Raw genomic sequence first — 144,179 nt, forward strand, 5'->3', positions numbered from 1 at the left:
CGAAATTCCTCACAAAGACAAAATTACCCGGAACAACGTCATGGGGTTTCACCTCAGTGTTGTCGGGAAAGGCTGCAGCTACCTGTGAACGAGAAGATTGTAGTGCAGACATCAAGGAAGCCAAGTAATCTGTCAGCATATTACAGTCAATATCAGTTATTTTGCGTGGTATAGGCGTCCCCCACATATTTGGTGGTCTACCGAAGATCACCTCATACGGGGATAGCCCTGTTCGAGAGTGTGCTACCATTCTCATGTAAAAGAGTGCAACTGGTAACGCTACTACCCAGTCGACACCTTTCTCTCTGCATATTTTGGACATTCTGATTTTCAGTATCTGGTTATGTCTTTCTACGAGACCTGCTGCCTCGGGATGTCGGACACAGTGGAATTTCCACTGATATCCTAACAGAAGTGAAACGTGTTTCATTAATTCGGATGAGAACGGCTGGCCGTTATCTGAGTAAACAGCACGTGGTAAACCGTATCGTGGGAAGAATTCTCGAACCAACTGTTTGGCAGTAGTCGGGGCAGTGTAATCTGAAACCGGGTATGCCTCCGTCCAACGGGACAGAGCGCAGACAACTACGAGAACATATTTGAATCCTCGACATCGTTCCATCTGGATATAGTCCATCTGGAGTACTTCAAAAGGGTGATTAGGAGTATGAAATCCACCCTGTTCTACGGGAACGCTTTTTCCTGGGTTGAACTGGCAACAGATCATACAGGTATGGACCTTTTGTTTTGCTGCTGCTCGTAAATGTTTATTGAACCAAATGTGTTGAATGCTGTCTAGCATAGCTTTTTCTCCTAGATGTGCTGGACTATGTATAGTGTTAATTATAACTTGGACCATCGAATCAGGAAGGAACCATACAGACTTTTCCTTCATCATCCATCCTTGGTCCGTTTGGATCCCTCCTAATTCAGTCCATTTCTTTATTTCGTCTGGTGTAGCATGTGTCTGTATGTCAATTACGTCAAGAGTAGGATCTTTAACTGTCATACAATGTGTCGGTGTCGGGACTATTGTCTTTGTCATGTCGGGGGTTTGAGTTTGAGCAGTCAGTTTAGCTGTTCTGTCGGCTAGACCATTGCCTTGGGAAATGATATCAGTAACCTTCGTATGGGCCTTACATTTCATAATTGATATTTCAGTGGGTAGATGTATTGCATCTAATAATGCATGAATGAGGGGTCCGTGCTGAATGTGGGCACCGTGGGAAGTTAAATAACCTCTCTCTCGCCACAGCACGCCGAAGTCATGTACAACTCCGAATGCATAACGTGAGTCAGTGTATATGTTGACTTTTTTATTCGTGGCTTGAATACAGGCTTGTGTCAGAGCGATAAGTTCTGCGGCTTGAGCTGACAAAGTATTTATACGATTGGTTTCAATGACCTCAGTATCTGTTGTGACTGCGTAGGCGGCTACTAACTCTCCTGTACTTGTTCTCATGCATGAACCATCTACATACAAGGTCAGGTCTGGATCTGACAATGGGACATCGGTTAAGTCTTGTCTGGGTTTTGTTGTTATTGTAATAACTTCAATACAGTCATGGGCTAGTGGGTCTGTTCCGACTACTGGTAAAAGTGTGGCAGGATTCAATGTGTTACAGCGTCTGATTTCTATATGTGGCTGAAACAATGTAAGCTCGTACCCTGTAAGTCGCGCTATAGTCAAGTGTTGTGTTTGCGTTCTATTTACAAGAACCTCTACTGCGTGTGGTACTTGAACTGTCAATGGATGTCCTAACACTATGGCATCGCTTTGTCTGATTGCTAAAGCTGTCGCTGCTACTGATTTCAGGCACGCAGGCAAAGCCTGGGCTACGGGATCTAATGTACTAGAAAAATAAGCACATGGTTTGCGCGCTCCTGCTTGTTCCTGTGTGAGTACTGACAAAGCAGTACCTTCGCGTTCTGTAACAAAGAGTGTAAACTGTTTTCTGTAACATGGCGTTGCTAAAACGGGTGCTTGACATAAAGCTTTCTTTAAGCTTTCAAAAGCTTGTGTGTGTTCCTGAGTCCAAGGGAGAACAGTCGATGTGGCTGCCTCCTGTGTGGTTAACTGAATGAGTGGTTTTGCTAGAAATGCATACTGAGGGATCCACTGCCTACAATATGAAGTGAGGCCTATGAAAGCTCGTACTTCCTTTTGTGTCTTGGGTATTGACATGTTAGCTATTAACTGAATGCGGTCGGGTGTAAGCTGCCTTCCCTCCTTGGACAGCGAGTGTCCAAGATAAACAACTCGCTGGACACAGAATTGCAGCTTAGAAGGGGACACCTTGTGCCCCTTTTCGGCTAGAAATTGTAAAACTGTCAGTGATGCTTTTTCACATTCCGGTTCGCTTCTCGCGGTGATCAGCAGATCATCGACGTATTGAAGCAAGGCGGTGTTAACTGGCATGTGGATACTGTCAAGTTCTCGTTTCAGTGCTTGGCTGTAGATGCTGGGGCTTTCTGTAAATCCTTGAGGTGCGCGGGAGAATTTAAAGCTACGCCCATTTAAACTAAATCCGAACAAATATTGGCTTTCCGGATCTATTGGGACGCTGAAAAAGGCATTCTTGAGATCAATTACAGTAAAGAATGTTGCTTCGGAATCAATAGCTGTCAATAATGACGAGATATCTGGGACCACAGGAAATTGTGGCACAATACATTTGTTTAACTCGCGCAGATCGATAACCAATCGATATACTGGCGGAGCTGTAGGATCTGTTCGTTTAAGAATCGGAATTATCGGTGAATTACATACATTGGAGTCTGTTTCTACAACTACTCCTTGGGCAATAAGCTCGTCAATGATTTGTAGTAAAGCCGCTACAGCATCTGGTGGTAACTTGTATTGTCGCATTCGTGGTAGCACCACTCCTGCCTTTAGTGTGACTCGATATGGTGTAATATTCATGCAACCAACATCAGTAGGGCCTTGTGCCCATAGATGTGTAGGTAAAGTCTGCAGTCGGGGATCCATGTCTCTAGATACATAGTGACCTTTAAAATCACGTAAAAACAACCTTACTCCTTCCGGAGAACAACATATTATGGCTCCTAGGGCTTTCAACGTTTTTATTCCTAACAAGTTTTCTGGACATGATTTAGTAAGCAATAAATCTGTAGTTCGGGTCAGAGGTCCTATCGTAAGTGGAAGAGGCTGTGATACTTCATTAACAATAGGTTTTCCTGAAAAACCAAGGGAAATATTCTGAGAGCCTGAGAGGGGTGCCCCTGGAACTTCACTACGTTTTATAGTTGTTTGACTTGCCCCTGTATCGAGTAAAAATTTTCTATCTTGACCTAATAATTCACTATGTACATAAGGTCCTTCTTGATCTACAGGAATCTCGATAAGGGGTAAGTCAACTTCCCTCTCTAGGCTAGTTCATGCGTAACGTTGATACTCAGGATATTCATACTGTGCAGTCTGATACATTTGTCGTGTTGTTGTCTGTGTGGCAGCAGCAGGCAACGGTGGTGCAGCTGGCACAAACTGTATTGGCTGTTGTGCGGCTGGCATGGCCTGTGGATGCTGCGGAGCTCCTTGTTCATTCTGATCTTGTCTTAGTGGCCGTGATCTTTCTTGTGTTTTACCTATGGCGATATTATGTTTTAAAACTGGACAGTCGTGTACGTAATGACCTGGCTTTTTTACAATAATTGCATGTCCCTTTTACAGGTCCTGCTGAATCGGAATGTGTCATACCCTTTTTATGTCCTTCAGCTGGAACTGTCTGGGAAACTAGCATTTTCATTTTCGTGTCTTTCATGCGTCTGTGTTCATGTTCTTGTTCCTCTTTAATTCTATTGTGGTGGTACTGTAACATTTGTAACATTTGTGTTGGAGTGTTACCTTGCCAGGTACTCTCGAATTTTAATACTCTATTCTTTACTGGGGGCAGGGCATTTTCCACTAATTTTGTTACAAACAGATGTGGGTATGATTCGCTACTTGCTTTTATGCCACTATTTATACCAAAACATTTCTCGAATCGGGCATAGTAATCGCTAGTGTCTTCATCTTGCTTCTGTTTACAGGCTGAAATTGTACCCCAATCTTCCTTTTTCGTAGTTAATAAACGTGGCAGTACCTGTACTAGTAGACCTGGTAGTGCTTTAGTTTTGTCCCCAAGCCCCGAACCTGGACCTCGGGCCCTTTCTTCTGCTTCTAATGCTGACCATTCTATCTTTTGGTCACCTACCTCCCACTCTTTTTCCTTGAGTTTCTCATAAATGCCAGCAGGCATCAACACCTTTAATATTGTCATAATGTCGGGGTAGGTATACTCTCCCATGGGTAACATGTCTTTAATTTCTCGGTGAAAACCCGCTGGGTCTTTGTCATGACTGGGCACCACTTTCTTCATTTCTAACAATTCTATTTTCGATATGGGCGTATATACAAATACACGTTTAAACTGATTGTCCTCGCCTTTTATTGGGTGTACTTCTCGTAAGGGATTCTGTCTATCCAGGTGATACGTGGTTCTTTCCTTGACAGGCAATGAGACATGCTCTGAGCATACAAAAAGAATATACTGCTTTCTTGATACTAGAATTTCTTTAATTAATTTAGTACCTGGACCTCTCCATTTATTCATAAGCAATTCAGTCAATATGTCAGGTAAGGGACCAGGGTCCGAATGCTGACTCTGGTATAGTATAATGAGTTGTTGAATCATATAAATCCCAGCTAACCTCTGCTCATCTGGGGTGAGATTCAAAAATGTGCGTACTACTGTCTCATCACTATATTTTCCGGGACTGTCCACCCAGTGGACAGCTGCCCTTGCTAAATCTTGTTCATCCATAGAATCGAGAAAATGATAACCCCTTCGTTCTCGGAGTAGCTTGTCGGCGGTTTGGAACGAATGCTCGTTAGACCTTATGTTAATTATAGGTATTTGGAAATTCCTGTCATTATCTGGACATATTGGACGTATTGAGTCAGTATGACATCTAGTCTGATTCCTATTACAAGATCTTCCTCTACCTACATAAGCTATGGTGTCCGACTGTCCTGCGGGCAGTCCTGATCCTTCTTCCTCGCTTTGTTCGAACTCGTCTGTCTCTAATCTCTCTTCGTGTAGGCGTTCTATTTCTTTACGGATCTTTCGGCACATGGCTATTATACAATTTTGCTTATCGTGTCTCCCTTCTGATATATTCTGGCTCCATCTTGTAAGAATTTTCATTGCTTCCGGGTCTACCCCCGGTCGGTCTTGATTTCTGATCACACAGTTTATGAGGAAACGTAACAGTTCCCCCTGTATCTCTACTTTCTGGTATTCCATAGCTCTGTTAATACATTCTGGATCTCGCCCTGTTTGAACAAAATGATATATTTTATCTAGATGCGCAGTCATTCCTGGTAGCTTCGCTAAATACCCTGCGGCTCGTCTGATACGTAATGATGCCAGGATCATTTCGTCCTCTTTACCGAGCACCGGGTCATATCTACAATCTATAAGAAGTTCCTTAAGCGTACGATCACTTACGAATTTGGGTGTACGTGAATGCGCTGACTCTTGAAAAATAAGTTTATTTATTCTAGGTGGCGTAGAAAAAATATTGGTAGCACCTCCCGTGGCCCCGTCTGGGGCGTCGGGTGTGAAAGGATTCGTCGAACGTGACACAGCAACTATAGGTGTGGATTCAGCTACAGAAGTACCTGTAGGAACAGATGCAGAAACAGATGTGCTTGCCGGAACTTGTGACTCGATTTGTTGCTGTAGGGATACGGGTGCTGGATCTTGGCGTTGGACCTCCCTGGTATGCGGTCTACGTGGGGCGGAATTAGCATACTCGGGAGCTGCGTCATCTAAATATGAGGAAAGAAAAACATCTTCTGCGGTTCTAGGATGCCCCTTAGGATGTACCTTGATTGGGAATAATGGGGGTGGCAAGTCTTTCGGTATCTCTGGGGTAGCCTTAGGTAATCCTTCGGCCAGAAGGGGATACATACCATTCATAAGGGCATTTCTTTGTCTGTCCACTTGTTCTGATTTCACTCGGATACCTTCCTCAATTAATAGATTTTCTTGAATTTTGTTTGAGCTCTCTTTACTCTTCTCTTCCTGTCTACGTGCTTTTTCTGTACGTCTATGAGATTCTTTACGCCATAACTCGACGGCGTCTTTCTGTGACTGTCTGACTTTCCTTTTCCATAACTCTTCCTCAACTTTCATGATGCACTCTGCATCCCAGGTTCCCGCTGCGGGCCATCTCTGACTTTCTGGTAATCCCTTGGTGTAGTCTACCCATAAATCAAGAAATAATATAGCGTCTAAGCCATGTTTGTGATACATGAAGTGCCCTGGAGTATCCCTAGGAGGAATAGGGACGGCTTCTTCAAGTACCCCTTTTCTAGTAGTGATCTGTCTTAATTTCGAAAAGAGCGGCATATTGACAACCTGATCTGATACTTAATCTTGAACACACTTAATAACAAAGCACACTAATGAACAACCATTCATACCACAATATGCAGGACGTTTAACACATTAAACATTAAAACATGAAACCTTTAACTGAAACAACAATGATGATCGTCTGCATAACTAAATCACCATGCTTAATTCTTGACAATAACTAGATACTTCGGAATACTTGATATACTGCTAAACAGTACAGATACACTGCTAAAACAGTGCAGACCGGATTTGTGTACCCAAACCCGTCTTGACCGGCACAACCTATGTGCACGTCAGAAAATGCCTCCCCAGTAATGGTACTCACCGGGTAGCTTCGGAAACGGAAGGCCTCGGTAACTTGAACTTGAACCGGACTGGACTCGACTCGCCTCGTCGGAAACTGGGCTTGACTTCGAACTGGTGGGTCTCTGTATACCTCGGATCTTGCTCTCTCAGCTAGGCTCTGGTCGGGATACTTCGCACTTCTCACCGCCTCGTCTGGGTGTTGATCGCAGTCTCAGTCGCCCCCGCTTGACCGGAGGGAGATACAGGAAATCCTGCTGGTACGCGTTATTGTCCGTCCAGCTGCGGCAGGAGACCGGGCCTGCTACTCACCACCGGCGCGTGAGATGAGAAAGTGTCCCTGTTCGGGCGCCATCATGTGGTAAATAAAAATTCCTTTACCGGGACTGAATTTGATACAGAAACATTATAAAATAGCTCAGTAAAATGAGAGGCAGAATCCGTGATATTAGAGTTTCGGAATGGGCTTTATTCCAATAATCGATTATAATCGGATGCTCCAAGTTCCATCACCACGGGGGTTCAGGAAGTGAAGTACATACTTTATTGACAAGAAGTAACTTTTATAGTACATACATTATAATGAAGTGAATACAGTAGGCGTAACAATTGATAAGGACATTGACGTTTGGTCTGCGTAACCGAAAATGGGTGTAATAATGAGTAAAAAGGAACATGATTGGTTATGATGTAATACATAGGTGGATCTATAAGATAATACTTGGCCTAAATGCGCGCGCAGCAGTGTGACGTGTAATTGACGTGTAACTAGGGGATGACGGGGACTTGACATTTAGCTCTATATGTGGAGACGAGAAGTCGGGGGGGTCAAGTCAACCTAATCCCAAATCATATCTAACATCCTATGTTTAAAGAACTATGTTATCCACAAAAGAAGGACTCTCGGACAGAATCTATTCTATACTGACTGTGTGTGCGTGTACAAGCGTCTAAGTGTCTACACTGAATGCGAGGGGGTAGGAATATTCCATGGTAACAGGGCTATGAATTACTTGCATGAGGACAGAGAAGCTAGGCCTTTTTGCTTGGTAACTGGAAGAATGTTTACTTAAACTACTAGGCAGGAATGCATCGGCTGAGGGGGAAGCAGATAATTCGAAGGTGAAATACAGTTCTTGGCAGAGAGTAGGCTGATGTCAGGCTTCGTGAGCCGCGCAGAGAATGAGACAAAGTTCATGGTCACAGATGCAGGCTCGGACTGGAGCTTTCAGAGGCAGAAGGCAAGAGGAGTTTTGATGACAGAATCAGGGCCTACTTGCCTGGACTGTAAAGTGGCATAAGTGAACCATATAAAGCCGGTGGCCTTTCATATTTAGGAATGGAATATCCGGCCTATTCATGGCGGATCTGTCAAAAGACATGTTGACGGTGGACGCACATGTATTTGCGTCTTCATAACAGGAACTGGAGGGAACATACATGTACTTGTGACATGCACATGGAACCGTTGGGGTCCAAGATAGGGGACATAACTGACCAGAAAAATCCATATTTCCACAGCACGATCAAGAATAGGATTGGAAAAATGTGCTTAGCCACTGGCATGAAATGGCCAGATGTTTTGCCTCTAGTTCTGATGACAATGAGATCTACTCCAGATAGAACTACTGGTTTGAGCCCGCATGAGATAATCATGGGACGTGCAATGCGCCATGCATTCGTGCCTGTAAATAAGTTGGTGACAATAACTGATGACATGATTTTGGATTACTGTAAAGGCCTGGCTGACGCAGTTCATTCTGTGTTTCACCAGGTTGGAGAAGAAGCTACCACACTTGAGAAGAAGCAAGCCCATGATCTGAGTCCAGGAGACTGGGTGAGGATTAAGGTGCACAGGAGAAGAAATTGCTTGATTCCAAGGTGGGGAAGGCCGAGACAAGTTATTCTGACTACGACGACTGCAGTAAAGTGTGCTGGAGTGAAGCACTGGGTACATGCAAGTCATACTCTGAGAGTTCCAAACCCAAAAGAAGGGACTGGTAAAGAGTATTTTGAAGAGTCAGATTCTAGTGATGGTGAAGATACTGAAGATACGGAATCAGTGAGAAAAGAAGCAGAGAGAGCTTCAAGAGAGTCACTGCGAGTATCAGAGAGAAGATCAGATTCTGTAAAAGAGCCTGAAGTTTCAAGTAGCAGTGGAGGAAAAAGAAAAGAAAAGAGAAATCACATAGAGACTACTCCTGAATCAGAAGAGGAGGAGATTGAAGAACCACTTGAGATTATACTTGAAGAAGTAGGGTCGGAAAAAGATAGAGAGGGACAGATTGCGGAAGACCCCCGAGGAGGTGTAGGGAACATTCTTGATGAGTCAGGTGAAGGGACAAGTAGACAGCAAGAAGATTGCGTGTCGGAGACCCGAGGAGGGACAGGAGTAGGGAAGTCTCAAACAGTGGTGAAAAAATCTGTGGAGAAGAAGAAAGCTGCTGGAAAACGGAAACAAGAGGCACTTGAAACAGATGATGAGGATGAACAAACAGAGGGTCGAGTTCTGAGAAAGAGAACTTGGATTGGAGAAAGAAGTAATAAAGAAATAAAGCTGAAAAAGGTGTTAAGAGGAGACCGTTGGCCTAACAACAGAGTTAAGAGGCTGAGATATAGAATAATAAGAGCAAATTCATCAAAAGCTGAACAAGTGAATGAAGTTTCGAGTCAAAGTTCAAAAGCTGAAGGAGAAGAATCAAAGGAGTCAAACGAACCAGTGGAAATAAAAAGAGTAAGAAGACCCAACCAAAAGTACAGATCACCGGAATGGTCTTATGTGGCACTGTCTGAAGGAGGAAAAGAAGAAACAGTGACTCGAGATAATCCGGAAGTGGTCTTGAGAGAAGTGGTTGAGGAAGATACTGGTGAAATCCTGAAAGTACTCTTGACTGACATTGGAGAAGAGTCGAGTACTGAGGATTTTGATATTGGAGATCTGATACAATTTGATGTTGAAGAAATTGAAGTGAAGAATGACAAGTATCCAAACTGAGTGAAAGAAGGATTCACTTGGATCAAGTGAACGAAGAGATCATTTGGATAAACTGAAAGCTGAAGAATTGCTGAAGAATTGAAGAAGTTCAAACAGTAGTGGAGTAGTAGAGGCTAAACTAAAATGGCTAACATAGAGGATAATAGAAATAGATGTGCCTTCTTTAAGAGGTGGTGTAGGATGTGCTGCTGTTGTACTGGATTATTAATGCTTCTATGGGGTGTTTTAGTTTTATTAGTTACTTTTAAAGTAGAGTTTGGAATGCATATAGAAAATGTGACAAATATAGAGAAGAATTCACAAAAAGTAGTTCCAATTAGAAGTAGTAGTTACATACATAAAGATAGGTCAATTAATAACTTTTCTAGTAATGTTTTTTCGAAACTGTTATATGAATATGTGAAGACAATGGAAGTAAGGGATTGCTATGTTTGTATGCAATTACCTGCATCCGTTTCAGAGGGTATTACTTATCACCATTTACCAGCTACATATGGTATTTCTTGTAGTATTTTGAGTAGTGTTTTTTATTTGTTAGGGAAAATAGATTATAAGATGTCTAACAGAGATAGTATTTTTGGGCACTTGCCAATGAACAAAGAGCTGAATCCAGCTAAAGAAGCTAACACTTTTGGTGAGATTTTTATTGAAGAAAAAGGATTAACATTAGATTATATTTTTAAGAATAATTTAACTTGCAGTTTGAAAGAAGAGGAGAAAGCTTTCCTGGATATGGTAGAAGAAAGGAGAGTGAACATGCATGAGAAAGCGGGAAAATATGAAGTGAGTGAGACAATTTGGGACATTGAGATGGGAAAAGAGTTAAAGAATGGGGCTAGTCCAACTTTAGCTTTAGATGCACCGCAGAAGGGTAAACTTTGCATTACAAGAAGGAAATCCCAATATGATACATATTTTGTGGGGACTAGTGAGTGCCATGATACATACTTCGTTGCGACAGGTTGGGGTTTCAGAGGTGGAGAAGATACAATTTTTCCAGGAGTGTACTATGTTTGTGGGAACAAGGCTTATTACAAGTTGCCTGACCATTGGTATGGCACATGTTATGTGGGCCTGGTTTTTCCTAAGATTTTTCATACAGATAAAATAAGAGATGTAGAAGATATTAACTTATTAACACGTTTTAAGAGAGAAACTTGGTCTGAAATTGTGGGTGATATTTTTGGGGTTTTGATTCCAGCAGTGGGAATTTCTTTAAATGCTTATGGAATTCGGAAACTGTCCACAGTGGTTGATCGCTTATCGACAAATACCGCAGGAGGGTTTCTTTTGGTGAATACGGAATTAAGTGCCGTACGTGCCATGTCTATGCAAAATCGACTTGCCCTTGATATTCTATTGGCCAAGGAGGGTGGAGTCTGTGGAATATTGAAAGTTCAACATTGTTGCACTTACATTCCTGACGAAAGTAAAGACCTGAAGGTCTATATCAAAAACATTACTGATTTGCATGAAGAATTAGTACCACTTGAAGCTGAGAGTTTGTGGACTAAAATAGCTAATAAAATGATAGCTGTTAAGGATTTTATTGCAAAGATAGGTAGTACTATTATAGGTAGAATATTGTTTCCCTTGTCTTGTATAATTGTGGCTTTATTAATAATAAGATTGGTGTGTGTGTGTTGTAAAAACAGGGGAGGGAGGAAGAAATTGAATAAGGAAAAGAAAAACAAGAGGTTGAAGAGAGAACCTCAAGAAATTGAACTAGAAGAATTGAGGGAGAGTGTTTACTTAGAGACAAAAAGGGATGATGAAAGAGTGACTGGTGTTTAATGTTGTGTAAGGGGAAAAGACATTTCTGATTTCTCCTAAAATGGGACTAAATTTTCACTAATTTTTTTTTTTTTGGGTTTATTTGGTGATAAAATCACCAAAGGGGGGATTGCTGGAGCAGAGTTTTCATTTAGAAAATTCAGGGGCTTTTGAAGCTCTAGTATGTCTATGCGTTTTATTAATTATTAATAAATAACAATTAATTATTTGTCTTGTGCAAGTGTGTTTTTACTAATCAATCCGTTTGTCTTAACATAAGAGAAAGTTACACGAGGGTTAGCATGCGTGTGCTGTTTCTGTTTTCTAAAAAATAACGTGCAGGTTTCCATGTTTAAACGTTGCTGTGTGCTGTTTATTTTGAGCACAAAACACTGTCTGAATTAATGTTTTTTTTATGTTGCAAAAGCTAGATAAATACATACACATAAGGGTATTAGTGGGGTTAACACTGTTTAATCACTATGCTGTAGTAACGTTTATTTTGTCTTTTTAATTAAGATGGTCTATTGTGGCCTATGGAGGCCTGTGTAAAAATGGCTGAATTTTGAAGCCTGCCCGTGATTTGTAAAATGAAAGACGTAACGAGGGAGACCCCTGCTGGAAATGGTCCTGAAGTTGACTGACCATGGTCCTCGTATGAAAACTTTCCATGAGGACAGCAGCAGTTTTGGAGGATCTCCAAAAGAAATGGAACATCCAGGGTAGCCTTGGGGAAACAAAGGAGTTTTAGAAATGAACAATGAACTGTGGTTCGGCTGCCGAGGGAAGTTGAACAAATCGGATACTTTAATAGTTTCTTGGTTCCTGTTCCGTAGTTTTCGTCTTGTGACTTTTCCTGAGCGGAGATTTTCAGATGTAGCAATGTTACATTTCTTCCTTCTCGCTCTGCTCAGTGATTCAGTGTATATTGCAAACTTTATGTGTGTTTCCATTGTAATTTTTACTATAAAAAATGTTAGCTTAGGGAGGGCTTTGCCACTTGCCATTTTGCCTTTGCCGCGTGAATCTGCGTTACTGAGGATCGATGCTGAGGGACTTCGTCTTGAGAGACTTTACCGAGAGACTTGTCCTGACCCGTTCTGACACTTAGTTAGAATAGGTAACTATGAGAAATGATTTATTCTGATTGATTTACTTTGACTAATTTTAGATAAAGCAATATAATTTTAAACATGGTGTTGAATTTTCTTTCTTGTCAATTATTGAGTTTATATTTCTGATCATTATTGTATATGTTGTGTAGATTATGTTATTGATTAGGACGGTCACAAAACCAGATCTGATCGACCTGATATCGATGCAGGGTGTTTAGGTGTTTTCTTTCCACAGGTTTATTGCTGGTAGAGTATTTGAGCGTGTGTTAGTGAAATGGGCCCTAGCGTATGATGAATGTATGTGCTTGTAACTGTGTAATTACTCTATCCGTGGTAGTGGGCATATTTTAAATACCCTGATCCCTATCACATACACATACATACATGCATGAGCTTTGGGTTAGATCTCATCTGTCTTTGAGAAGCTGTCTGTTTGAGTGCCATTCACACTCTCCTTTAGTCCATGACATCGCGGGGCTGTGGGGTGGCCCAGTACAGCCACTGTCAATATTGCCTTGTAAGTGACATCAGTTTGCCTGATTGCATGGGCACATCCTTTCAAAGATTAGCGTGCTTCAGGGCCTCAGATACTCGCTGGAAGCTCATTTTACCTGCAGTTTGTTGTAACCCATGTGATCAGTTTCTAAACATGGGCCCATTTTGGAATGATATTGTCCATACTTTATCATGGTTTTACCATGCAAATGTGGCCAACACGTTGCTTCTAAACGTGATGGCTATGTTGTGACCTTAAACAATAATGTGGAATGCCATTGCAAGACAATCACCCTCTGCTCTGCTTAATTCTATTTTTGTTGCAAGCATATGGATGCCATGCTTATGCAGTAGCATTTTTTCTTTTTTCTACTTTTCCACTTTAGAATTTTCTTGCATATTCTTGTTTTTCTGTGTCTTATTGTGGACGGGTACGTGTGTGTATGCAGCAATAGGTTAGTAAATGGATGAATGAGTGCATAAGTGCAAGTATGAAAATCAGAATGCATATATGATGACTTATTGAGTGCCTAAACTCACCAGCAACTGAAGAACCACTTTCATTTATAAGCCACACTGAGAGGCATTACTAATGTTTGTACATTCCAATTCTTTATTCTTTTTTACTTTTAGTAATCCATGTGTTTTTAAACTATGCCTTTTAGGTTAGAGTAATTCAAAGTCAACAGTACCTTTGTATGCCAATAGGAATCATGCATTAAAACTGAAATGATTATCTATACCTGATCTAAATAGACCTTTATGCTATAAAGTAACTGTCTGCTCTATTAAAATTATATGTATTTGTGAATTCATTTTATTTTACATTTAAAATTAAATTGTTAAATGTTTAAAATTAAATTAAAATATTTCATTATTTGTTTTATTGTTTGTCATATTCCGTATTCAAAACAAAAAAAATAAATAAAAATCGTGCAAGCTTGCCATGGCTAGAACTGTAAGCTTTGACATTTTTTGCTTAAATTGAAACTCCAACATTTGCCCACTTGAACTCTCATCACTTCTGTCCTTTTCAAAATGTCACTGTTTTACATTTTAAGCTTCGACCTCATGAAATTATAGTAATCGCGGCAAAGAACAGGCAGGGAGCCAAAGAGAGTAGAAGAGCAGGTTGTAGTTTATTCTCAATCAATCAATCAATCAATCAATCACAATAATTTGTAAAGCGCGCTACTCACCCGTAAGGGTCTCAAGGCGCTGAGGGGGGAGGGAGGGGGGGGGTCGCTCAGGAGAAGATCCCCTCCACAGCCCAGCAGAGACCAGTACCAACTGACATTATTTCATCTCAATACATTCTAGACCCCCTGTTGACATAGAGAGGTTCCAGTGCCTACATTCCACTGTCTCAGCAGCACTGGGCCACAAGAAGAGAACTAGATACCACACACCTTCCTCCTACACACAAAGCTATTGTCGGAAGACCTAAATAACAGAAAAGTACATAAGAAAGGAAAAGAGGTTTCAAGTGCATAAAACGGCAGTTTAAAACCAAATATTATCACACAGAGATATGATCTTTGTTACACAAAGTCTTTTAGATGTGAAGGCCTTTTCACTTCCCTCACAGGCCTCCTGGGGACACTCTTAGAAGGAGGAATGTCCATACTTGCTGCAGGTCCTCACATACCAGACCTGGACCCTTGTACACCACAACCCTCATAAGGTTCCATATTCTATGGTCTTGCGTCTTTACAGCACTATCAAACACCTTGATGACATGAATGAGTTTCGAGAACTTGGGCCCAACACCAGTCCACCCAGGGTGTTTGATCATCACCATGTCTCCCACCTCAACAACAGTTCCTTTCACAGCCTTCCTGAAATCAAAGATCGTATTCCTTTTTTGCACCTTCTTAGCTTCCTTCACACGGCAAAAGCTTGCAGTCGCATCAGGTGCACCCTCATGACTACCTTCTCTCAAGTTTTTCACCCATGCTGGTTCAACCGCAGTGATCCACCAGAAATAGGGCGGGCAGCCATCAGTGTGACCTGATGCACCTGTAGCAGATGGGCAGCCAGGCTAGATGTTTCTGATAGTAGATCCTGCTGCGGCGCTGCCTTCAGAACACGCTGTGTTTGCCCATTTGTAAAAGTGGCCCACAGTAATTATGGGCTGTTGCCTTTTTCAGCATGCTACCGTAATTGTTAATTAGCACTTCATAGTCAAGTGTGCTAAGTGAAGGCACAACAAGCTTTGCAATCAATGTGATGGTGCTGGAAAGCCATGCAGAGAAAAGGAACGATCGAGCATAGACAAAAACCAACACTGCGAAACCAGAAGGAGGGGTCGCCAATTGGAATGGGGTAGGAAGGGCATCCATAAAAGATAAAAGAAATTAATATTTTTCCTAGGCAGTCTTTAATATTCCATGCCACCCCAGATGAATGAGGGATACAGAACGGATGGTAAACAAAACCTGGGAAGCCAAAATGCAGTATGGCATTTTGGCTGGCTTTTACCAGCTAAGACCCTCATTTTATAGGCAAATGTATTCCCAAATCAAGGATTTGCACCCACAATGTGTCATGCATGAGCAAGACCAATATTCAAAATGCATAAGTGGATGATTTATTTTTGCAGCGACCTTTTGAATTCTAGGATAAATGTTTGCAAGCCATTTCGAGTGCTGCTCAATCTTTTTGGATCAAAGAAGTTTTATCGCCTCAGAAGTGTGGTTTGTCCATTGACAAAATGATTTGTGGTGTGCCTACCCCTTCTAGGGGCTGCCCGTTGGGGCAGTGGTCAGACCGTAATCCCTACAATAGGGGCGGTGTCTGCTCAGGCACCACTGTAGGGATTATAATGTCCATTTCCCTTGGCCTGTACATGGCGGTCCGACTGCCATGTGCAGGCAGACAGAAAGGAAGTTTGAGAGCCCCTAGAAGGGCCCCCGTTCCCTGTTGGCTTCAGCTATGGGGTTTGGGGGGCACATGTGGTACGCCTCAGATTTCTGCACACATACATTTACGTTTTTGTAGTAATTGTGAGAGAAATGTGGGAGTGACTGGAAAACACGCAATACTTACTACAAAATGGGAGGTGTTTAGAGAAGTGCAATAGCACAGTAGGAACATGGCTATTCACAAACTGAACTTTTAATGCTATTACAGCCAAAAAGGACCCAAAACTGTGGTAAATGTACTCCAGATCAGCCACGTAGTACGTCCAGCACCACAAAGGACCAACCACTTGTACTGCAGCACAGAAAATAATGGAGCCACAAATAATTTTAGAAATATATTGGCAAATAAATTATTTTTCTTTTGTTTTTAACAACCAATAATTGTGCAAAGATTTAAGTAAATCTCCTGTGCAATATTATTATAATGTTTTTAGCATTCATTTTTTCCATTTCACATTAAAGCTAATCCTGTTGAATTTTATAACAAGGCTTTTTTCTAAAAAGAAATATCTGATTTGACATCTTTGCAGCTGATCCTGTTGAATTTTATAACACAGCTCATTTTTTCTTACAAATCCAATATTTCTTCTCTACAAAGCAAATTCTGTTGACATTTATAACAAGGCTTACAACATGTGCAACACACCTGGTAATGCAAAGAGTGAGCGTTCTGAACTCCACCACCTATGTACAGGTGAAACACATTTCAACACCACCCAGTCACATCCAGGCTGACCACTTGTTGGTAAATATGTTTGTTGTTGTCGTCTTGCCACACGTTTTGGGGCATAATTACTTTAGAAGGCGAAACAGGGTATCATGGTAAATGCGCAACATGGGCAATGATATGGGTGGTTAGACAGAATATCGAAACAAAAAATATCATGGTACAAAATATTGGGTCAAGAATATCGAGGGCAAAAATAGCATGAAAGTACGTAAGCCAAGTTTTACTGTATATTACATCACATACATGTACCTTGATGATATATATCTTCAAGGTACGTAGGTGTGAAGTTAAGAATAGTAAATCTATTCTTACCTATTTGCACTTACTGTCTCGATATTTTAGTCTTCGATATTTTCAAACAAAATTATGCCCACACAATATTTTTGGTTACGATATTCTGTCAGTGATAATTTGGGATGTCCAGGGAAGCTATCATTTCCAAATACCAATTCTCACCTCAAGTGATCCTTGACATGGTTGCAGATTCAGAGTAGGAGCTTGATTACCCTACAACCTGCTCCTAGGATATCCCTGGCTGAGTTGAAATACTGATTGCACTCCATTTCATGATCAATAGATATTTCCCGAGGGTCAGCTCTGACAATGTAGGCCTCTCTCAGGCAAACCACAGTCTTGATCCTTATATCAGGTACTTAGATGTATCAACAGAAGAATGCATCACTTTATCGCCATGCCACAGTCATGGGTGCAAAAGCAAAGGGTGGAACGGGAGTTGTAAGTGTTTGCCCGCTTCCCTTTTGTGCTAGGTGCCACTGACTGCACTCATGTGGCACTTCAGCCATCTCACCACAGATCTCATCTTTTCCACAATGGACACTGCTGGCACTTTGTCAGTGTGCAAGGTGGCTGCAATGCAGGGGCATGCTTCACTGATGTGCATTTTGCCTTTCCTGGAAGGATATACATCATCAGTCACTTCTTGTATGTCGCCTGGTTGCTGGGTATTATGATCACGTGTCTCATAACAACATCTCTTACTTAAGATACATGTGCCTCTGGGAGTCGCATCTCACTAATACTCATTAATCAATATACATACATTACCTTGACCACACTTGTGTATGCATTTATGATGCATTATATTTAGAATAGAGCCCCTTGTAAGAAAGTGCCCATGTCTGTTGCAGGTTATGCTGAGTATGCTACCTTTCTCCATCTCCTCGCGCCTTACAGACATCAAAACACATTAATTCAACAGAGGTACAATAAGGCATAAACAAATGCCCAAGCCATTATTTAACACAATTTTGGGATCTTCAAGTCACAATTCAGATTTTTGACTGCGTTGGGTTGGAGGTTGGAGGTTGCTGGTGTACTCCTGATAAGTTGTATACAAGATTGTTGTAGCCTGTGTATGTTGCACAACATCGCCATGCGATGTGGCTTACATATATATCTTGACCCTGATCTAAGTCCTCATCTAGGTAGCCAGAGTAGAGTACACAATAGAGGTCAGGGTATACTGGTGTGAGTTAATATGTTTAAATGTTTTGGGTTTGGCCTAAACAGCATATGCGCTGTTGTTGCAAAATCTCTTCCAAACAAAAGAAATACCCAAAACGGGCTTAGAGCCCACTCCATATTTACTGTTACTTAGTATTGGTTGGATCTCACATTGCTCTCATTTCCTTGCCTCTCATTGGTCAGGGCCTCCTGCTGATCCCACTTTCTCTTAGGTTCTTCCTTCATCCAGTCGTCCACGCTTGTGCAAAGCTATTTGGCTTTGTTCATTATTTTCATAAGGTTGCACAGCAGCGCAACACCACTTAAAGTAAATAAAAGCTATGCCAATGATTGTTCTTTCCTATGCTGCAAGTTTACTTTCTGCTTTTACGCCAGTCTCTTGCAAATGATGAACGATGCTCTACCAAACGGTCTATATACACCATCCTGACACAACTATGTTTAATCTAAATAATGTCATCAACAAACATGCTGAAAATGTCTTGACTGTGGAGTCTCCCTATGGTAAAATATAGTGAACAATAAAAAAGTGTGTTTAACTCAAAAATAAATATCAAAAATATTTTTAGGTTAAATTATAATGTAAATTCATTTTAGATAAATATTTTTAAATCTAAAACAAACTAAATCATACTATTAACTTAATTTTGAAGTAAAACCTAATATATGGAAATAAATTTAATTAAATTAATATTACTATTCAGAATTTCTGATTAAAAAAATAATTTCCACGTAAAGAAAAACAATATTTTTTATGATGCAATCATAATTATTAAAAGTTAATAAAAACTAACTTAGTTATAGATTAATAAATACAATTGTTACATTGATGTATACATTTAAAATGGAGTGTTCACATGTTTTATAAGTAATAAATATGTACTATTTATTTATATGTGCACTTTAAACATCAAATGACATCTGTTTTTATTTTCAATTATTTTCAATAATTTAACTTATCTTAATATTATTTTCTATGATGTTTTATTGCAATTCCCTACCTCCATTATGTTCTACGCTAGAGCATTGCAGTGTGTAGCTGGACATAGTATTATTTTTTAGCAGTAACTTATGGTCAGATTTTGTGAATAAGAAAAGTAGCAATCTTAATCAAAAGTGTACATTTCTCACAACTGTAAGTTACCTTTGGGAAACAGGCCCTTTGTGAATAGCCAAGCAGTTAAGTTACTCAAATGTATAAGTTACTTTTGTGAATCTGTCCCATAAATGTACCTTTGTTAATAGGACCAACCAAAGAGAGTGGGTTATACAGGATCACAAGATATATCATATCCCACAGAAGGAATAGTGAATTGTAAGTTGAATGGAAAAATATTAAAAGGGTTATTTATTGTTGTAGATCTCAACACCAATCAAGAACAGTTTGAGGCCAGTTGTCAACACAGACGGAGTGAAGATATCAAGGGCTGATTACTAAGGTTTCACACAACACATCGCAGTAACAAAAGCTAATGAGCTGCATTGCGTGAAATGGAGAGAACAGAAAGACACCGTATCTACCAAGATATGGCTCACTTCTGCTTCCTCCGTTACTGTGGTGCACTCTGTGCTGCCTAGTGCCAACTCAGGCACCCATGTGCCATGCTGCAAAGGTGCCTGCATTACAAGCAGGATTGTTTTTGTGTAGGAAGGAACACCTTCCTGCACAAAAACAATCCTTATGTGCATTTTCCCTTTGCTCTGTGTGATGTGGCATGGATGACAAATAGAAAAATGTGGAGAAATAAAGATACTTCTCCTTTTTACGCCTGGGTCTGGGAGGCGCACCATTTTGGCGCTATCCCAGGTTTACTGACCTTAGCAAATCTGGGATTGAATTAAAATTCATTGATGGATGCATGGGAACGACCATGCTCCACCCATCTAACACTTCCCCAACACAAAAGTAATGCAAGGCAGTGCTTTGCACTGTCTTGCGTTACTTTGTATTTACTAAACCATGCAAAGTAGATTTGCGTAGCTTAGTATATCCGAGATAATGACTTGCATTGCCTTGCTAGTAAATCTTTGCCCCAATGTCTAGGTGTGAGAAATTGGGTTGTTGGTTGAGTGGGGGTATGAAACTTTCTCAAGCAACAGCCACAATGCTTGTCAGAGTGAACCTCAAAAGTCACTTCATTAACCTGTTTTTAACACACCAGTAGCTTGGCACAAAAGCGGTCAGGCTTAACTTAGAGGCAATGTGTAAAGTATTTATGCAGCACACAAACAGTAATAAAGATAAAACACAACACAGGAAAATTCCCACAGAAAAATAGATTACAATTAAATAAAGGATTTGACAGAAAAATGCCTAATATCCAATCGGTAGAACCGTAGATGTGCAATTTCAAAGATTTAAGGTAAGTAAAGCACCTAAAAGCACAAAGTGCCACTTGTGTTTATCTGGTCATGCCTGGGAAAGGCACAGGTTCAGGCCCACTTCGATGAAGTGTGAGTTGTACACAAGGACCAGGATAGCCCCGCTGCTGGTCATCAGTGTAGCATGAAGATTCTGTTGGGTGCCGTGGAACACAGTTGCTGGAACATCACATTAGCAGTCATTATGGGCTGTCAACACTGTAGCACGAAGTGCAGTTCTCACTTTGTGTCAGAGCTCACCTTCAGCTTCTCGCTGGTTACTGTAGTCTTGCACAGGAACAGAAGTTGCTTGCTTCCCAACTCCCACTACCAACCACTCAGCCCCAAAGGAATACTTGACGCTAACTGATCAGTGAGGGGGAAGGGGGAAAGTGGATAAAATAATAAACAATAAGAAGAGACTGGTTCTGGACCTTCTGATTTTTCTATCCGGAAACCTTCTTCCACCTTTGATCTGGCTAGCTGAAGTCTCCTAAGAAAAACTAAGCACACAACAATTATATGTTTTCCCTCCTCTATCCTACTTCATACTTCTACATTTTCCTTTGATATGCTACCTACCCAAGATCCTAAAACTCTGTGCCCCTCTCCTTGGCTCTATGCTGCTTTCTTCTCTCCATGGTTAGAGTTGGTCTTCATAATCAGGTGTTGATTAATTGGGTTTTTCTATTTTAACACGTCGTTGCTTCTTTCTTATTGTTTTATCTATTGTCTTTTTAGATTGTTTCTTTCTTGTCTCTTTATTTTTTCTTGGTTCTGCTTCTCTCCACAGGAATTCTCAGTGCAAGTTCTATTCTGGATTTTCTCCTCAGGTATTATTTCTTATCCTTCTCTTTAACTGTCTTTAATGTCTTATAGATGTCGTATCTCTTAGAACTTCACACACACGAAAACATTAATCTTCTCTTAATTTCTTTACAGGTTCCTGAACCTTTACAACTGCTGTCAACGGTAAGAAACTACCTTAACGACATTGTATTCTTACAATTACTTAACATCTCTTATTACTCTTGAAATTCTCTCAGTAATTCACTTAGCTTTCTTCTTCTTCCTTTATCAGGTTTGGCTGCTTCTCCGCTTGACTCGAAGGCGAAGAACAACGAAGCTCTGTCAGGGTGTCGGTAAGTATTTCTGCTCGGAAATTCCGAATGTCTTTTTTCTCTCACCTCGGGTAATCTATAGTGGTTCTATGACTAGAGAAGCAAGGTCGCTAGATAGACTCTCTTAAACTCGAGCACTAAGAGTAATAACGCTTTAAACTACGGACGCTCCAAAAAGCTGTCTTCTCTGTGGAAACGCTTCAGTGAAGTGCGCAATGCTTCAGGTGTGCGCGCGTCACGTCAGCTCGCTCCAGAATTTTGTAATCAACTAGACCGCAGACCCCAGCACCTTAGCGGCCATCTTGGAGTTGCGGACATGCCAACAACTCGACCACTGATGCCTGGTTTTCAACCCTGAATGACCACTAGTGTGTAACCAATTGCGAGTCTTTTTGGGACTGGAGCTAGGGATCCTGACAGTACCCCCCACCAAAGATGGTCCTCCCACCCTGGGTTTGGTTGGATAGCGTTGATAAAAAAGTCTTATTAGTCTAGGAGCATGTACATCTGAATCTTATTCCCAAGATCGCTCCTCTGGACCATAGCCTTTCCAATCAACCAGATAATACAGTCTTCCTCTGACTAGTTTTGAGTCTAAAATTTCTTTTACCTCAAACTCCACTCCTGTATCTAACTGAATTGGGTGCGGAATCGGCACTTCACTCTGTCAGAGCTCACCTTCAGCTTCTCGCTGGTTACTGTAGTCTTGCACAGGAACAGAAGTTGCTTGCTTCCCAACTCCCACTACCAACCACTCAGCCCCAAAGGAATACTTGGCGCTAACTGATCAGTGAGGGAGAAGGGGGAAAGTGGATAAAATAATAAACAATAAGAAGAGACTGGTTCTGGACCTTCTGATTTTTCTATCCGGAAACCTTCTTCCACCTTTGATCTGGCTAGCTGAAGTCTCCTAAGAAAAACTAAGCACACAACAATTATATGTTTTCCCTCCTCTACTCTATCCTACTTCATACTTCTACATTTTCCTTTGATATGCTACCTACCCAAGATCCTAAAACTCTGTGCCCCTCTCCTTAGCTCTATGCTGCTTTCTTCTCTCCCTGGTTAGAGTCGGTCTTCATAATCAGGTGTTGATTAATTGGGTTTTTCTCTTTTAACATGTCGTTGCTTCTTTCTTATTGTTTTATCTATTGTCTTTTTAGATTGTTTCTTTCTTTTCTCTTTATTTTTTCTTGGTTCGGCTTCTCTCCACAGGAATTCTCAGTGCAAGTTCTATTCTGGATTTTCTCCTCAGGTATTATTTCTTATCCTTCTTTTTAACTGTCTTTAATGTCTTATAGATGTTGTATCTCTTAGAACTTCACACACACGAAAACATTAATCTTCTCTTAATTTCTTTACAGGTTCCTGAACCTTTACAACTGCTGTCAACGGTAAGAAACTACCTTAACGACATTGTATTCTTACAATTACTTAACATCTCTTATTACTCTTGAAATTCTCTCAGTAATTCACTTAGCTTTCTTCTTCTTCCTTTTTCAGGTTTGGCTGCTTCTCCGCGTGACTCGAAGGCGAAGAACAACAAAGCTCTGTCAGGGTGTCGGTAAGTATTTCTGCTCGGAAATTCCGAATGTCTTCTTTCTCTCACCTTGGGTAATCTATAGTGGTTCTATGACTAGAGAAGCAAGGTCGCTAGATAGACTCTCTTAAACTCGAGCACTAAGGGTAATAACGCTTTAAACTACGGACGCTCCAAAAATCTGTCTTCTCTGTGGAAACGCTTCAGTGAAGTGCGCAATGCTTCAGGTGTGCGCGTGTCACGTCAGCTCGCTCCAGAATTTTGTAATCAACTAGACCGCAGACCCCAGCACCTTAGCGGCCATCTTGGAGTTGCGGATATGCCAACAACTCGACCACTGATGCCTGGTTTTCAACCCTGAATGACCACTAGTGTGTAACCAATTGCGAGTCTTTTTGAGACTGGAGCTAGGGATCCTGACACTTTGCTGGTCATCGCTGTAGCATGATGAATGAGGTTGACTGGAGCTTCGCATTGGCAGTCGGCAAAGGAGCACGATCTTGATGCAAACAGGCTGGTTAGCAGTTGCGAAGAGCCCAAAATTTCAGGATTTCTCCTGTTCTTCCAAGAGGGGATAAACTGATGACAGTGAGGGGTCCATGACCTGGGGAGGCACCTCTTGGGGATCAGGTACTCATTGTAGCAGAGGCCAGCAGAGGTCAGGCAGATCCAGTTGCAGGTCCAAGCAGCCCCAGTGCAGTAGGTCCGCGGGGCAGTTGCAAGAAGGCCTCTGGAGCTTGCTATATGTCTGTAGCCCAGAATAGGAGGTGAATCAGTTGACCCTTGGAGATGCTTCAGCCTGGGATGAAGGGAGCAGGTCCAGTCGTCCTTCTCAGGTCCTCAAGCAGCAGGACAGTCCTCTGCCAGAAGAGCAGTCCTTCTGCGGTAGTATCCACAGGTCCAGGAGCGTACTGAAGAATTTGTATTAGGCTCAAATATGTATACCTGGCACCAGCTTTGAAGTTGGAGAAACTTCTAGAATTCTCTCCACATCTCTTTCTAGAATTTCCTTCCTTCCCCTGCTCTGGTCCAGGATGTCTGAAATTAGGGAAAGCTAGTGTGAAATTATTTGTGTGTGTGCTGAGGAAGCCCCTTTGATGTGCAAGTGTGGTAGGTGGCAGTTCCATCTCTTCCATCGGCCAGGATGGCCCATCCTGCCAACACTGTTTGGGACGAATACACCAAGGCCAATTGTCACCTACATCTAGTCATGTGAGCTAGGATACAAGCTGCAAGCACCGAATGGTCAGGACACAGGACAGGAAAATGTAAGCTTTCTAAAAGTAGCATTTTGAGAATAGTGACTTACAATCCGACTTTACCATTAGAGAAGGGTTTAAATTACAATTACTTGGACACTAAACATGACATTTCTACCTTTTCCCAAACACAAGTTATCACTTATTGAATGTAATAAGGTGTCCCAAAGGTATTCGATGGGAGAGGTAGCCCTTGCAGTACTGAAAAATAAATGTAAGAGTTTTTCAGTACCATTGCATGTAAAGCTTAAAATTACGTGTCCTACTTTATAAATATAGTACTTCCAGCCCTGTGGGCTGGTTATGGCCTACCCTACGGATGACATATGTATTAAAAAGGAAGCTTTAGACATGGCAAAAGGTTTGTTTTGCCAAGTCCAAAAGGCAGTTTAAAAACTACACTCAGGGGCTGCAATGGCAAGCCAGAGACATGTTTAAAGGACTACTTAAGGAGGTGGCACAATCAGAGCTGCAGGCCCACTAGTAGCATTTAATTTACAGACCCTGGGCACATGTAGTACCACTTTACTATAGACTTATAAGTACATTTGATATGCCAATTGGGGATCAGCCAATCTTACCATGATTTCAGGAGGGAGCACACTGGCCAGCAGTGGTAAAGCGCACAGAATCCTAAGACTAACAAAACCATGCAAAGTAGATTTGCGTAGCTTAGTATATCCGAGATAATGACTTGCATTGCCTTGCTAGTAAATCTTTGCCCCAATGTCTAGGTGTGAGAAATTGGGTTGTTGGTTGAGTGGGGGTATGAAACTTTCTCAAGCAACAGCCACAATGCTTGTCAGAGTGAACCTCAAAAGTCACTTCATTAACCTGTTTTTAACACACCAGTAGCTTGGCACAAAAGCGGTCAGGCTTAACTTAGAGGCAATGTGTAAAGTATTTATGCAGCACACAAACAGTAATAAAGATAAAACACAACACAGGAAAATTCCCACAGAAAAATAGATTACAATTAAATAAAGGATTTGACAGAAAAATGCCTAATATCCAATCGGTAGAACCGTAGATGTGCAATTTCAAAGATTTAAGGTAAGTAAAGCACCTAAAAGCACAAAGTGCCACTTGTGTTTATCTGGTCATGCCTGGGAAAGGCACAGGTTCAGGCCCACTTCGATGAAGTGTGAGTTGTACACAAGGACCAGGATAGCCCCGCTGCTGGTCATCAGTGTAGCATGAAGATTCTGTTGGGTGCCGTGGAACACAGTTGCTGGAACATCACATTAGCAGTCATTATGGGCTGTCAACACTGTAGCACGAAGTGCAGTTCTCACTTTGTGTCAGAGCTCACCTTCAGCTTCTCGCTGGTTACTGTAGTCTTGCACAGGAACAGAAGTTGCTTGCTTCCCAACTCCCACTACCAACCACTCAGCCCCAAAGGAATACTTGACGCTAACTGATCAGTGAGGGGGAAGGGGGAAAGTGGATAAAATAATAAACAATAAGAAGAGACTGGTTCTGGACCTTCTGATTTTTCTATCCGGAAACCTTCTTCCACCTTTGATCTGGCTAGCTGAAGTCTCCTAAGAAAAACTAAGCACACAACAATTATATGTTTTCCCTCCTCTACTCTATCCTACTTCATACTTCTACATTTTCCTTTGATATGCTACCTACCCAAGATCCTAAAACTCTGTGCCCCTCTCCTTGGCTCTATGCTGCTTTCTTCTCTCCATGGTTAGAGTTGGTCTTCATAATCAGGTGTTGATTAATTGGGTTTTTCTATTTTAACCCGTCGTTGCTTCTTTCTTATTGTTTTATCTATTGTCTTTTTAGATTGTTTCTTTCTTGTCTCTTTATTTTTTCTTGGTTCTGCTTCTCTCCACAGGAATTCTCAGTGCAAGTTCTATTCTGGATTTTCTCCTCAGGTATTATTTCTTATCCTTCTTTTTAACTGTCTTTAATGTCTTATAGATGTCGTATCTCTTAGAACTTCACACACACGAAAACATTAATCTTCTCTTAATTTCTTTACAGGTTCCTGAACCTTTACAACTGCTGTCAACGGTAAGAAACTACCTTAACAACATTGTATTCTTACAATTACTTAACATCTCTTATTACTCTTGAAATTCTCTCAGTAATTCACTTAGCTTTCTTCTTCTTCCTTTTTCAGGTTTGGCTGCTTCTCCGCTTGACTCGAAGGCGAAGAACAACGAAGCTCTGTCAGGGTGTCGGTAAGTATTTCTGCTCGGAAATTCCGAATGTCTTCTTTCTCTCACCTCGGGTAATCTATAGTGGTTCTATGACTAGAGAAGCAAGGTCGCTAGATAGACTCTCTTAAACTCGAGCACTAAGAGTAATAACGCTTTAAACTACGGACGCTCCAAAAAGCTGTCTTCTCTGTGGAAACGCTTCAGTGAAGTGCGCAATGCTTCAGGTGTGCGCGCGTCACGTCAGCTCGCTCCAGAATTTTGTAATCAACTAGACCGCAGACCCCAGCACCTTAGCGGCCATCTTGGAGTTGCGGACATGCCAACAACTCGACCACTGATGCCTGGTTTTCAACCCTGAATGACCACTAGTGTGTAACCAATTGCGAGTCTTTTTGGGACTGGAGCTAGGGATCCTGACAGTACCCCCCACCAAAGATGGTCCTCCCACCCTGGGTTTGGTTGGATAGCGTTGATAAAAAAGTCTTATTAGTCTAGAAGCATGTACATCTGAATCTTATTCCCAAGATCGCTCCTCTGGACCATAGCCTTTCCAATCAACCAGATAATACAGTCTTCCTCTGACTAGTTTTGAGTCTAAAATTTCTTTTACCTCAAACTCCACTCCTGTATCTAACTGAATTGGGTGCGGAATCGGCACTTCACTCTGTCAGAGCTCACCTTCAGCTTCTCGCTGGTTACTGTAGTCTTGCACAGGAACAGAAGTTGCTTGCTTCCCAACTCCCACTACCAACCACTCAGCCCCAAAGGAATACTTGGCGCTAACTGATCAGTGAGGGGGAAGGGGGAAAGTGGATAAAATAATAAACAATAAGAAGAGACTGGTTCTGGACCTTCTGATTTTTCTATCCGGAAACCTTCTTCCACCTTTGATCTGGCTAGCTGAAGTCTCCTAGGAAAAACTAAGCACACAACAATTATATGTTTTCCCTCCTCTACTCTATCCTACTTCATACTTCTACATTTTCCTTTGATATGCTACCTACCCAAGATCCTAAAACTCTGTGCCCCTCTCCTTAGCTCTATGCTGCTTTCTTCTCTCCCTGGTTAGAGTCGGTCTTCATAATCAGGTGTTGATTAATTGGGTTTTTCTCTTTTAACATGTCGTTGCTTCTTTCTTATTGTTTTATCTATTGTCTTTTTAGATTGTTTCTTTCTTTTCTCTTTATTTTTTCTTGGTTCGGCTTCTCTCCACAGGAATTCTCAGTGCAAGTTCTATTCTGGATTTTCTCCTCAGGTATTATTTCTTATCCTTCTTTTTAACTGTCTTTAATGTTTTATAGATGTTGTATCTCTTAGAACTTCACACACACGAAAACATTAATCTTCTCTTAATTTCTTTACAGGTTCCTGAACCTTTACAACTGCTGTCAACGGTAAGAAACTACCATAACGACATTGTATTCTTACAATTACTTAACATCTCTTATTACTCTTGAAATTCTCTCAGTAATTCACTTAGCTTTCTTCTTCTTCCTTTTTCAGGTTTGGCTGCTTCTCCGCGTGACTCGAAGGCGAAGAACAACAAAGCTCTGTCAGGGTGTCGGTAAGTATTTCTGCTCGGAAATTCCGAATGTCTTCTTTCTCTCACCTTGGGTAATCTATAGTGGTTCTATGACTAGAGAAGCAAGGTCGCTAGATAGACTCTCTTAAACTCGAGCACTAAGGGTAATAACGCTTTAAACTACGGACGCTCCAAAAATCTGTCTTCTCTGTGGAAACGCTTCAGTGAAGTGCGCAATGCTTCAGGTGTGCGCGCGTCACGTCAGCTCGCTCCAGAATTTTGTAATCAACTAGACCGCAGACCCCAGCACCTTAGCGGCCATCTTGGAGTTGCGGACATGCCAACAACTCGACCACTGATGCCTGGTTTTCAACCCTGAATGACCACTAGTGTGTAACCAATTGCGAGTCTTTTTGGGACTGGAGCTAGGGATCCTGACACTTTGCTGGTCATCGCTGTAGCATGATGAATGAGGTTGACTGGAGCTTCGCATTGGCAGTCGGCAAAGGAGCACAATCTTGATGCAAACAGGCTGGTTAGCAGTTGCGAAGAGCCCAAAATTTCAGGATTTCTCCTGTTCTTCCAAGAGGGGATAAACTGATGACAGTGAGGGGTCCATGACCTGGGGAGGCACCTCTTGGGGATCAGGTACTCATTGTAGCAGAGGCCAGCAGAGGTCAGGCAGATCCAGTTGCACGTCCAAGCAGCCCCAGTGCAGTAGGTCCGCGGGGCAGTTGCAAGAAGGCCTCTGGAGCTTGCTACATGTCTGTAGCCCAGAATAGGAGGTGAATCAGTTGACCCTTGGAGATGCTACAGCCTGGGATGAAGGGAGCAGGTCCAGTCGTCCTTCTCAGGTCCTCAAGCAGCAGGACAGTCCTCTGCCAGAAGAGCAGTCCTTCTGCGGTAGTATCCACAGGTCCAGGAGCGTACTGAAGAATTTGTATAAGGCTCAAATATGTATACCTGGCACCAGCTTTGAAGTTGGAGAAACTTCTAGAATTCTCTCCACATCTCTTTCTAGAATTTCCTTCCTTCCCCTGCTCTGGTCCAGGATGTCTGAAATTAGGGAAAGCTAGTGTGAAATTATTTGTGTGTGTGCTGAGGAAGCCCCTTTGATGTGCAAGTGTGGTAGGTGGCAGTTCCATCTCTTCCATCGGCCAGGATGGCCCGTCCTGCCAACACTGTTTGGGACGAATACACCAAGGCCAATTGTCACCTACATCTAGTCATGTGAGCTAGGATACAAGCTGCAAGCACCGAATGGTCAGGACACAGGACAGGAAAATGTAAGCTTTCTAAAAGTAGCATTTTGAGAATAGTGACTTACAATCCGACTTTACCATTAGAGAAGGGTTTAAATTACAATTACTTGGACACTAAACATGACATTTCTACCTTTTCCCAAACACAAGTTATCACTTATTGAATGTAATAAGGTGTCCCAAAGGTATTCGATGGGAGAGGTAGCCCTTGCAGTACTGAAAAATAAATGTAAGAGTTTTTCAGTACCATTGCATGTAAAGCTTAAAATTACGTGTCCTACTTTATAAATATAGTACTTCCAGCCCTGTGGGCTGGTTATGGCCTACCCTACGGATGACATATGTATTAAAAAGGAAGCTTTAGACATGGCAAAAGGTTTGTTTTGCCAAGTCCAAAAGGCAGTTTAAAAACTACACTCAGGGGCTGCAATGGCAAGCCAGAGACATGTTTAAAGGACTACTTAAGGAGGTGGCACAATCAGAGCTGCAGGCCCACTAGTAGCATTTAATTTACAGACCCTGGGCACATGTAGTACCACTTTACTATAGACTTATAAGTACATTTGATATGCCAATTGGGGATCAGCCAATCTTACCATGATTTCAGGAGGGAGCACACTGGCCAGCAGTGGTAAAGCGCACAGAATCCTAAGACTAACAAAACCAGATCATCAAAAATGGAGGAGGAAGTCAAAACGTATGGGGGAAGACCACCCTATGGCTGACAGGTCCAACATGTAATTTCATGGTTCTCTTATAAGTCATCATTCTTATAAATTTCCACTGGTTGTATTTTGACTGCTTAATTGATATAGGATATAGCAATCTAATGTTCTTCAGTATTATATTACTACCATCATTATGACTGATGGTTTTAAAATGTGATTCTTCTTCTCTAACAGTTTGTTACTCTGTTCCCCTGATAAGAGTTTTGCGGTGTTGTCTGTGGGTCTCTATATTAGTAGTGGTTAAAAGTGCCTTGTCTAAAATCTACTATATTAGTAGAGGTTAAGAGTGCTTTGTCTAACATCTACAATTAAAAACGGTATCATCTGCAGTACTTCTCTTAATCTGGCTAAAACTGCTGTGCTATAGGACCAGTCTTGCACAGCAGCTTGCTTTTAAATATACATTGCTACCACCTCCTCCATTATCTTTACCCTCCAATGCTGCAATGAGGACTGCCAGTTCTTGCATTATTTTGTTTGTCCATCTTGAAGATTGCTCAGGCAATGCTGCAGCAATTATCTCCAGCATCCTACATAAAGATGTCACCGACGACAGTATTAGCTGTGCTGTGGATGTCTCTAGTTGTCCATCACTCGTACAATCTTCCTCTTTACATTCTATTTTTCTGAATCCCAGAATATATGGGAACAGGTGGAAGGTAGGATTTCAGTAAAGCTGTATCTTCATCTTTGAGATGATCTATGGTCATTGGAATTGACATTAGGCACTGCTTCCTCTTATCTGACTAGTACTTTGGAGATTCCATTTGATCATCATCAATACACCTTGAATGGTTTAATCTGCTAACAAGCTGGCAAATCTGATGGTGAAATTAATATCATTGGAACATTAGCAGTATCCTCCTGGATTTTTCCCAATGTCCAGTTGCATGTGTCCTTGTTTTTGTTCCTTTCTCACAAAATACTTTTTTAACTTTTGGTTGTGCCTGCTCCTTTAAATTCAGAGAGTAGCACTTTAATTTGGCCTTATTCTTTATTGTTCCCATGACTGTTTTTTTCTCTTTTTCTGTGCCCCCATTTATAAAGTATTCAGCAATCGTTTTTGTTCTACACTTACTGTTATTGCTCATCTGAGTCTCGATTTCCTGAAAATAACTAAATTCTTTGGTTTCTGAGTTTTCTACTTACTGCGTCTTGTTTTTTTCATTTGTTCTGGCTTGGGAAGGGTCAGATTGCTCTTTTATATCCCTATGGGCATTTCCCTCTGTCCTGTAGCCATTGGAGGCTGGTTTGCAAAGGCTCAGGGTACAGTACGCGCCTCTGTCAGTTTCTGCTCCTCCCTGTGGTTATTTGCAGCAGGCCATTTTTGCCCTTCCTGATTCCCAGTCTGGTCTTTTGTGGAGGTTGCTGTAGCTCACTATGGGCTCCCTATAAGTAACTGCCTCTCCTCCAGTTCATATGCCCTGCAATGGTGCTAGCTATTCAGTGGCAGGGACTGGCCGGGGCTGCCTCAGTTTCATGATGAGGTTTGGATTTGCACTTGGTAGATGGGCTTCAAGATTACTTTTTAAGCTCCTTTGGTAAGCTCCAGGCAGTAGGGGGCAGGTAACATGGGCAATGTGGGCAGCAGCCACAAACCACCAGTCACACTACTTGGACTTCCTGCCCTTTGTTTGAGTCACCAAGTTACTACACCATGCTCTATGCCGGCCACGGTCACTGCACCACTTTCTCCACGTCAGCCCACTGAGCTCCCCGAAGCACCTCAGCCAGGGAGAGGTGGGCGATTTGGACAAAGAAAGGGTGTAGGATCAGGAAAGCAATGGGAACCCACCAACAAAGAAACCGGTCAGTGACAGCAATAGAGGTATGTATGCAATGCAGCGCTCCGTCCAACGTCCAGCATTTCACAGAGGTGGGGCATGAGCTCATCCAAGCACTATCAATGCTTCACAGTGGCTCTACTGTTATCACTACTACTGATACCATATAAACTTGTTCTGTTGGATTCAGTAGTATTATTATACTGCTACAAGCAGTGTTGCAACTGTAATACTATCCCAGACACCACTACTATTATTACATCTAGTGCTACAACCTCTGGTGATCCCACAAAAACTTTCATTGGAACATCTATTACTTCTATCACTTATTTGATACTGCCACTACTAGTACTACTATCAGTAATTCCACTGGTGTGAAACAGGGACACACCCCCAGTTACCCTCATAAGCTATTTTGTCCTCTCTTTGGTAACAATGGGACATATTCACAAACAAATGGCGCATGGGCGGCACTGCAAGCAATTTAGCAGCGCCGCACTGCGTAATTTAAAAAGTGCAGGGATGCACCCTATTTACAAAAATACAGCGCACTCCTATGGGTTCCCTTGCACTGGCGCTAAAAAAGCTGTCTAGTGCCAACACAGACACCCTTGCACCATGGTGCAAGGTTATCTGTGTTGCAAGGATGATTGTTTATGTGCGGGAAGAGACACCTTCCTGCACATAAACAATCATTAAAGGCAATTTGCTCCTCCTATGCTCCTTCTATGTATGCTGCAGAATGCAGCACACATAAAAAGAGCAAAATGATAAGAAATAAATGTATTTCTCATTGTTGCACCAAGCTAATGCCTGCTTATCAGTGGCATTGGTGTTCAGCGCTGCCTCAGACTTACAGATCCTTGTAAAACTGGAGAAGCATCCAAAAGCAATTGGTGTTGCGGTGGAACGCCCACAACAACACCCTTTGCACGCCATTCATACCTTCATGAAAGGGTACGATATTTACATACGGCTTTAAGCCACACATAGTGGCTTAACGCCTCTTTGTAATTATGGAGCAGTACATTGCACCACTGGAGCATCCTAAAAAGTGACATTCCAGTGGTGTAATGCCTTTGTAAATATGCCCTAATATATCACAAAGACTTTTGATGAGCAAATCATTCAGTTGACAGCTACTCTTTAAGCCAGACTCTTTGTAAAGTGTAAATAGTGAGTTTCAACTCCTTGGATTTCCCCAATTCTGCTAGCTACCCATCTATTCCATCTATTTCATCTGTTCTCTACTACATGAAAAAAAAAACTCAGGTCTGTAACACATTCCAACCCACTGCAGTCAGACATCATTGCTGAATACTCAAAGTTTAGGTTGACGTTTCAGTAAGAATAAATCAGTTATCCTTCCACTGTTCTCAGACTGGCTATATCTTGTTAAAGCAGATATTTTGTTGCAGAGTTCATTCTCATCTATTCATCCCTGTTTCTTGTTCCCCCACCTCCTCTGTTTTTGCTTTCTTGTGTCTTGTCACTGTAAATGACTGGCAATGCTTGTAAGTATTCCCACCTGTATTCTCTTGTATCCCTTCTTCAAGCCTGGCTATGCCTCCAGTAATTGTACTCAGGGGAATTGCTTCATCCTAAATGTTAGTGATGCTGAGGAGCTAATGGCTTACTCAGGCAGAAATTGCTGATGCTCGTATGGAAATGTCTCTGCACTTTCAATCTGTTTTTACAATGGCAGCAAAACGCCATTTTGTTTTCATACAAATAGTTTTATATTAGCATTCAAATGTATAAACTCGTTATTGCGTTTTTCATTTGATGGCAGAAAGCAACCCAATTCAAAGACGCACCTCGATCATTTCTGGAAAGTTAAGATTAAGGATTCTCCCCAAAATTAGCCCTTTTCATATACTTGTGTTTCACTATTGTTACATTTTGAGCTAAGCCTGCTGAGCTATTATAGATTGACTTCGTTACAGAAAAGAATGTTTTGTATACTGATTGCACATGAATGTATTCTCACACATTCACCTGACTGCTTGGTCTAAAAATGTGTCTCCACTGCTGTTTTTGTAGCGCAAATTGTTGAATGCGGTGAAAATTGTGCTTTTTGATTTGGGGAGGGGTTAATCGAGTAAGCTTCCATATGTCCTACAAGATGGTAGGGCTCCACTAAAAAAAAAAAAAAAAAAAAACTATTCTGTATTTGTTTTTCCTCACTAATGAAGTTTAAATAGAAAGGAAAACAGTAATTTATCATTTTTCACACTTCGCTACCTGGCAAAAATGAAACATAATGAATAATCAATTATAATCATCTTGAAAGCGCCCCACGGATGCATCCAGTTTGGGTTTAGAGGGCTCTTCAGTAATTAATTGTGTGAAATATCAGCTTAAAGAAGCATCTGTGTCGAAAATCTGTAGGCGCCTCGCTGAATGTTAAATGGAGTGGATTAACCAGAAAATGTTTTAGAATTGTCTTTTAGTTTGTATAGCTCATAATCAGATTGGCGCTAATTTGGGTACATTCATAAAGAGCCCTTAGCTATTTCCAACCTACTCTGGACTCCTAAACTTCACACATTCTTACTTGTGGCAAATTGTAGATTTGAGAAAGTCAGGGGAGTTTGTAGTAAAACTGCCACAGTAAACAACTCTACTTTCAAACCCAAAGTTCCAAGTTCCGTTGTGGAATGCACACGCGTAAGGAAGCACGCGAGGTGAGCATTCCACAACGGAGGAATGCGTAAAAGGGGAAACCACTACATTATCCCCCACCTATAACTGTTTTTATTTTTTAAGAAACTAAACAACAACAAACTAAAGGAGGAGCAAAGGGGCGAGAAAGAGAAAGGAAAAGAAAAGAAAGACGACCCAAGGAAAACAGAAAGGAAAAAGAGAACAGAAACAGAGGCAGCAAAAAGAGAAAAGACTAGCGGAATCTCATAGGAAAAGAGCGACGTCTATTGCTCCTACGTAACTCCAACAGGAGAGGCGCATCTGAGTGCTTAGCCTCAGGCAACACAGACGAACTGGAACAAGGGCATCAACGGTGATGGTGCACCTGACATTGGGATCAAAAGGTCTGAGAATATTTGAACCAACCAGTTGAGCCATTATCCATTCAAAAACTACCTGACATTGATCGTTCCAGACGAAATCCACATTTTTCTTTAACATGTTGGTGAGAGGTTGGACCCTCGATGCGTAGTCAGGAACAAACCGTGAGTAAAACTCGCAAAGACCAATGAACGACTTGAGACCAATCTTATCAGTGTGGGCTGGGCAGTCAACTCTGGCCTTCACCAGACCTGGCCTAGGTTCCACCCCTTGATCGGACAACACATGTCCTAAGTATTCCACATTCTTTTCAAGAAAAATACACTTTTCCTTTTTGAGAACCGCACCTCTTTCCTGCATGATGTCAAGCACCCGAAACAACGATTCATCATGCTGTTCCCGGGAAACACTATAGATCAAGACATCCTGAAATTCAGCAACTCCCTTGACACCCTTAAGCATGTGACACATGATCCTCTGAAAACCCGCCACCGCAGAGGCAAGGCCAAATGGCATCCTGCAATACTGAAAAGAAACAATTGGTGACACAAACCACCTGATGATAAGCGGACGCTAGGTCCAGCTTACTGAACCACTTGGATCCGTTAATCATGGTCAGCAACTCCGAAATCTTAAAGCACATACCGAGAGGTCAATTTCCATTCAAACATGTGCGTGGTGTGTGTACCATCATTGCTATGATAGTCTGGCATTACGCTGCCCGTTATGTTGTAGGGGGAGTGCTGCTGTACCTAGTTGTGTGGTGTATTTTATTTTTGATCTACTGTGGCTAATGTTCAGACCAGAGTTTTTAATTGGGCTGAATGTTCCGCGATTGCATTGAATTTGATGCCTAGTTGGAACCAGTAAACTGCACTTTGTTTTTTATAATTGATGCCAAAAACCTGCAAAATTCTGCTGCTCTACAGTGTCCGGTCCTCCTGGGGAAATTCTAGGCATATTTACATTTATAGTAAGTAGGTTATTTACCATGCCAGAGGGCTGTGCAAAATACTGATGGCTGGTAGGAGAGTGGTGTGGCAAGCGGAACAACGCTAACTTCTGTCGGGCACGTTCTAATGTTGCACTGTTGACGAGGAGGAGGCTTCACATAAAAGCATGGCTGCATCGCGGATGTGCAGAGAACATGCCGCTGGCGCGCCTAAGGCAAGCCGGTCTGCACCCGTCCCGAATGTGGCCAGCGCCAGCCACTATGCATGTTGTACCGTAGAGGGCTGGTCCGGTCTGACCTACCCATCAGAAGAGCTGGTTAACATGAGAGGGGGGTTCCAGCTGGGGTGTAGTACGATGTCCGTGGATGTCTGCAGTTCTGTTTCTTGTAAGAACTGTAAGTACATCCTCTCCCTACTGTACCATCTGGCTAGTAATGGTGGGGCCCCCAGTTAGAGGCAAAGAGAAGTGAAGGCTGCACTGATTAATGTCCGCTCCCTGCACAAGTATACTTTAGCTGTCTTTGATCTATTAAAGGAGGAGACTTTAGACATACTCTTTTTAACAGAACCATGGATGAAGGAGGACGCTTGTCATGACCTATACTTCGCTATGCCGCAGGCCTATGTGTGTACACTCTAACAGGGGAGGAAGAGTAGGTGGGGGGCGATAGTTTTTAAAAGGAAATTTTAATATAAGAGTTTTAAACTGGAGGGGATTATTGGTGCAGGGAATTAGCTTATCCACTGACAGACAGTCTGTTGGGGATTTTAGTCAACCCCCCCACCCCCTATGATATGCAGGAGACTTCATCTTATCCCTTGACCAAGCTCTAGCCCCTAAATGCATTTCCTATGTCAATTTCACCATGCTTGGTGATTTTAATATTCACCTGGAGATGGCGAAGGAACCCCTAACGAGGCGTTTAGTAGATTCATTAACTTCTTTTAACTTGGTGAAAGCCCATACAGGGCCAACCCATATAGCAGGCTATACCATTGATGGCATCTTTTCTAATGCTACACTAATAAGAAGATCCCCTTAGCCAGTACCATGGTCAGATCATTTCCTCCTGCCTTTCTCGTGGATGTTTGACTGTTTAGAGGAGCCCCGCCCTGTACTACCGCAATATGGAAACAGATGCAAGGGTAGGGTTCCCCTGGATGAGTTAAGGAATGCCCTTTTGGACTCCAAACCGGAGACCCCAGTTTCTGTTAGTGAGGGGGACAAGGAGGTCAGCTCCTGGCTTAGGAGGGTGGTAGACCTTATAGCCCCTACATCGGCTGTAAGAAAGGCAACAAAGACCCTGTCAGCTCGCTGGTTCATGAAAGAGTTAGCATGTGAAAGAACAGCGTGCAAGAAACTGAAAAGAGCTTGGCGCCATGCGTACCTGGAATCTGATAAAGTTAACTATAAATTGGCTCTACAAGCCTATCACAAGAATCTTAAAAGAACCCGCAGCACCTTTTACTTACACTGCATTAAGGAGGCTGAGAATGATGGGAAGGAGATCTTTAAGATTGTAGCCAATTTTACAGATCCTAAAATGACATCCCCCCACTCAGTCCCATTCAAGCCCTATGCTCCTGATTGAGTGACTTTTCTGAGGAGAAAATCCTCACAATTCAGAATAATTTGTCTGGGGAGAATATCACTCTAGCAGAACTGGGGCTAGAAGACACAGAGGCCCGATTACAACCTGCATCACTGGCCATCTTTCAGGAGCCATCGTGGAGGCTGTAAACGCCTACTATTTACAGTGCAGATCTGGGTCCCCAACAGATTCGACACCCCGCTATATACTAAAATCTATCTCTGACATTATTGCTCCAGTGTATCAGAAGTTATTTTCTAGCTCCCTTGACACAGGTGTAGTACCTGATGACTGGAAAAGAGCTAGGGTAATCCCCTTATTAAAAAAGGGTAGCGCGGATCCCGAATGTTTAGCAAATTTTAGACCTGTCTCGTTGCTGCCAGTAGCATCAAAAGTGCTGATGAAATCAGTAAATAGACAACTCGCTGCCTTTCTGTCTGAAAACAACCTGTTACAGCCCTCTCAATCAGGATTAAGAACCCGCCACGGCACTGAGTCTACACTATTAGTGGTCTCTGAGTCCATCAGCTTTAATCTGGACGCGGGCCTCAATGTGGCTTGGTACTGTTGGACCTGTCAGCAGCATTTGATACGGTGGATAATAACATCCTACTGTACAGGCAAAAGCACCTTAGTGTAACGGGCTCAGCTTTGAACTGTCTGTGCTCCTTCCTTGAAGGACACGAACAGGTATTCTGGATAAAACCATACGCTTCGGGAAGTAAAGAACTGAAATGGGGGGTGCCTCAGGGCTCGTCTCTTAGTCCTATACTCTTCAACATTTGTCTCCCCTGGCATACTTGGTGGAATTCAGTACCACACACACAATTAAGGGGAAGGAGAGTAACTTCTTCTACGACCTCCTCCAAATATACTCATCACACACAATAGAAGTAGGAGTGTAACAAGTCGCTATTGTCTAGAGACATACAGGCAAAAATACTATGTTAGAAAAACTGCCCTCACCCACAAAGGTTTGGGCAATGCTTCATCATAGGGCTGCTACATACAACTCTGCGCAAGCCAACGCATGAAGTGGAGCAATAGGGTGGGGGAGACAATACAAACACTTAGAAGAGTAGGGATCAAAGCAAAAGTGAAAATGCAGACAAATAAAGTTAAAACTATCAGGGTTCTCCAAATACCCATTTTGTTTGTGGATTCCCAGGTTAGGCTAAAAAGGTTTAGCTGAACCCGTGGTTGGTGGTTAATTGGTAAATTATGGACCATTACCCCCTCCACTCTACAAAAATTGTCGACATGTTTCAGCCAGATTTAGTGTCTTCCCCGGCTTTCATCAGGATTACTAGATCCCCATATTAGTACCCTTCTCGCCTACCTTAGTCAGTAGAACGAAGTTTGGGCCTGTGTATATATGCAGGTCATGTAATCACACTTAGATTAAAATCTGTAAGTGAAAGAATGTATAAAAATGTAAAAGAAAGCATACATGAACACGCATGTGCATAATAGTGAAACATGTTATTTTGCCCCTCTGAAATGATTTAGTGCGACACAGCTACTTAGAAGATATAATTTATATCCATAAAAATCACCGTAAATCAAGACATTTGTCTTTCAGGAGCATGTCAATGATGCTCTTTCTTTTGTTAAAAACATCATTACTTCGATTACATTACTATGTTTCTGTGTCATTACACAGAAAACGGAGTCTACGGACATTCACTTGGTGGATCTTATCGAGTTTCACTGTAGTTCGTGCTCAAAAAGGCAGGGGAGCAAGGACGACTTCCTGTTGTCACACACTATTTGTAGAATAGGGAATAATGCATCGATATTTAAGGCGAGGTTCATATACTCAATACTGCCAATCATCCTCCATGCATTCTAAACACCGGTAAGTAACAAGTTCCCCCGGTTATATTTGTGACTTATCGTTCCATCCTGGGTCTCACCAGTGGCAAGTAGAAAGAAAAATGCCATCTCATTCCAGGCAATTGTCTGTCTGACCCAATTATGATGCCCGTTTACTTCATCAAGGGTAGTTTGTCACTGAAACTCTGTCACTCTCAGCGCCGTGAAGTTGCCGCAGTCAGCTCTCGCAGCCCATTTCATTGAGAGTTCACTTCCCGTCACGTGATTGCGTGTGCGTGTTACGTGACCCAAGGATAATGTTTCAGGAGCTAGACCAAGCACCTCTCCACCATCTTGGAGTGGTGTTTGCGCTCTAGGGATGCCACTTCTCCAGCTTACCTCATTCTTTCTATCTGGTTGATCGCCTCAATCTGGGTCAGTGCATCAGCTATGAAAGTGAGCTAGGGTGCCTCCCCCTCCAACAAATAATTCTATTCCTTAACTTTAAGCTGAAAGTCAAAGTGTAGAGGCATAAATAAGGGTAAACTGCATTCTCGTACCCAGACAGCCTTTCCTTCATGAGAGATATATATTTAAGGGGAGGGTGGAGGCAATGGACCCAACATCCCCTCGTAATCTTGGCACAGGGTGGATTTTATCCTCCCTCAAAAAAAGGGAGGGAGTGAGTAACCCCCTCAAAGAAACCTCTACGATGGAACAGTTGAAGGGGGGGGGGGGGGGGTTTATGGGACATTCATTTGGAAGCATCCTCATAGTCTACTGAGAGTGTTCCATGGAATGTCATCATTCAGGCCAATCTCATGGCTATGCGTCCTATAGATCAATTTCTGTTCCCTCATAAATAGGATTTTTTCAGGATCTAGATTTGTGGCAGGGATATGTGGTTTATCTAGTTCAGTCCAACGAAGCTCCCCCACTGAATGCCTTTCTTCTGTATAGTGTGTGGTGAAACATGTAATGGTTTTCTGATGTTAGATCTGTGTTCCATTATCCTGATCTTCATCATTCGTGTTGTCATGCCTCTAATACATAAGTATTCATGGGAATCTGATCATATAAATTACATTAGTTGAATTGCAATTTGTATGGCTACACTGCTCCCAGGGGTACTCCAGGCCTATATCAACAGTTTTTGTGTTCTCCGTTAGTTTGCAAACATCACATGAGCCACACTTCGTGTGTCAATTGACTGGGGGGGGGGGTCCCACAATCTCAGTTGGTCTTTCTGTGTGTCAACTCGAGGTCTTGTGTGCACCAAATGGTCCCTTATGTTCTAACTTCTTTCAAAGGAAAAGAGAGGTTTGTCCAGGTTTAGGCCATTAGAATTTAAAATCTGCCAATTTCGCAATATGATGCGTTTGATGTGATTGGAGACGGTGTTGAAAGTCATAACGCAGATAGCACTGCTATTTTGTGGTTTCTCTACTTTCTCCAAAAGAGCCTCCCTATTGCAATTCAGTGCTCTGTTCTGTGCCCTCTTGATGACTTTATTTGGGTATTTCCTCGTGTGTCGTTTTTCTGCCAGTGTACCTGACTTAACTTTGAAATCACCGGTGTCAGAGCAGTTCCTCCTTCCTCTTTGAGTAGCCATGCACTATAGAAATGCTTCATTCATGTATTCATTCATTCATAGGTAGTGGAGGGGCAGGAACGTTGCTGTGATGCAGGGCACCTTAAAAACTTGTTGAGTAGTTCTGGGAGGTCAATTATGTGGTCAATATTTTCAGTTGCTTTTAAATCCTATTACATCAAGTTGCTGGAAGCCTATCATGATCCATTTGGATTCTTTTCTCCTGAGCTCAAGTTCTCTATTACCACCTCGTCTTCCTAGCATTATTTGCTCAATTGCAAAGAATCTCAGAAGTAAATTGTTGGATTGGTGTTTTTCTTGGAAATGTCTAGCAATGGGATAGTGCAGATCTACATGAGTGATAGCTCTTAAGTGTTCCTGGTGCTCCCAACATACTTGAGCTTGCACGGGCACTCTAGGACATATACCACGTAGTTGGAGCTACACGTCAGGAACTGTGAGATTTTTCTTCTGGATTGCAAAATCTTTAACCATATGGCTAGATCTACAAGCTCTGCAATGTCCACAAGGATAGAATCCTTTAAGATCATGCAGATTTCTGTTACTTTGCACACTGTTGCATTTGGTGGTCTGTCTTTTATGTTCATTTTCTATTTATGCACGTTTTTTGTGAAGCTGTACTATCGTGTGAACAAGACACATTGTTTGTGTCGAAACGCGTAGCGGTTTACGAATAAAACTTTTGGTGTAGCATTTTGACCTCTGAGAGTGCGTCCTATACTTTGACGAATTTTGGATTAATTCATTTCCGGCTTAGGGCTTTTGCCGGTTGACGCACCACCTGACACGGGACTGGTCCCAGGAAAACCCACTTCATTTGTGCATATATAGATATATATATAGGCACAAAGCATTCGTCAATTTCTCCAAGAAAAAGAATGCACAAACTCCTCTTCGTCGGTAAACACTTTTTATTTTCAAAAGTATTAGAGTCTCCCTTCTGTCATGACGCGTTTCGGCCGGCGAGCGGCCTTGATCACATGAAGCAAACTTTGCGTGTGACAGTGTTTAAAAGTACTAACACCCATATCACGTGATGGAGAGAAATAGAAAACATACTTTCATTTACAAATTCAATTACCTGCAAAAAACAACATCATAATACTTGCATAATGTAAATAAATAGTTATGTTCGTGTGTGTGTATATATTCAATACAGTATTTGATCTAACCTCCCGAGTTTTGCATTTAATGAAGAGTCTAAATACTATTGATTTTGACAAACTCAGAACACATAAAACCAATTTCATGCTAAAGTTAGATCGTATGGAGTAAATGGGCAATCCCAAACAAATCTCCTATATGAAACATATCCTACAACACGAAATAATTATAACTGAATGTGCAAATATTGCTAGCAGTGTATCTTAGGACCCGCAAAAAATATCTCCTGGATAAAATCCAAAAAGCAGGAACCTCGTGTATTCAATAAAGTTCTATTTCAGTCCATTCAAAAAATATTATGTGACTTTCTATCGGTATGAATAGTAGTTTTTTTGGCATATTTTTTGTTTGTTATGTATTTTTTAATAATTTGTTTCTATAATGTGTATGTGCAATTAAAGTGCAAAAAGTGCATATGAATGCAATTAATAAAGTGCAAATAGTGCAAAAGTGCCATTTGAGCATATGTGCAAATGCGCAATAAATGTGCAAAATATAAAACACTCATAAAGCACATACATTAAGATGATACATAACGATAGAATCCTAATATCACCTAAAATAGTGTTTTTGAATTACATAGAAATGTAGGTGTTCTAAAAAACATTTTTTTGTATCTTTTCTGAATAATAACCATGAAAGTGAGGCTGCAGACACATCCCAATGTGAACCGCAAGACTCTAAAACTCAATGGGCATACTGTCAAATTGAAAACATATATGAAGACAAGGAACATAGTTAATGCACAAACAAAGCATAATGGATAGATATAAAAATCAAACTGTTCAATATTTATGATCAGATCTTTTCCATTATCATGAAAATTCATAGAAAGTTGTGCAAGTCTTCCGTTGTGTTGAGCCCGAGCGGTGTCTTACTGTCAAGCTCAATAATTAACCGAGTCTCCAGTTGTCTAAGCATATGCTCTCTATTTCCCCCATGTTTTAATTTAGGGATTGCGTCTATTACAAAATATGAGAGGCAGGTTAAGTCATTGTCATGGACAGCTCTAAAATGACGGGCCACAGGATAAGTGAGATCGTTGTTTACGATGGCCCTAAGGTGCTGTAAAATGCGCGCATGTACCTGCAGTTTGGTGCTGCCCAAGTATTTAAGACCGCAGGTGCAAGTTAAAATATATACTGCAAATTCAGTACGGCAGGTATAATGCCCCCTGATTCGTATTGGAGTGGGACTAAAAGGAGTGTTATACTGCGAAGTATTCACTCCAAATTTACATGCCCTGCATGATGCGCATTTGAAGAAACCTTTGGTATATATATACATATATACATACAAACAATGGTAACCCACTTGAGACGCACACGAGCTGGGGTGAAAGGTTACCAGCCTTTAATAAAGAGGTATGGACACAGTTCAACATGCCAGTAGATTAAAAACAGCCTTATTAAGCCTGACGCGTTTCGAGTATTCTCTTCTTCAGAGGCTTAGCGTAAGGTGCGTGCTGTGGCGAACACTCACTCCCCATGATTTATGCATAATGACATGCCCCCATTGGGGCTGCTCGAGTGAGACAGTGTTCAGGCATTATGGGAGTTGAAGTGTTCGTAATCCCTCCATTAGATCAGCGCACTGTCATTACTGTTTAATAACAATACAGTGGGTTACCATTGTTTGTGCATATATATATATATAATATATATATATATATATATATATATATATATATATATATATATATATTCACTGAAAAATCCAAAGGTTTCACACACGTTATAGTTAGGAATTAGCATTTTAAAAACCTTGCAAATTCACTGAAAAAACCATAGGTTTCACACATGTTACAGTTAGCTGGACATTTCACTCGTGAAAAACCAATGAAATTCCCCCGTTATAGTTAGTTCAGCTAACTATAACTCGCGCCCCCGCAATGCACTGCTGATGACGTCACATATTACATCACCCATGATATGGTCAGTGACATCACTGATGACATCACTGATGACATCATCCAGTGACTGTGTGTTTTTCTGAAAAGTAAATATGTTTTATACATGTATATCTCACGGACGATGGAAGAATAAATGGGTATATGAGTGTCTAAATGCATGATTTCTTTTTGAAAAATTGATTGTATAACTGACTGATTAAGTGTATCTTAGTGAATACATGGCTTACTGAGTAATGTTTAAATATGTAAATATCTTTATCAGTCTCTCAATTTGTGTATAAGTGGCTGCATGGGTTGGTGAGTAGCTACATGGGTGTTTATATATGTTATTAGTTGTTTTTTTTAGTGTGAGTGTGTTTATGGTTCGGTGGGGGGTATTACGTACTGCATAGGTACATGAATGAGTGACTCACTGTTTGTATGTGTTGAAGACAGTATGTCTGCAGGACTGTATGGGTGGATGAGTGTGTGCATGGGTGTGTTAGTGAGTGAATGACTGTCTCAATAGTGTCTCTATGAGTAACTACACATGTTTTAAACTAGTATATGTGACTATTGGTGTATATAACTGAGTATATGTGAGAGTGAGAGATTGAAAGAGTTCCTGTATCAATAAGTATGTGTTTCTATAAGTGATTGTTTAAAAGACTAAGTATGTGTAAGTTCCCGTAGAAGTAAGTGTGGTGGTGTGTGTATAAATGTATATGCAAGTAAATGTATGTTTCTTTCTTTATTTTCATGAGTGACTATGTGTGTCAGTAACTCTGTGGATGAGTGGCATTGTGTAACAGGATGTATAGGTGTAGGATTACATATGATGAGTGAGTACATGTATGAGTGACTGTATAGGACTGTTGGTGAATGAGTGGATGTGTATGTGGATCTTAGAATTACTCAAGAGGTTGTTGTAACTGTAATTGGTATGTCCATTGTTTTGAAAATTTTAGTCTCTATTTTTGAATGTGTGTATCAAAGGTTATATTAGGGTGAGAGGAGGTCTGCCACTCTGTCACAAGGATGATGTCATCAGTGATGTCATTTGAGATGTCATCAGTGATGTCATGAGTGATGTCACTGACCATGTCATGAGTGATTTAATATGTGACATCATCAGCAGTGCATTGCGGGGGCGCGAGTTATAGTTAGCTGAACTAACTATAACGGGGGAATTTCATTGGTTTTTCACGAGTGAAATGTCCAGCTAACTATAACATGTGTGAAACCTATGGTTTTTTCAGTGAATTTGCAAGGTTTTTAAAATGCTAATTCCTAACTATAACGTGTGTGAAACCTTTGGTTTTTTCAGTGAATTTGTACAGTTTTTTAAATGCTAATTTTTGTATTATTTAATTAAAAAAAAAATGTTTAGATTAAAAATAAAATTCCTATGTATTCATTTATATATTATCTGTATCTTTTTTTTTTTTTTGCTTTTTAAAAAAAATTTCAATTAGGATAAAGTTGAACAGTTTTTTTAATTTTTGCAATTAATTTTTCTCCACTTTTTTTTTTTATATATAAATTCTTGGAGTGCGCGCTCTGAGCGCGCTCCTAGTACAATTTCGTACGGTTTTTATGAATACCGCCATACGTTATTTACGTACGCAAATATACATTCTAGTGCGCGCTGGGAGCGCGCACCCACTACGTATGCGTACGTACGTACGTATGCGTGCGTGCGTCCTACGCGCTCCACGCGGTTTACTTCCGCATACGCTAAAATTACGCGCAATAACGGTCGCGTATACGCGTGTTCAACATATGCGCGCTATGTACGCGCATATGACGTATGCACATGCGCTCCTACGCGTTCGCGCATACGTAATCACGAGGTGCGCGCTCGGAGCTTGCGCAGTGCGCGCACCTCGGGTTTATGCATAATAAAACAGCACTTCTTATTGGTTATCAATACTTTCAGTTTCTAATTGTTTCAACACCACACCCAATCCCCTCATGGCAAGTCATGTGATCAAGAATCATCACTTTTGATTGGTTTGAAGTACTTTCAGTTCCAGATTCTTCCCAAACCACACCTACTCCCCTCATTATTAGTTCTGATTCCTTTGGAGAAGGAGCTATTCTGTTGTTGAGAGACAATGGCTGAACAGCAACCATCTTCAGACAGTGACCAGGACACTCTTGAGAGGCAGAGGATCAGGAAGCAGAAAGACAGCTTTATATGGCAGTTTTTCACTTTTCCAGAGGGACAAAAAAAGGTAAATGCACCTAAAGTTACATGTGTACTTTGTCAAAAAGTCTTGTCACGTGGGAATCCTAACAAGAAATATTCTTTTAGCATTCACACTATGTTGAGGCATGTTGACAAAATGCATCCAGTGACTTTTCGTCGAGCTTCTGGAGCAAACCCTCCACCTGCACTACCGACGACATCTGCAGCAGCTCAGCCGAGCACATCTTCGGCAGCTCAGCCGAGCACTTCTTCTGCAGTGGTGCCTTTGCCTTCTTCCACACCTCTTTTTGGACCACCTTGTTTGGCTAGGTTGTCCACACGCTGCACTGATTGCGGTAAACTTATTTCTGTGGGTGAGACCAGTCTTGATCTCATTCAGAGAAAATTTGATGCCCATGAGTGCAAGTAGGCCATAGATGTTTTTTCTTTTTTTTCGTTTTTCTCTTCCTGTTTCCCTCCATTAACTCAAGGGCTCTTTTAAGAGCCACTTATAAACTAAACCCCCCCAAAAAATTTTTTGAGGGATTTTTTTTTTTTTTTTTTAAATTTAATGTTCATAAAGAGGTGAAGAAATGGAAGCATGAAAAGGGAGAATTGAGTAATACTAATATTTTTCACTTATTTTTTTTTAAAAATACATTTTTTCTAAAAAACATTTTTAAAAAGTATTTTGCAAGGGAACAGAATTTTTTTTTTTATTTTTTCTTTCCAGTTCTGCAAAAAAAGAAAAAAAGTATTAATATTCAATCATACATTACAAAAAGCATTACATGTTTTTACATATTTTACTAAGCAATTTTTTGCCCTTTTTTTGCTGTTTTCAGAATTTTTTATTTTTCACTTAAAATAGTGAAAACAATTGTATTCATCATTTAACAGCGGGCAAAAAAAAAACAATCTGAAAGATTGCTTAAAAAAAGCCCTAAAACTTTCCTCACTAAAATATACCTTGTTAGAAATATTACATATATATCACAAGTACTTCTCTACATGAATAAACATTTTCTAGACAAACCGTCTTTAAACCTTGTCACAAAAGCACATATGCCAAAATAATTTCTGTCAAAGGAGTCCACAATTGTTTTTATTACTTTTCCTTTAGGCCAAATAGTAATTTCAAAATCCTTTTTAAGTGATATCTTCAATTATAATCCTTTAAAATTACAAATAATGCTTTCTTCAGATGCAGTTTTTAGTTTTCAAAATTTAGGTTTCAGAAAAATTAAGTAAGAATTGGGTAAATCATAAGGCAAACGTTGCTTGAAAATCAATTGGGAATCATTACACAGTGTCCAGCCTTTTTCACATTTAAGATAAACTGTGTAATGTCCAGAAGTTTCAGTAGGTCCTGAAAAATTATTGCAACTGTAACAAAAGTTTTTCCAGAAATTGATAATTGCTGTCCTATAAACTTCTTTATTAAAGTGTCCAATTTTGAACCATCAGCTCTACAACGTTGCATCATTAAAATTACATACTGACCATATTTCTGTAAAAATAACGTGGAAAACATGTCTGATTTACATTCAGAACATTCCATGTTGTGATTGGCATCTTTAACTAATTTACTAAAAGTCACTGATTTACTTTGTGGTAATGGTAAAAATATGAACCTTTCTGAATCAACATTACTACTGCATGTGTTCATACAGTTTTCACAGCAATGTTCCCATTTGTAAGAGACACCAAATAAGTTTTCTACTTCTACTCCTTCATCTTCTAGTACACTCAAAATATATATTAAGAATTCCTGTGCATCTTGCTGGACATTTTCTTTAAACTGTGTAGAACCACAACATACATCTAAAAGATTTCTAACATCAGTAGCACTTTCTATTTCAGTTTTATCAGTACTCTGCTTCTCATAAAGGAGACTCAGCAGAGAACACAATCTTTTCCCATGATTTACTATTATCTGTTCTAGCAACTTTTCAAGATAAAATACAACATTCAGCACTACATTTGCATAGCAGTTGACACCAGAGCTATTTTCAAAATGGCAACCAACAACCTCTTCAACACTGTTCTTTTTCTTTTTCCTTGCTATCACATCACTGTCCTTTTTTTTTTGTTCTGTTCATCCACATTACAGATATTTTCAAATCTCCTTTTCCGAGAAACAACATGTTTGTCAATCACAGGATACTGACCTAAATGAGGAGCATAGGTTCTTCTTAATCTATTATACTCCTTAACACAGTTTGCATCAGCACTAACTTTTGAGTCATCAAAGTCTATCATAAATAAACCAGATAATGTTTTCACTCATGACAAAGCAACATATGCCATACCTTCTTTGAACACAGTAGAACCAATGTTTACAAAAGCACTTTCTACAGTTAATCCTTGAGACTTGTGAATAGTTACAGCATATGCTAGAGAAAACGGAAACTGCTTCCTACGTACATATAAGTCTTTCACAAGCATGAAACGAACTGAACAACGACAAATGTCTTTAACTTCTTCTATCTGATCAAATTTTATTTTTAAACATTCAATTCCATCTTTTTTCTGGTAATTAATAAAACCCACAACTCTTACCATAGCTCCATTCACTAAACCTTTTTCTACATCCAAATTTCTCCTTAAAATCACTCGACAATTCATGCAAACATATAGATTTTTTTCTAATCCAGCTGTTTTGGAAATATTCTTCTCTAGTGAATCCAATTTATTTTTCAGTTTGCCTGTTAATTTAAAAGTAATCCTTTCATGCTGAATTTTGTCCTCTGCTTCCATTTTCTTAATCTCTTCCTTTTCCAATTTCAAAAGTTCCTCATTGAATATTGAGCACTCACGTAGTGTTGGCATTAAGCAGATTACAGTATTTTTTTCTGCAATGTTCTGGTATATTTTCTCTGCAACTATTTCTTCATTTGGAAATAAGTTATGTAGCAACCGACTGTGTAATGCTTTTTTGCCAACTTCTGTGAGTAGTCCAATTCTGATATCTTTCAGAATACTTGCATAATCTTCGTCGTTTGCTTGTCTCATATTGGTAGTGAGTTCTTTGTACTCAAAGAACGACCAAATATTCGCATTACCAATGCTTCCTAATGACTTCTTCGTGTCTTCATGTGTCACAGTATTAAACACTGGTTGTCCTTTAACTGGAGTGAGCTGTAGAAGATCCCCAAAAACTATGACGTGTTTTCCTCCAAATAACACGTCATAGTCTCTCTTAAGAATTTGTTGCATTCTTAAATGCACAAAGGCAAGCATTAAATTTGAAACCATGCTCACCTCATCAATAATGAGAACTTGCATATTCTTCAACACTCTTGAAACTTCGAGGCATGCTTCTCCAGTTAGCTTGTGGTATTCTATTTTGTTCTCATGCTCCACTGGTAACATTAGCAAGCGATGTAAGGTAATTCCTTTTATGGTATAGGCTGCTAACCCAGTTGGAGCAGTTACCACACAAGACAAATTTGAAGCTGTTTTTTGCTGTAGGTAGCTTCTGATGACTTTTATTAAGAAACTTTTACCAGTTCCAGCTTGTCCACTCACATACATCCTGATTGGTTCAAATAATGTGCATGAGCACTCTTTCTTTTCATGTAGTAATCCATGATCAATTTTTTTGATGACTTCTTCATAAATTTCTTTTTGTTCTTCATTCAGTTGTTGTTCCAGATTTAGTAAGTCGATTGAATCTTCCTGTGCTTGATTCATAGCCGTTTCTACTTCAGTCATGGCTACTGCAGCTTCATTTTCTATGATTGGTTGTCCTAGGGGATCTTGACTAAGTGTTACTGAACTTTGGCTGTCTTGAGAACTGTCTCTAGCTACTTCAGCTGCAATTTTTGCTTCCTGTTCATTTTCTTCATTTAACATTTGGACATAAGTTGAGAAAGTACTGCATTCTATACTGTCTTTGCTAGCATTAAAAGAATCTTCATAGCTTTGAAATTCTCCCAGTAGTTCGTCCTCTGAACGCCATGGTTTAAACAGCTGTAAAAGAGCCAAGTAGTAAAATTCCTTTTTGTCAGTAGTTTCGCAACTGAGCTTCCTCTGATTTATCAAACTTCCTTTTGTTTGCTTCACCAAACATCCTTCCTCACCAATGACTTTATATTTTCCATTGTTGATGTCTTCTGTGGCTTTCCGTGAATAAATGTAGTTCTGCAGCACTTCATAGAGACACATGTTCTCAAGATGATGACTTCTCTTTGGGTAATATGTGTCCAACATGTTTGATTTCAAAATATCTGTACTTACTGGGTCATTCTCGGCCAAATATTCAATTTCTCCAACAGATTTCAGTACCCGATTTCTCATTCCTGCAAGGCCTAAGCTTACCCAAATTATTCTTCTGGATTTCGAGTAAAGACTTGCAGATGATAACCTATCTGAGCATTCGTAGGATCCAATTTTTCGATGCGATAACATCTTTAAACTGAAACTGTACAGCTTCTTACTGACAGTCTTCTCGTGAGAAATCTCTTCCCACATTTCCTTCAATTCTGTTTTCTCAGATTTAGTGATGTAAGATGTCACATACCGAGCAACAGCAATAGAATTGTCTGCCACATACTGAATATCCATGTTAGCATTCCACATGGATAAAATTACTGGGTTGAAGTCATTTATAAATTTTGACTCTTCATTTCTTTTTAGGTTGTAGGTATTTTTGGGAGATTTTCTGGTTATAGTATGTCGCACAGCTGACATAAAACTGTTGACTCTTCCTTTTGAAAGAACAGGTCTAGGAAATCCAAATCGACACTTTGTGTAGAATTTATCTTTCGTCTTGTACTGCCGTCGACAGTATTTTTCACACCGATGACTTTGGAAACGTAAAACTTGCTCTTTTAACTTTTTCTCTTCTGTGCTTTTAGGTATAGCACATGTTGCATATTCTTCAATGAAAGATAACACTGCTTCATCAGTATCTGTTCCAAACTTTGGGGCATCCTTGATCCACAACAGCATATGAATATGAGGAGCACCTCTTGCCTGGTACTCTTTTCTCCAAAAGAAATCCACTACTTCTCCAAGAGGTGGATTTTTTTTATTGCAGATGAAGGACATCATAGCCTCAAATCTATGATTGAAATATCTGCAAACATTAACTGGATCCAATGAGCACAGTTCTCCAGCTGTCTTGTATTCAATGTTTTTAATGTTTGAATTTGCCTCTCTTAGAAAATCCAGTAAATCATCCCAAGCGTACTCGGCACAGCTTAGGGTTAGAAACCATGTAGGAGTTCCTAAATTCCGTAACATGCATTTTAATTCACCATGGCGTCGGTACCAATATTCATTTGTCCCACGCTGACAAGCCATCAGATTGATCAGTTGTGTTTCCAAATGATCATCTCGGTGCTGCACTTTCTCCATAAAATCCTTAGCAGACACATTTTGTAAATGTACTCCACTTTTTAAAATGTGATTTACTGCATAAGATAATGCAGACAAGTCGCTTTCAAATAAAAGATGGAACAAATAAGGAATACTTTGACGAAATCTTGGATCTTCTGCATATAGTCTTGTAGTCCGATACTCAGAAGCTGGAATCTGTTCTGGACGTTCATCGTATCGTCCTCCTTTTCCTGTAGGAAACAGCTGGGGAAAACATCGAGCTTCCAAGCTCTCCTCCCATACACTCACGGGAGTTCCTTTTGCTTTCTTCATCTGAAACAGATCAATAGTGTCTCCCATAACTTATTTTGTATGAAGAGGATGTATGCTAAAATGCTCATAAATTTCTTCTTCCTTTGACTTGTCCACTTTTTCAATTTGACCAGTTGGTGTTTCTGTGTCTTCTTGTAAATCTTCTTCTTCTTCTTCTATATAAATTGATTCATACCATTTATTATTTTTTTTCAAATACAAATTTGCTCTTTGTACTTTTCGTACATCCACCAGCTCCTGCCAAATCTTCTTATTCTTTGTAGGTACACCATTAACCAGAATTACTAATGGTTCAGTTTCCAAAGTATCTGCATCAATAGTTTCCATATTTTTTTTCAAATCCAAGGGCAAATACACCACTCTTCCTTTTAAACCTCTCAGTAAATCAGAAGGAGGTAATTTACCAGTTTTGGGCTCCATACGTACTATGGTCTGGAACGGATGAACACATTGAATGAGTATAGACTCATATGTATTTAATTCAGAAAGTTCGGCAGGAATAGCATCCAATTCTAAATTATTATGTACAGCTCTGGTCGGCATTCTATTTTCTTCTAACTTATTATAACAGTATTTACAAATACGCTGATCTTCACCCAATTCAAAACAATTTTCAAGAAATATATATGTTGCAAAATCCTTCCACTTATAATTATCTTCATTTTCTCTTTTTTTATACAGATCAACACTCCTTGTTTGAATTTTATAATGACTTCTGCGGCAACAAATACAAGTAATATTTGGTCTTTCATTAGAGGTGATAGTAAATTTTGTCATTTCATCCTCAAAATGTTTAGTAATAATGAGTTCTACATTCTGTTCCTCATTTTCCTCATTTACTGTGTCCTTTTCTGCACTTTCTTGTTCTGGACCAAAGTAACAAAACTGAATCTCATCAGTAACCTTCACTACATCTGATACAGATCCACGGAACAGAGCATTATTCAACTCATTCAACTTTACTGCTGGACTTTTAGCAAAATACAATGTTCTCACAAACTTTCTCATTTCAGTATGATGAACAGCCAGCATCCTAAAATGATGAAAAACACTTTTACACACTTTTCTAGATAGACAAGCCAGAGAATGTCCCTGCAAACCAGTATTTTCTCTCACTCTGCATGGATCTAGTGTTTGAAGCACCTTCATCTTCTGTTTTACACTCTTTTTATTATATTCTCTTAGAAAGTCACGTAATTTATCAATAGATTGCTGACGCACAGTACAAATACTACTACAGTTCCAAGTGTACACTGGGGCTTTTGGACGTCTCCCCATAGCCTCAGCAGCCATTACTTCTTCCTCATTTCTTGGGACCATTTTCTCTTTTTGCATCACACAACCATCCTTAACTTCATATGCTCTACCATTGGTGTCAACTGCATGCAACAAACTATTACTTTGAAGATAACTCTCTTCATTAAAAAATGGTTCAGTACTTGAACTGTGTTTCCATTCTCCCAAGAACACTTTAAAAAAGTTACTTTTTTTCACTTCTCTTTTCCTTTTGCTTTGTGACTTCATTGCATTCACTAATTTTTCTAATCTACGCATCCTATTCAAAATTAGAATAAAAAGTTTTCTTTTTATTTCCAAAGCCTTACTTACAATATTTTCTATAAAAAAAAAATTCTTAATAAATTTTGTTTTTTTCCTATATTTTTTCACATCCTTTAGCAAATTTAACATCACTCTTCTATGAAACATTTTTCGACTAATGTTTTTAAAATCTAATTTTCGTGTTAAATCACTTTGACATACTTCTAATTGTACATTAGCTTTTTTTTTTGCTGTTGACTGTGTTGTTGCTTTGTACATAAAACTCTCTTTGTTTTACAGTTATTTTTGCCATTTTTTTGTTTTTTGAAAATCTTTTTTAAGAAATCTCTGCTCTGCTTACCAGTAGACTTTTTCTTTTTGCCATCTCCAGCTTCTCCTGCTATTTTTTTTCCCAGTTTTGTCCAGATATACTTGTTGTTGCTTTTCTTTCCTTTTTCTTGTCCTTAAAGGCATTTGTTTTTTTCACTGTTGCTCAGCAATACCTGCAAGGAACTAAAAAAAAATCCTTTTTGTAATTATAATTCATTAAAAAATTTTTTTTTACTTTTCATTTATTTCAAATGTTTTTCCATTTGTCTCTCATTTGTGATTTACTAATTTGTGCACAGTACTAACCACCACAGTTGAAAAAAAACAAGCTGCCCCTTTCCTGCAAGTGCATTTTTTAACAGAACAACTGCAACACAAATTATATCTGTGGCCACAATTCCTGTGCGCACACAGCCTCATGGTGTGCTTCTGATTTGCAAATTCAAAGCACATTTACTACTCTGGTAGATCAAGTGATAATTGCTGTTACAGCCTTACACATTTTACCTGGAAAATCACAGAGGCAGAAAAGAGCATATTTCCTAACAGCTACTTCATACCATAAGTATCTGCAACCTGGGTGAGTGTTTAGAGTAGAGCAAAGAAAAAGAGGCCTTAGTGACGTTGAATGTGTTTGCATTACACACAGACCTGAGTAGTACGCATGGGAGTGTTGGAGAAGCTGCTGCGTGTGTCCCAAGAGTGTGTTTCTGCAGACTATGTATTGTCAGCTGCAAGAGACATGAGCAAGGAGATTTCCAGAACTGCATGAAGACTTCAGGGATGTACGTAACAGTGCATGTGTGCTAAGGGATAATTTGTGTAAACACAACAGGCTGCCCCTTTCCTGGGACTGCAATTCTTACTGAACAACAACTTCACAAATTAAATCTCTGCCCACAATTCCTGTGCGCACACAGACTCATGCTATGTTTTTTGGAACAAAACAGTGTCCCTGAATAGTACCAAATTACTGTTACAGCCTGACACATTTCCCTTATCATTTACAGAAGCAAAAAACAGCACATGTCCTAACAGCTCCTTAAGACCATGACCATGTGTTACAGGGTGAGTGATTAGACTAGATCAATTTAAATGAGGCCTTGGTGACGTTGAATGTGTTTGCATTACACACTGCTATCTGAAACAGCACACAGAGCTGAGTACTACACATGAGAGTGTTGGAGAAGCTGCTGCGTGTGTGCCAAGAGTGTGTTTCTGAACACTGTGTATTGTCTGGTGCAAGACAGATGAGCAAAGAGACTTCCAGAACTGCATGACGACTGCAGGGATGTATGTAACAGTGCATGTGTGCTAAGGGATAATTTGTGTAAACACAACAGGCTGCCCCTTTCCTGGGACTGCAATTCTTACTGAACAACAACTTCACAAATTAAATCTCTGCCCACAATTCCTGTGCACACACAGACTCATGCCATCATTTTAGGCACATAACACAGGCTGCCCCTTTCCTGGGACTGCAATTCTTACTTCACAACAACTTCATAAATTAAATCTCTGCCCACAATTCCTGTGTGCACACAGACTCATATCGTCATTTTAGGCACATAACACAGGCTGCCCCTTTCCTGGGACTGCATTTCTTACTAAACAACATCTTCACAAATTAAATCTCTGCCCACAATTCCTGTGCGCACACAGACTCATGCCATCATTTTACACACATAACACAGGCTGCCCCTTTCCTGGGACTGCAATTCTTACAGAACAACATCTTCACAAATTAAATCTCTGCCCACAATTCCTGTGCGCACCCAGACTCATGCCATCATTTTACACACATAACACAGGCTGCCCCTTTCCTGGGACTGCATTTCTTACTGAACAACATCTTCACAAATTAAATCTCTGCCCACAATTCCTGTGCGCACACAGACTCATGCTATGTTTTTTGGAACAAAACAGTGTCCCTGAATAGTACCAAATTACTGTTACAGCCTGATACATTTCCCTTATCATTTACAGAAGCAGAAAACAGCACATGTCCTAACAGCTCCTTAAGACCATGACCATGTGTTACAGGGTGAGTGAATAGACTAGATCAATTTAAATGAGGCCTTGGTGACGTTGAATGTGATTGCATTACACAGTGCTATCTGAAACAGCACACAGAGCTGAGTACTGTTGGAGAAGCTGCTGCGTGTGTGCCAAGAGTGTGTTTCTGAACACTGTGTATTGTCTGGTGCAAGACAGATGAGCAAAGAGACTTCCAGAACTGCATGAAGACTGAAGGGATGTATGTAACAGTGCATGTGTGCTAAGGGATAATTTGTGTAAACACAACAGGCTGCTCCTTTCCTGGGACTGCAATTCTTACTGAACAACAACTTCACAAATTAAATCTCTGCCCACAATTCCTGTGCACACACAGACTCATGCCATCATTTTACACACATAACACAGGCTGCCCCTTTCCTGGGACTGCATTTCTTACTGAACAACATCTTCACAAATTAAATCTCTGCCCACAATTCCTGTGCGCACACAGACTCATGCTATGTTTTTTGGAACAAAACAGTGTCCCTGAATAGTACCAAATTACTGTTACAGCCTGATACATTTCCCTTATCATTTACAGAAGCAGAAAACAGCACATGTCCTAATAGCTCCTTAAGACCATGACCATGTGTTACAGGGTGAGTGATTAGACTAGATCAATTTAAATGAGGCCTTGGTGACGTTGAATGTGTTTGCATTACACAGTGCTATCTGAAACAGCACACAGAGCTGAGTACTACACATGAGAGTGTTGGAGAAGCTGCTGCGTGTGTGCCAAGAGTGTGTTTTTGAACACTGTGTATTGTCTGGTGCAAGACAGATGAGCAAAGAGACTTCCAGAACTGCATGAAGACTGCAGGGATGTATGTAACAGTGCATGTGTGCTAAGGGATAATTTGAGTAAACACAACAGGCTGCCCCTTTCCTGGGACTGCATTTCTTACTGAACAACAAATTCATAAATTAAATCTCTGCCCACAATTCCTGTGTGCACACAGACTCATGCCATCTTTTTACGCACATAACACAGGCTGCTCCTTTCCTGGGACTGCATTTCTTACTGAACAACATCTTCACAAATTAAATCTCTGCCCACAATTCCTGTGCGCACACAGACTCATGCTATGTTTTTTGGAACAAAACAGTGTCCCTGAATAGTACCAAATTACTGTTACAGCCTGATACATTTCCCTTATCATTTACAGAAGCAGAAAACAGCACATGTCCTAACAGCTCCTTAAGACCATGACCATGTGTTACAGGGTGAGTGATTAGACTAGATCAATTTAAATGAGGCCTTGGTGACGTTGAATGTGTTTGCATTACACAGTGCTATCTGAAACAGCACACAGAGCTGAGTACTACACATTAGAGTGTTGGAGAAGCTGCTGCGTGTGTGCCAAGAGTGTGTTTCTAAACACTGTGTATTGTCTGGTGCAAGACAGATGAGCAAAGAGACTTCCAGAACTGCATGAAGACTGCAGGGATGTATGTAACAGTGCATGTGTGCTAAGGGATAATTTGAGTAAACACAACAGGCTGCCCCTTTCCTGGGACTGCAATTCTTACTGAACAACATCTTCACAAATTAAATCTCTGCCCACAATTCCTGTGCGCACACAGACTCATGCTATCATTTTACGCACATAACACAGGCTGCCCCTTTCCTGGGACTGCATTTCTTACTGAACAACAACTTCATAAATTAAATCTCTGCCCACATTTCCTGTGTGCACACAGACTCATATCGTCATTTTAGGCACATAACACAGGCTGCCCCTTTCCTGGGACTGCATTTCTTACAGAACAACAACTTCATAAATTAAATCTCTGCCCACATTTCCTGTGCGCACACAGAGTCATGCCATCATTTTAGGCACATAACACAGGCTGCCCCTTTCCTGGAACTGCATTTCTTACTTAACAACATCTTCACAAATTAAATCTCTGCCCACAATTCCTGTGTGCACACAGACTCATGCCATCATTTTAAGCACATAACACAGACTGCCCCTTTCCTAGGACTGCATTTCTTACTGAACAACAACTTCACAAATTAAATCTCAGACAACAATTCCTATATACACACAGACTCATGCTGTGTTGGTAGGCACAAAACACAGGCTGCCCCTTTCCTGAGTTATCAATTCTTACAGAACTAATGCTTTTTTCAAATGTGCTGCCATTTTCCTCTCTTTTCTTTCAAAGTGATTTCTGCTAAATGCTAACCATCACAATTAAAAAGAAGCTGTCCTTTTCTTTCAACTGCAAGTCTTACTTTTCAACAGCAACACAAATTAAATCTCTGTCAACAATTCTTCTCTGCACACAGACTCATGGTTTGATGGTAGGCACAAAACAGTATTCCTCATTGTTACCAGTACAAATTAACTTATGGTGAAAACATACTCCATAATATTTTACATATTCAAAACAGTTAAATATCTCCCAAAACAGAAAATGTAAATCACAACTTTAAACAAATAATCACAATTCTTTTTTTTATATCTAAATTAACCACAAACACCCCCTCTCAAACTCATAACTCACCTTTAAAATTAGTTAGTTGTGAAAGAAATGTGGCAGTCACACAGCAGTTTATCAGACCAGAATCTCTGAGCTGAACACCTCTCTCCTCTCAGCAGAACCAGTTAATGGCACAGTTTCCCTCTCTTTTTTCACACATATACATGTTAATTTCAAATCTCTGTGCTTCCCACATTTTTTCAAATGAAATCACACATTTCTGTTGGTTGAAAACTTCAACCCCTTTCCAAATGTACCCTTCCCCCAACTTGACTTCTGCCTGCTACCATAGCAACAGGTCATGGAACACAGGTGTGAGCAGAGAGGTCAGAAGTTCAGCAGACAATGTTTCATTTTCAAAGAGCAAGACTGCTTGACTTTTCAAACCTAACAGCAAATCCAAACTAATGTTCTTTGTTCACACATTTTTCTCAACCAATACAAAACATGCTTTTTAAAATTTAAACATACAGCCTAGTTTTTAGTGTAGAATGGTTTGAAACAGCCAATGAGTTCTTTTTATAAAAAAAAGTATGTGTGCCTCCATTTTTCAACTGTCTTTCATTTCATATTGCCTTTCTACTGAAAGACACCTCCTGAGTGCATCCAGATCTCCTTGGAAGATGTTCACAGTGTGGATTGTAGGTCACAGCTATGTCTTCTGGAGTGAAAAGTATGCAGAAAAAAGAGGTATGGTGAGAGACCTTGCTTTGCCAAATGTAGACATTAAATGGATTGGTCAGAGAGGGTTAAAGTGGCACCAATTAATGCCTTTGGTGAAAACCTTTCTACATCTCCCACTGCCTAACCTTATTATTGTGCACTGTGGTGGAAATGACCTAGGCACTTTAACTGGGGTAGGTGTGGAAATGCTTATTAAGGACACCTTTGTGCAATTGATGTCGCTTTTTCCTCATTCTTCCTTCGTATATTCTAACATATGCCAAAGGCAAAAGTGGAACTGGTCCAACCAATTTTGTCCGCAGATTGACAAAGCAAGGAAGCACGTCAACAAATCTATTTCTGCTTTCCTCAGAGACTATGGTATGGGTTCTATATACCACAACAACTTGCGTTACAACATGCAAGACATTTATAGAGGAGATGGTGTACACTTCACTGATGAAGGCAACAGAGTCTTCCTCTTGAACTTTAGACTCTGCATCGGTACTTACTTGTAGGTACTGAAAAACACACAATAAACACAAGGGCTCTTTTTAGAGCCACCTTATATCTAAACACTTAAATGCGATTTAAAAAAAAAAAATTTTTAAAGGTTTTTGCGGGTGCGCGCTGGGTGCGCGCACTCGGCGATATTTTTTAAAAAAATATAAATCTTTTTTTTTTCCCTACAAGGTCCTACTGTGACCCCCTTACAATGCCTAGTGGGTCAATATCTCCCCACTCTGCCCCCTTTTCAAGTTCTCCCCCTTTGTTTATCACCCCCTCTTTATGCGAGAGACAAAATGGCGGCCGCCGCTTCCTGATTTCCACCGATTCGAATGTTTACTGACATCTAAGAACCAATCAGAAGTGCGCTCGCGATCGGCAAGGTGCGCGCACAGGACTTGCTCAGTGCGCGCACGGTACGCGCGTACAGATATATATATTGATTTAAATGCTAATTTCTCAGGAAATACTGAACAGATTTACACCAAACCTGCAAAAGGCACTTCATGGACCTTATGGCTACCTCTCTGCCAAATTTCTCATAATTCTGTTCAGCCGTTCGGGCTGTAGCTGCGACTAAAGTCCCTATGGAAAAATGCATTGGGAAAACGCGTTTTGGGACCCCCCTTTTTTCTCAGCCCCCGCTTGACGAATCCCCCCGAGACTTTCAGGGTAGGAGCTGAGCGGAGCGCCCCATTAGTTTTGAAAATTTTGCGAGGATTCGTCAACCGGCGCCAAAGTTATTCAAAATAGAATTTTGAGATTTCCTATGGAAACACGGTCCTAACTATAACTACCTACTGGCGACCGCCAGTAGGTAATATATATATATATATATCCTATCATTAAGTCTAAAATAATATTTAAGGCATACTTTGTCATTTGGCTGGGGTCATGTCACATTTGAGAAATGAAGGTTGCAACCCCATGAGTACCACCCTAAAGTTTGGCCTGTTTGAATAACACAAATAATTTCTCACTTCCTATTCACATTAAAAATTCCTTATTGATTCTTCCTGGTTAAGTGTGAACCAACCAGAGAAAGGAGAAGGCTGAATATCTGTATCCCCAGTGAGACCTAACAGAATAAATCAGTATCAAGACTATCTTGTAGTCAGTACCTCATACCAACACAAAGTCTGCCACAATCATATCCAGTGTGGTGAATTTTAGACCAATAAACTATTAAAGTGCTCCATAGTCACATTAAGTCAATGAGCAAACTATATTTTACTCTTTCACAATAATCCAAAAGCAAACAAAGGTGTTACCCTCAACATCATAATTACTACGCAAGCAATCCTTTTGTTAAGGTTCAAACCATTATCTTCTATTAAAATCCTTGATACAACTACTAACATCCTTATTAATCTAAATAAAACCCCCTCGTTCAAGGCCTACTAACCTGCCAGGTTAAGCAGAAAGACGCGGCATCCCATGCATGTTAAGCCTTCCGATACTGCCATTGTTCGTTAATTAAGTATTTATAGAGCAATGTAACCAATCACTGTATACAAAATTTCAATTCAACCAATCGTTGCCCTTGTTTTGTTTTCGCTATTTCATCATTAAACCTCAATGTTCAAGAGGGCATGATTGGACAAGGATGACCTTCAGTCACAAGCTTCTATGCCATCATTGTACGGAACACAAATATTATGTTGAAATCAGAGAGGAGACAGGTAAGCTGACACTTTCATTAGACAAGAAAAACCTCCAATCACAAGCCATTACGCCATCAATTGTACGTAAAAATAACGTATTTGTAGAGCAATATAACCAATCACTCTATCCAAAATTTCCATTCAACCAATCAGTGTCCTTGTCTTGTTACCTCTATTTCATCATTAAACCTTTGTGTTCAAGAGGGCATGATGGACAAGGAAGACCTCCAATCACAAGCCTCTATGCCGTCCCTTATATAGAACACAATCATTATGTCTGGACCGACCAGGGAGGAAACAGGTAGTCTGACTCACTTATTGGACAAGGAGGACCTCTCATCACAAGCCCCTCCTCCGTCAATTGTACATAAATATAAAGTATTTGTAGAGCAATGTAACCAATCACTCTATAAAAAATTTCAAGTCACCCAGTTAGTGTCCTGGTCTAGGTATTGCTATTTCTTCATTGAACATTTATGTTCAAGAGGGCATGATTGGACAAGAAGACCCCTAATCACAAGCCTCTATGCTGCCCATTTTTTGGAACACAATTATTATGTCTGGACCAGAGAGGAGACAGATGGGCTGACAAACTCATTTGACAAGGAAGACCTCCAATTACAAGCCTCCAAGCCACCAATTGTACAGAACAGAATTGTTGTGTCTGGACCAGAGAGGAGACCACAGTTGACTTATGATTTCTTTTGTATTTCCACACTGATAGCCCTCGACAAAATAAGCAAGAAACTACTGCTATGCATCTAATCCCATGCAACAGAAATGTCTAAAAAGACATCTCTCTCCATATTTATTTATGTGATTGCTATTCCTCAATACTAACATATCAGAGAAAAGGGAGGGGGGCCATATCACTGAAGGTATTGTAGCCTCAATCATACTGAATTGGATTAACTCTGGGAAGAGTTCATGACTATAGAATATCATAACAGTCAAGCCTCATACCAATCAGTATTCAGAATCTTCTAATATCACATAATATGATAACAACATACTTCACAGAAATAAGTGCATCTCATTCTCTAAATTTAGTCCCGTCCCCAGTGTTCTCAATTTGCTGATCCACCTAACCTCAGCCTGATGATGACTCAATATTAGGTCACCTCAGACTCTTCCATTTTTTGTATTCCATGGAATTTATAATCTGTTATCACTGGGTTACAACCTGATTCTTTACAGCCTTTTATATTCAAGTACCCTCAACTTAAGGATTCTTTTGGTGCTCCCTATGTATACTTTAGAGCAGCTACAGATAATGGCATAAATTACAAACTGACTGTTGCAATTTATAAATTGCTGTATTTGGTATACTTTTTAAGTGCTGTAACTAAATTCCTTTGTACTGTTTAGACCATATTGGCGAACACTGCAGCCATCGCATGTGTAACAAGCATTTACAATGCAACGGTCTCGGCATTGTTAAAGTTAGAGCTATTGGCATTGCTCATGACAATGCCGTTTCTTTAAATGTTTTAAACTCAAAAACATAAACAAAAATAATGTCATGAGCAATGCCAATAGCTCTAATTTTACCAATGCCGAGACCATTGCATTGTAAATGCTTGTTCCTCCAGCTGACGGATCCGGTGAGTTTGCAGAGAGGGGAAAGCCGAGCGGAATCCTGGCTCACACACGCACACAGCCCTCCCTGCCTCCCTCCCGCATCCCTCTCCCCCCACCCCTCCTCTACACCCTCCCCTCCGTCCCCCAACATCAGCAGAGAAGTAAATCTCACACTTGGGAAGCCTGACACCAGCTCTGAGATGCAGGCTCAGGTCTTAGCTCCAGAGTGTGGAATAAAATAAATGAACGCACACATAAATATATGCATTTGTAAGTGCAGGTATGCGTGCGTCCATACCCTGCATGTCCGCGCGCGTGGACATGATTATATTGCTGCTGTGTGTGTGTGCGTGCTCACACACGCTGACGTAAAGCTACGTGTCTGTGTCTGTAGGCGTTAGATTGTATACAATAAGTATACATATATGCATTGTACACTGCTCTGAAGGTAAGTGGGCAGATATGCAGGCTGGTAGCTAGAGATGACGACAGGAAGGTAGATGAGACTTGGTCAGAAAGGCAGTCAGGCCGGTAGGTGGGTAGATGGGTAGGCAGGGTGGCTGGTAGGGAGGCACATACTGATGGGAAGGTAGGTAGGTGAAGACATAAACAGCTAGTGCGGGCAGGCAGACAGGTGGGTAGATAGAAAGGGGGAGGCTGGCAGGCAGGGCACTAGGTAGGTAGAGGTAGGTGTATACGTAGGCAGATAGTGATGCCTGCAGGATTCTATGGGGAGACAGGCAGGGAGGTCTGCAAGTGGGCAGTCAGGTAGATGGATATGTACACAGAGGCAGGGAGACGGGTAGGGAGGCATGTTGGCAGCTAGGGGATCAGGCAGACTGTAGGTGGCCTACCGGGGGAACTGATGGAAAAAAGAAACAACTAAGCATGTGCAATAAGAACAACAAAATGCATGGCTAAGAATACCCAGTCAGCGTCCACATGAGTTGGTAACCAGTTTTCACACGAATCAGCTCTTCTGAGTAAATAACTTACCTGGAATGAGATATTAATTAAAAACAGAATATTTTCCATCTTTCCACCCAGAACTGGACTTTAGTAGTGCAGCAGGCGGTATATAGTATAGGCATACACTATCATTTTACGAGGCCCAAGTGACATTTCCTGTTTGCTGCGTAATTCTGTGTTACGCTTGTTATGTAACATCCTCGAAATTACTCTATATGCCACATCGCATATTTAGCGAGGTTGCACAGGAACAACGTGGACAATCAGAATGCACGCGCCTGCTGTTTGGAGCAGTTGTATTTATTTTGTATTTATTTTTGCGCGCGAAATATCCTTGTCACGTCTAAAACGGATGCGATGTCGCGTTTTATGCTACGCAGGGTTTGTGTGTCAGTAATCACACAGAATATTTTGCCTGAAATTATGCAAAAACAAAGTATGCTAATTTCGCACTTCCACTACATTTTACTTTACAACAGCGAAATCCTTCAAGGAAGGATGAAAACTTCACCTAGAGGGCTTGTTAGCAACAATAATATGCAAAGCTTAATTTTTAAAGATTTGTAAATATATAAAAGGTTCCTTTGTGAGAGATTTGCAGTGGTGCCTAATGATCCACCGACTTGTGAATGTTTATAGACGCTAAATATTGATAGATCGGCACATATTATGTGCGTGCTGCAGGCGCGTCAGTGTTTTCTTGAATGTGTGTAGGAAGCCTTTGTAAATACAGTATATATGCACGCATTTACATATACATTATATAGCTATATGTCAATGCACCTGAATACACAGAAACCTGTATGTATGTCTATATAAAGATTGCCTTGAAGTATACGTGGAGGAGACGACGAGTTCTGTTTTCCCAAGACAGTATTCAGTGCATAATCGATATGGCCACTTCCTGATTTTTGGCCAACCTTCCAGAGTGAGGGGGGGGGGGAGCTGAGGTTATGTGAAAAGGAAGGATAAAAAGAATGAACGAAGCAAATGGGCCGCATGGGAAGCGAAGGTTCGGAGAGAGAGAGGAGAGAGGAGAGAAAGGCCAAGGCAGAGAGAGCACGAAATAGCTAATAGGTAGGTAGGTAGGTAGGTAGGTTTAGGAAACGAGCGACTGGGTATGCAGAGAGAAAAAACAGGCACAGAGGCGAGAGAGATAAATTGTCAACCACAGTGGTGGGAAAGACATTGAGACAGAGGGATGGGGAAGTAAATGTGACTGGAAGGCAGAGGGAGAGTGAATGAGATAAGGAATGAGAAAGAAAAGGAACCAGATGAGCGAAGAGATATATAGAAGGGAAAGAAAGCTAGCTAAAAGCTTGGAAACAGGGCGAGAGTGGCCTATAGATGCGGCGAGAAAGAGAACACACAGAAAGAGGTGGGTCGAGAAAAGGAGAGGGTTAAATAGGAAAGACGGGGGGAGAGATAGAACGAGGCAGGGCTTGTGTGGCTTGGATCATTTTGTCTTCCCCCTTATCTCTGAGCCGGAGAGCCGTCCCTCTCCCGCTCTGTCTCCACGGTTCTGTTTTTTAATCATCCACAGCGAAACAGGAGACAAGAAGGGTAGGAGAAAAGCGACGAAGCTCATTGGTAGCTCAATGAAGTCACCCTCCCTGTAACCGAGGCACTGGACGCCTAAAATCCAAGGTCTGATGCTGCGCATGTGACTCAATACGTCGCATCAGCTGCCACACATTTCCTTCCCCCTTCCTTTCCCTTTCGTGCCGCAGCTTTGTTTTACCGCTGTGCTTGCCTGATCCTAACGTGGACGCCCGTTTACATCCTAGAGAGGAAATGCGGACCCTACGTGTGCCGTCACGTGCTGTCTGTATGTTGTTTCTGTGTATTTTTTCTACCCAGCGAATATCATTTATGTCACAAGCTTGGAATACTAATTTAATAACGTCATCGTGTCTTGGCACTGTCCGCCTGCCAACTAGATCTTGCTGAAGCCCAGAGCTGCTTTGTCTTGTAAAAGGCGGACATTCCACGCGCACTTAGCTGTCGAGCTGCTGTTTTCACGATGCAAACTAAATATGTTTACTTTCATTACTATTATTGTTTTTTTGTATACAGCAGGGGGAGAGGACGCCAGGAACACCGCCGCCTTTCTCCGAGGCAGAGCAAAAATGCCTCGGAGAAACAGCGTCCTTTTCGGATTCGGGGGCGTGTTTGTCTTTTCTCTCCTCCAGCCATTAGAATGAGACTTTCTTTAAAAAACACGCCCCCCGATCCGAAAAGGACGGGGCATGATTGGAGTGACGGGACCTCTTCTCCAATGGCTGGCCAGCATTTACTAGGCCAGCCAATGGAGAACAGGGGAGAAGAGGGGCGGGTGCAAGCCCCTCTTCTCAAAGACATTAAATCTCCGGACTTCCGGTCTGCCGACCGGATGGTCCCGAGACCTAAAAACCACTCAGTGGCAAAGGTAACCAGTTTCCACTACTCCCTTTAAATGGATCTAAAAGATTTCTAGTAACTATATCTCTTAGAGTCTGACTTGTTCTTTAAGTAATAATTGTTTTTTCTGACATGACATCCGCCCATCAAGATACTCCAGTTAAGAGAGACCATTTGTTTTGTAAATCCCTACATAGTCCCTGTTGTACGTAGTTGCCAGAGCTAGTCTATTGTCACTCTTTTTGTTCTTAGGGATGAGGGTTAGGTTCTTATCTGTTCTACGGATCCTATTCTAAGGCACACAGTATCATACAGAGGGGCAGATTTATGACGACTGGCGCATCCCTGCATATCAGCAGGGATGCGCCAGTTATTATGCGCCACAGCTGCGCCACCATGGATGCGCCGCATTTATAATGCGGCGCACCGTGGGGCAAAAACGGCACAGATGCGTGACGCATCTGTGCCGAAAAGTGGCGCATTGCTGGAGTTGCGTCGCAAGCGCGACGCAGCTCCAGCAATGATCTGGGGGGCCCTATCTGTACAATGCTGCGTCAATCCTTACGCCTGCTTCAAGCAGGCGCAGGGTTTTGACGCAGCATGGGCCTAAAAGCGACTGAGTGAAATCTTGTAGATTTCACTCAGCCACTTTTAGGAGGCGTTCCTGCGCCGGAACGCCCCCACCTGCCCTGGAACGCCTACATGTGGCGCAGGGCTTTACAACGTGACGCATCTGGGAGATGCGTCACGTTTGTAAATGCCCCGCACCATGGCGCAGGATTTGCGCCGCTGCTGCGTCACAAAAGTGACGCAACGGCGGCGCAAAAGTGCCGCAAGTTGAACATAAATCTGCCCCAGAATGTCTAGGCGCACTGTGTAAAACAAAAGTGGCAGGACATAAAAGTGGGTCTTGCATTTGTGCCCATTAGCTTTTTGCATCATGCAGGAGTGTTCAGCGACAGGTGCCTCTCAAAGGACTTACAACCTTCCCACCTCTCTTCTTCTAATTGGGTGGATAAAATAACATGGTGTCTGTGGGAGTGGCCAAAAATGTGCGTGCAGCATCTCAGTCAATCCCATGAGACTCTTTAGTGAACACGTGATTTGAATATGTTGATGCCTCCTCTGCATGTCATGGCCCCTAATGGCCCTTCAAAATTTGTGACATTCAAAGACACTCAATTCATCTTATTCAAACGTGGCTCACATGCCAACAGTGCCTTCAAACTAAAGCTGCTCCTCTCTGATGAGACAAAAAATGTTAAAACTAGTCTAGAGTTATTTTAGTTGCCTTATGAAGGACATGTTCTGACAGTTTGGGCTTTCTCTTCTTATCTGAGCTGGACCAACTGTGAAATGTATAAGGTTAATTCCAGTCAACAGTAGCACAGTGAGCAAAAAAATACTAGAATGTAGTTCCCATTAAATACCAATGGCTTAGACTAATTCAGATATTTTAACCATCACATGTTTGTTTTCCTCTGCATATGAGACCTGTAAATACACTTTCAAGTGTGAGCCTGAGATGTATACACCCTCAGTTAATTCTATTCATAATATGCCAATTTAGGAAAGAGGTAAAGATGCACTTCTATAAAAAAAAATACATCACAATGCATTAAAACTCCTCAAACCAGCTACCTCTCCTATCACGTATTGTCTTTATTCTTGTCTTTGACCCTGTGCAGCACTCTGCTGAGCTTTGGCTAGGTATGCACAACATGATATAAATGCATACATATCACACATGCTAGTAGCAGAGACATTAATCACTCCTTGACCTGAACGAGGCTGCTGCTCACGTGCCTCTCCTTTCATTGTGTGAACACATGAGGAAATACATGTGTAATATCTCTTGGACAGTTCCTGTTCCGATAAACTCTTGCTTTAGAGATAGATTCCAGAGCTTTTTCTCTAGAGACCATTTCCAATATCCACCTCTCATCATTGGAACCATCCATTATGCAAACTCTTTCATCTCAAGGTAATTTTCTATAAAAGAACGGCAATTCATAGATATCAAGTCATGTTATAGCATTGTCAGGAAGTCAAATACTTTATTTAAGACTTGCCCATTGCACAAATAGTCGTAAGTACACATTTTACATACAAAAAATGCAATCTTAAAATACTTCAAGATTATTAAAGTAACGTTTGTTTTGAAATAAAAGTAAGGTTTGTATGGCTGTTCTGACGTCTACTTCATGGAGAAAGCATAATGAGCTGGTGTCTGTTTTGAGATGTGTATTCTGAGTTGCAGCCTGAATCCAGACTTCTATTCTATGAGGAGTAAAAGGGTTGCAACTCCCGGATGTCATTCACAAACAGCATGTGGTATTGATTTGGGTAACAATAAGCAGCAACATGTGTTAGCTGAATGTGATTGCAAGGAACTTATTACGTATCTGTGAAGCTACTGTGACAGTCCATTTAATTAATTCTATATGTCCTGTTGGGGCTGGCCCTTTTGCAGGGTTATCCCTAAACGTTTTGCCTTCCTCTGCCTATTTTTGTGACCTTTTTGTTGGCTTTAGAGCTCTGGGCACCTTACCACTGCTAAACAGAGCTAAAGTGTATGTGCTCTCTCCCTAAACCATGGTATGATTGGTTTACACCTGTTTGGCATATTTAATTTATAAGTAAGTCCCTTGTAAAGTGATATCCCAAATAGTAAGGGCATGGAAATTTAATGCTACTGGTGAGCGTGCAGCACTGCTAGTGCCACCCACAGAACTAACCTTTCAAACATGTCTCAGGCCTGCAATTGCATGGCCTTCATGCAGAGTTTACTGCCACTTTGACTTGGCATTTATAACCACTTGCAAAGCCTTAACCTCCTTTTCTATTACACATAGCATAGGTCACCCCTTAAGTATCCTCTACGTAGCCCTATGGGCAGGGTGCTGTGTACATAAAAAGTAGGACATGTGCCTTGATGTGTGTCATGTCCTGGTAGTGACAAACAGCCTATTTTGACTTCAAGTCCATTTAAGTGCCGAGTACAAGAAACAGAGAATCGTGCAAGCATAAATAGGTTAAAATTAGATTTAAACAAATAAGCAACATCTCATTGTGCACTACAGTCAGTTCATATAGAGTAGAAAACATGTAAACTCATAACATACTATCTTTAAAATACAACTAGCTAATGCCATAGACATTTAACAGTGAGGTTGCACTGAATGCAGAGATCATGCTTGGACCTTACTGCGTATGTACATACCAAAAGCTTTAGAGAGTGACATAAAATGTGTGTGTCTTAGCATTAGCTAATTTGCATTTTTCACTGAGCAATTATTTGCGATTTAAAACTTCTGAGGTTAAAATTAAATGCATTGGTGCATCTGCAAAGTAAAACAAGTGAGTTATGTTATGTTATGTTATGTTAATGGGTGACTTGTATAGCGCACGGCTACTCCGAGGAGTGTCCCGGCGCTTTCTGACCCATTACTGAAAAAAGAGAAAAGACAACAGAAACATAACAGAATTACTGAGTCTAAACCAAAGGGTTATTATTAAAGTGCAAAGTTATAGAATGTAAATAGCTAAGGATATTGAAATATTAGATATTCACTAGAGCTACTCTAAAGATTATAACACAGGCTGACTCTAAGCTATGAGTTCCTAAAAAGGCAGGCTAGGTAAGGTTCATCAAGGGTCATCAGAATCCTGTAACAGACACAAATAAACCCATATAAATGTGTCTGTCTTCACCTACTAACCTGCCCTTATATTTCCACAATGACTAGAATATTGCAGGCAACGACAATGTAATGGCAAAAGGAATAGTTTATAAACAGCTGATGTTAATCAGCACTCAAGATACCACAGAACTCCATCACATTTGCCGCTGACCTACTCAAAAGAACCTAGGATTGAAAATCATTCAGTGAACAATCTTTTCAAGTTATGTCCCTTAAAGTGGTCAGATAGTTAATTATGCTTTAAATGTGATAGCTGGCCAATTGGTAATCTCCTGTTGGATCCAGATGGAGGCGGCGATCAGCAACTAGCTGCTTGGCCTCATTATTCGCATCTGAGCCTTTGTAATGGGGCGGAAGCACTAAAGAGGTTAAGACTATGGCTGAGCTCCTTGGTGTTTTATCTGCTGTATTCAGGAATTTTATGAGGCTGGCAATTATTCGCGGATAAGCTTCATTCAAAAGAAATGTAATAGCTTATGATATTGTCCATGTCCCTTATTTAATCAGAGTGGCGAAGAAGCCTTCTGCGTTCGTCAAGAAATGAGACGGGACATATACAGAGCAAATGTGACAATAACTCCTGGGACAGGCAGCATAAAGGGCATGTGTTAATGATGGATTGACACTCCCAGGAAGGCAAGAAATCCAATGATGAAAAACAGCCCATCTGTAATTGACAAAACTTACATTTGTAATACATTGAGGGCCATATTCTCAAGGAGCTATCGCCGAGTTAACGGCACTTTAGCGCAGCCAAAGTTGCGATAAATGTATCTCTCCATTCACAAGCTGGTGTTAACCGCCAATATCACCAGTTTTCCCGCAAAGGCATCCACAAAAAACATCGCCACAAATGACCCCGGCAACTATCGCTAATGAGATGCAGAGTAGCCGTGACAACACCACTCCACAACATTCTCAACGACCAGTCTGATCTGCGATAAGAACAAAACAGGCGATAGGCACGTTAGCACCAGGAAACTAACACCTGCTCCGACCTGGTGCAAAGTCGGACTACAACCTGCACCAGAAAAGAGAGCTCAGCCCAGAGCCACACCTAAAGAACAACAGATGCCTTGGAGCCACTGAACATGCGTGCCGGACACCTAAGAGGGCCACAACACCCACCGCCACCACTCCAGGATCAGGGCTGAACTGTCCGTAGCGGGCACCGGGCAATCCCCCGTTGGGCCGCACGGGTGGGGGCCGGTTTTGGCCCCCTAGGGTCTGTTTTTGTTACAGGTCTGTTTTTGCAGCATAGCTGCAAAATCGGCCCTGTAACAAAATCGACTGAAAACCGGCCCTGGCAAAGAGCTCGGCGACACCCCCAACCCCCGGGGGGCCGGACGAGCACTTTGCCAGGGCCGGTTTTGGTTCCCAGTCCGGCCCTGCCCAGGACCGCCCCCTCTCCGGTATCCACCCCCCCCGGCCAAAGACATGCCACATCAACAACACTGAATCATGTATCAGATAACCCACATGATGTCGCACAATCACATCTGGTGACATGCCTGTGTCGTCACAAAAATGAGCATCACACATTCACCTTCGAAGCAACAAATGATAATTTATTAAACTAAACATAGAACAGAAATGAAGACACATGGCGGCTCCCCTCGGGACAATCCGTAGGTCACAGCCTGCAAGACAAAAATCATGATGAGAAAGTGTTTCCTGCGCACATCAAGGGACAGAGAGAGAGCGAAGGAGAGAGACAGAAAGAGAGAGATAGATGGACAGAGAGGGAGAGAGAGATATAGACTGACAGAGAGGGGGAGAGAGAGATAGACGGACAAAGAGGGAGAGAGAGAGATAGATGGACAGAGAGGGGGAGAGAGAGATAGACGGACAGACCGGGGAGAGAGAGATAGAGAATAGAAGAGAGGGACAGGGAGAGAGAGTGCCGACACTGTGCACTCAGGCCACACTACTCACCTGCTGCCACCGGTGTGTCTCCAACCACGTGCCGTATGTAGTGCAGTTCACCAGGTCCCACATCTGAGACAGACCTGTCATCTGAAACAGAGTCCAGATACCTGAATGGCAAAGTACATACAATTACGCACGACACTATCGCCTGTCCGCCCCTGAGCACCCAGGCAGCTGCACCCCAGCCCCTCCCGCCACCCAGTGGTGCATGCCCACCCCTGCGCACGCAGGCCTCACTGCTCACCTTCTGCCACAGGCATATTGAAAAGAGGGCCCACCACGTGCCGCAGCAAGCCACAAGATCGGGGCCCGCGGACATTACATCCACCACATCATGCAGCCCCGCTCCGCAGGCCACCAGGTCTCACTTTTGGTGCTGGGTCTTGATTACTCCATGGCAGAGGACATACCAGTGCACCCGGCCTCATCGCAGGCTGCACACACGCTCAAACTCATAGGTGCCACTAACTCTGTGATCCAGGAGGCGATGCCACGTGGTAGGAGGCCCACGCTGCCGCTTGGCTCAGGCCTAAACTGCGGTCCAGCAGGGCACACAAAACCTAAGCCGTCCAGACTGCCGGGACGGGGCATCATCGCAGGCTGCACAGCCGCTCAGCACTTAAGGTGCCCCTACCTCAGTGCACCGAAAGTCACCATCCCGTGGCAGTGTGCCTGTGCAGGCCGCAGTGTATCCGGTGCCACCAAGTCTGTTCCCCCACAGTCATGGACCCTCTATGATTGGGTATCGCGGTGCGGACACCATAATGTCCCCTCCGGGCCTGCAGAAGGTGATGTCGCAGACCCCTGGGCCCCCATGGCTACATGCACACCACACGGATACACCCCAAGAGAGGTTGGAAATGGCATCATGCACGTGCGCCCGGCCCTTTTTATTGGCAGGGTCACATGTGCTGTGATGCTTGTGCTGGATGGGTGTGGTGTGGGTGTACACCAGCCATGAGGGAGTAGCTGTGGCATGCTGACAACTAGACCTGTGAGCAGCAGATCACTACAGGGGAGTCTTGGCACATGTGGCGTTGTTGTCCCCCCAGAGCGTAAGAATAGTGGGATGGCCTGGCATATGCCAGTCCAGCGTAAGGGTTTGAACAATGACCCCGGGGCTCTGGGTGTGGTTCCGTACGGGGCTGGACAAGGAAGCAACAAATGCGTGTGTCGCTGTTGTTGCATCGGCGCCACCCGGACGACAATCGGCAATGTGTCACCCTGTGACCCAAGTCCAACGACATGAGCCACATTGACGTAAGAGGAACTCACTGACCCTACATTCATCCATACTACCACACCTGAAAGACCATAGAGACGACACATCTGTGTGATTCGGAATGTTTAATGCACATTTAGAGGAGTGTTGCATCTGGAGCAGTACAGGGCCATGCCAACCCCACTTTCAAATGTTGGTCTGTGGAGGGCCACCCAGAGTCATTCAGGGAATGACTAGTCCAAAGGAAGTTGAAGAGTTCAGTCCGCAGTCTGATAGCTGTGTCATTGACGATGAAACAGAATATGACAGTCCATTGCGAGGTCCAAGGTGAGTGTCGAAGAGTGTTTAGGGGGACAGTAGAAGGTGATGATGCAGAGGGCAGAACCAAGCTAAAACCGGCCATATGGAGGAGATGTATGCTACAGTTTTCTCCGTACCAGTAAGGTGGTTTCATCCGCATCTTTGTCCTCTGCTGTTTTACGTGTGGGTGGTGCTGGCCTTTCTCCAGCACTGTGTGGCAGTGACACTTCAGGGGGCGGAGATGTGGATGTAGTGGTAGCAGCAGCATGCATCAGCGCCAGGCCTTGTGGCAGCAATGCCAAGAGGATGGTTATTAGGTCATTTTGGAATCCAGCTTCCTCTCGCTGGTGTGCAGCCGTGCAGCCCCTCTTTCCGCATTTGCCCGCTCCATGGTCTCCATGAGCCTCCGCATGAGTCTCAACTCCCGGGCTAGCTCGCTGGAGCCACCCTGACTAGACAGTCATTCTTGTCGCACAGTCAGGACTCTGGCGATGTCAGCCATGGTTCGTTGGAGGGCATGGAGTGGACTGTCGGTGTCCGTTAGGGACTGTGAGTGGTCCCTGATGGGACTTAGCCACCCACGTATGGCATCAAGTTTGTCTGCCATGCGATCAAAGCCCACCCGCACCTGTTCAGCCAGCTGCTCCTGGCATCCCAACACATGGCGTTGGAAGGCCATGTGTTCTTCGTGGGGGTCCTGGCAGGCAGCAGTGGTGGTGGGTGCTGCCTGCTGTGATGTCTGTGCAGGGGGTGGGGTGTCCACATTGCGGCTGGGCTGGGCTGCCCTGCTCCTGGAGGTGGGCTGTGGAGACTGTTAATGAACTTTTGGAGGGCGCCAGAGTCGAAGCTGTGGTGGTCCTCTTCATCATCAGAGAAGAGAGGTTCGGGCTGCTCTGCAGGAGGTGTTGATTGTCCATCTGCAATGTGAGGGGGAGATGCAGTTTAACAATGTGTACACATGTGTGTTGTCGCATTGTACATGTTCACATAAAAACTGAATGACTGTGTACATTGTGGCTGTTTCGGAGGGGCTGCCCATTTGCTGCGGGACAGTGGACATTTCGACAACATCACGGATGTGTGTTTGTACTTGTACAATATAAACTCAGATTTCCCTGCAATGCCACTTGTGATTGGCCAGTGTCTACACCCAGTCGGCACCAGTTGTGTCCTGTGTTCTGGTGTGGACGTGTTGGTGTTTGTGCCACTTTGTTGTCAGTGTTGATGTGCTCTGCATGTTATGTGTGTGTGCTGCATGGTTGGGTGGCCTCTGCTGCTCTGTTTTGCTGCCCCTTATCCCTTTCATGCGGTGTGCCTTTGACTTCTGTGCTTCTACAGTGCTGACATGTAGCATACTTGGGTACATTGTTCTCTTGGTGGGAGTTGGGGTCTGGGGCATGGTTTGTCCGCAGATGTGCGGTGCTTATTTGTTCATGTGTGCCATTGTGCCCATCTCCCCCCGTCCCCCCAGTCCCTGGTCGTCACTCGCCCTGGTGCTGTTGTGTCCGGTCCTGTTGAGCAGTGTCAGGTCCCCCGACTCCAGCCACCGTCTCCCTACTGATGACTGTGGACACCATTTTCTCCATGTCATCCAGCTCCTCCTGTGGCGCAGGACTGCCAACTCCAGTCTGCATTGCTGCCTTCCGGTTGTTGGCGAGTTTCAGCTTTGTTTTGCGCTTGACGTCATTCCAGTGCCTCTTGACCTCTTCCATTGTCCTCTTCAGCACTCAGACTGCATTTACCTTGTCCACGATGGACTGCCATAGTCCATTTTGTGTTGCCAATGACACAGTGGAGGTGACGAACAGTAGTTGATGGTGTTCGACCACCTCCGTAATCAGGATCCTGTTTTCCTGCAGACTGAAGCGCTTCTTCCTACTCTTCTTCTCCTTGCCCTTCCCTGACCCCGAGGTCCCAGGCAGGTCATCTGGGGGGCTTGTGGGGTTCTGGTTCTCCTCCGTTCTTGCTCCGGCAACATCCATTGTGCTTGGCTGTTGTTTGGCATTTGTTTGTCAGTTCTTTTTTCTACTTTTATGGTGATTGTTCCCGCCTGACGCGTGTGAATTGCATGCCTGTGGCTGGTTTTTGCTGATTTTTGCATCGTGATTGGCCTCATCGCAGCTTTTTTTGCATTTGTGTTTCGCATTTTTGCAGCGTGGCGTTGATTTTATCACGGTCAGTTGACGCGTTATCTGGTGACTATCGCATGGTTCCGCCGTGTTGTGAATACCTGGTTAACACAGCGTAAAATTCCCACGATCGACTGAGATGTTGTAGGTTGCGTTAAGTAACTTTTGCGATGGTTATCACACGTTCTTGAGAATATGCCCCTGAGAGTGATTCAGTAATGTATTTTGGGACCTCTCTTTGAGCAAAGCAAAGCTCTCAATGACTAAATCAGCATGCTTTCTTTTCCTGAAAGTTCAATGTTCAGTTGCAAAGGATTCCATATGTACCTCTTTGTTTAGGCTACTTGAAACTGCTGGTGAGACAGATTTAAATTCTAAGGAGCTGCTGCTCCTTTTAGCTCCAGAGCATCGGTGAGGGCCTTCGACCAATCATTTGGAGCCTCGGGCTATTTGTGAGTATGGCTTCTAAACAGATTACATTTTTTTAGCAGCTTGTGCTTAGAGCATGTACTTCAAGAGACTGTCTCTCTGTATGAGGAGCTGGTAGCTCATCTTGAATTCCCTCCTGATCTGGGATGGTGAGGTATTATGCAGGAGCTTTAACAGTGAGCTGAAGACGGTACTCTGAGCATTGTTAGAAAAAACACCAAGCTTCTCTCTAAATGCTTCTGTGCCGCATGCCGAAGCCGGGATACGTTTAGCATTTACTATTTTCAACAGTGGTTCAAAAGTAGGCTGTTTTATGCACTTGAATATGGTTTGAAAGGCTATTTGTAACGAGTCAGATTTTGATTTTGATGAATTAAGAAGTGGTAAGTTAACTCCCTTGTCATCCAGCCAGCACCCCAAATATTTGTGTTTGTTTGAGATAGTCATATGGCTGTTGTTTAAATACCAAATGCCATTTTTTCCCTTTTTTCTGTCAAAAATCACAATATTTGTTTTTTCGTAGTTTTTATCATTACATTTGAGCTGCAGTGGTTATGTAAAATATCGATCAATCTTTGTAGACCCATTGGATTTTGGCAGGGAATAATTATGTCGCTGCATAAAGGAGAAAAGTGATATGTTGGTTCACCAGTTTTGGTGCCTGACTGATTATCAAGTTTAATGTGGGTACCAGATCCCACATAAAGAAGTTAACAAGAGCCGGGCTAATCCCCCCTCCCCGTTTAATGCCTTGTTCAGTTTTACTCTGGCCCATTTGTTAGATTAAAGCCGCTGGATGCCGTGGAGTAATGCTTCCGGAATTTGCCAGGGTTTAAGCTTGGACCAGAGCAATTGGCGATTAACATGGTCAAAAGCCTTGCTATAATCTATATAACAGCAGTATAAATACTCATTTTTAAAATCTGTTTTGCGACTAGCATCCTTATGGCTCTAAGATTGTCAATAGTGCCTGAAAAAAGTCTAAAGCTAGCTAGATTAAGCAGTATTAGATTATTTGGACTTGTCCATGCTTCTTAGTCCTCCAATAGAAGTGAGGCAAAGTATTTGGCCTCAACATCCAGGAGCTGGCAGGGAGCGCCACTGGGCCCTTTTCAGGTCTCGCCTGAGCCAGAGCTTTAGCGCTGCTCTGGCGAGAGTTTTAGTAAGCGCGTTTTGGAAGTGCAAACTAGTGGCTTTTTTCAGGCCTCCAGCTACAGAGCATGTGCGCCGGGCGTGCGCACCATTTGTCAGCCTCCGTGATCACCTTCGAGCCGCTTTGATGTTCTGAGTGAACATCAAAGCGGCAGCGAAAGTGCACACCATTTGCCAGCCTGCGTGCCTCTCTCCGTCTTAGTGCGTGCGCGACGTGCCCTACCCCCCTCCCTTATCCCACTTCCTGCTTGTTTGCACTGTATTTCCACAAACAGACCAGATAAACCCGCTGCTTCTTAGTTTAGAAAAGAAACACCGACTTTCATTAAGCTCTTCAAACACAGCGGAAAATTAAAAGCAGTTAATTACCCTGGGGATCAATACTGCCCATCAAACTCCGATTTATGTGTGGCTCGCAGACACTCAGAAAAGCGTGGAGAGGTGACGAGCGGAATTTAACACATCTTGATAGCGCCCTTAGCATTACTTTCGCAACGCCTGGCTCTAAATGGAGCGCGCTCAGCTAGGAATGCAACGCAAGCAGTGACGCCGGCGACGCCATTCACCCGGATATCTTCCCTCGCTTGAACACCGATGCTTTTCACTCTCTCGCTTGCGGAATGTCTTACAAAGGTAACTAGGCACTCTAGCATCATTCTGGCATCCTTGTTATGGTACATTACAGATCTGACAACTTTAAAAACAAGCATTGGCATAGCCAATAGGTCTCGATTTTGGGACCTTATAAGTATTTAGTTATGCAACTGTTGCATGGCTAAACACTTATAAGGTCCCAAAGGCAAGACCTATTGGCTATGCCAATGCTTGTTATAAATGGAGAGTAGAATAGAGTCTTGCCAAGATGAAGGGATGGATTTGGTGATCATACAAGTTTTTAACAGATTTTCCAGGGATGTAGACCAGAAATCAGAGCCTTGTTTGTATACTGATGTAGAGAAGCTGTTTGGACCAGGAGCTCCGTTGGCTCTGCTTTTCTGAATCAATTTTACTTATCTTGTGTTTGTAAGAGTTATCCCATATTGATGGAGTTGCTCTTTTGTTACCACAGACTTTCATTTCACAAGGTTTTGCTTGCTGGGGCTGAGTTTTTGGTTATAACGATTTGTGAACGTTATACAAAGAGCCGACATGTGTGATCCAATTTCAAGGGGTGACATTGTTTCCGTTTAAATTGACGGTTTCTAGCCCCCTTGTGTGATGGTTGATGATGATCCAAAAATCCTCTGGGTTTTTATTTCGACAGGCCAAAAAAAGTTCCATTTGGAGTGCTTCCTCATACCTTTGTAAAACTTGCCAAATTTGTTTTTTATAAGATGTTAATGTCTGCACGTGAGGAGGCATTTGACCATGCTCTGGGTGAATTTAACTTATTGCTGAGAGTTCTTTTCTGGGTCCTGCAATCTTTTGTGAACCATAGTTTTGAGGAGATGGATCTGGATGAGCTTATTATTGGTTTGGCTGGTTGACTGCTGACAAGAGCCGAAAGCAGCCTTTTTACGGAGTTCCTAGTCATTAATTGTATAAGTTGAAGTACTATTCAGATTGGCTAATGTTGCTTTCCAGATTGTATATTTTACAGCTACTTCCGAACTCCAATTGACCCATTTCCAGTTATAATGGATGTCATTTTATCCAATGAAACTTAGGATAGTGTGTACTTTAGTTCAATTTTTATGAACAAGCTCTGGGGCGTGTGATCACTTTCACAGCGCAAACAGATGGAGTATGAGTTGATGGCATTAAACAGCGTGACTAAGCAGAACGTGTAGTCTAAAACAGCTGATCTTAGCAGGGAGAAATGAGTAGGATGGGAAGGTTGGTCTTCCAAAAAGCATCTGTTCAGAGCTCACAGGGACATTCCCTCTACAGTGGCTAGCATAGTGTGACCAGCGGGGTCTTTTCTTTGTGCCATTGTTACCCACGATAGAATCAACCACCAGGAGTACGCTGTTTTTTCTGCTATGCTGCGCTAGGGGTTGTGGAGCAGATTTAGATTGAAGTCTCCAGTCAGGAGAAAATGGGCATTAGCTTAACTATTCCTGATGTCTGAAATTTTGCTGCGTTATCCCCAAACTTTTTGCCTTCTAATGTCTATTTTTCTGACCTTGTTGTTGGCTTTAGGACTCTGAGCACTTTACCACTGCTAATCGGTGCTAAAGTGCATGTGCTCTCTCCCTAAGACATAGTATGATTGGTTACACCTGTTTGGCATATTTAATTTACCTGTAAGTCCCTTGTAAAGTGGTATCCCATATACCCAAGAACTGTAAATTAAATGTTACTAGTGGGGCTGCATCACTGCTTGTGCCAACCACAGATGCAGCCTCAAACATGCCACTGCAGGGTCTTCGTGCGCAGTTTACTGCCACTTTCACTTGGCATTTAAAACTAATTGTCAAGCCTTAAACTCCCCTTGTATTACACATAGATCACCCTTATGGTATGCCTTAGGTAGTGCTATGGGCAGGGTGCTGTGTAAGTAAAAGGTAGGACATGTGCCTTTATGTGTGACATGTCCTGGTACTGACACACAGCCTACTTTGTTTCTCACTACCTGCAATTTCTGATCTGAAGTAGCATTGCCATGTTTGGTATGTTCAGAATAGTAGTGATAAATCCTGATTCCTGATTACAGGTGTGGTTGGATTTTACTATTTTAGCAATGTCACTTTTAGAAAGTGGGTATTCCTCTGTGCTTATAACTCTTTGTACTTTACAGCATGGCTCCAATCCACATCTGGGCCTGAGTGACAGCTACACTTTGTGCATACTTTCCAGACAGCCATCACACAGGAAGGGGTGGGTGTGACAGGGTTACATCTGCTTTTATCTTCATACTGATGGTCTTCCTGGGCTTGGAGTGGAAGAGGGCGTTCATACTTTACAATGGTATAGGCAGTGTCCTGCCCTCATACAATGGGCTGATTTACCTCCCACTGATGTCTAGAGCCAGGGCTGGGTTGAAAGGAATTATTGTACACTTCTAAAAGTGCCCTTTGAAGTTCCGCCTTGAACGAAGACATTTTGAATTATAAGTACAAGGGCTCTGACCCCATGTTTTTTAGACACTGCATGGACTTGTAACCAGACGCTCATGGCTCTGCATGCTGCACATTACTAGAGGACCGCTGTGCTGCCAGGAGAAGCCAGCATTCATGTGGACCGCTTTGCTGTGTTGGCCTACTGCCTGCTGATTGCTGGGCGGAAGGAAGGACTGCCACTCTGCAACTTATTTGGGGTGTGCTGACCTGCTGCCTGTCACCTTTCTCTGTGCCCACTTGTATTGCTCTCCAAGGGATGGGCTTGCCCCCCTCCCCTTGTTGTTTAAGAATCTCAGGTCCAGGCAAGACGCTGCTTTATCACTACCTTGTCATGGAACCCTGAGTCCAGCAACTATAGGCATAAAGTCAGTGCGTGTTGAGCGCTTCTCTTTGCCAAACAGAATGTGGTTGAATCCAGCGCGAAAGAGGAAACCTGTCATGCACCAATTTGGGCTATAGCCTGATGTTGGCAGAATACAGTGCTGCCCGATGGCCAGCTGTCGATAGAAAGCATATATTGAGCACTCTTCGACTTTCTCCCAGAAAGTGGTGTGTGCTGGTCTCCAGATGAACCCCCTCCCTCCCGCCAGGGAGGGGGACTGCGACATACAACGCTGGGGAGTGGTGCTGTGCCGTTGTTGTTCCGTTTTGAATTTCTTAAAAAGATAGACAACAAGACGTTTGGCAAAACAGGAAACAGTTTTGTATAATTAAACAATTTGGCAAGGAGACAATTACAGGCTTGAGGTCTGAGGACTGTCTCACTTTACATTTAGTTTGCGTTAGTCTTTTATACAGTTTTACATCAAGCCATTAGAGTCATAAATGTATGGTCAAATGGTTACTACAGGTGTGTCCCGATCTTGCATGGACATGGTGTGGCCAGTGGTAAATGTGTCCAGATGGTCAGCGTGGGGGACCGCATGATCAATACGTGTGTTAGGCCCTGATTGGCTATGTGCTCTTAACTCCTGTGGCATCTGACTTTATGGTGTTTTCCAAAGGAAAGTACCCCCTTGGGCCATGTGTGCTTTATTGCAGGCAATCTTCCCAAACAATTGTAATGTCACTGCGCTTATCTGTAGGATCGATCAAGAATGTCTTGCCCATGTGTTTGCTTGTCAGCCATGCACCCTCCCACCTGTGACCCATCAATCGGGTCTCTCGGGCTTAGGTTGTAGGGCCTGCCTGACTACATACTTGGACGTAGAGATTGATGTGGAGTTCGGGATGGGTGATTTTATTAATAGGGATGATACTTAATGTTTATTGTTAAATGCATCAATATCCATATTAACATAAAACCAGCCATTGAGCCCCCCTCCCCTCAGAAACCCTTACACCCCCCACCCACCGCAAGGCAGTTCTGCCGTGAGAGATACGGAGAGCCGGGCTCGCCTGTCAGGCAGGTCATGGGGAGTGGAGCAGTATTTTTTTCCAGGGATTGTACCCGAGAGCTGCAGCCAGGTACTGAGAGGGTGTGCAGAGCAGCCTGAATTACCGAAGTACCAAAGCCATCCCACACATTCGTGGGTGGCTCCATTTTTGCATTATCAACAGCAGACTGAGAGGCCCCGGAGAGACCCCGGACTCACTGCAGCCTCAGTGCGACTTTGTTGCTGTACAAGTCTGCCTCGGTCAACAGCTGCCCTACCCGTTCACGGGCAGCTGCCTTTCTCATTTTCATGCAGGGGACCCAGTGAGGTCTCCCCACTGGATTCCACAGTGGGCGCTCCCACCTGCCCCCTTGTGGCTTACCTTGGACACTTGTTCTTTGTGGCATTTCGGGGTGAGGCCTCGCCAGAGGCCCTCCATCAGGAACTTGTCACATTTAGAGACACTGTAATTACCGTATTGAAGATAATAGGCATGCAGGTGCTGCTATGCCTTACGTTTGGAGTCTGATTACTAGATGAAGTTTAATAGGAGTGCAGGAGCACTGCAGCCTATGTGTTTATGATGATGTATATGGTGATTCATGTGTTTTGCCTCTAACCTAACTGCTGCATTTAATGCCCTGATGTTATCATCTATGTTGTTTTGATTCTTGCACAGTCAGGGGAATGAGTACTATCACAGGATTTTTATAGTATGCACAGTATTTCTAATTCATGTTTTTTTGGTCTTTGATTTTATGGAAACTATACTATATTTTTATATAAAATTGATTGGAATCTCTTTTGTGTTGTGGTCATTGTCTTTCTGTGTGAGTGTGTTGACCAAACGCCTTACACAATGTCTAAGATGATAAACCTGCCTGCTCTGCGCCAAGCAATCAGAGGGTGAGCACAGGTTATCTTTGGTGTGACAAGAGTAGAGGGTTCTGCCTGGCTTAGGTGCATGCCCTAGCCAACCAGGAAACCCATTTCTAGCATGTCCCTTTAAATAACGTGCTACAATAATGTCCAAATGCATGGTGGTGGTATTTTCATATCATTAGTGGCTTGGTCATTGGAAGCTTTAGATATTGACATCTAGGTTACGGTAAGTGAAACATAATGAGATACGTCAGTGAAGAAGAACTCAATATGGTCTCTGAGAGATAGTGGTGAAGTACAACATAGGTGCCAATCTGGATACATAATTGCGGTAATTACTAACATCAGAGAAGACATGAATTCCAAGGGACCATGACATGATGGAGCTATGGTGACGGTAGTCAAGCGATTGGTGAGTACATCAAGGAATAGGTGAGTACAACAAGCTATATATTTGGATAAATTAATAGGGTAGGTTTTATTTAAATCTATTGAATTTATAGAAAACTGCCGCCAAGTGCAGAATGTTCTAAAAACACATAATAGTGCATAACGTCGGGTGAAAACATGCAATAGTACCAACAACATAATAAAGAGTTGTGTTCTGCAATCATTAATAAGCAAACTTATTTAAGTAGTGAGAAAAGGGGGGCAGTGAGAGGTTTAGGAAATAGGCTCTGGTAGAGCATTCCAAACTTAGTGGGCATGTAAAAAAAGAGAAATAAGTCTGAGCAGAAGGGGGGCAAGGGGTAAGAAGCTAGAACTTCAAAACATGCAAAACAGCATAAAGAGTGCATAGATGAACATAGATATTAATGCGAGGGAAGGTAAGGACTGCAGGACCCACAAACGCTCCTAAAAATAATACATACTGAGTGTGAATGGCGAAGAACATTAAAAGTAGCCAACAGAAAAATGCAAGAGATGCAGAGAAGTGAACACTGGAAAGGGATGTATAAAGGATGAGAGAGAGAGATGATAGCAGTCAAGCAGTAGTAAACAGAGAATAAGCTTGGAAATGTGACTAAACTTTGTGGACCACCATAAAGAAGAAGAGAAGACTAAATTGACTCACCCAGTAAACAGGAATGATAAGAGCATAAAGGTGGGTGGGTAACCAAAAGAGTGCAAAGCACAAAGGGCCAGATGCACTAACATTAGGAATACCGAATTCCTAAGTGCGATTCTCTCAGAATCGCAAATAGGAAGTCAGTATTCCTAACGTATGAAACTCTTTTGAGCTTCATTAGTGGGTCCTAGTGGGTCACAAATGGACTTACCTCATTCATTTTAAGGAAGTAGGTGGCAGTTTGCGACCCATTAGGAGCTGCAGCCATCACAGGGATGGTGGCCTGCGGAGGTCAGCAGAACATCATGTCTGTGATCGCTTTTTAAATAAAGCAATCTTTTTTTTTAATGCAGCCCCTTTTCCTTAAAGGAAAACAGGATGCATTTAGAGTGAAAAAAATGAAACTTTGCAGTTTCATTTTTTTAAGAGTAGGCAGTAGCCCATAGAAATAATATTTGTGTTCCATTCTCAATGGGAAGGGGTCCCTTTGAGGACCCCTTCCCATCTGCGAATTTGTTACTATCTCCTTCAAGGAGTCGATACACCGTAATTGGGTCACAAAACATTCATACATCGCATTCAGATTTGGTATATAGATGGGCCACCCTAAACACGTCCCTTCCAAATACCGCATCACAAACACAAATTGCGATTAACGTGTTACTGAATCGTTTGTGTTTTGTACATATGTTAAAGCATTTTTGTGGTTGGAAACGGCTTGATTCGCTGTTTCCGAGTGCATAAATGCTTCGTACATGTGGGCCAAAATTACAAAAGAGAAAAAGATTGCAAAAGTGGAAAGAGTGATCTTCTTGAACCTCGCAGAAAGGTTGACGCGCATAAGAGAGGAAAAGGTGGAGTTTTGAGAAGAATTGGGATATTAATGACACAGACGACAGGATATTCAGTGGAGTAGGTAAAATAGAAACCATCATGGGGGAGAGAAAGGTGAGACAGTCCAGGGAGAGAGTGGATAACTCATGAGCCACCCCTATACGAAATGTATCAAGAGGGAGATAATGTAACTAGAATGTAAATTATATGAAATGTAGGGGGCAAATAGAGGATTCCTATGAATGGAAAAATAAAGGCATATTTGAATTAGGCAAGAAAGATGAAAGGGGAGAGCAGTGGATTAGAGCGAGCCTCCGAGTTTAGAAGAAGGCACAAATACATTAAAGGAGTGAATGAGGAAGGGGGCTGGCTAGCGCGAGCTACAATGGGCTAGACCACCATGCAGGGAAGAGAAACCTATAGCAGAAATGTAAAATTGAAATTGCTTGGAGTAAATTAAATAATCTACAATTAATTAAAACTATCACTTGACTCCATTGGCAGGAATATGAAAAATACATTAATCACAGACGCCTGGGTCTTGACTATATTAGCACATTTATCTAATAAATAGACAGCCGAATTATTAACATTCAATGCGTCTCCAGAACACAAAGATTTTAGAGCATCTATTTTTAACTAACAACCGTTTACACCTATTATCAATCACCCCCTCGCTATCTGCCAAACTACTGGAGTTCTAAACAGCTCGACAAGGCCTAAGCTCTAACATAACCTATGTAGCCAGACTTTGGCTGACAAATACAAATGAAGGTAAGTAGGTTGAAATTCACTTTATTGATGAACTTATTATGCAATTTGGGGAATTTCTTACTCCTGTCAGTCTTGAGCAAATAAGAAATCACATATTATTTGCACACAAGCTTTAATTATGGTTTTTATACCACTTAGCTCTATGTCATTCATACGTGCAACTATTCATATGTAGACGATAACTCATAAGATTTCTAGGTCTTTGCCTTTCATTTGTAGTTTTTGTGAATATCCAAAGTAGTAAAGTTACTCAAAAGTTTAAGAGAAAAAATACTCAATTATAAATGACCTTTGTGAATAGCTCCTGTAAGTTGTAAATAGCCTATAGACCCTTCAATGTAGTGGAGACATGTAAGTTACACATTTGGAGTAAATTTACACTCGGATTTTGTGAGTAGCCAAATAGTAGTGAACTTTCTCAGAAGTGTAAATTGCTCAAAAGTGTCATTTTCCTTTGTTAATCAGGACCATTCTCTCCCCCTAAGGGTGAAAACATCCATGACAAAAATAAGATCCTAAGAGGTCCACAATGCGCAACGAAGTCAAGAGCTTAGCAAATGCAGAACAGGTGATGAACAAGAAGAAAAAATGTTTAGCACTGATAGAAAACACAGGTTTTGCAACTCACGCGCTACACACTCTTTGGAATCCAAGCTAGGCAGGCCATGGAGTTTCTAATTACCTCGGCCTGCTTTTCCTAGCTGCTCGCAGAAACACTCCCTCCGAGCACATTTTTTTTTATATTTATGTATGCTTTTTAGTGCTTGACATCAGGGCAGTGTGACCAGTGCAGCCTTGCTGGGCGCTGACCTGGAGGGTGGGGCACCAACCTCAGGGGGGACTGTGTTTAGCAATAACTTATGATTTAAAAGCACCTGCTGCAGAGTTACTTGTGCTTCCAGCTTTCAGGTAGCAATAAAAAAATTCAAGATAATTCTTGTGATTAATGTTCCTGTTAGGTAGAGAGCCTGGAGGTTTTTTTTGTGGCAGTTTTGACTCGCCATAAATTAGCACAGAGGGTTAATATGCCTGGTGCCTGGTGTATTTTATGTGGATATGTGAGTGGATAAGTAAAGCCAGCCTTTACCAGCTCTTTTTACTGGACTAGGGAAACGCCCTCTACACCAGAATCAACAAATCCATGCTTCACATACTCCAGACCATCCAGAACACTCCGACCAGACTCGTCCTCGGCAAACCACGACAGGAACACATCACCCAGTACCTGCGCAACCTCCACTGGCTCCCCGGCGAGAAGAGAACCACCTTCAAGATACTCACCAACTCCTACAAATGCCTCCACAACACTTAACCCCAATACGTCAACGAGAGAATCTCCTTCTACGTACCCAAGAGAAACCTCCGATCCGCTGACCTTGCCGAAACCCCGCGCATCTGCAGAACCAGAACAGGTGGAAGAGCCTTCTCCTACATCGCAGCCAGGACCTAGAACCAGGTCCCGATCGACATCAGACGCGTCCCCTACCTGAACATCTTCAGGAAGATGCTCACGACTTGGCTCTTTGACTGAACGGAGCTGCTTACTCCCCCCCCACCTGTGCCTTGGGACCCTCACGGGTGAGTAGCGCGCTTACAATCCCCCTGATTGATTGATTTAAAACAAATTAAATGTATTGGAAAAAGGGAATAGTAAGGGAATCCAAGGAGGAGATTGTGGGGGGGGGGTGCCAAAAAAGATTGTCGCACCGGGTGCCACTGCGCTAAAGGTAACTGCTTGACATAAGACAGATCAATACAAAAGTTTAAAAACATACAAATTCATTAGAAATTGAAAAACAAACAAGAAATATCGGGCTGGAGAAATCTTCCCTTGGAAGTCTGTATAGGTGACTTGAATTTGTAATATATGATGCTAGGTATTGAGGGTTGAGGCAACATGGACCGAGGTGAACACAGCATCGAATACGTTTAGGTGAAAATACAGTAAAGAATTGAAAGCTGAGACAAGTCAGTAGTGAGTCAGGTTTGAAAATTTGCACCTCGGGCCCTATACATACCCTAATACTAGATTGATTTCCATATTAATATGATTTTTGAGCGTTTTATGTCATTATCTGCAGCATATTTCCACCATACATGTTAGTCCTAAATATATTGACCAGTTTGCGGAGCAGCGTGGACATGACGCGTGAGTGATTGAATGAAAATCAAAGCCGCTGAACACGTCTTACACTTCCTCGCAAGCGGTGTCGGTTTAATATATGGCCCTGTTGCGGGTCGGAGACAAGAGAGAAGACGCCCGTCAGGGAGAACCCCGACTGATGCGCGCTAGATTAATTGCACCTGTTCAGCACTTATTCGCAGCTCTTGAGTGATAGCGCTGCTCTCGCGCCGTCTCGCGGACAGTCTGATCGCGCGCATCAATATTGTATGGTCATAGAGTGGGGCTGAGATTGATCCAAGGTTCATGCTGCGGGAATCACTCTCGGGAGACGCTGGATAGCAAGGACCGGGCACTGGGAGACACTTCCTGCAGGACTGAGGGTGGGACTCTCTTTACCCGGTGGTCTTCAACTGTGGGGCGCCCCCGGTGGGCATGAAGGGTGGCGCGAGCCTGGGGAAAGAGGAAGGACTGACGGACAGTTTCTCAATTTTTTAGCTGCTTCTCGGAAGAAAAAAAAACCATTGCACTTCCCAACAATTCCTTTTCAAATGGTAACCGAACAACATTGCAATGTTTGAAATGTAAATATGGTAATGTGAGCAAATTAAAGGGAACAATGAATGTATGTCATTTTTTGCGGACGTTTTTTGGACGGTATATACATAAGCCTCCCAAAATCCCATATAAGTCTTGGTTCCCTTGCTCACAATATAGCTGTAATTTTACATACTCGTATTGTTTTAGAAAAAAAACAATGTAGAGTACAAAGTCTGGCTTTATCCTTCAACAGGTCCCCTTAGAACCTCAGTCTCACCTAGAATGTGTTTTACAAGGCACATACCATTGTAATAAATTGAAAAGTCTCACCTATTTTGCCTTCATTTCTTGGAGGAATGGTCTTTATGCGACACTACAATAGTTTAGCTTACTCACTATGGGGCATATTAACAAGGAACAGGGAAATTTAACGCTAAGGGCGCTTAGCGTTAATTTTTTTAACGCCCGCTATCGCTGGATAATATCGCCTGGTTATCGCGTTATTAACAACGCTAGGCGATAAAAAATCCAGCGATAGCGGCATTTTGGGAGGATATTGCTGGTAATGCGGTGATAAAACTACAAGGATCGGGATATCATTGTTGATAGCCCATGGTGGATTTAGCCATGTAATCCACCTCCCATTGGATTACATGGCTAAATCTGAAAATTAGCAGACGTAAAAAAGCAGCGTTAACCATGGTTAGCTCTGCTTTTTTTGTCTCTAACAGGGTTAGCGTGAAGCTTGATAATAGGAGAAGTGTCGCTTAGCGACATTTCTCCTATTATTTTGCTCTGGGATGCCCACTTTGCATCTCATTAGAGATGCAACGGGAAGCGTAGTGAAAAAGGGTGCTAACATGCAATTTTGCACCCTGTTGTTGATAGGGCGATATTTTTATCTCCGTTTCTTTGGCTTTTAAAGCCAAAAAAGCGGCGATAAAGCCCTTGTTAATATGCCCCTATATTTATCTAAATAATATAGGAAAAAATATTGTGTAATTAAGCAGGTCCTGAATCATATTGGGGCATATCAACAACAACCGGCGATAATTATCTCTAAGCGCACTTAGCGCTAGGATAATTATCGCCGGCTAGCGTGAATTTTTATCGCTGAGATAGCGTGCTATTAGCAACGCTTATCTCAATAGCGATAAAAATCCTCACGCTAACAGGCTAACGTGAGATTATCGCTGGAAACCCAGCGATAATCTCACGTTACCTTGTTGATAGGGACAGGCAAACTTAGCCATGATATCCTCCTTCCATAGGATATCATGGCTAAGTCTGAAAAATACCAGACGTAAAAAAGCAGCGTTACCGCGGTTAGCGCTGCTTTTTTTTGTCTCTAACAGGGTTAGCGACATTCTTGATAATAGGAGAAATGTCGCTTAGCGACATTTCTCCTATTGTTGTACTCTGGAACGCCCCTTTTGCATCTCATTAGAGATGCAAGGGGAAGCGTAGAGTAAAAGGGTGCTAACATGCAAATTTGCATGTTAGCACCCTGTTGTTGATAGGGCGCTAGTTTTATCTCTCCTTTTTTGGCTTTTAAAGCCAAAAAAGCAGAGATAAAGCCCTTGTTGATATGCCCCATTATTTTACAGTCTGCCCAGTTAAATTATGTACATTTATCTGGTGCCAGGCAATTTTGCACTTGTTCGTAATAATTATGGTGAAGAGCAATTGTGCATTAATATTTCCACTAGAATCTTGGGCAAAAAAACACTCTCAACAGACTGATCATTTAAGATGGCTCAGTATGCATCATGAAACTGGGTTAAAATAAGCATGATTGGGGATTCCCTGGTTTTTGTAAATTTTTTATGTAAAACACAATTACATTTAAATGAAAAAAAAGACCAAAAACATTTTATGCTACTCAGTAGGTGCGAATGCCGATTAAAGATTGTGGGAAATTGCTCAGCATACATGGAACCTTGCCAAAAACTAGTGCAACAATGTCCAGAATCAGTGCAAAATTGTCCTTCACTAGTGCACTATAGTGATCTAGCTCCACTCCTCGAGCCACTTTCTGCTACATGAGTGCCTTTTAATGCAACTCTTCACAGTTAATAATGTTGAGCAAATCATATGTAGCCTTTAACGGACCTTGGGGCATATTTACAAGGGCTTTATCTCCGCTTTTTTGGCTTACAAAGCCAAAAATCTCAGATAAAGCCCTTGTAAATATGCCCCAAGGGGGCATATTTACAAGGGCTTTATCTCCACTTTTTTGGCTTACAAAGCCAAAATCGGAGATAAAACCAGTGCCCTATTTACAAGAGGGTGCTAACATGCGATTATGCATGTTAGCACCCTTTTTCCCAACGCCTTGCTTTGCATCTCCAACTAAATGCAAAGTGGGCGTTACTGGGCGTACCCCGGATGGACTACCTTGCAAATATCGCTGATGTTTACATCGCGATATTTACAAGGCAGCCCACATGATTTTAGCAGACGTTAGATTTTGGTGAAAATGGCCGTTATCGCCAAAATCTAACGTCTGCTAAAATCCTGACTTAGCCATCCCTAACATAGGGGGTGGATTATGCTGATACGACCCTGTGGGTCGTATCAGCAAGGTTATTGCCGTTTTGCAGGGAACATCGCTGGAAAACCAGCGATGTTCCCTGCAAAAGGGCGATAACCTCGCTATCTCTGGAATTTTTATCACCCTGGAGAAACGCGTTGTTAATAATGCGCTACCAGGGCGATAAATTCCAGTGATAGCCTGCGATAATATTATTATCGCTGAGCACGGCCAGCGATAATTATCGCTGGCCGTTGATAATATGCCCCCTTGATACTTATAGTATTTACATTTGGACATCGCTGTTGCATTTTTCTGAGTTTCTTAAAAAAAAAAAAAAAAGTAAGCTCCAGACATTCAAGGACACAGAACAACCTCCCCCACATAGCGCGAGACCAGCCAACTCGTCTTCAGGTGCACTATTTTCTATTTGAAATAGGAAAGGGACAGCCACAATAACTGTAATCTACCCCAATCGTACTAAATGACTAGACTGAAGGCTCGGCAGGGGTGGTAAGAACATGGCAGAGACGCTTAGGATCCGAATAGCTTTAAATGATGGGCTAAGGAGAGCAGTGGCTAGAGACTCAACAATTACGAATTGCGGATCTCACGTAGGCGTGCAGTGTCATAACGACATACCAATTGTAAAACGCTCAGTCGGGAACCTACATTGTGTAACCCTTTCTTCTCTCATCTCTTTATTTGGTGGCTCTGGGGCTTATTTACAAGCCCCTTGCGCCGCTCCTAGGTCACTTTTTCCCATCTTTAATGTGACGCACTAAACGGCGCAAGGGGCTTGTAAATAAGCCCCTCTGTTTCAATACTTCAAATTAATGAGCAATTGATATCTGTGGTGCACCGCTTCACTATTAGTGGTCTGTCGAAGGAGATGTTAATTATTTTAAGAGGAATTAGAAAATAAATCACACTGGCGTCACTTGGAAACACAGTCCACACTCCTTGTGCTAATGAGAATTGAGAGATTACTTCAAAACATTGGACATCTAAATAAAGAGCAAGACAAGACATGAAAGAAATCTCAGTATGCACTGTTTAGGCTTAGCCTACAAATTTGCGTGAATTTGAATAAATGCAACAGTGCTCTGCAGGGGCAGAACTCGTTATACGTTTTAAGCAAGCACTAGCAAAGTCAAAAGTTCTCACCTATGACAGAGCTATTGGCTCTGTCTATGTCTTTTTGCCATGTTGTACAGCAGTGCGGCTAGTGTTTAGCTTGGCTGAAAGTAAAAAATAAAGAAAAATGCTAGCTCTTTTTCTTATTGATGGTGGGACTAGAGGAAACACAGAAGGAGGGAGGGTGTGTGGAGAGGGGGGGGGCAACACGGACAGCAGAGAGTGTGGGAAAAAATGCTATGACACGGCCAGGGCTGGCTGAGTCATAGCCCTTTTTAGGTAGAGCCTAGCGTAGCGCGCATGCGCTGTTCTAGGAGATGACCTTTAGAAATTGGTCTGCTCTTTTCCACACACTCGTGCATGTGGCAGCTTCCACTTTGCGGGAGCGAGCAGCGGTGCGCATGGGCCACCTGTTTGTAATTATCGTGGCCGCTCGCACTTGCTCTTCCACTGCTTGTCTCACCCTCGCTCTCCCTTGTCAACTTGTTTATTTAACTGGCGGATCTGTAGATTTGAGGGCCGGATCTGTAGATTTAAGGGCCTGCGGTATAGTAAGTGCTCCTTTCCAGCTCTGTCCGCGCGCTTGACTTGCACAGTAGGCGATAAGAGCGTGTTATGTTAACCCTACTCCACTTTTCTCATGTGTTTGTTTGTTTATTATCTGCGTGTTTCCATTACTAATGATTTCCTTTCCTTCTGTAGCTTGGTGCCCAGCTCTCCATAAACATACAATGTGATGTATAAGGGCCCCCCTTTAACGGTGATCTTTCAGGCTCTCCTCTGGTGCATGAACGCGGTTTCTTGTTTTCTATGTTCCCATCGGTTTCTTTTACAGACCTCTGCTCGTTAATGCACTAGATGGCCAAACCTGCTGGTTTGTAATATAGAACGATGTCCTTAAGCATGAGAGCAGATTCTCTATAATCTGCCTCAAGTGTATAGACTACTTGGGTGAAAGTAATAAAAGGTGTGCACCTTTTATTCAGCGGCCTTTGAAGGCACTCCTCCTGGTCTGTTTATCCCCCTTCAGTTAGCCGCTTGTGAGTCGTTGTAATTTTTTACTTCTTCTATGGTTTAATTTGTTTCCCTCTGGATGAGGGTATTAAGTGATTCAGGTCACCATGGACTGCATTGTAGGTTAGTGTTGGGGCAGTTAATTACTTAACACACGTGCTAACGAGGACTTGTAATTGGAAAGCCCGGCTCCTAATCTCTGATCCCCCAGTAACAAGGGGCCACCATCCCCGACCCCCACGCACCCCCTACTGCAATAAATGGGGTAGAAGGACCGGGAGGGGATGGACATCTACATACCTATAAATGAGACCTCCTTCTCTTAGGTTCTTTAGGTCTTGTTACCCCCCACAATAAAATGCATCTGCCTGAAAAGAGTGCAGGAGGCCAAAAGTGACTATAGCTCTGCGCTTTCAGTACCCATCCCCAGCCTACACTAGGAAAGCTAATTCCTCCCTTGAGTGACATGGCATTAAATTCAAAGCACAACAAGCACTGGCATAGCCAATAGGTCTCGCCTTTGGGACCTTATAAGTGTTTAGTTATCCAGCACAATATCCTTGGTGCAACAACATCAACTGTTGCATGGCTAAACACTTAAAAGGTCCCAAAGGCGAGACCCATTGGCTATGCCAATGCTTGTTTGTTGGTGAGTGTGGAGTGGGAAGTGGGAGGCAACACAAAGGAAGGGGGAAGAAGGGCAGGGGGGGCAGTAGGGGGCTACACTGACAAGGTGGGAACGGTAGGGAGGAACTGGGAGCAACCACACAGGCAACGAAGGGTAGAGGGTTTCATCGCTGGATAACAAAGGGTGGCAGGGGCTGAGAGCAAGGAACAACATGAACACCAAATGAAGTAGGGAGGGTTGGGCAAACAACAATGCAGAAAGGGAGTGTGGGATTTGATAAACATTAGATTGAAAACAAAGATCGGATGGGGTGAGCAAGAAGGCGGACAACAATGGTGGGAAGGAGGGTGGCTGGGTACAAGCAACACGGGCGAGGGAGGGTGTCTGGGGGCAAGAAACATGGATGAATGAGGCCAAGCAAGACAGACGAGGGACGGAGGGAGGAACACAGAGGGAGAGAAGTACAAGAGGGAGACAGATGAAAAAGATGCTCACGGGTAGATATCTTAAACACAAAAGAAGTAGGGCCTAAAATTGAGCGGTGGAATGGCACGAGTATTGTGCCCATGGTGCAGGGAAGGGACAAACAAGAGGAAGGAAACCAAGAGCAGCTCACCAATATAAAGCAAGCAAACAAGAGCGACAATAAAGCCCACCAATGGAAAGCAATGGACATCCTCTAAGCCACTGTTAAAAATGAAAAGCTATCAAGAGACAGTGTGCCTGCTGTCTAGGTGAAACCTAAAAATGGCACACTGTCCAGCAGAGACCTACCAGACTATGCAGATCTTAAGAAAAACCTTGAGTGCTCACTTTCCAATAAACTGATTGGCAGGGCCGACGACCTTTCAATCACTTTCAACATTTAGGTGAACTGTACTTTTGTTGAAGTACTTCCCTCAGCCGCAGTGCCAATGCAAGAGAAAGTATGTAGATTGAAGATGCAGTGACATTTTGTTTCTCAAATTAGGCCCTTACATTGCAACCTGATTTGGAGGAAAATCCAATGCATCTGTCAGCATAGTTGACACAAAATGCAACGTGTCTATGTCCAAATGTGCATGTGAACCCTAGTAACGTGATTGAGGTAGGAGGTAGGATTGGTAAGTGTTGGCATGATCATTAACTATTGACCATGTTTGCAGCACAGTCATAGGATTAGTTAATGCCATCCACACTGAGCTGAAAAATGTCAAAAGCCTTGTACCATTCCAGGCACTGTGTTCTACCTTTGGGTTGGCAATATACTTCCAAGCCAAACTATAATGAATAAAAGCCGCCCCTTCCGCATGTTTTGCTCTCATTAATGCTCATCAGAGAGACTTAGCTTTGTCCAGATACAGATAACAGCTCAAAAACTTTGTTGTAAAAATGATAAAAGGCTTACATTATTTCCAACTTAGCTTGGGCAGCACCATACTATTCCTATGCTTAAATACTCTGTGAGAAAAACAGAAACAGACACTTATACTCACTGGATGATGTCATCAGTGATGTCATTTGAGATTTCATCAATGATGTCATCAGTGATGTCACTGACCATGTCAAGAATGATGTAATATGTGAGATTATAAGCAGTGCATTGCGGGGCCAAACATTATAGTTAGCTTAGGTAACTATAACTCCTGAATTTCACTGGTTTTGTCGGAGTGAAATCTGAACCTAACCATAACGTTCCTGTAGCCTTTGTTTTTTCAGTGAATTTCTGCATTTTTTAAAATTCTTATTCCTAACTATAATGTCCTTGTAACCTTTTTTTTTCAGTGAATTTCAATATTTTTTATAATTTTATTTCCTAACTGTAACCTGTAACCTTTGGGAGCAGGTGTGTGAGTGACTGTATAGGTAGGTGAGTGTGTGTGAGTGGCTGTATTGTTCTTTGAGTAGGTGTGTGAGTGGGTTTGTGGGAGTGTGAGTGACTGCATTGGTATGTGAGTGGGTGTGTGAGTGACTGTATGGGTTTGTACATGACTGTGTAAGTGGGTGTACAAGTGCCTGTGTGTATCTGTCAGTGGGTGCGTGAGTCTGAGTGGGTGAGTGAGTGGGTGCATGAGTGGTTTTATGAGTCTCTTAGGGGGTCTGCGAGTGGGTGAGCGAGTGTCTGAGTTAGTCAGTGGGTACGTGAGTCTCTGAGTGGATCTGTGAGTGGCTGCATGAGTCTATGAGTGGGTCTATGACTGGGTGCATTAGTTTCTGAGTGGGTCTGTGAGTGGGTATGTGAGTGTCTGAGTGGGTCTGCGAGTGGTATGTGAGTTTTTGAGTGGGTCTGTGAGTGGGTGCATGAGTCTCTGAGTGGAACAGTGAGTGGGTGTGTGACTGTCTGAGTAGGACTGTGAGTGGGTTTATGACTTTCAGAGTGGGACTGTGACTGGGTGTATGAGTGTCTGAGTGGGGTCTGTGAGTGGCTGTGTGAGTTTCAGAATTGGTCTGTAAGTGGGTGTGTGACTCTCTGAGTGGGTCTGAGTGGTACATGAGTCTGAGTGGACCTCTGAGTGGGTGCATGAGCCTCTGAGTGGGTCTGTAAATGGGAACAAGAGAGTCTGAGTGGGTCTGTGAGTGGGCAGATGAGTGTCCGAGTGGGTCTGTGAGAGCGTGCAAGAGTCTCTAAGTGGATCTGTGAGTGGGTGTATGAGTGTCTGAGTGGATCTGTGAGTGGGTGTGTGAGTGTCAGAGTGGGTGTGGAAGTGGGTGTGTGAGTCTCTGTTGGGTTCATGAGTGTGTGAGTGTGTGTGAGTCTCTGAGTGGGTCTGTGAGTGTGTGTGTGAGTCTCTCAGTGGGTCTGAGAGTTGGTGAATGAGTGCTAGAATGGTTCTGTTAAGGGGTGCATGAGTGTCTGAGTGCACCTGTCAACAGGTATGTACATTTCTCAGTGGGTATGTGAATGGGTGTGTGGATGTATGAGTGGGTCTGTGAGTGGGTGCATGAGTGTATGAGTGGGTCTGTCAGTGGGTGTGTAGTAAAAAGAGTGAAGGGGCACATGGGAGCAGGTCCTAGTGCCAGTTCCCCCTGTGATGGTCCTCTTGTCCAGCTTGCCTGCAGTCCGCTACCCTCTGCTGCCTTTGGTTTTGTGCCTCCTCTGCTCGTTTTTCTGCCTCTTCTCTGCTTGCTCTTGCCCTCTGTGTTGGCTCTTTCTGATAATTCTGGCCATTATTTTGCCTCTTTCTGCTCGCTCCTGACCTTTATTTTACCTCTTTCTGCTCATTTCTCATCTTTATCATGCCTCTTTCTGCTTGCGCTGACTTTTATTCTGCCTCTTTCTGCTAATTTCTCATCTTTATCTTGACTCTTTTTACTACCTTTTTCTTCTCCCTTCTGTCCATGTCCCAGGGACCGTGGGGGGAGCCTCAATGACCCCACGGTCCCAGCCAGCTCTCCGCCTCCTGCGGGACCCAGTATTGCTGCTACTGCATTGTTGGAGCTGCTGAAAAGACAGCTCCCTCAGTGCAGGAGCAGTTTCATCTCTTTTTTGCCCACATGTCTGCGAGCCGGGAAAGAGATGAAACCTCTACTTCCAGCAGGCGGGAGCATTTTGACAGCTCCCGCCCGCTAGAGCCATAGTGTTTGCTTTTGCTCCAATCTGCACGGCCACCCTCCTTTCTTGCATTTGGCCCGGGGACGTGGTGGTCCCTGGGTCTTGAGGGTCCACTTGGACCTCTATTTTAATGTTAAATGTAGCCCCGGGGAGGTGGTGGTCCCCAGGGCTTGTGGGGATCTGCACAGACCCTCTGCATTTAATTTAATAAAAGTCCTGGGAAGGTGGTGGTCCCTGGGGCTCGGGGGCCCATGCGGCCCCCCTATTCATTTTATTTAAAGCCCCGGGAGAAACTGGTCCCCGAGGCCTGGGGTTCCACGTTGCCCTCTTGCATTAAATTAAACATAAACCCCTGGGAGGTGGTGGTCTCCAGGGCATAAAAATGCCCAATAGAGGGAGGGAAAAAGAAAAACAACCAAATGATGATTGTCACTGCGCACAATGCTAGGGGTAACAAAGACCCTTGACTGGTAATCCCCTTATCAGAGAAGTAATCAAACACAACGGTCAGGTACAAACGAACATATATTAATGCATATATGCGATAGGTAAATACACACATGTCAATACATATACAAGATATAACACTTGTGTGATGACCTCAAATTGTTACATTCGTATCAGAACATAAACATGATATGTTTTTGGTACATTTAATTGGTTACATGAAAACATAAAGATGAGCCCAATGCATTTCGGGACATTCGTGTCCCTTCATCAGGGGAAATCTAAAACAGAAAACAATAATACAAAATATTACTCGAGATGAACATTACATGATACTCAATGAGAAACTTTTAGTTTAGTGTGGTAAAACAATGAATCTCCCTCTGTGGGTTAACGAGCAGCGTGCCACTATTGATATGGGTGTACCAATGAATGAAAAGACGCCATCACCAAAGATAGAAACACACCGTGGTTGTAACGGTGAAGGGGGAGTTTTTAAAAAAAAATAAAGGAATGGATAGAACATGGTAAGAAAAGGTAGAATTAAGGTCAAGTGAAATGTGGCGAGTGAAACTCACCTCATGTACTATGTCGCAAAGGGAACTCGATGAGGTAATGAATCATAACAACCGGACAACAACGCTGTAGCGTTAAAAGAAGTGAAAAAGTAATAAGTAACTAAAATCACAAGTCAAGGTGTGAATAATAAGCGAAGTGGGAGGAACTTCACTTACCTACAACTGTAAAATAGTGTCCACGGGGATAAAAAACTGAAAATAAAAACGAGCAAAGTAAGGGGGTATTCAACCAATGCCTAATTAGCCGTGAAAAATGCGGCGTACGGAGGATCAAACAAACGGACAAAAAAACTTACATTATTGGCGTGGTGCATGAGCGTGGACCGTTGAAACAGGTAGAAAGCGAAGCCGGAGCACAATCCTCTAGGGAAAGCAACAAGCCATTAAATGCAATGAAGGCGGAAGCATGGGAGCAAAAGCTGGCTTCCGAGGTAATCGAACTAGAAACAAGACTGGCGAGTGTCGCCATGATGGAACGGAGTGTTGTCTCCATGACAAAGGTTAGAAAAAGGAGAAAAAGTCGCTAGTGAGAAGGGCCTGGATGAAAAAGAAGGCATTACAACAATAAATGAATGCCCACGGAAAAAGACCAGAACCGGATAAAATAAATAAAATAAAAACAAAAGCCGACAATACATTTCCTATAAAACTACTAGGATATGGGAAGCAATATAAATGGAGGGGCTGGAGTGATAAAGTGCACAAGATGGTATGACTAAAACCGAAAGCTAATATGATGAATAGCTGTGGACAGTTGTAAGAAAGGTAACGGAAGATCGGTAAAGGATGGTGGAGTTTAGCATATACAATCTATGATATGAAAGAACACATGTGTCCTGTGGGACTCAAAGATGAGAGAGGTGAGGCAAGTGAACTCAAATGAAAGGAAAATATGATGAACAAGGCAGGAGGAAAAAGCCTATAAGGTGAATAGCACCAGGGACCTATAGAAGACAAAATTGAAGACAGGGTACCATGTGGGGGTGCTGTGATGAAAAAAAAAAAGTAGAGAACCAAATAGTGAAGAATATATCAAGAGTGATGAACTGCAAAATTCAAAGGCAAATGTCTATAGGAAACATGTCATATCAAGACGGTCGTTGAGACCAAACGGGGTCAGGGTACGGAGATTTTGAATCCAGAATATTTATTTGCGGAGTAGCACATTGGTTACATCTACCCCTGGCTTAACCTTTATAGTTTCAATGATTTGGAACCGAAGTTGTGAAATTGTGTGGTGTGCTTCTGTCCAATGTGTAGCAAGACTTGAGGTGGTGTTTTTGTTTCTGATCCTAGATTTATGTTCGGTAATGTGAGTTTTGATTTTACGTTCCGTCTTCCCTACGTATGCTTTTCCACAAGGGCATTTGATACAGTAAATGACATGTGAAGTGTTACAATCACTAGTGTGTTTAAGCTGTATCTTTGAACCGGATGCAGGATGAGTAAGGGTATTGCCCGTGATCACGTTGTTGCAGTGTACGCACGCTTGACATTTGCGTGTCCCATGATATGTGGGAGGGGGCACATCTTTTACCTAATAAACTCTTCATGACCCTGGGACATGGCCAACCCGGAGGCTTAATTAAAAACAAGAGCCAGAGACTGCAATAGTTTTTTTATTTTTGCCACAAATTTGCAAATTTCATAAATTTATGACAAACAAAAAAAAAAAAGCTTTTTTGTCCTGCTAGGGTAATACCAAGACTTGAGAGTCAGGGTATTCCTACCCTGCCCCCCCTTTTCATTTTTTGTAAGTTGTTTTGTGGGACTCGGCTGAAGCAGAGTCCCAAGATGGCTGCCAACACTTCCTGGTAGAAGTGTTGGCAGCCAATCAGAGCTTGGCAGAGCTCTGCGCAAGCTCGTTATTATTTGAAAATTTGCCATGATCTCAGATATACAAATTTAGAATTCCTTAGATTTCTCAACAATTACTGAATGGATTTATACCAAAAAGCACAATCTGCAGACCAAAAGCTAGCTTTCTGCCAAATTTGATGTAATTCCGTTCAGCGGTTCTAGCTGTAGTCATGTTCAATGCTCCTATGAGAATTAGCATGGGAAACAACTTTTTTTACCACCCCTTTTTCCTCGGCCCTCGCTTGACATATCATCCATAAAGTTTACATGCGCAACAAGAATCACTGGTGCACTTTTTTGGGAAAATTTTGTGAAGATTCGTCAAACGACGCCAAAGATATGGGCAAGTCAAAAAATGCTTTTGCCAATGAAACATATTCCTTACTATAACTATCTACTGGCGACCGCCAGTAGGTAATATTCATGTGTGTGTGTGTGTGTATATATATATACGGTGGTGCTAGAGGGTTAGCCCCCACTGTGGAAGTCAGGAAGAGGTACGAGGATGGCAGCAGTGGGAGATCGTGATCACGTAGCAAGGCGGTTTTTTCGACTGCCAGCGCGGGTTCAACATTTCCCAGCAAGAAATGACTCGCCCAGGAGTCTGACACCAAGTGGTGACCGGGCACTGCTGACGCCAATGCCGAAGTAGTGAGGTTGATTTGGCACATCTGCAACTGTTTGAGCATTGGTCCCCTTCCACCCTGAGAGGATGTCTGTTTTACAACATAGTTTTCAAGCTGCTTTCGTTTTAAAACATTGAGACTTTGATGCACTTTACGAACTGCATATGTGACCCCTATCATGATGACTTTCTTTGGATTGCTTTCTGGATTCGATATAATGTTTTTCTTTAGAGATGCTGACTCTTGAAAGTGACATTCGCCAAACTTTGCCAGCATATTGGGAGGGGTAGTTCTGACATGGACACATGCATTTGTTAGGTAACTGACTTCCATGAAAGTAATCACCCGAGTAGAATGCTTATTGGGGTTCGAATTAGTGTTTGCTGCACTTTCATCTGGCTTTGTAAGTCATTATAGCTGCAGTATGAGTCAGCATTCAATTATCGGCAGAGCGCTTTTCATTTCAGAAATGCATTCCAGGTCTGAGGGGAGACAGAGGTGCTTTTCACTTTTATTACGATATAACTGCAGCGTGTTTTAAATGTCAAATAGCTTGTTAAAGACTTTATATTTTTATAAATGTTAAATATACAGGCGGCATATTTAGAGTGTTTGGCGTCTCGTGTAATTTAGGAGGTTTATCACTTAGGCTGGCAACATATAGATGTTTTGGTTTTCATGTTTAAACTCTTCACCCACACAACATTTATTCATGTGACTATGTATATTTTGTATGTGTATTGTGCAGCATTTAATCCATTATCATAGCACTTGTGAAATGTAGAGGGTTTGAAGTGAGACACGTAGTATGTTGTTTATGTTTACTAATGCCTTAAGTGGGAGTGACTATTTCATGTGAAAATGAACTGGCGCCAAATAGATTGACAAAGGCTTCAATGAAGCCGAAAAGCGTCTCTTTGGTCTGGGGGTCGAATGTGACCTGATACAATAAAAGAAGCCGTATACCACCAACCTCAAGTCTGTGCCTTTTTCATTTGGAAATTCCTGTTGAAGTTAGGTGTTTTGTTCATATATATATATATATATTCCAACGTATCGTTCGGCACACCAAAGCCACTTCGACGGCGGGCAACACGGCTGGGATGCCAGTCCCAACAAATTCCAACGTAATCCAGTTAACAGTTGTAAAGAAAACTCACTGGTGCCGTGGCCTCGATTTCAAGACGTGCTTTATTCAACGGATATCCCTACGCGTTTCGGAGTTTCAATCACTCCTTGATCAAGTTATAGTTAGCTGTACATTTCACTCGTAAAAAACCAATGAAATTCCACGTTATAGTTAGTGCAGGCAACTATAACTCACGCGGCCGCAATCCTCTGCTGATGCTAATACTGTATTTAGACACTTATTTGCCCATGTCTTCTTCCATTAAATTTTAGCTATACATATATTACAAATATTTTTTTTTCATAAAGACACATTTGTCATTAGCAGAGGATTGCGGTCGCGTGAGTTATAGTTGCCTGCACTAACTATAACGTGGAATTTCATTGGTTTTTTATGAGTGAAATGTACAGCTAACTATAACTTGTGTGAAACCTATGGTTTTTTCAGTGAATTTGCAAGGTTTTTTAAATGCTAATTCCTAACTATAACATGTGTGAAACCTATGGTTTTTTCAGTGAATTTGTACGTTTTTTTAAATGCTAAGTTACTTTACGCCGTTCGTGCCGTGCGCGCCCACTTCACGCAGTTCGTTCTGTGCGCGCACGGTGCGCTTTGCGCACCGCGCGCCCACTTAATGCAGTTAGTGCCGTGCACGCACGGTGGGCACGCGGTGCGCTACGCGCACCGCGTGCCCACGTTAGGCTGGATGGGCCATGTACGCACGATGCCCTTCGCGCACCGTCCGCACACGGAGGACATATTATGCGCTTCGTTCTGAAAGGTTTTCTATTAAATGTTCACTGATGAAATATAAGCCATGCACAAAAGGTGCGCTGCGGGCAACTTTTGCACAGTGGGGGGGGGGAGGGGGAATATGGATTTTTTTTTTTTAAGTAATTTTTTACCGTACGCGTACGGTAAGCGTATTCGGCGTTTTTTCAAAAAAAAAAAAAATTAATTTTTTGGCCTTGGATGGCCTTCTGGCACACCATAACCAAGGCTAGGTGGTTAGGAGCTGTCTAGCCTGCCCCCTTTTTTATGATATCCAACTTTGTTTTTCCTCCACCCCTCCGAGTGCGAGAGAGAAAATGGCGGCCGACACTTCCTGGTTTCGACCGATTCGAATGTTTACTAAGATCTTACAGCCAATCAGAATCGCGCTCGCGCACGGCACCGTACGCGTACGGTAAGCTTACGGTGCGCGCTTGGAGCGCGCTTACAGATATATATATTGATTTAAATGCTATTTTCTCAGGAACTACTGAACAGATTTACACCAAACCTACAAAAGGCACTTCCTTGACCTGAGGACTACCTCTCTGCCAAATTACAAGTAATTCTGTTCAGCCGTTCGGGCTGTAGCTGTGTCTAAAGGTCCTATGGAAAAATGCATGGGGAAAACGTGTTTTGGGACCCCCCTTTTTTCTCAGCCCCCGCTTGACGAATCCCCCCGAGACTTTCAGGGTAGGAGCGGAGCGTAGCGCCCCATTAGTTTTGAAAATTTCGCGAGGATTCGTCGACCGGCGCCAAAGTTATTCCAAATAGAATGTTGCGGATTTCCTATGGAAACAGGGTCCCAACTATAACTACCTACTGGCGACCGCCAGTAGGTAATATATATATCTATATATATATATATATATAGATATATATTATCTACTGGTGGTCGCCAGTAGATAGTTATAGTGAGGACCTATTTTCCATAGGAAATTCGCAACATTCTATTTGGAATAACTTTGGCGCTGATTGACGAATCTTCGCGAAATTTTCCAAACTTTTGGCCAGCTCTGGTCCACTCCTATCCTGAACATTTCACGGTGATTTGTCAAGCGGGGGCTGAGAAAAAAGGGGGTCCCAAAACGCTTTTTCCCCATGCATTTTCCCATAGGACCTGTTGACGCAGCTACAGCCCGAACTGCTGAACGGAATTACACCAAATTTGGCAAAGAGGTAGTCCTCAGTTCAGACTCATGCCTTTTGCTTAAACGGTGTAAATCGGTTCAGTAGTTCCTGAAAAAATTAGAGTTAAAAAGAGAGATATATCTGGGCGGAACCTAACCACACATCTCATCGTGAGATCTGATTGGCTGTCAGTACTTCATCCAAGAAGTGTTGGCAGCCTTCTTGGGACCAATATACATGATTGCACCTCATTAAAAAGCATTGCAGTTAATAGCATGTTTTAAGACTTTAGTTACATTATAAATCATTTGTTGATGGTACCTTCCTCATTTTAGGAATTGTGGTGTGTTCTAAGGTGATTTTATCATGAGAAAAAGCCTTCTGCTGTGATATCATGAATCATGTTTGAGAGAAAACTATTTTCTCATGCTTTTCCCACAGGTTTGGAAGGTGATCTATAAGCTAAACTGAGAGCATATTTTCTGTAAATTCACATTATCTTTCTCGGTCATGTGAGAATGAAGTCTTACATTCTCAGTAAAACATGTACATCCAACAAGGGCAGAGACTGTCAGTTGATTCCTTTGTGTTCTACTGCAGCTTCCGAGAGTGTTCTAAAGAACAACTAGAGTGCTAACAGTCCTAATTATGACAAACGTATTGCACACCTGAAGCCATCTTGATTGGAATAAAGTGGTAACTCTTAAAACATTTAATTTAAAAAGGAACAAAATGAGGGGGTTCATTTTCCCATAGAAAGTATAATTAGTGCTGCAGAAAGAAAAATGAGGGCACATTTTGAGTGACTTCTCAAATCCTCTTCTATTTCATTAATGCAGACTGAAACATGCACTTTCAATACCAGCAGCAGACTTCCCTGGTGAGCAGGAGCTTTACAACAATGTTCTAATGAGCAACTAGAGTGCTAACATTCTGAATTTATGGCAAATGTGTGACACATCTGAATGCCTTCTTGATGGAACCAAAGTAAAAAACTGAAAGTATTTCCTACTGAGGAGACTGCATTAAATGAGGAAATTAGGAAACTTCATAACAAATAAATCTCCCAAGATGGCCACCAGAGACAAAAGAGCCCAAATGTAGCCCAAATATCACCCAGATGTAGCCCAAGTATAGCCCAATGACAGAATGTCCCAGAGTGTTCTAATGAACAACTAGAGCCCTTACTGTCTTACTTATGACAAAAGTATGGCATACCTGAGGCCATCTTGATTGGAATAAACTGGTAACACTTAAAACATTTAATTTAAAAAGGAACACAATGAGGGGGTTCACTTTGCCATAGAAATTATGATTAGTGCTGAAGAAAGAAAAATTAGGGCACATTTTGACTTCTCAATTCCTCTTCTATTTCATTAAAAAATTCTGATATGCAGACTGAAACATGCACTTTTAATACCAGCAACAGACTTCCGTGGTGAGCAGTAGCTTTACTACAGTGATCTAATGAGCAACTAGAGTGCTAACATTCAGAATTTATGGCAAATGTGTGACATATCTGAATACCTTCTTGATGGAATCAAAGTAAAAAACTGAACACATTTCCTACTGAGGAGACTGCAGTAAATGAGGAAATTAGGAAACTTCATAACAAATACATCTCCCAAGATGGCCACTAGAGACAAAAGAGCCCAAATGCAGCACAAATATCACCCAGATGTAGCCCACATGTAGCCCAATGACAGAAGTGTGCAAAACACTTATTTTTTGTGTATTTGCAGTTTTATATAGTGCAGACTTGTCAGGTATTGGACTGCTTTACATGAGCATTGGTTACATCACACAAGATCAAATTCATTTTGGTTGTAGAAATGGGGAGATTAAGTGATTTGACCAGAATCACAGAATGTTGAGCTGAAGTAGAAACTCCAACCTGGTTCCCAAGTTGCAAAGTGTGCAGCTCTGGAAGTAACACGACATCCTTTCCCCTAGGTGCAACATTTAATCAAGTGGTCAACTGGATAAAAAAACATAAAGATTACAAATAATTTAAAAGTTCTTTGTCGCTATTTGAAAACTCAGAAAATATTTCCTCATTTTAGTTTTTTAGAGAACTAACCATAATTTTGATGCAAATAAGACCCTCTCATATATGTAATTTCTAAAGGAAATGCTCTAGGTATTACAGTTTTGATTACATCAAGATGACGTCAGGCGTTCCACACTTTGGTAATAAGTATAGAATGTTAGCAATCTAGTTGTTCATTGGGATACTGTTGAGAGGCAGAGGCCAGGGGCACGGACTCTGAAAATTGAAGGCAGGTAGGAGAGTGCAGAGGCAACAATTTGACCACACTGGGCAGGCAGGAAGGGCAGTGGCAGCACAACAGACTATGGAGGGCAGTGGAAAGGAGGGCAGGGGCAACAAACCAACAATACAGGACTTGCAAGAGAGGCTGTGGCAATATAATAGACCATTGTGGGCAGAAGGAAGAGGCAGTGGTAGTACAACCATACATGCCAACAGACCCGTTTCAGCCAGGAAACGTCCAATGTTTTTAAGCTCAAATGGGCTTTATTTGATCTGTATCCTGTCTACAATCTCCTCTTTTTCAATATAACTCAAAGGGGAAAATCAATACCCCAGTTTTTTTTCAAAATCTCCCTCTTGCCAAGTTCAAAATGTTCGCAAGTATGGTACATTGGATCATGGTAGGCAGGAGGAATTGGGGTAGGGACATGGACTCGGATAACAGAGGACAGGAGGGACATGGAGAGGTGCACCAAACTGACCCTACAGGGCAGGCATCAGGGTTTGCAGCAGCACAATACACCACACAGGGCATGCGGGACGGGAGTGCAGCACAACAATCGATAGAAAGCAATAGGGAGGGGACAGGACCATGCACATGGACAACAGAGAACAGAGGGAAAAGAGGCAATGGTAGCTAGCTGACCATAATGGACAGACAGGAGAGAAAACTGCAGCATAACAGACCATAAAGGGCAGGAGGGACGGATCAGGGGCATTACAATGGAATAGACAAGCCAGGAGGGAGGGAATAGGGGTCTGCACATGGAAACAGAGGGCTGGGGGGCAAAGGGGCAGGGCAGGAGCAGCAAGATGACCATGGAGGTTAGGCAGGATGGGCACTAGAAACAAGACACACCATGGAGAGCAACAGTGAGACTATGATGGCATACACACAGACCATGGAGTGAAAGTGGGAGGGGGTCAGGGGCAGCTAGCTGACCACACAGGGAAGGTGGGAGGGGCCATGGCAGCACAGAAGACCATGCATGGCAAGCGGGAGGGTTAGTGGCAGCACAATGGCTATGATGGGCAAGAAGGAGGGTGCAGGGGCATGTACAAAGGACCATGGAGGATAGAAGGGAGGGTCAGGACCTGGGCACAGACAAGAGAGTTTAGGGGAAGGGGCCAGACCACGCGGGGAAGGCAGGAGGAGCAGTTGCAGCACAACAGACCAGGGAGGGCAGAAGGGTGTGGCAGTAAAATGGACCATGGAGGACAGGAGGAAGGGGATAGGGGCATGGCATGTGGACAGGCAGGGTGGAGGTGGCAGGGTCAGGTTACAGTCATCTGACAATGCTAGGTAGGTGGGAGGGGAGTGGCAGGTCCATGCAACATGGTGGGCAAAAAGGATGGAGCAGGGGCATGCACAAAGACATCGGAGGGCAGTGGGAAGGAGAATAGGGGCAGCTAGCTAAGCACAAAGGCTAAGCAGGAGATTAATGATGGGCCATAGAATTGGGCAATGGAGGGCAGGAGGAGTGGACTGGTACATCATGCTAAATGGAGGGCAGTGGCAGCACATCAGACCATACATGGCAGGAGGGAGGAGGCTAGTCCATGGATTCAGACAACAGAGAATAGGGAGGAGGTGGATGGGGCAGCAAGCTAACTGTTCAGAGAAGATGGGTATTAGGAACTTTATTGTTTTTAAAATGTGTGTCTGTGCGAACTACTTAAAATATGAACAAGTATGCAGCATAATCTCACTTTTATTCAGGAAGAAGAGGAAGTTTGTGACTGTGACTCCAGGCTCACTTGGCAGAAACACCCCTTGACCCTCCACTCCCCATCGCAAAATGTAATGCCCGTGAAAAGGGTAGGTGGACGCAGTGGTATATAGAACATAGTCCTGAGAGCACGATTGAAAATGAAAACTAGATATAGTATATGGTATAAACTATGCACCAAAAAGTGTGATATAAGATGAACCGGGGCGTGAAATATAATATGGAATACATTGTGCGCAATGACAGATTCATTGGAGAGCGCGAGATAGCACAGGCACTAGCGCGTGCTATGCGATATGCGTCTTTGTGTGTAATATGCACAGGGCAGTGTTGTGTAACCTAACTAGTCTCTAAAGTTGTAATATAAAATATGTGCTGGGGAGTGTAACGTTGCATATGCACTGTGACAAAGATATGGATGCCAGATTGTAATATGTATGGCATAGCGCTGTGCGTTATAACATAGGCATCGAGGAAGGCACGTTAGATGGGGCAATATAACCCGTGCGAAGGCAAGTGTGGCATGACATATTCATGGGGTGGTGTTACAATGCACATGGACTAGAGAGTGTCATAGCATATGCACTAGCTGGTGGAATACAACACAGAGGTGTGTGGCACTCGGCGGGCACTGGTGGGTGTAACACAGCATTGGGCTCAGCCAGGAGCACGCTGTGACTCTCAAGTGAGGTTTGTCTCCTTTCCAGAGAGTAAAATAAGAAGTATTACACATCCGGCGGTGGATGTGTGTTTTATTAACCGTGAGGGGGGTTTCTTGCATAGTTTGGTCAAATTTTTGTTGAATCCCCTTTGAATGGCTTGGTGTGCGTGTGTATTAAATGTGCCCGTCAATAGCTACCCATGTTTGTATAAATAAACGACAAGGGTGTCTACTTGGAGAGTACTCAATGGCGGGGGCGCCGGGATTAGGCACGGTAGGGCGTCAGACACGTCAGAGCTTCACTAGCGGTGTAAATACATTCCACGTGGATTCATTGTATGCATAGTCGCCTTTTAATGAATATCACGTAAATCGTCATGGTGATAGGTACATGCGGTTTGTCCAGCATGTCCTAGGTGTTTCTAAAAATATATTTAAAAAAATAAATATTTTTAAAAAAAGGCCGGCCCCGGGGGATGTGGTCCCCGTCGCCATAAGTGGCCTGAGGAGGGGGGCAACGCAGCCCCCCTCCTAAAGACTTTTTTTAAAAAAAGGCCATGACCCTGGGGTTGGGGTCCCCGGGGCCGATTAAGGCCTTGGAAGGGCCAAATTAATTTTTTTCAACAAAAAAAATTAGGTTGCAGGCCCGGGGGGATGGGGTCCCCAGGACCAATAAATTAGAAAAAGAAAGGGGGCCACACAGCCCTCCTTCTTACAAAAATAAAATAAATAAAAGACCGGCATCGCGCTGGAGGCCACGCCCCCTCCTTGCAGCACTCTGCAAACGTGCCCCCTGGCCAGTTGTAAGTTGGGTAATTAATTCCCCTTCAATACTGAGGGTCCCTGAGGGCCAACTAGCCAAACAGGTAGCTCCAGTATGCGCCAGGGAGCTGCGTTGCACACAGGTGTTTCGAGGCCACGCCCCTTTTTACACCTCTATGCAACACCGCTCTGTGGCGCTTACTGGAGGTACCTAGTGGGCTAGTTTGACCCTAGGGACCCTTAGGATTCAAGGGGACTTAATCTCTCAACTCAGAACGGCCACAGGGCTCGTTTACACATTGGTGAAGGGAGGGCACGGGGCCTGAGGTGATGTGTGCAAACACGCCCTGTGGTGCGTTTTAATTTGGGAAAATAATTCCCTTTCAATCCTGAGGGGCCAACTAGCCCACCAGGTGCTTCCAGTAAGCGCCACTGCTCTGCGTTGCAGAGAGGTGGTGCAGGCCTGTGCCCCTTTTTACACCTCTCTGCGAAGGCGGGTACTGGACGTACCTAGTGGGCTATTTTGCCCCTAGGGACCCTCAGGATTCAAGGGGACTTAATCTCCCAACTTAAAAAACGGCCACCGGGCGTGTTTACACAGAGGGGAAGGGAGGGGACGGGGCCTGAGGTGATGTGTGCAAACACGCCCTTTGGCGCGTTTTAATTTGGGGAAATAATTCCCTTTCAATCCTGAGGGCCCCTGGGGGCTAACTAGCCCACCAGGTGCTTCCAGTAAGAGCCACTGAGCTGCGTTGCAGAGAGGTGGTCCAGGTCGTGCCACCTTTTACTCCTCTCTGCAATGCAGCTCTGTGGTGCTTACTGGAGGTACCTAGTGGGCTAGTTGGAACCTAGGGACCCTCAGGATTCAAGGGGACTTAATCTCCCAACTTAAAATGGCCACAGGGCGTGTTTACACAGTGGGGAAGGGAGGGGACGGGGCCTGAGGTGACGTGTGCAAACACGCCCTGTGGCGCGTTTTAAGAGGTAGTTTTAATCCCCTGCCCTATTATATACTAGGGGCTTATAGAGGAGGTCATGCTAATCACAGGGGGCCCTCAGCGCATAGTGTTCCCTAGTGTATGTAGGTGTTTTCACTGTATTCTGAGTGTCTTTTAACATAGCACTGGCTCTAGGACTGGTTAGTCAGACTCAGTTACCACCAGTATCCGTCTGAAAAAGTTGAGGGTACAGGATGATTTTGCAACAAGGCTTCTTTCTGCTCTTCTGTTTGTTCTTTCTGCACGTTATCCTTCTTCCTGCACTTTTCTTCATCTTTGAGGAATTCTGTTGCTTCTTTCTGCATTTCTTTTTTTTCTTTCTGTGCGTTTTTTCTTCTTTCTTCACATGTCCTATCTCTGTAGGCATAGTTAAAAATTAGCATTTAAAAAACCTTTGAAATTCACTGAAAAAACCATAGGTTTCAGGGGCGTTATAGTTAGCTGGAGTTTTCACTCGTGCAAAACCATTGAAATTCCCTCGTTATAGTTAGTTCAGCTAACTATAACTCGCGTGCCCGCAATGCACTGCTGATGACGTCACATATTACATCACTCATGACATGGTCAGTGACGTCACTCATGACATCACTGATGACATCTGAAATTACATCACTGATGACATCACTGATGACATCATCCTTGTGATAGAGTGGCAGACCTCCTCTCCCCCTAATATAACCTTTGATACACACATTCAAAAATAGAAACAAAAAATTTCAAAACAATGGACATACCAATACCAGTTACAACAACCTATTCAGTAATTCTAAGATCCACATACACATACACTCATTCACCAACAGTCCTATACAGTCACTCATACATGTACTCACTCATCATATGTACTCATACACCTATACATCCTGTTACACAACGCCACTCATCCATAGAGTTACTCACACACAGAGTCACTCATGCTAATAAAGAATCTAACATCCATTTACTAGCATATACAGTTATACACATACCACCACACTTACTTCTACAGAAATTTACACATACTTAGTCTTTTAAACAATCACTTATAGAAACACATACTTATTCATACAGGAACTCTTTCAATTTCTCACTCTCACATATACTCACTTATATACACCAATAGTCACATATACTAGTTTAAAACATATGTAGCCACTCATAAAGACACTATTGAGACAGTCATTCACTCACTAACACACCCATGCACACACTCATCCACCCATACAGTCCTGCACACATGCTGTCTTCAACACATACAAACAGTGAGTCACTCATTCATGCACCTATGCACTACGTAATACCCCCCACCGAACCATACAGACACTCAGGCACTCATACTGATACTCAAAAAACCAACTAATAACCTATATAGGCACTCATGTAGCTACTCACCAACCCATGCAGCCACTTATACACAAAGTGAGAGACTGATACAGATATTTACATATTTAAACATTACTCACTAAGCCATGTATTCACTAAGATACACTTAATCAGTCAGTTATACAATCAATTTTTCAAAAACAAATCATCCATTTAGACACTTATATACCCATTTATTCTTCCATCGACCTTGAGATATACATATATAAAACATATGTAATTTTCAGAAAAACACACATTCACTGGATGATGTCATTTGAGATGTCATCAGTGATGTCATGAGTGATGTCACTGACCATGTCATGAGTGATGTAATATGTGACGTCATCAGCAGTGCATTGCGGGCGCGCGAGTTATAGTTAGCTGAACTAACTATAATGGGGGAATTTCAATGGTTTTGTACGAGTGAAAGGTCCAGCTAACTATAACGCCCCTGAAACCTATGGTTTTGTCAGTGAATTTCTAAGGTTTTTTAAATGCTAATTCTTAACTATAACGTACCTGAAACCTATGGCTTTTTCAGTGAATACATATGTATAAAAAACAAATATATATATATATACACACATATATATATTTTGAAAAACGTTGTGCCCATGCACAAGAGCGCACTCGAGACAGCGCTGATGGTGGCACATCTTTATTCAGGTAGAACCGCTGCCATCAAGAGGGTAAATACAGCATAGTTGCAGTGATTAAAATACGACACGTTTCGGGAATGGCTCCCTTCTTCCTGGTACACCACCGCAGCTTGCAGTCCAACACACCTGCATCCATTTGACCTAACACGCCCTCCAATGGGCCAATCAGCTGTAAGGTCAGTCCCAACTGCATTCTGGGACTTGCAGTGTGTCACAATGTCTATGGCCACAATCTATTTACTGCGCATCTTAAAGCATACAACCCTGGATGGGCCCCTCTGAATTTTAGCAGCTCAAAATCAACCCCCACGCTGCTCCAGAAGACTCCACAAATGCAAAGCCTCACGGCCCCCTTTTTCAATCATCGGGGTGGTGCTGCTCTTCGCGGCTGGGCGGCCGCGTGAAACTTTGAAAAACGTTGTGCCCATGCACAAGAGCGCACTCGAGATAGCGCTGATGGTGGCACATCTTTATTCAGATTGGCCCAGCGGTTCTACCTGAATAAAGATGTGCCACCATCAGCGCTGTCTCGAGTGCGCTCTTGTGCATGGGCACAACGTTTTTCCACACATATATATATATATATATATATATATATATATATATATATATATATATATATATATATATATCAACGCTCTTGAGGTTTGCCACACAAGCAGGAAGCACTCGGACAACAGGTAAGGTTAACCTCACAACCTTTAATCTTCGGTACAGGCGAACTCGGCACGCAAGAAACGAACAGTCCCAACGCTTTGCCTTACGCGTTTCGAGTATAATCTCTTCTTCAGAGGCTGGACGTTGATGGTTGCAATTGCGAACACTCTCCCACCATATATTGGCACTATGACACGCCCCTCGATGGGCCGCCCAGATGAGTTCCATGCTTGCTGCCTTATGGGAAAGAGAGTTCAATTATTTCACCGTGAATCGGTGCTTACTTGTCTGTCGTTTATTCAGGCTCTGGATGAGCCCCTCGCTTGCTGGTTCGTCTTAATCCACAACCTGTTGCCCCACACGAGGACGGGTGAAGCCAGGTCCCCTGTGGCCCCTAGTCATCAAAGGGTGGTGCATTCCTAGCGGCTGGGCTGCCGCCTATAGATCAACGCTCTTGAGGTTTGCCACACAAGCAGGAAGCACTCGGACAACAGGTAAGGTTAACCTCACAACCTTTAATCTTCGGTACAGGCGAACTCGGCACGCAAGAAACGAACAGTCCCAACGCTTTGCCTTACGCGTTTCGAGTATAATCTCTTCTTCAGAGGCTGGACGTTGATGGTTGCAATTGCGAACACTCTCCCACCATATATTGGCACTATGACACGCCCCTCGATGGGCCGCCCAGATGAGTTCCATGCTTGCTGCCTTATGGGAAAGAGAGTTCAATTATTTCACCGTGAATCGGTGCTTACTTGTCTGTCGTTTATTCAGGCTCTGGATGAGCCCCTCGCTTGCTGGTTCGTCTTAATCCACAACCTGTTGCCCCACACGAGGACGGGTGAAGCCAGGTCCCCTGTGGCCCCTAGTCATCAAAGGGTGGTGCATTCCTAGCGGCTGGGCTGCCGCCTATAGATCAACGCTCTTGAGGTTTGCCACACAAGCAGGAAGCACTCGGACAACAGGTAAGATTAACCTCACAACCTTTAATCTTCGGTACAGGCGAACTCGGCACGCAAGAAACGAACAGTCCCAACGCTTTGCCTTACGCGTTTCGAGTATAATCTCTTCTTCAGAGGCTGGACGTTGATGGTTGCAATTGCGAACACTCTCCCACCATATATTGGCACTATGACACGCCCCTCGATGGGCCGCCCAGATGAGTTCCATGCTTGCTGCCTTATGGGAAAGAGAGTTCAATTATTTCACCGTGAATCGGTGCTTACTTGTCTGTCGTTTATTCAGGCTCTGGATGAGCCCCTCGCTTGCTGGTTCGTCTTAATCCACAACCTGTTGCCCCACACGAGGACGGGTGAAGCCAGGTCCCCTGTGGCCCCTAGTCATCAAAGGGTGGTGCATTCCTAGCGGCTGGGCTGCCGCCTATAGATCAACGCTCTTGAAGTTTGCCACACAAGCAGGAAGCACTCGGACAACAGGTAAGGTTAACCTCACAACCTTTAATCTTCGGTACAGGCGAACTCGGCACGCAAGAAACGAACAGTCCCAACGCTTTGCCTTACGCGTTTCGAGTATAATCTCTTCTTCAGAGGCTGGACGTTGATGGTTGCAATTGCGAACACTCTCCCACCATATATTGGCACTATGACACGCCCCTCGATGGGCCGCCCAGATGAGTTCCATGCTTGCTGCCTTATGGGAAAGAGAGTTCAATTATTTCACCGTGAATCGGTGCTTACTTGTCTGTCGTTTATTCAGGCTCTGGATGAGCCCCTCGCTTGCTGGTTCGTCTTAATCCACAACCTGTTGCCCCACACGAGGACGGGTGAAGCCAGGTCCCCTGTGGCCCTTAGTCATCAAAGGGTGGTGCATTCCTAGCGGCTGGGCTGCCGCCTATAGATCAACGCTCTTGAGGTTTGCCACACAAGCAGGAAGCACTCGGACAACAGGTAAGGTTAACCTCACAACCTTTAATCTTCGGTACAGGCGAACTCGGCACGCAAGAAACGAACAGTCCCAACGCTTTGCCTTACGCGTTTCGAGTATAATCTCTTCTTCAGAGGCTGGACGTTGATGGTTGCAATTGCGAACACTCTCCCACCATATATTGGCACTATGACACGCCCCTCGATGGGCCGCCCAGATGAGTTCCATGCTTGCTGCCTTATGGGAAAGAGAGTTCAATTATTTCACCGTGAATCGGTGCTTACTTGTCTGTCGTTTATTCAGGCTCTGGATGAGCCCCTCGCTTGCTGGTTCGTCTTAATCCACAACCTGTTGCCCCACACGAGGACGTGTGAAGCCAGGTCCCCTGTGGCCCCTAGTCATCAAAGGGTGGTGCATTCCTAGCGGCTGGGCTGCCGCCTATAGATCAACGCTCTTGAGGTTTGCCACACAAGCAGGAAGCACTCGGACAACAGGTAAGGTTAACCTCACAACCTTTAATCTTCGGTACAGGCGAACTCGGCACGCAAGAAACGAACAGTCCCAACGCTTTGCCTTACGCGTTTCGAGTATAATCTCTTCTTCAGAGGCTGGACGTTGATGGTTGCAATTGCGAACACTCTCCCACCATATATTGGCACTATGACACGCCCCTCGATGGGCCGCCCAGATGAGTTCCATGCTTGCTGCCTTATGGGAAAGAGAGTTCAATTATTTCACCGTGAATCGGTGCTTACTTGTCTGTCGTTTATTCAGGCTCTGGATGAGCCCCTCGCTTGCTGGTTCGTCGTAATCCACAACCTGTTGCCCCACACGAGGACGGGTGAAGCCAGGTCCCCTGTGGCCCCTAGTCATCAAAGGGTGGTGCATTCCTAGCGGCTGGGCTGCCGCCTATAGATCAACGCTCTTGAGGTTTGCCACACAAGCAGGAAGCACTCGGACAACAGGTAAGGTTAACCTCACAACCTTTAATCTTCGGTACAGGCGAACTCGGCACGCAAGAAACGAACAGTCCCAACGCTTTGCCTTACGCGTTTCGAGTATAATCTCTTCTTCAGAGGCTGGACGTTGATGGTTGCAATTGCGAACACTCTCCCACCATATATTGGCACTATGACACGCCCCTCGATGGGCCGCCCAGATGAGTTCCATGCTTGCTGCCTTATGGGAAAGAGAGTTCAATTATTTCACCGTGAATCGGTGCTTACTTGTCTGTCGTTTATTCAGGCTCTGGATGAGCCCCTAGCTTGCTGGTTCGTCCTAATCCACAACCTGTTGCCCCACACGAGGACGGGTGAAGCCAGGTCCCCTGTGGCCCCTAGTCATCAAAGGGTGGTGCATTCCTAGCGGCTGGGCTGCCGCCTATAGATCAACGCTCTTGAGGTTTGCCACACAAGCAGGAAGCACTCGGACAACAGGTAAGGTTAACCTCACAACCTTTAATCTTCGGTACAGGCGAACTCGGCACGCAAGAAACGAACAGTCCCAACGCTTTGCCTTACGCGTTTCGAGTATAATCTCTTCTTCAGAGGCTGGACGTTGATGGTTGCAATTGCGAACACTCTCCCACCATATATTGGCACTATGACACGCCCCTCGATGGGCCGCCCAGATGAGTTCCATGCTTGCTGCCTTATGGGAAAGAGAGTTCAATTATTTCACCGTGAATCGGTGCTTACTTGTCTGTCGTTTATTCAGGCTCTGGATGAGCCCCTCGCTTGCTGGTTCGTCTTAATCCACAACCTGTTGCCCCACACGAGGACGGGTGAAGCCAGGTCCCCTGTGGCCCCTAGTCATCAAAGGGTGGTGCATTCCTAGCGGCTGGGCTGCCGCCTATAGATCAACGCTCTTGAGGTTTGCCACACAAGCAGGAAGCACTCGGACAACAGGTAAGGTTAACCTCACAACCTTTAATCTTCGGTACAGGCGAACTCGGCACGCAAGAAACGAACAGTCCCAACGCTTTGCCTTACGCGTTTCGAGTATAATCTCTTCTTCAGAGGCTGGACGTTGATGGTTGCAATTGCGAACACTCTCCCACCATATATTGGCACTATGACACGCCCCTCGATGGGCCGCCCAGATGAGTTCCATGCTTGCTGCCTTATGGGAAAGAGAGTTCAATTATTTCACCGTGAATCGGTGCTTACTTGTCTGTCGTTTATTCAGGCTCTGGATGAGCCCCTCGCTTGCTGGTTCGTCTTAATCCACAACCTGTTGCCCCACACGAGGACGGGTGAAGCCAGGTCCCCTGTGGCCCCTAGTCATCAAAGGGTGGTGCATTCCTAGCGGCTGGGCTGCCGCCTATAGATCAACGCTCTTGAGGTTTGCCACACAAGCAGGAAGCACTCGGACAACAGGTAAGGTTAACCTCACAACCTTTAATCTTCGGTACAGGCGAACTCGGCACGCAAGAAACGAACAGTCCCAACGCTTTGCCTTACGCGTTTCGAGTATAATCTCTTCTTCAGAGGCTGGACGTTGATGGTTGCAATTGCGAACACTCTCCCACCATATATTGGCACTATGACACGCCCCTCGATGGGCCGCCCAGATGAGTTCCATGCTTGCTGCCTTATGGGAAAGAGAGTTCAATTATTTCACCGTGAATCGGTGCTTACTTGTCTGTCGTTTATTCAGGCTCTGGATGAGCCCCTCGCTTGCTGGTTCGTCTTAATCCACAACCTGTTGCCCCACACGAGGACGGGTGAAGCCAGGTCCCCTGTGGCCCTTAGTCATCAAAGGGTGGTGCATTCCTAGCGGCTGGGCTGCCGCCTATAGATCAACGCTCTTGAGGTTTGCCACACAAGCAGGAAGCACTCGGACAACAGGTAAGGTTAACCTCACAACCTTTAATCTTCGGTACAGGCGAACTCGGCACGCAAGAAACGAACAGTCCCAACGCTTTGCCTTACGCGTTTCGAGTATAATCTCTTCTTCAGAGGCTGGACGTTGATGGTTGCAATTGCGAACACTCTCCCACCATATATTGGCACTATGACACGCCCCTCGATGGGCCGCCCAGATGAGTTCCATGCTTGCTGCCTTATGGGAAAGAGAGTTCAATTATTTCACCGTGAATCGGTGCTTACTTGTCTGTCGTTTATTCAGGCTCTGGATGAGCCCCTCGCTTGCTGGTTCGTCTTAATCCACAACCTGTTGCCCCACACGAGGACGTGTGAAGCCAGGTCCCCTGTGGCCCCTAGTCATCAAAGGGTGGTGCATTCCTAGCGGCTGGGCTGCCGCCTATAGATCAACGCTCTTGAGGTTTGCCACACAAGCAGGAAGCACTCGGACAACAGGTAAGGTTAACCTCACAACCTTTAATCTTCGGTACAGGCGAACTCGGCACGCAAGAAACGAACAGTCCCAACGCTTTGCCTTACGCGTTTCGAGTATAATCTCTTCTTCAGAGGCTGGACGTTGATGGTTGCAATTGCGAACACTCTCCCACCATATATTGGCACTATGACACGCCCCTCGATGGGCCGCCCAGATGAGTTCCATGCTTGCTGCCTTATGGGAAAGAGAGTTCAATTATTTCACCGTGAATCGGTGCTTACTTGTCTGTCGTTTATTCAGGCTCTGGATGAGCCCCTCGCTTGCTGGTTCGTCGTAATCCACAACCTGTTGCCCCACACGAGGACGGGTGAAGCCAGGTCCCCTGTGGCCCCTAGTCATCAAAGGGTGGTGCATTCCTAGCGGCTGGGCTGCCGCCTATAGATCAACGCTCTTGAGGTTTGCCACACAAGCAGGAAGCACTCGGACAACAGGTAAGGTTAACCTCACAACCTTTAATCTTCGGTACAGGCGAACTCGGCACGCAAGAAACGAACAGTCCCAACGCTTTGCCTTACGCGTTTCGAGTATAATCTCTTCTTCAGAGGCTGGACGTTGATGGTTGCAATTGCGAACACTCTCCCACCATATATTGGCACTATGACACGCCCCTCGATGGGCCGCCCAGATGAGTTCCATGCTTGCTGCCTTATGGGAAAGAGAGTTCAATTATTTCACCGTGAATCGGTGCTTACTTGTCTGTCGTTTATTCAGGCTCTGGATGAGCCCCTAGCTTGCTGGTTCGTCCTAATCCACAACCTGTTGCCCCACACGAGGACGGGTGAAGCCAAGTCCCCTGTGGCCCCTAGTCATCAAAGGGTGGTGCATTCCTAGCGGCTGGGCTGCCGCCTATAGATCAACGCTCTTGAGGTTTGCCACACAAGCAGGAAGCACTCGGACAACAGGTAAGGTTAACCTCACAACCTTTAATCTTCGGTACAGGCGAACTCGGCACGCAAGAAACGAACAGTCCCAACGCTTTGCCTTACGCGTTTCGAGTATAATCTCTTCTTCAGAGGCTGGACGTTGATGGTTGCAATTGCGAACACTCTCCCACCATATATTGGCACTATGACACGCCCCTCGATGGGCCGCCCAGATGAGTTCCATGCTTGCTGCCTTATGGGAAAGAGAGTTCAATTATTTCACCGTGAATCGGTGCTTACTTGTCTGTCGTTTATTCAGGCTCTGGATGAGCCCCTCGCTTGCTGGTTCGTCTTAATCCACAACCTGTTGCCCCACACGAGGACGGGTGAAGCCAGGTCCCCTGTGGCCCCTAGTCATCAAAGGGTGGTGCATTCCTAGCGGCTGGGCTGCCGCCTATAGATCAACGCTCTTGAGGTTTGCCACACAAGCAGGAAGCACTCGGACAACAGGTAAGGTTAACCTCACAACCTTTAATCTTCGGTACAGGCGAACTCGGCACGCAAGAAACGAACAGTCCCAACGCTTTGCCTTACGCGTTTCGAGTATAATCTCTTCTTCAGAGGCTGGACGTTGATGGTTGCAATTGCGAACACTCTCCCACCATATATTGGCACTATGACACGCCCCTCGATGGGCCGCCCAGATGAGTTCCATGCTTGCTGCCTTATGGGAAAGAGAGTTCAATTATTTCACCGTGAATCGGTGCTTACTTGTCTGTCGTTTATTCAGGCTCTGGATGAGCCCCTCGCTTGCTGGTTCGTCTTAATCCACAACCTGTTGCCCCACACGAGGACGGGTGAAGCCAGGTCCCCTGTGGCCCCTAGTCATCAAAGGGTGGTGCATTCCTAGCGGCTGGGCTGCCGCCTATAGATCAACGCTCTTGAGGTTTGCCACACAAGCAGGAAGCACTCGGACAACAGGTAAGGTTAACCTCACAACCTTTAATCTTCGGTACAGGCGAACTCGGCACGCAAGAAACGAACAGTCCCAACGCTTTGCCTTACGCGTTTCGAGTATAATCTCTTCTTCAGAGGCTGGACGTTGATGGTTGCAATTGCGAACACTCTCCCACCATATATTGGCACTATGACACGCCCCTCGATGGGCCGCCCAGATGAGTTCCATGCTTGCTGCCTTATGGGAAAGAGAGTTCAATTATTTCACCGTGAATCGGTGCTTACTTGTCTGTCGTTTATTCAGGCTCTGGATGAGCCCCTCGCTTGCTGGTTCGTCGTAATCCACAACCTGTTGCCCCACACGAGGACGGGTGAAGCCAGGTCCCCTGTGGCCCCTAGTCATCAAAGGGTGGTGCATTCCTAGCGGCTGGGCTGCCGCCTATAGATCAACGCTCTTGAGGTTTGCCACACAAGCAGGAAGCACTCGGACAACAGGTAAGGTTAACCTCACAACCTTTAATCTTCGGTACAGGCGAACTCGGCACGCAAGAAACGAACAGTCCCAACGCTTTGCCTTACGCGTTTCGAGTATAATCTCTTCTTCAGAGGCTGGACGTTGATGGTTGCAATTGCGAACACTCTCCCACCATATATTGGCACTATGACACGCCCCTCGATGGGCCGCCCAGATGAGTTCCATGCTTGCTGCCTTATGGGAAAGAGAGTTCAATTATTTCACCGTGAATCGGTGCTTACTTGTCTGTCGTTTATTCAGGCTCTGGATGAGCCCCTCGCTTGCTGGTTCGTCTTAATCCACAAACTGTTGCCCCACACGAGGACGGGTGAAGCCAGGTCCCCTGTGGCCCCTAGTCATCAAAGGGTGGTGCATTCCTAGCGGCTGGGCTGCCGCCTATAGATCAACGCTCTTGAGGTTTGCCACACAAGCAGGAAGCACTCGGACAACAGGTAAGGTTAACCTCACAACCTTTAATCTTCAGTACAGGCGAACTCGGCACGCAAGAAACGAACAGTCCCAGCGCTTTGCCTTACGCGTTTCGAGTATAATCTCTTCTTCAGAGGCTGGACGTTGATGGTTGCAATTGCGAACACTCTCCCACCATATATTGGCACTATGACACGCCCCTCGATGGGCCGCCCAGATGAGTTCCATGCTTGCTGCCTTATGGGAAAGAGAGTTCAATTATTTCACCGTGAATCGGTGCTTACTTGTCTGTCGTGGATTAAGACGAACCAGCAAGCGAGGGGCTCATCCAGAGCCTGAATAAACGACAGACAAGTAAGCACCGATTCACGGTGAAATAATTGAACTCTCTTTCCCATAAGGCAGCAAGCATGGAACTCATCTGGGCGGCCCATCGAGGGGCGTGTCATAGTGCCAATATATGGTGGGAGAGTGTTCGCAATTGCAACCATCAACGTCCAGCCTCTGAAGAAGAGATTATACTCGAAACGCGTAAGGCAAAGCGTTGGGACTGTTCGTTTCTTGCGTGCCGAGTTCGCCTGTACCGAAGATTAAAGGTTGTGAGGTTAACCTTACCTGTTGTCCGAGTGCTTCCTGCTTGTGTGGCAAACCTCAAGAGCGTTGATCTATAGGCGGCAGCCCAGCCGCTAGGAATGCACCACCCTTTGATGACTAGGGGCCACAGGGGACCTGGCTTCACCCGTCCTCGTGTGGGGCAACAGGTTGTGGATTAAGACGAACCAGCAAGCGAGGGGCTCATCCAGAGCCTGAATAAACGACAGACAAGTAAGCACCGATTCACGGTGAAATAATTGAACTCTCTTTCCCATAAGGCAGCAAGCATGGAACTCATCTGGGCGGCCCATCGAGGGGCGTGTCATAGTGCCAATATATGGTGGGAGAGTGTTCGCAATTGCAACCATCAACGTCCAGCCTCTGAAGAAGAGATTATACTCGAAACGCGTAAGGCAAAGCGTTGGGACTGTTCGTTTCTTGCGTGCCGAGTTCGCCTGTACCGAAGATTAAAGGTTGTGAGGTTAACCTTACCTGTTGTCCGAGTGCTTCCTGCTTGTGTGGCAAACCTCAAGAGCGTTGATCTATAGGCGGCAGCCCAGCCGCTAGGAATGCACCACCCTTTGATGACTAGGGGCCACAGGGGACCTGGCTTCACCCGTCCTCGTGTGGGGCAACAGGTTGTGGATTAAGACGAACCAGCAAGCGAGGGGCTCATCCAGAGCCTGAATAAACGACAGACAAGTAAGCACCGATTCACGGTGAAATAATTGAACTCTCTTTCCCATAAGGCAGCAAGCATGGAACTCATCTGGGCGGCCCATCGAGGGGCGTGTCATAGTGCCAATATATGGTGGGAGAGTGTTCGCAATTGCAACCATCAACGTCCAGCCTCTGAAGAAGAGATTATACTCGAAACGCGTAAGGCAAAGCGTTGGGACTGTTCGTTTCTTGCGTGCCGAGTTCGCCTGTACCGAAGATTAAAGGTTGTGAGGTTAACCTTACCTGTTGTCCGAGTGCTTCCTGCTTGTGTGGCAAACCTCAAGAGCGTTGATCTATAGGCGGCAGCCCAGCCGCTAGGAATGCACCACCCTTTGATGACTAGGGGCCACAGGGGACCTGGCTTCACCCGTCCTCGTGTGGGGCAACAGGTTGTGGATTAAGACGAACCAGCAAGCGAGGGGCTCATCCAGAGCCTGAATAAACGACAGACAAGTAAGCACCGATTCACGGTGAAATAATTGAACTCTCTTTCCCATAAGGCAGCAAGCATGGAACTCATCTGGGCGGCCCATCGAGGGGCGTGTCATAGTGCCAATATATGGTGGGAGAGTGTTTGCAATTGCAACCATCAACGTCCAGCCTCTGAAGAAGAGATTATACTCGAAACGCGTAAGGCAAAGCGTTGGGACTGTTCGTTTCTTGCGTGCCGAGTTCGCCTGTACCGAAGATTAAAGGTTGTGAGGTTAACCTTACCTGTTGTCCGAGTGCTTCCTGCTTGTGTGGCAAACCTCAAGAGCGTTGATCTATAGGCGGCAGCCCAGCCGCTAGGAATGCACCACCCTTTGATGACTAGGGGTCACAGGGGACCTGGCTTCACCCGTCCTCGTGTGGGGCAACAGGTTGTGGATTAAGACGAACCAGCAAGCGAGGGGCTCATCCAGAGCCTGAATAAACGACAGACAAGTAAGCACCGATTCACGGTGAAATAATTGAACTCTCTTTCCCATAAGGCAGCAAGCATGGAACTCATCTGGGCGGCCCATCGAGGGGCGTGTCATAGTGCCAATATATGGTGGGAGAGTGTTCGCAATTGCAACCATCAACGTCCAGCCTCTGAAGAAGAGATTATACTCGAAACGCGTAAGGCAAAGCGTTGGGACTGTTCGTTTCTTGCGTGCCGAGTTCGCCTGTACCGAAGATTAAAGGTTGTGAGGTTAACCTTACCTGTTGTCCGAGTGCTTCCTGCTTGTGTGGCAAACCTCAAGAGCGTTGATCTATAGGCGGCAGCCCAGCCGCTAGGAATGCACCACCCTTTGATGACTAGGGGCCACAGGGGACCTGGCTTCACCCGTCCTCGTGTGGGGCAACAGGTTGTGGATTAAGACGAACCAGCAAGCGAGGGGCTCATCCAGAGCCTGAATAAACGACAGACAAGTAAGCACCGATTCACGGTGAAATAATTGAACTCTCTTTCCCATAAGGCAGCAAGCATGGAACTCATCTGGGCGGCCCATCGAGGGGCGTGTCATAGTGCCAATATATGGTGGGAGAGTGTTCGCAATTGCAACCATCAACGTCCAGCCTCTGAAGAAGAGATTATACTCGAAACGCGTAAGGCAAAGCGTTGGGACTGTTCGTTTCTTGCGTGCCGAGTTCGCCTGTACCGAAGATTAAAGGTTGTGAGGTTAACCTTACCTGTTGTCCGAGTGCTTCCTGCTTGTGTGGCAAACCTCAAGAGCGTTGATCTATAGGCGGCAGCCCAGCCGCTAGGAATGCACCACCCTTTGATGACTAGGGGCCACAGGGGACCTGGCTTCACCCGTCCTCGTGTGGGGCAACAGGTTGTGGATTAAGACGAACCAGCAAGCGAGGGGCTCATCCAGAGCCTGAATAAACGACAGACAAGTAAGCACCGATTCACGGTGAAATAATTGAACTCTCTTTCCCTTAAGGCAGCAAGCATGGAACTCATCTGGGCGGCCCATCGAGGGGCGTGTCATAGTGCCAATATATGGTGGGAGAGTGTTCGCAATTGCAACCATCAACGTCCAGCCTCTGAAGAAGAGATTATACTCGAAACGCGTAAGGCAAAGCGTTGGGACTGTTCGTTTCTTGCGTGCCGAGTTCGCCTGTACCGAAGATTAAAGGTTGTGAGGTTAACCTTACCTGTTGTCCGAGTGCTTCCTGCTTGTGTGGCAAACCTCAAGAGCGTTGATCTATAGGCGGCAGCCCAGCCGCTAGGAATGCACCACCCTTTGATGACTAGGGGCCACAGGGGACCTGGCTTCACCCGTCCTCATGTTGGGCAACAGGTTGTGGATTAAGACGAACCAGCAAGCGAGGGGCTCATCCAGAGCCTGAATACACGACAGACAAGTAAGCACCGATTCACGGTGAAATAATTGAACTCTCTTTCCCATAAGGCAGCAAGCATGGAACTCATCTGGGCGGCCCATCGAGGGGCGTGTCATAGTGCCAATATATGGTGGGAGAGTGTTCGCAATTGCAACCATCAACGTCCAGCCTCTGAAGAAGAGATTATACTCGAAACGCGTAAGGCAAAGCGTTGGGACTGTTCGTTTCTTGCGTGCCGAGTTCGCCTGTACCGAAGATTAAAGGTTGTGAGGTTAACCTTACCTGTTGTCCGAGTGCTTCCTGCTTGTGTGGCAAACCTCAAGAGCGTTGATCTATAGGCGGCAGCCCAGCCGCTAGGAATGCACCACCCTTTGATGACTAGGGGCCACAGGGGACCTGGCTTCACCCGTCCTCGTGTGGGGCAACAGGTTGTGGATTAAGACGAACCAGCAAGCGAGGGGCTCATCCAGAGCCTGAATAAACGACAGACAAGTAAGCACCGATTCACGGTGAAATAATTGAACTCTCTTTCCCATAAGGCAGCAAGCATGGAACTCATCTGGGCGGCCCATCGAGGGGCGTGTCATAGTGCCAATATATGGTGGGAGAGTGTTCGCAATTGCAACCATCAACGTCCAGCCTCTGAAGAAGAGATTATACTCGAAACGCGTAAGGCAAAGCGTTGGGACTGTTCGTTTCTTGCGTGCCGAGTTCGCCTGTACCGAAGATTAAAGGTTGTGAGGTTAACCTTACCTGTTGTCCGAGTGCTTCCTGCTTGTGTGGCAAACCTCAAGAGCGTTGATCTATAGGCGGCAGCCCAGCCGCTAGGAATGCACCACCCTTTGATGACTAGGGGCCACAGGGGACCTGGCTTCACCCGTCCTCGTGTGGGGCAACAGGTTGTGGATTAAGACGAACCAGCAAGCGAGGGGCTCATCCAGAGCCTGAATAAACGACAGACAAGTAAGCACCGATTCACGGTGAAATAATTGAACTCTCTTTCCCATAAGGCAGCAAGCATGGAACTCATCTGGGCGGCCCATCGAGGGGCGTGTCATAGTGCCAATATATGGTGGGAGAGTGTTCGCAATTGCAACCATCAACGTCCAGCCTCTGAAGAAGAGATTATACTCGAAACGCGTAAGGCAAAGCGTTGGGACTGTTCGTTTCTTGCGTGCCGAGTTCGCCTGTACCGAAGATTAAAGGTTGTGAGGTTAACCTTACCTGTTGTCCGAGTGCTTCCTGCTTGTGTGGCAAACCTCAAGAGCGTTGATCTATAGGCGGCAGCCCAGCCGCTAGGAATGCACCACCCTTTGATGACTAGGGGCCACAGGGGACCTGGCTTCACCCGTCCTCGTGTGGGGCAACAGGTTGTGGATTAAGACGAACCAGCAAGCGAGGGGCTCATCCAGAGCCTGAATAAACGACAGACAAGTAAGCACCGATTCACGGTGAAATAATTGAACTCTCTTTCCCATAAGGCAGCAAGCATGGAACTCATCTGGGCGGCCCATCGAGGGGCGTGTCATAGTGCCAATATATGGTGGGAGAGTGTTCGCAATTGCAACCATCAACGTCCAGCCTCTGAAGAAGAGATTATACTCGAAACGCGTAAGGCAAAGCGTTGGGACTGTTCGTTTCTTGCGTGCCGAGTTCGCCTGTACCGAAGATTAAAGGTTGTGAGGTTAACCTTACCTGTTGTCCGAGTGCTTCCTGCTTGTGTGGCAAACCTCAAGAGCGTTGATCTATAGGCGGCAGCCCAGCCGCTAGGAATGCACCACCCTTTGATGACTAGGGGCCACAGGGGACCTGGCTTCACCCGTCCTCGTGTGGGGCAACAGGTTGTGGATTAAGACGAACCAGCAAGCGAGGGGCTCATCCAGAGCCTGAATAAACGACAGACAAGTAAGCACCGATTCACGGTGAAATAATTGAACTCTCTTTCCCATAAGGCAGCAAGCATGGAACTCATCTGGGCGGCCCATCGAGGGGCGTGTCATAGTGCCAATATATGGTGGGAGAGTGTTCGCAATTGCAACCATCAACGTCCAGCCTCTGAAGAAGAGATTATACTCGAAACGCGTAAGGCAAAGCGTTGGGACTGTTCGTTTCTTGCGTGCCGAGTTCGCCTGTACCGAAGATTAAAGGTTGTGAGGTTAACCTTACCTGTTGTCCGAGTGCTTCCTGCTTGTGTGGCAAACCTCAAGAGCGTTGATCTATAGGCGGCAGCCCAGCCGCTAGGAATGCACCACCCTTTGATGACTAGGGGCCACAGGGGACCTGGCTTCACCCGTCCTCTTGTGGGGCAACAGGTTGTGGATTAAGACGAACCAGCAAGCGAGGGGCTCATCCAGAGCCTGAATAAACGACAGACAAGTAAGCACCGATTCACGGTGAAATAATTGAACTCTCTTTCCCATAAGGCAGCAAGCATGGAACTCATCTGGGCGGCCCATCGAGGGGCGTGTCATAGTGCCAATATATGGTGGGAGAGTGTTCGCAATTGCAACCATCAACGTCCAGCCTCTGAAGAAGAGATTATACTCGAAACGCGTAAGGCAAAGCGTTGGAACTGTTCGTTTCTTGCGTGCCGAGTTCGCCTGTACCGAAGATTAAAGGTTGTGAGGTTAACCTTACCTGTTGTCAGAGTGCTTCCTGCTTGTGTGGCAAACCTCAAGAGCGTTGATATATATATATATATATATATATATATATATATATATATATATATATTCACTGAAAAAACCATAGGTTTCACACATGTTATAGTTAGCGGAAATTTTACTGATAAAAAACCAGTGAAATTCCCCCGTTATAGTTAGCGCAGGCAACTATAACTCACGCGACTGCAATCCTCTGCTGATGCTAATACTGTATTTAGACACTTATTTGCCCATGTCTTCTTCCATACATTTTTAGCTATACATATATTACAAATATTTTTTTTTCATAAAGACACATATGTCATCAGCAGAAGATTGCAGTCGCGTGAGTTATAGTTGCCTGCGCTAACTATAACGGGGGAATTTCACTGGTTTTTTATCAGTAAAATTTCCGCTAACTATAACATGTGTGAAACCTATGGTTTTTTCAGTGAATTTGCAAGGTTTTTTAAATGCTAATTCCTAACTATAACGTGTGTGAAACCTTTGGTTTTTTCAGTGAATTAGTACGGTTTTTTAAATGCTAAGTTTTTTTCCCTTATAATAAGCCCTGTACATTTGGTGGCCTTCGGCCACCAAAAGCACAGGGGGTGGGGTAAGTGTGGATAGTGTTTTTTGCCCTTAACATAAGCCCTGTACATTTGGTGGCCTTCGGCCACCAAAAGCACAGGGGGTGGGGTAAGTGTGGATAGTGTTTTTTTTATTTTTATTTTTTTACCGTACGCTTACGGTAAGCGTACGGTAAGCGTACCCCGCGAAATTGCCGAAAAAAAAATAAAACCGTTTTTGCACTTGGGGGATGTTTGGGGACTCCCTCAACATGACTATGTGGGAGGGAGTTGTCAAAACAGCCCCTTTACATGTTTTTGGGCTTGATATTTTAAAAATCACTCTCAGTGCGAGAGACAAAATGGCGGCCGCCGCTTCCTGGTTTCGGCCGATTCGAATGTTTACTAAGATCTAAGAGCCAATCAGAATCGCGCTCGCGCACGCCACCGTACGCTTACCGTAAGCGTACGGTAAGCGTACCGTAAGCTGGCTCAGATATATATATTGATTTAAAGGCTATTTTCTCAGAATCTACTGAACAGATTTACGCCAAACCTACAAAAGGCACTTCCTTGACCTAGGGACTACCTCTCTGCCAAATTTTGAGTAATTCTGTTCAGCCGTTCGGGCTGTAGCTCGTTCTAAAGGTCCTATGGAAAAATGCATGGGAAAAACGCGTTTTGGGACCCCCCTTTTATCTCAGCCCCCGCTTGACGGATCCCCCCGAGACTTTCAGGGTAGGAGCGGAGCGTAGCGCCCCACCTATTTTGAAAAATGTGCGAGGATTCGTCGACCGGCGCCAAAGTTATTCAAAATAGAATGTTGAGGTTTTCCTATGGAAACGTGGTCCTAACTATAACTACCTACTGGCTATCGCCAGTAGGTAATATATATATATCCAGGAATTCCGCTAATGTCGCTTCTGACAACGGATACGGACCACAGTTTCGTGCAGAAAATTTGTTTTATTCAAGATCACCTTGCCGCCATGACGCGTTTCAGCCCGAGCATGGGCCTTGATCACATGACACCAAATATATATATGTGTGTATATATATATATATATTTGTTTTTTTTTAACAGGAAACATAAATTGGATACTTGGCTATCTGTCACAAGGGTTTTTTTTTAAATGTAATCATTGTAAAGTGTGCAAGTTGACTAAAAATGTATTGATGTTTCAGACCTCTGATGGCCAAAAAATATGAGTTAATGGTTTCTATAATTGCAACACTGATTATTGTGTATAGGTACTATCATGCCTCTGCTCTCTTCTATATGTGGGCAGTACTATATTTCCCCTGAAAAAACTTATTTTGGAGCATCAACGGGCTATAAGAAACCATGACTTTACATACTCATTGTCCAGGCACTTTCACGACCACCATGAGAGTGATCCCGGACTACTGAATTACCTTGCAGTAGACAGAGTTGCCCCGAATATAAGAGGCGGGAATATGGTGAACTATCTTAGACGCCTCGTGTCTAAGTTTATCCTAGACTTACATACTAAATTGCCGGCGGGCTTAAAGGGACGAAGAGTTAGAAGTTCATTTGGGGTGATTCCATTGATGCCCCCAATACATGCTGTCTTAGAGTAGTCCCTGCCTGGGTTACAAAGTAGATGGATTAGGAACTGCACTTTGCCCCCACATGTAATTAATATGCTGCTGACACCGCTCTTAACAGTATTTATGCATATACCGATGAAATGAACAGCTTGATGGATGAAGTTGTAACATTTTGTAATTATATATTTGTAAGTGTTTGTATTTTAGAAATAACCCCCCCCCTATTTTTGATATGGATCCCAATATATTTGAGACATGATGCTCTTTGGAGATATATGAATTAATTGGTGGTAGTGGCTTTATTCTCAGGATATTTATAGAATTGAGATATATACATGTGTTTTTATCTTTGCAAAGCTGTAAAAAACGGTGTCTATTTCATCTTGTATGTACATCTTACTTTGTCATTTTAAGATAATAACTACCTGTGATTGAATAGGGCACTGGCCCAAGAGACTATTTGTTTAATTGAGACTTCCTAGTTCCCAGGTCTATATCCTGTACACTGGAAAGTAAGGTATACAGAATTGTGTTATACTTATGTTTTGTATTAAATTCATAAGGGGTAGAAAAGACATATATGTATAAAAAAGAGAAAAAATAAAAACCTTTTTTAAAAAACCGAAGAAAGAGTTCAGCAGCATTGATGACTTCTATGTCTATGACACCCTGTACCTTTTAAAAAAGAAATGGCTGGATGGCTAGTGTATCTTTGATAAAGGATGGGACCGGCCGAAACGCGTCAGGGAGCTTACACACTGCTAAATTAGATAAAGACGTATTTCTTACCCCTGTCTGGAGTGTCCACTGTGTTCTCGTGCTGCGAGAGGTTGATGTTGATATAGATATATATATATATGGTATATTGATGTGTTGGGTGTCTCTCTTTTCTTTAGATGTCCAGCCTCAGGATGGCGCCGCCTGTAGTATCAAGAAAGAAAACAGCGGTAAGTATATAGATGGCATTTAAATTCTTTTTATACCTGTTTTTGTGCTTAAATCAGGGAGAAATGTAATCCTCTTTTGATAACAGAAGAATGCACTTAATTTGTGCTGTGATTTTACCCTTACAGCAACTCTCCAGGCAACAAAGGAATTTGTTCCCTTTTTCTTACAGGAAATGCTATTTTTAACCCCTTCAGCGTGGCGCGGATTATCGCGCCGTGCTGAAGGTTCTGTGCGCGGGCGGGGCCGTGACGGAGCGGTTCCGTCATGCGCACAGCGTAACCGACGCGCATGACGGAACCGCTCTGTCACTCGAATCGAAGGGGTTAATTAGGGTACCTGCACTTTATTTCCCCAGACCTTCTGGCATCGGGATTTTTCCTTCTCCCTCTCCTGATGTAACACCAGAGCGACCAGGGGGTGTTCCCACCAGGTTAAACGTCACCTTGATCAAATATGTTCCAATCGGAGCCAGGTCCTTCTCTAGTGCCTTACAACTAAGGTTTTCTTTAAAGTATAAATGAAACAATGAAGATGTTCAAGCTCCTTTTCTTTAAGCTTTTACTGGCAAACTCTCCTAAGTTGCAGCAGCTCTTCAGCTTCCTCCAGTGACATCCACCAATCCTCACTCCAGGTCTCTGGATTCTCGTCAAGGTCGATTGCGTCCTCATCTGATTCAGCTATGTCGGACGGCTCTCCCCCGGGTCGATTATGACTTTCTTCGTCTTCTGGCTTTCCTCTCTCCCTCGTGATCTTTCCTCAATGTTCTGCAGCATCTTTTTCTCTGCCTCTCGGTCGTAGGATTGGTTCGTGTCTGTTGGGGCCCCGCCTACCTGTCCAGAAACATAGCGGTCCCTTGTAAGTGTAGTTGGCTGGGGTTTGCATGTTTTAACCTGTACCTTTCTTTTTTCATAGGTGTTCCTGGCTTGGCATTGGTATCCCATGCAGACCTGGGGACTGACCCTTGGTAATAAGGGGATTCAGGGGTTTCCACCTCACATCCCTCCTCCCTTACTTTCTTACTAGTTGGAAAATCTTCCTGGGGATATCTAGACAAAAAGTTGGCGTTGGTCTGCTCAGTGCCTTTTCAATGTGAGGTTTGGAACAGGAAAGGTTATAATGCTAGGAACCTTCAAAGAATACGCTCATTGTTTCCTTTGTTTCGGGCCATCCAATCAAGGGGGGGCATGACCAGTAAAGAGGATGAATTCACATCACTATAGATAATATCATAGGGTTCTAAGGCCAATTTTATTGCTAATGCTTCTTTTTCCACTACAGCACAGTTTTTTTCTCTGGGAAACAGCTTTCTACTTATGTACACAATTGAGCATTCTCTCCCTTCCATCATCTAGGCTCACTTTTGATCCCTCAGTTTGGAGAATGAATGGCCTAGTATAATCAGGACTAAAAAAACAGGTCCAGAAGGGAAGGATTATCTTAGAGTATAAAAAGCTCTCAGGATATCAGGAGAGGGCTGTTGTAATTTTATCTTGGTTTTTGTGAATTTCTAAAATAAATGTATAAGGGGCAGCTACTTTGGAGAAACAAAGAGTGAATCGTTGGTGGTAACCAAAGAGTCCCAAAAAGGCACATAAATCCCTTTTGTTTCTAGGTAAGGGGACTTTTAATATGTCTGCTATTTTCTAGGCTTGGGGTCGGATATAACCTTCCTCCAGAAGAAATCCCAGGTATTTTACTTTGCTGGCAGCTAAGCGACTTTTAGCAGTGTTCATTTTTAGCCCACTGGCATCTAATGCTTATATACCCACCTGTAAGTGGTTTAAGTGTTGATCCCATATTGAACTATAGATAACAATGCCATCTATACATGCAGCAGAATACTTCTCGTGGGGCTTCAGCATGGTGTTCATCATCTGTTGGGATTTTGCAGGGGCTCCATGGATCCCGAATGGCGACACTGTGAAGTGATACAAATCCCCTGGTGTGGAAAGGGCTGTCTTCTCTTTATCCTGTTCCCTAAGGGGTACTTGCCAGTATCCCTTACAGAGATTCAGGGTACTGATGTATTTGCCTTCCCCAATATTTCCACCATTTCATCCACTCTAGGGAGAGGATAGGTGTCAAATTATGATATTTTGTTTACTACTCTGAAATCAATGCAAAAGCATACTGACCCGCCTGGTTTTGGCACCAATACTATTGGAGAATGCCATTCACTGATGGAATGCTCCATGACCCCCATTTGGAGCATTTGCTTCACCTCTTTTTCAATAATCTCTCTTCGTGATTCTGGTATACGATATGGCCTCAACTGTACCTTTTTACCTGGAGGCGTATTTATGGGGAGTTCCAATAAGGCTGTCTTCCCTTGGAGAAATGAAAACACCTCCTGGAGTGACTAAAGATGGTTGATTAGTCCTTGCTGTAAAGCAGGAGAGAGATCAGGGTCTATGATCTGTACGTATAAGGGGGTTTCATCACTGGATGTCCCTAGCATGACAGGTACTGGGCTTCCCATTTCTTTAGAAGATTTATGTGATAGATTTGGGTTGTTTTCTTATTGGAATCCATTTCAATATGGTAGGTGACGGGGTTACTTTTTCCTTAACCGCATAGGTGCCTTGCCACTGTCCCAATAGTTTACTGTCTGAGGAGGGCATCATTAATAGGAGACGGTCCCCTGCATTTAAGGTCCTTTTTATCGTGCTGGATCTTTTGTGATTGTTGAGCATGCTCCATAATACTTCTGACTCTACTCCTGATTTGCCCCAAGTGAGTCTTTAGATTGGTTAGATACTCTAAAAGGAGCTTAGTCCTATCTTTCTCATGCTTCCACTCTTCTTTGTCCATGTGCAGTAGGGAGCGTGGCTGTTGACCAAAGAGAATCTCAAATGGTGAAAACCCAGTGCTTCTCTGAACATTACATCTAATGGCAAACAGGGCAAGAGGTAGCATGTCCTCCCATCTTCTTGTTTCAAGGACCAATAACTTTTTCAGGGTACATTTCAAAGGGCCATTATATCTTTAGACAAGCCCATCCGTTTGTGTGTGATAAGCCACGGTACGGATTTGTCTCATGCCCAATTGTTTACATACCTGCCGCATGAGTCTAGATGCAAAGTGAGTCCCCTAACCCGATAAGATCTCTTTCAGAAAACCCACCCTTGAGAATATGTTAAACATTGCCTTTGCTATGTGTGGTGTTGGGTTGTCGTAATTCCACAGCGTTGAGAAAAAGAGCGGCATAGTTTACTAGGACCAACACGTATTGGCAACCACTGCAAGAAGGGAGTAGGGGTCCTATAATATCCATCCCTACTCTTGCGAATGGCTCTTCTATCACTGGCAAGGATAATAGTGGAACCTTACTGGGATGGTAGCGGCTGTGTTTTTGACATATGGGACACTCCCTAGAATACTTTTTCACCACTTGGTATATCTTATGCCAGTATAACCTATCCAGAATGGACTTCTTGGTTTTCTCTGTGCTGAAGTGTCCCCCCAACAAATGGCTATGTGCTTAGAACAGGACTTTCTCCCTAAAAGCACCAGGTATTAAAAGATGCAGGGGCTGGGTCTTCCCTCACTTTCTATATAACAGTCCCTCACTCAGGAAAAACTGGAGACCTACTTGTCCTGGATTTTCTCACTTGGAAGATTAAGTCCAGGCTTCTCGAAATGTGGAGTATGCTCGTTGACAGGCCAGAAGTTCTGATCATTGTCCCAAATAAAGTTATCAGTACCTGTTGGTAGTACATTCCGGGGTGCTTTCTTTTCTTCCCTTCTCTGTCTCCTACTCTTTCGCTTTTTCAGGAAGGGCCACTCGGCATCCTGAGCCAGTGAAAAAGGTTCAGTTCCCCACCATGCATCCCCATCCTTCCATGTCTTCTTAACCAGGGTTTCTAGATGGAGATAATTATTTCCTACAATCAATGGTTCTGGCTTTTTTGGTATGAGTCCTACTCGTAAAGGAACCACAGGGTCGGTCTGATGTTGAAGGTGGACATCTGTCATGGTATATATCTTGTTATTCTTGTGACACATTGGATATTCACGGTTCCTGTAGTGTTGGTCACGCCTTCTGGGAGAATCTGAGGATGCATGATGATCTGAAGACACCCTGTATCTACTAGAGCGGTGACTGGTTCACCGTTTACAGTCATGCAACAGTGATAGGGAGGTGTGCAGTAAAGTGATCTGACCAAATCGATCACTATACGTTGTTCCTTTTGTGTACAATGATGGGCAATGTGGCCAAAGCTGCCACAATGAAAACACTGCAGCCCCGGAAGGGTTGGTCTGGGTGTAGGGTCAGATAGCAAGGTTGCTGTCTCTGGTTTCTTGACCAATGCTGGTCGATGTGGTCACATTGAACCAGCTCTGGAGTTCCTCCAGTGGATGCCCTCAAGCCCCTTCTGGAGCTCCAAACAAAACGTCACCTAGATCAAATAGGTTCCAATCTGAGCTAGGCCATTCTCTAGTGTTTTCCATCCAAGGTTTTCTTCAACATATAAACAAAACAGTGAAGACGTTCATGCTCCTTTACTTTAAGCTTTTACTGATACAGTTAAAAAAAAAGTGCAGTGCAAAGACAAAGTAACCGTTTAACGTGACTGCTCTCCCCTCCAACAATCCCACACCCTCCCACCCATCACTCACAATCTACGCTGCAACTCTACTGAGTTGCAGCGGCTCATCAGCTTCCTCCAGTGGCACCCACCACTTAAGGAAATAGCTACCATAAAACCTGGAGCCTATTATTAATGTAGGTCGTTGATCATATTTAGTCCAATAGGTGGAGCTCCAGTACCTATCATCAGTAGCCCAAGGTAAGGATCACTTACAGGGGTAATAGTGGTTGTAGTCACTGACAATACAGGGACAACGTGGGTATATAACTTGGTATCATTTATTAATATCTTTTAAAAAAATTGAATATTCTTTAAAACCCTGTTTTATAATCTAACTAATGCAAGTGTAATATAAGAAATTAGATAGTAACAGCACTTTCTCTCGCAGGATGAAAAATATTAGTACTAAACATACTCAGGAAAGTAAGTTAAAATGTTGCAATTTTTATTTAATACTATAGATGTCTGACAACAGACAGAGACATCTGAGGTGCAGTATCTATTAAGCAGACATTTTAGTTAGGATATACATTATAAAAATCTATAGATATTCACTGAAAAAGCAAAGGGTACAAGGAAGTTATAGTTAGGAAATACAAAATAAAAAAACTGTAGAAATTCAATAAAAGAATAAAGGTTACTGGGACATCAAAGTTAGGCTCAGATTTCACTCGTACAAAATCAGTGAAATTCAGCAGTTATAGTTGCCTGAGCTAACTATATTTTACACCCTCGCAATGCACTGCTTATGATCACACATATTACACCACTCAGGACATGGTCAGTGACTGATTCAATAATTAATCTATCCCCTGACATCATTGCAAATACCCTCACTCCCTTACTCAACCAGATATTGGGCTCAGGACACTACCCTCTGGCCTGGAAAACAGCTTCAATCCTTCCTCTCCTAAAAAAACCCAATCTTGACCCCAAGGACCCCATCAATTACAGGCCCATTTCCCGTCTTCCTTTTCCTGCCAAGATCCTGGAGAAGGCGATGAATATCCAACTCAGCCTTTTTCTTAATACTCACAACCTGCTGGACCACTCACAATATGGGTTTCGAGCTGGGCACAGTACCGAATCGGCCCTGCTGAAAGCAACAGAAGAGATTAGGGAAACCGTCGACCAGGGTGGCTCAGCCATCCTGATTCTGTTAGACCTATCGGCGGCCTTTGATACGGTGCACCATGAGATACTATTGGAACGCCTATCCCAGACCGGGATTCAGGGCTCTGCCTTAGCCCTCCTGAAGTCCTTTTTAACCCACAGAACTCAAAATGTGGAAATGGGGTCTTTCTCTTCTAAGTCATTCGTTCTTCCCTGTGGAGTCCCGCAGGGGTCATCGCTGAGCCCTACGCTCTTCAATGTTTACGTGAAGCCCCTTGCACCTCTGATACGATCCTTTGGCCTAAGGCTAACATCCTATGCCGACGATACCCAGATCGTGATCTCCCTAAATAAAGGGATGGAAGCAATTAAAGCGTCCATCTGCCAGAATTGTATGATTGCCATCACTAGCTGGATGGCCAATAATTGTTTGAAACTGAACGCTGGCAAAACGGAGGTTATCCTGTTTGGAAATAAACCTTGCTTTTGGTCTCCCGCCTGGTGGCCTAGCGATCTGGGCCCCCCTCCCCCCCTACTACCAAAGTAAAGGACCTGGGGGTTATTATTGATAATAGGCTTTCTTTCGAGAATCAGGTAAACAGAGTGACCTCTACCTGCTTCTTAACCATCAGGACGCTGAGAAAAATCAAACCCTATTTATCTACTGATAGTTTCAGATCTGTTGTGTCGGCTCTAGCTCTGTCCCACCTGGACTATTGTAATGGTCTCTATCTCACTGTTCATAATAAACATCTTAGCAGACTCCAGATGGCCCAGAATGCGGCAGCTAGATTGTTAACTAATACTCCCAAGTTTGTATCCGTTAGTAAAGGTCTTCGAGACCTGCACTGGCTTCCCATGAAACATCGGGTGCTTTTCAAGGCCTTCTGTATAGCACACAAATCGTTACACGGAGTGGGACCATACGACCTTAGTGAACATTTCCAGTGGTATCACCCGCGGAGAGCTCTTCGCTCCAGTGAGGCAAAACTGGCAGTCATCACCAGGGCCAAAAAGGCCAACTGGGGTGGCAAGAGCTTTGTGCGGAAGGCTTCCTATGCTTGGAACGAACTGCCTCCTTTTCTTAGAGCCACATCTGACCTCCTCTCTTTTAGAAGAGGCCTGAAGACCTGGCTGTTTTCTACCAGGCCTTGACTTCGTCCCTGGTACTGAGTTTTGTTCATTTCTCCTTCAGACACTCTGCTACAGCGCCAGGACACCTTCGGGTATTAGTGCGCTCTACAAGCTTATATAACATAACATAACATAACATAACATGACATCACTATATATCATATATATATATATATGCAAAAAAGAAGCAAAGAGCTCTGGGTAGTTCCCAAGTTTAGGTGGAGAGCAGCCCTGGTATAGAACACCATACAACACCAGCGACACTCTGAATTTGCTCACCTGAAATGTCTGCTTTTCTATAAAACTTTGAATGTAAAGCAGACAGTTGCGGTGATCAAATTCAGAGTATCGCTGGTGTTGTAGGGTGCTCTATACAGGAGCTGCCCTCCACCGAAACTTTGAAATAACCCAGAGTTCTCAGCTTCCCTTTTGCTTAATTTAAGCAGCATTCTATGCCAGAAAGGGTATTGTTTTGACTAATTCTGGGTGCTCCCTTGTGTGTGGACAAAGCTAAACCTCTCTGAAGGGCTATACTGATAGTGAAACACATGTCTTTATTCATTCCAGGTTGATTTGGATGGTATTTTACCAACCTTGATAGAAAAGCAGACATTTGAGGTGAGCAATTTCAGAGTGTTGATGGTGTTTTAGGGTGCTCTATACAGGAGCTGCTCTCAGCCTAAACATTGGACTTACCCAAACTCACGCCCCCACAATGTACTGTTTATTACCTCACATATTAAATCACTATATTTCAGTGAATATACATATATATCTGGGAATATATATTACCTACTGGCGGTCACCAGTAGGTAGTTATAGTTACAACCTAGCTTCCATAGGAAAAGCATTTTTTGATTTGCTAATAACTTTGGCATCGTTTGACGAATCTTTGCAAAATTCTCCATAGTCTAGTCAGCTCCTATCCTGAAAGTTTGGGGGTGATTCATCAAGCAGGGGATGAGAAAAAAGGGGGGTCCCAAAACGCGTTTTCCCAATGTTAATTTCCATAGGGCATTTAGCGACGAGCTACAGCCCGAACTGCTCAACGGAATTACCCCAAATTTGGCAGAAAGGCAGAGCTTGGTTCAGAAAGCTACCCTTTTTTTAAATGGTGCAAATCCGTTCAGTAGTTTTTGAGAAATTAGAAAAATAAAAGTTTCGATATCTTGGCGGACCCTAAGTCCCATGCACGAGCTTCTCTGTGATTGGCTCTCAACACTCCAAACCAGGAAATGTTGGCAGTCATCTTGTGACTCGGTAGAAGTGAGTAACCAGAAAACAGAGAAACAAAGGTATAAAACAAGAGAAGGGGACAGGGAAGAAACACCCTGACCCCCTAGGACTGCTCAGGGGGTACCAGAAGGACCCTCAGGGCCAAAGATATTATTTAAAAAAATATATATATATCGGCGGAATTCGCGCTGAGGTCACGGGTTCCCGCGTTTTATTTTAAAGAGACCCCGGGAAGGGTTAGGTCGCGGGGGCATTTCTTAAAAAATAATAGCGGGGGCTCGCTGGGGTTGCGGGGGCCTGCTGGGGTCCCCGCAGACCCGGGGCTTCACTCATGTTGGGAGGGGGGTTGTGCGACCCCCTCCTGGAGCCCTCCATGTGCTTATATCTTTGGCGTTGTTTGACGAATCTTTACTAAATTTTCCAGAAAGTTTCTCTTTTTTGATCAGCTCGTATCTTGAAAGTTTAGGGGTGTATTAAGGACGTACAAGGTTGGTTGTTGATTGAAAGCAAGTTTATTGCAAGATATTTGCACCCACGACCGGAGCCATCCAGCTGAGAAGACATATTACAGGGTGATTGGTCAAGGGTGGGCTGAGAAAAAAGGGGGGGGTCCGAAAAAGCTTTAGACAACGATCTTGGTCCAGAAAGTGCGCTTTTGTTCAAATGGTGTAAATCCGTTCAGTAGTTTTTGAGATATTAAAGGAAAAAAAGATATATATATCTGGACGGTGCGTAACTCCCGAACACGAGCTTGCCTCTGATTGGCTACTAACACTTCAAACTAGGAAGTGTTAGCAGCCATCTTGTGCCGGGCATCGAGTGAAAATATAAAAGAAAGGTCCTGGGGGCAATTTAATATACCGGAGCTCTATCTGTGCGAGGTACGCTGTGTCTCCCTACATCAGCAGGTAACGCACCCTTTTCCCCCATCAACAGCATACCTCCAACAACATTCTTGGGCCCGGAAGTCTCCCTCTGCTAACCACTTGTTTGCTCACAGCTCTTCGGGTGCGAGTTCTCGGGCCCGCAGTTGTATCTGTGAAGCCAAGACTGGAAATATACCGAGATATCCCGTTCACGCTCCCTCTCCCCACATCACTGTTCCTCAGCTATCCCTTTGGAAGGTGACGGCCCGCACCTTTCCCTATACCAGTTGGCCCTCAGGTGTTCCTCTGCGAGCTTGCCAGCAGCTCTCCCTCTGCGAACTGACGGGCCATGGTTCTCCCTTTGTGAGCCTGCCAGTCGGCTCGCAGCTCTTCATCTACGAGCCAGCCCGCCGGCTCGTAAGTCTCTGAGAACAGATGCAATGGAGGCAACGATCATGCAGTTCGGACACCCAACACTGATCCAACATCCCCTAGCAGGAGCTCCTTGTCCGTCATCCCCCTTACCCTCACCCTCACCCCCCACAAACAAATGTGACAGTCATGTTAGGTTGGACAAATAAGAATCTTAGTCATGCATGGATTTACATATAAAACATTTTATTAAAACAAAACAACAACAAATAAAACTATTTACAGCCATGTCGTGTCATCGCTGGACCATTTGTGAATCACAGCCTGCAAGACAAAAAGAAAGATAAGATGGTGCGTCATGTGCCCAGCAAAGGAGAAAGAGATAGGGAGAAAGAGTGAAGGAGAGAGAGAGAAACAAAGAAAGGTTGAGAGAGAGATAAAGACAAAGAAAGAGAAAAAGAGTGAGAGAGAGAAAGAGTGAGAAACAAGGAAGAGAGAAAGAGAGAAACAGTGTGAGAGAGTAGAAGAGAGAGAGAGAAAGATTGAGAGAGAGGAAGACAAGGAAAGAGTGAGAGAGAGAGGAAGACAGAGAAAGAGTAAGATAGAAGGAAAAGAGAGAGAGAGAAACAGTGTGAGAGAGAGGAAGAAAGAGAGAGAAAGAGTGAGAGAGAGGAAGAGGAAGAGAGAGAAAGAAAGAATGAGAGAGAGAGAGGAAGAGACAGAGAAAGAGAAAAAGTGTGAGAGAGAGAAAGGAAGAGAGGGAGAGGGAGTGTTGATACCGGAGAAAATCTTCACAGCTCACCTTTATGCCACCGGTGTGTCTCCAACCACGTGCCGGGACATAGTGCACCCTCAAGTTTAGTCATCGGAAAGACAGTATAGAATTAGTAATTTAAGAGTACATACAACTGCATACGCCTAATTCTCTATTTCGGCAATGCGCACTCAGGCTGTTGCAGCCCATCCACTCCCACTGCTCGGAGGTGTCTGTGCGCTCTTGTGCACCCAGGCTGCTGCACACTGTCCACACCCACTGCCCAGAGGTGACTGCCTGCTGCTGCGGAAAGAAGCCTCTCTGCTCACCTTCCACAACCGGCGTGTGTGTAAGAGGGTGCACCCCGTGTCGAAGCAACTTTCGGAGGTGTTGTCAGGATGGCCACGCATCATCACAGGTTGCACACGCGTTCAGCTGTGGTGGTGTACGGGGGGACGTCAGTTCGTGAATCACAGCCTGTTAGATAAAAAGCAAGATATGATTGTGCATCATGCGTCCATCAAAGGAGAGAGAAAGAGAGAGAAAGAAATAGTGAGAGGAAGACAGAGAGAAAAAGAAAGAAAGAGTGAGAGGAAGACAGAGAGAAAAAGAGAAACAGTGGGAGTGAGAGGAAGAGAGAGAGAGAAAAAGAAAGAAAGAGTGAGAGGAAGACAGAGAGAAAGAGAGAAACAGTGAGAGGAAGAAAGAGAGAAAAATAAAGAAAGAGTGAGAGGAAGATAGAGATAAAGAGTGAGAGAGACAAAGAGAGAGAGAGAAACAGAGAGAGGAAGAGAGAGAGAGCAAGAGAGAGGAAGAGAGAGAGAGAAAGAGCGAGAGAAAGGAAGAGAGAGAGATATAGAAAGAGTGAGAGTGAGGAAGAGAGAGCGAGAAATAGTGAGAGAGAGGAAGACAGAGAAAGATAGAAAGAGTGAGATACAAGGAAGAGAGAAAGAGAGAAACAGTGTAATAGAGGAAGTGAGAGAGAAACAGTGTGAGAGAGAGGAAGAGAGAGAGAGAAAGAGTGAAAGAGAGGAAGAGAGAGAAAGAAAGAATGAGAGAGAGAGGAGGACACAGAGAAAGAGAGAAAGAGTATGAGAGAGAGAAAGGAAGAAATAGAGAGTGAGAGAGAGAGAGAAAGAGTGTGAGTCACAGAAAGGAAGAGATAGAGAGGGAGTGTTGACACTGTGGAGAAAATCCTCAGAGCTCACCTTTCTGCCATGGTGTGTGTCGAAGAGGGTCCACCACGTGCCGAAGAAACCTCCTCACCCATTGAGTACACACGGCGCAGCAGAGCTCATAATTCAGTTTGAGTGTTGATTGCAGGAAGGCCATGCATCATCGCAGGCCTGCTAGACAAAAAGCAAGATAACACATTGTGTGTCATGCGTCCATCAAAGGAGAGAAAGAGAGATAGAGAGAGAAAGAAAGAGTGAGAGGAAGACAGAGAGAAAAAGAAAGAAAGAGTGAGAGGAATACAGAGAGAACAAGAGGAACAGTGAGAGTGAAGGGAAGAGAGAGAGAGGGAAAAAGAAAGAAAGAGTGAGAGGAAAACAGAGAGAAAGAGTGAGAGAGGTGAAGAGAGAGAGAAACAGTGAGAGAGAGGAAGAGAGAGAGAGAAAGAGTGTGATAAAGAGGAAGAGAGAGAGAAAGAGAGAAACAGTACGAGAGGAAGAGAGAGAGAAAGAGTGTGAAGGAGAGAAAGGAAGAGATGAAGAGAGACAGCGAGTGCCCATAGTGTGGACAAAACCCTCACAGCTCACCTTTGCCGCACTGCTGTTTGTTATGTTAATTTGGTCTTTTATAGCGCACGGCTACTCCAGAGAGTGTCCCGGCGCTTTTAATGACAACCTGCGGCAAAAAGACAAAGCACAATAGACAGAAACGGGCCCAGCAAAAAGAAAGAAAAGCAAACTAAAGGGCAAAAAGCCAAGTTTTAAGGCCTTTCCTAAAAGTCAGCAAATTAGAGGTGCTGCGTAATGCCAAAGGCAGAATATTCCAGCGCTGCGGCACCAACAACTTAATGGAGCGACCTCCAATGCGAGCCCTTTTAACTCGGGGGACCACAGCAAGGAACAATGATTCAGACCTCAAAGATCGGGCCGGATGGTAAAAGGCAAGCCTCCTTTGGAGATATTTTGCTCCCGAGGCGTGGAGAGCCTTGTGAGCCAAGGTCAGGGCCTTAAAAACTATCCGTTTCCGGATCGGAAGCCAATGGAGTGACTGCAAGAGACCGGAGGCTCTGGCCTGCCTATACAGGCCAAAAATGGCCCGCGCGGCTGAATTCTGGACCACCTGCAACCGTTGCAGGAGATATTCCGGCAGGCCAAGATATAAGACGTTGGAGTAGTCCAGTCTTGAACCAATTAAGGCCTGCACCGTCGTCTTCCTATGATCTTCAGAAAGCAGAGGAAGGAACTTACGCAACATCCTGAGGAGGCCAAAACATGTTCCAGTAAGACCAAGGATCTGAGATCTTAACGTCAGACCATTATCAATCTTGATCCCCAAATTCTTTGCCAGCTGAGATGAGCCCGCTGGAGGAAACATATTAACAGGCCACCATTCCTGCCAATCTGGGTCAGATGGGCATCCGAAGAAGAGTACCTCAGATTTATCTAAGTTGCACTTGAGGCTGTTGAGCTGGAACCATTTAAAAACAGCCCCAAGGCACTCACGGATACTCTCTCCATCAAAATCTTCTCCTTTCCTGCACGTGAAGAGGAGCTGGGTATCGTCGGCATAGGATACGATCTGGGCCCCCAAAGACTCCGCCAATGCCGCCAAAGGGGTCATAAAGATGTTGAAAAGAGTCGGGCTCAACACAGAGCCCTGCGGAACTCCGACTCCCAAATGCGGCATCGCGGCAGAGCTGGGTGAGACCCAGACCGTTTGTCGACGGCCCCAAGAATGATCTAAACCAGCTGAGCACCGTCCCCCTCAGACCTATTTCATGAAGTCTGGCGAGGAGACCCTCATGGGGGACGGTGTCAAAGGCCGCCGACAAATCAAGCATTACAAGCATAGCTTGGTCCCCCGAGTCCAGTGCCTCTTTAATGGCTTCAGACACCTCCAAAAGCGCCGTCTCGGTGCTTAGGTTAGGGCGGAAGCCAGATTGAGTGGGGTGCAGCAAATTGTGAAATTCCAAGAAATTGGAAAGCACGATGTGCACATGCTTCTCCAAGATTTTAGCCAACGCAGGGAGAAGAGAGATAGGCCTATACTTGGCCAAAGCCTCAGGGTCTAGGCCAGGCTTCTTGAGGAGGGGAATAACCATCGCCTGCTTCCAGGCCTGCGGGACCACCCCCCGACTCAAGGAGAGATTCAAAAGTGGGTTCGCCAACGGATTTACAGCTTCGCCCATTTTCGCCAAGAATTTGGCCGGGCATGGGTCAAGAGGCGACCCAGATTTAAGGTTGGCCATAAGTGCTAAAGACGAGAGAGCTGGGATTGGCGGAAAAACTGCCAGGACTGGATCCAAAGGGGCCAACGGAACTGGGCCGTCCTCGGAGCTGGGGCGTACTTCAGCCACCCTCAAGGGAAGAGAGTCCTGGATCAGTTTAATCTTGGTGGTAAAAAAATTGGCGAGAGCAAAAACCCACGACTCAGAAGGAGCGGCCTGGGTCACATTATGTCGTGGGGCCGTGAATTCCCTAACGATCGTGAAAATCTCCTTGCATGAGTTAGAGGCAGCCTCTATCCTCCTTGCCAAATAGCCTTTTTTTCAAGGAGGATATCCCGATGGTATGCTTTAACCGCTATCCTGTAGACAAGCCTGGCCGCGGGATCATACTGTGACCGCCAAGCCCTTTCGGCCACCTTACACTGCCGTCGAGAAGCCGACAGTGCTTCAGTAAACCAGGGGGCCGAGACCCGCTTAGATATTGATCGGGGGGCCATCTCAGGGGCTAGATCATTCAGCCTATCCGTTAACCACGCCTGCAAGGACTCTAAATCTCTCTCCAAATACACAGTGCTGAGCTCTGAGAGCGAGCGCCGAAATTGCCGACTGGAGCTCGTCGAAGAAGGAACCAGCCCGTCCGGGAGCCTGTAAACTAACAGCCCTTTAAAAGATTGATGAGGCGCCAATGCTATAGAGAAAGCGAGGGATTCAGATCCTGTAATGGCATCCATGGAAATAATGGAGCATGCAACAAGTTTATTCACTACGAGTGCCACACCCCCACCCCTCCCTTCCAATCTATCTTGCCTGAAGATATTGTATTCTGGGGGAATTGCTGTAGCTATGTCGGGGTTAGAAGAATCCCCTAACCATGTCTCTGTCAACATCAGACATAACGGTTTTTCGGTAGTTAGGAGATCATAGATATCCTGAGCATGTCTGCGCACTGATCTAGTATTTAAAAGCAAACAGAGATGCTTCACACTGTCCACCTCCCAATTTGGTGTAGTGACCGAAGCATTGCTTGGGAACCAACCACACCCAGGACATCGTCTCTTACCCCTGTATCGGCTGGGAAAGACTTTGCGACAGGCGCAAGACACCTTTTGCAGAGACCGAAGCTCAAGCGACGTGTAGCATACCATAGTAGCAGCAGGAGATGGTAATAACAATGATGATAATACAGCCCCGTCCGCCGCTCCGTTCGCCTCCGAGACGCTGACGAGCGCAGACGGGCAAGACTCCGTCACG

The sequence above is a fragment of the Triturus cristatus genome, chromosome 8 (genome assembly GCF_964204655.1).
Source record: "Triturus cristatus chromosome 8, aTriCri1.1, whole genome shotgun sequence".
NCBI classification, from domain to species: Eukaryota; Metazoa; Chordata; class Amphibia; order Caudata; family Salamandridae; genus Triturus; species Triturus cristatus.